The sequence below is a fragment of the Oryx dammah genome, unplaced genomic scaffold, assembly GCF_014754425.2.
Source record: "Oryx dammah isolate SB20612 unplaced genomic scaffold, SCBI_Odam_1.1 HiC_scaffold_11, whole genome shotgun sequence".
In the NCBI taxonomy this organism is placed as follows: domain Eukaryota; kingdom Metazoa; phylum Chordata; class Mammalia; order Artiodactyla; family Bovidae; genus Oryx; species Oryx dammah.
In genome coordinates this window covers 40,247,055-40,391,233 of record NW_024070195.1, presented here as the reverse complement: position 1 = coordinate 40,391,233, position 144,179 = coordinate 40,247,055, and the positions used below count along the sequence as shown (strand labels likewise).

Below are 144,179 nucleotides of genomic sequence, written 5' to 3'. Positions count from 1 at the left end.
TAGCCTTCACCTAGCAATCCCAATGGAAGTATTCAACAGACACTTAGTCATGTTTGACTCTTGCCACCCCATGGACTGTAGCCCGCCAGGCTCCTCTGTCCGTGGGATTTCCCAGGCAAGCACACTGGAGTGGGTTGCCGTTTCCTTCTCCAGGTGATCTTCCTGACCCAGGGATCGAACGCACATCTCCTGCATCGGCAGGCAGATTCTTCACCACTGAGCCACCAGGAAGCCCCTATTCAACAAATAGACCTGCCTATATACAGAAGGTACATGGTCATTTATTTCAGCATGGCTTACAGTACCGAGTGATTAAAAACAACTTAGGCATCCATAAAGAGAGGGCTGGTGAAATAAATGACGCTGCATCCATTTATTTAACAATCCTGTGCGTCATCTGACAGGTTCTCTGTGGACCGTGGCCAGCTTTCCTAGAGGAAGTACAGCAGAGTGGTTAAGTCCCTGGACTCTGAGGATAACTGCTGGCTTGGAAACCCACCTATGTCACTTACTGGCTATGCGCCCTTGAGCAACTTAGTTACCTTCTGTACTGCCTCTCTCTACAAAATACTGCCTTAGTTTCCTTAATAGTAAAAATATAGTGTGTCCCTTACATATGAACTTTCAAAGATGCGAATGTGCATCTTATTCCAGCAAGGAACTGGACCTTGTGCCATCAGCGTCAGGTGTGAGTGAAACTGCAGCTTGCTGTCCATCTCTTATGGCTGACGATCCTTCAGCTCTAACACCTACCATGTTCCCTCCTTCCTCCAGTCAGTAACTCTTGTTGCCTAGTCCCTCAATGACAGCCCCTGTATGCTACCTGTTGTACTGTACTGTTGGACTTTTAAAAAAATATATTTATTTATTTGGCTGTGCTGGGTCTTAGTTGAAGCACACAGGGTCTTTAATTGCAGCGTATGAGATCTTTTTAGTTGGCGGCATATAGGATCTAGCTGTTCCCTGACCAGGGATTGAACCTTCCTCATCAGGGAAGTCCCCATACTTTTCAAAGTACTGTTTTGTAAGATTTTAAATGTTTTATTTTTGTGTTTGTTTTTATGCATTATTTGTGTGAAAAATATTATAAACCTATTACAGTACTATATAACCAATCATATGGCCGAAAGCAAAAAAGAACTTAAGAGCCTCTTGATGAAAGTGAACGAGTTGGCTTAAAACTCAGCATTCAAAAAACTAAGATCATGGCATCCAGTCCCATCACTTCATGGCAAATAGATGGGGAAACAGTGGAAACAGTGAGAGACTTTATTTTGGGGGGCTCCAAAATCACTGAAGATGGTGACTGCAGCCATGAAATTAAAAGACGCTTGCTCCTTGGAAGAAAAGCTATGACCAACCTAGACAGCGTATTAAAAAGCATAGACATTACTTTGCTGATGAAGGTCTGTCCAGTCAAAGCTATAATTTTTCCAGTAGTCATGTATGGATGTGAGTTGGACTATAAAGAAAGCTAAGTGCCAAAGAATTGATGCTTTTGAACTGTGGTGTTGCAGAAGACTCTTGAGAGTCCCTTGGATTGCAAGGAGATCCAACTGGTCAGTTCTAAAGGAAAAGTGAAAGTCACTCAGTTGTGTCCAGCTCTTTGCGACCCCATGGACTATACAGTCCGAGGAATTCTCCAGGCCAGAATACTGGAGTGGGTAGCCTTTCCCTTCTCTAGGGGATCTTCGCAACCCAGGGATCAAACCCAGGTCTCCTGCATTGCAGGTGAATTCTTTATGAGCTGAGCCACAAGGGAAGCAGCCCTGAATACTCATTAGAAGAACTGATGCTGAAGCAGAAGCTCCAGTACTTTGGCCACCTGATACGAAGAGCTGACTCATTGGAAAAGACCCTGACTCGAGGAACGATTGAAGGCCCAGGAGAAGGGGACAGCAGAGGATTAGATGGTTGGATGGCAGCACCGACTCGATGGACATGAGTTTGAGCAAGCTCAGGGAATTGGTGATGGACAGGGAAGCCTGGTGTGCTGCAGTCCATGGGGTCACAAAGAATCTGACAGAACTGAATAGCTGAACTGAACTGATGGCCAATCATGTTAGTTGAGTACCTAGGCTACGTGTTGGACTACAAACAAATTGGACTTAGGAACACACTCTCCAAATGGAAATCATTTGGATGTAGGGGACTTACCATAAAGCTAATAATAATGATACCTATCTCCTAATGTTCTTTATTTTGGGGGGCTCCAAAATCACTGCAGATGGTGATTGCAGCCATGAAATTAAAAGACGCTTACTCCTTGGAAGGAAAGTTATGACCAATCTAGATAGTATATTCAAAAGCAGAGACAGTACTTTGCCAACAAAGGTCTGTCTAGTCAAGGCTATGGTTTTTCCAGTGGTCATGTATGGATGTGAGAGTTGGACTGTGAAGAAAGCTGAGCACCGAAGAATTGATGCTTTTGAACTGTGGTGTTGGAGAAGACTCGAGAGTCCCTTGGACTGCAAGGAGATCCAACCAGTCCATTCTGAAGGAGATCAGTCCTGGGTGTTCTTTGGAAGGACTGATGCTAAAGCTGAAACTCCAGTACTTTGGCCACCTCATGTGAAGAGTTGACTCATTGGAAAAGACTTTGATGCTGGGAGGGATTGGGGGCAGGAAGAGAAGGGGATGACAGAGGATGTTGGCTGGATGGCATCACCAACTTGATCGACATGGGTTTGAGTGAACTCCAGGAGTTGGTGATGGACAGGGAGGCCTGACGTGCTGCAATTCATGGGGTCGCAAAGAGTCAGACACAACTGATTGACTGAACTGAACTGAATGTTCTTATGAAGAGTAAATAAGTTAACATTTGTAAGACGAGTAGTACCTGACTACCATGCTATCAAGGTACAGAACAGGGTTTGTTAATTAAGTGAAGTCGCTCAGTCATGTCCAACTCTTTGCAACCCCACGGACTGTAGTCTGCCAGGCTCCTCCAACCATGGGATTTCCCAGGCAAGAATACTGGAGTGGGTTGCCATTTCCTTCTCCAGGGAATCATCTTGACCCAGGGATGAAACTCAGGTCTCCCACAGTGTAGGCAGACTCTTTACCATCTAAGCCACCAGGGAATTACATGCTACCTTTTGTGTGTGAATATACATTGTTGTTGTTCAGTCGCTTAGTCATGTCCAACTCTTTGAGACCCCATGGCCTACAGCACTCCAGGCTTTCCTGTCCAGAGTTTGCTCAAACTCATGTCCATTGAGTCAATGATGCCATCCAGCCACCTCATCCTCTGTCATCCCTTTTTCATGCCCTCAATCTTTCCCAAATCAGGGTCTTTTCCAATGAGTCATCTCTTCTCATCAGGTGGCCAAAGTATTAGAGTTTCAGCATCAGTCTTTCCAATGAATATTCAGGGTTGATTTCCTTTGGATTGACTGGTTTGATCTCCTTGTTGTCCAAGAGACTCTAAAGAGTCTTTTCCAACACCACAGTTCAAAAAGCATCAGTTCTTCAGTGCTCAGCCTACTTTATGGTCCAACTCTCACATCTGTACATGACTACTGGAAAAAACCATAGCTTTGACTGTACGGACCTAGGTTTGTTATAGCTTTTCTTCCAGGCAGGTATTTGTACAAAGAAACTCTGGAAGGGTATGTAATGAACTTATAACTAGAATTCAGGAAAGCAAATAAGAGCAAGTGTTTTCATTGTAAATGTTCTTATATGGTTTTGATTTTTTAAACATATAAGTGAATAAATACATACTCAAAAGAGTTAAAAAATAAAGAAGATATTTTAGGGAAGCCAAAACATAGGTGATGATAGGCATTGCCTGAAACAGACTTAAAAAGATGGGAACATTTCCCTTTGGAAGGACAAAGATGACACTATGTATGATCAAACTACAAAATTATGAACTTGTATGAGCGGGAACAAGGGGAATCCCTCTTTTACAAAAGAAATATGCACAGGTGTTTCATGCTCAATAAAATAACCATATTTATTTCATTTTTAATTATTAACCTTCTAAAATAACATTTTTCCTACAAAGAACTCAGAACTTGCAGTTTATAACAACAAACTTTCTTAATACTCGTCATATTTCTCAGAGGGCAGAGGGAGGGAATATGAGGTAGACAGAACGGTAAAAAAAAAAAAGCAGGGGTTGCTACAGATCTGGACACAGGCAACAAGAATCAGGCCAACAGGTCACTGGAGGGCCTGCTACCCAGGGAAGGGGCCCAGGAGAAAGCACCCATTTCTGTGACCTCTGGTTTGGGAATGAGGTTCAGTGGCACTCATGGGAGGTTCCCTTACAAGGCTTCCTTCCACAGTGCTGGTGTTTCCTAAGCAGTAAGGCCTCCTGGGTTCCTAAGTTCCTTGGGCTCCACCAAGAGACTGTCACAGATGTCTCATTGCTGGTTGACCAATAAACAGACAAATGGTCAGTGGGTCCGCAGTTCTTCAACAAACCAGACAAAAGCAACAACGATGGGTGACAAGGAGAGGAGGAGTAGAAGGGTCTTCTTTGCATCTGCCCCGGTGGGATCCATGTTTTCTCAGAGGGTAGAAGGAAAGCAGAGCCTGCCACTTACGTTCCTTCTACATCAAATGGTTGTTCCAGAGAAAGCGCAGCAACATGTGAACTCCTCCAAAGAAAACGAAGACATAGTGAGCCAGGACAGCTCTGCCTTCTTGCTGAAAGTTCTGTTTAAAAAGAGAGCAAGAGAGGGAGAGTGAGTTTTTTTAAAAGGTGATAAAATAATCCAAAGTTAGAAGTTCAGTATTAATATTAATTCAGTCAGTGCCACAAACTCGCTTCTCACACTGCTCCGTGAAGTGTCTGAGTGGAAGAATATCTTGGTTTATTCGTGATGTCCGTGCCATCCACACAACCTGGGGAAGTTTTCCTCTGGACATCTTTTCCCATCTTCACCATCAGCAAATTGGGCACTCTTTTCCAGGTTGATTAACCTCTTCCTCTGGCGTCCCAGAGCACTTTCTTAGTCCTCCCAAAGAACCAAGGGAGTCTGCTTTGGGGTTGAAGAATGGACTTTAGATGGTGAAGAGGGAGTGAGTGTGAGCATGGTTGGAAGCAGAGACCTCAGCAGGTTTCTGGTGTGTGCTCAGTCGCTTCAGTCGTGTCTGACTGTTGCAGCCCCATGGACTATAGCCCACCAGCTCCTCTGTCCATGGGATTTTCCTGACAAGAATACTGGAGTGAGTTGCCATATCCCCTCCAGGGGATCTTCCTGACCTAGGGATCAAACCTGCATCTCCTACATTGCAGGCAGATTCTTTACCACTGAGCCACTGGGGAAGCCCATAAGTAAATGCCACTGTAACTGGAAACCATGAAAGAACTTGTTTTTCCCTTTTATAATTGATATCAGTTTAAAAAAATTGAGCGACTTTGACAGTGGTCCAGTGGTTCAGTGATTAAGACTCTGCGCTTCCACTGCAGGGGGCACAGGTTCAATCCCTACTCAGGGAACTAAGATCCCACATGCCATATGGCATGGCCAAAAAATTAAAATTAAAAAAATTTTTATTAAAAAAAAATTTAATTTCCTTCCAGCAGAGCAGACAAGAAAATGTATAGAGCACTGAGTCAGATGCTCATATATTTAAATTCCAGTTTTGCCACTTAGTTGCTGAGTAACCTTGGATAGGTTATCTAATCTTGCTGAACCTCAAATGCTTCTCCTGATATACCAAGTCACTAATTCATAGAGCTATTTGGAAAGTTAAATGAAACAAATAAGAGTATCTCAGAGTACCTGAAAGAAAATGTTTAGTAAATGTTCATTTCCCATCTGTCCTTCTAACAGACTTAAGAAATTTCTTATACATTACTGTCAGGGTCCCAGAGAGAACAGATGACGCACTCAAATTAGGATAATACAGTGTTGGATGAAGACACTTTACAAAAGTGGGGGGAGGAGGCATAAGAGTGGCCTAACAGCAGAGTTATTGCCACTCCTAGCCCTATAGGGCGGAGAAGGCAATGGCACCCCACTCCAGTGCTCTTGCCTGGAAAATCCCATGGACAGAGGAGCCTGGTGGGCAGTCCATGGGGTCGCTAAGAGTCGGACACGACTGAGCGACTTCACTTTCACTTTTCACTTTCATGCACTGGAGAAGGAAATGGCAACCTACTCTAGTATTCTTGCCTTGAGAATCCTAAGGACAGTGGAGCCTGGTGGGCTGCCGTCTATGGGGTCACACAGAGTCAGACACGACTGAAGCGACTTAGCAGCAGCAACAGCAAGCCTATAGGGACAGGGAGGAGGCAGCTTCTAGGACCCAGGATAGAGTCTATGGAGAAAAATTTCAAAGCCATATTTAAGATCCTAAAAACATAGAAAGACTGTTTTAAAACATACTTTATAGCTAGGAAAATTACATGCCCCAGATTAAAAAAAAACAGGTCCTTGAACCAAAACCCCTCAAAACTAGATGGCAAAATAGGTTGAGAATCAAGGCCTATTTGAAAACAAACACACACTTGCTTAAGTGAAAAGAATAAGAAGTCAAGCTATGTGATAGCTTGAGGACAATCAATTCAGCAGATAAAAATGCACCTTGGTGAGCTCCTTGCTAGGGAGTTCCAAGAGCAAGAATCAAAGTTTCTTTAAATACATCAAAAGCAGGAAGGCATCTGGAGAATCAATGAGACCACTTGATTAAACAAAGTATAAAATGTGAATAAATGATTGCATATGAAAGAAATATACCATACCAGATTCAATATTTTGTTAAAGTTACTTGAGTTAAGCCTGGAAGCAGCAGAGTAAAGCCTTTTAGCATTTTAGAGTCAAACTGAGGAATTTTTAAAATTATTTTAAAAATATTCTGTGGTCTATTTGAAGTGCTCTAAAAGACAATTTTGCGATACAAGAAAGATTACTTTAAAAGTCTAGGCCAAAGCCAGCTTTGTAAAACATTGCAAGGAAAACTAGGGCAGGTATAAGTATAGACACAGATCAATGGAATAGAATTGAGAGTCCAGAAATAAACCCCCAATTTATAGTCAGTTGATTTTCGACAAGGGTGCCAAGGCAATTCAGCAGGAAAAGAGTACTCTTTTCAACAGATGTGCTATGACAACTTAATACCCATATGCAAAAGAATGAAGATGAACTTATAACTCATACCATATATAAAAATTAGCTCCAAATGAGTCTAAGACCTAAATTTAAGAGCTAAAAGTCTAAAGCTCTTGAAAGAAAACATAGGCTTATGCTTCATGATGATTTCTTAGATATGACCCAAAAGCACTAGCAACAAAAGAAAAATAGGGAAGCTGAAATTCATCAAATTTAAAACTTTTGCACTTCAAAGAACACTGTCAAGATGAAAGACAACCTTCAGAATGGGAGAAAATATTTGCAAATAACATATCTGATAAGGGACTTATATTCAGCATATATAAAGAACTGTGCTGCTGTGCTGTGCTAAGTCGCTTCAGTCATGTGTGCCTCTGTGACGCTATGGGCCATAGGCCTCCAGGCCCCTCTGTCCATGGGATTCTCAGCAAGAATGCTGGAGTTGCCATGCCCTCCTCCAGGGGATCTTCCTGACCCAGGGATCAAACCCATGTCTGTGACGTTTCCTGCATGGCAAGCGGGTTCTTTACCATTAGCGCCACTTGGCAGGCCCATATAAAGAGCAACTCAATAATTAAAAGACAAGCCAATTTTAAAATGAAGAATCTGAATAGACATTTCTCCAGAGATTTATACAAATAACCAATAAGCACCTGAAAAGATGGACAACATTAACTATCAGGGAAGTGCAAATCAAACCCACAATATGATTCTACTTCACACCCGCGAGGCTGGCTATAATCAAAGAGATAGTTAACTAATTTTGACAAGAACGTGGAAAAACAGGATCCCTCATACCTTGCTGGTGGGCCACAATGTAAAATAGTACAGCCACTTTGGAAAACAGTCTGGAAGTTTCTCAAAAAGTTAAAGTCGTCATATGACTCAGCAATTCCACTCCTTTGTATGTTCTCAAAAAAACTGAGAACACTCATCTACACAAAAACTTCCACACAGATGTCCATCAGTTCAGTTCAGTCACTCAGTCGTGTCCGACTCTTTGCAACCCCATGAATCGCAGCACGCCAGGCCTCCCTGTCCATCACCAACTCCCGGAGTTCACTCAGACTCATGTCCATCGAGTCATCCTGGGTCGTCCCCTTCTCCTCCTGCCCCCAATCCCTCCCAGCATCAGAGTCTTTTCCAATGAGTCAACTCTTCGCATGAGGTGGCCAAAGTACTGGAGTTTCAGCTTTAGCATCATTCCTTCCAAAGAAATTCCAGGGCTGATCTCCTTTAGAATGGACTGGTTGGATCTCCTTGCAGTCCAAGGGACTCTCAAGCGTCTTCTCCAACACCATCATTATTTATAATAGTCAAAAAGTGGAAACAACCCATAAAGTGATAAGTATACTTACACTGGAATATTATTCATCAATAAAATGAAGCATTGATTCATGCTACAACATGGATGAACCTTGAAAAAAACACTGTGTTAAGTGAGAAGGGGATGACAGAAGATGAGATGGTTGGATGGCATCACTGACTCAATGGACGTGAGTTTGAGCAAGCTCCGGGAGTTGGTGGCCTGGCCTGCTGCAGTCCATGGGGTTGCAAAGAGTCGGACACGACTGAGCGACTGAACTGAACTGACGTGAAAGAAGTCAGACATAAAGACCACATATTACATTAGTCACCTTATATGAAATTTCAGAATAGGCAAATCCAGAGAAACAGAACGTAGATTGGTGGGGCTGGAAGGAAAGCGGGAGGAGATAAGAAGGGACTACTATTGGGTTTGGAGTATCTTACTGGGGTGATGAAACTGTTCTAAAATTGATTGTGATGATGGCTATACAACTCTATGAATAAACATAAAGCCACTATTATACTGTTTAAATGGATGAATTGTATGACATGTGAATTTTCTCAATAAAGTTTTTTTAAAGAAAGAAAAGTTAATTTATTAAGCTGCAGAGGTACATTTAACACATAAGTAAATTATAGCTTAAAAGGTAAGGGGGAAAAATCATTACCAAAAAAAAAGGTAAGGGAAAGGAAGAAAAGGAAAATGGAAGAGGAGGACATGGAGAAGTGGCTTCCTGATTAGGTTGAGATAAATGTAGAAAACAGGCGGTTGTGATTTTTCCTACTCTGCTCTCTCCAGAGAAAAAATTAGAAGGAAGCAGGAGTATTCAGAGTGCTAGCTGATAAAGATGCAGAAAAGTTGAAGTAAGGACTTGCCTGTAATTCATAAAGCACAGTCATCAATGAACACTGAAGAAGAAACTGAAGCATCGGAGGAAGGTGGAGAGTACCATGAATGCTCTGTAATAAATGATATGTGGCCAAGAAGTGTTCAACTCAAATAAGGCCAAAAACAAATTAAGTTGTTGGCTTTGATAACAGGTACTGATCATTTCCATCAAATTATCTCACTCAATGTTCAGAACAGTCTACTGGCTTCATTCTAAATATAAATCAGAATATGGCACTCTTTTACGCTCCCTCTCCAGAAGCTTCTCTTATAAACACTTAGGGTAAAACCCAAAAACCTTTTACCACCACTCCTAAGACAGAGGCCAGCCCCTGGACCTCTGCTCAGCCATTCTGGCCTCCTTGCTGTTCCTTACGCCTGTTTCTATGCCAAGGGCTTGGCACTCCCAGTTCCCTCTATCTGGAACACTTTCTCCCCAGGTATTTCCCTGGCTCACTTCCAGTCTCTGCTCAAATATCACCTCCTCAGAGAAGCCTTTCCCGACGGCCCATTCAGAGTCATCTCCATCACTCAGTACCCCCAGCAGTCTAGTCATCTACTTCACCGTTTGTCCTCTCCTACATTATGAGTCCTGTAAGAGTAGGCTCATCTTCCGTCCTGCTCTCTGCCTGGAACTGAGTCTGGCATATAGGAAGCACTCAATAAATACTTGTCTGCGTGAACTTGGTCTGTCAATACCTGGGACTGAGTCTGGCGCATAGTAGGTACTCAATAAATATTTGCATAATCGGTCTATCAGTATTTTATGTGATTGTTTCCTTCTTACTTTTAGTAACGTTACTGTTGGGACCTTCTGTTCTTGTTTTGTCTCCAGGAATGTTTTGTTTGAGGGGATGGCTGAGTCTGCCACATTTGAACCAGAGCACCAAAAGGGGCCTGGCACTCCCCGAGGTCAGCATGATGGCAGCAGCAGGGACAAACAAGAAATCGCCGCAGGTACTTGTCCTGTGATGAATTTAAGGGCAAGAAGTTGGGCTCTAAGCGTCAGCCACCTGTCCTAGCACAGAGCCCCACATGGTTATTCTCTTTCTGCTGCCAGTTACAGGTTGTTCTGGAGGAAAACTAAGTTGGCCGTGGATTTCATCACGCCTAAGATTTGGGCTTCCCTGGTGATTCAGCTGGTAAAGAATCTTCCTGCGATGCGGGAGACCAGGGTTGATCCCTGGGTCAGGAAGATCCCCTCGAGAAGGGAACAGCTACCCACTCCAGTATTCTTACCTGGAGAATTCCATGGACAGAGGAACCTGGCTGGCTACAGTCCATGGGATCATAAAGAGTCAGACATGACTGAGCGACTAACACTTTCACAGAATTTAAAACAGTAATCTTTCTGTTTTCCCTTATTACTGCTTATAATAGGAGAAACAAAGAAATCAAGGAGAGCTGGGCTTAGAGCATAACCTGGGTCGGTTCAAGGAGGATAACCACAATCTAAGTCAAAGGTTCTCCTCCATGAGGGAGCATTACATTCACCTGGACTCATCTCTCAAGGTGGAGCCCAGCATCTGTAGTTCTTAAAACTCCACAGGTGATTCTCACATGCATCCTAGTTTGAGAGTGTGAAGCAAAGTTTCTCACATTTATAACTCAGATCCCCGAAGGTGTGTGCAAAATGGTAAATTCTGATGCCAGAGCTGTGGGCTGGGGTTCAAGATTTTGCACATCTGGTCAGCTGCCAAATAATGCTGATGCCGCTGGTCCGTGGACCAGTTTTTGCGAGGCAAATGTGAGATCAAATACTGGCATTGGCTCAGGTTCTCAATTTTCAGATCTAATGCTTGGTAATCTGGACATTATTAATCCACGTGTTCTGCTAATTCCTGGGCATTCCAGCTACTTGGCAGCCATTGTTCTGTTTGCTCTTTCCAGCTGGGCCCTTGCTGGGGAAATTTAAGTCTCACCTCTTGCAACATTCTCTGCTCAATGCTGTCCCCAATGTTTCTCAGCTGCACGGCCAACTTGTGAATTAGTTCCTCCTGGTGATGGTTCTGTTCAATACTATCCTCCTTGGGCTGAGAAGGTGGATTGTGATCTACATTGATAGAAAAGAGTTCAAAGAGATAACTGCATTAACTATCACTCACCACTAGTCACTTAAAACTGTCTTAGACAACAAGAGGAATGAAATCCCATCATCATAGTGATTATTGAAAGCAAAGCCTTGCACTGGAATAAATAGCTCTGTCCAGTAGAAATATAATTCAAGCTATATATAAATTTTAATTTTTCTAGTGGTAAAATTAGGTAAAAAATAATTTTAGTAATGTATTTTACTTAAGACAGTATATCCAAAGTTCAGTTCAGTTCAGTTGCTCAGTTGTGTCCAACTCTTTGCGATCCCATGAACCACAGCACGCCAGGCCTCCCTGTCCATCACCAACTCCCTGAGTTTACCCAAACTCATGTCCATTGAGTCAGTGATGCCATCCAGCCATCTCACCCTCTGTCATCCCCTTCTCCTGCCCCCAATCCCTCCCAGCATCAGAGTCTTTTCAAATGAGTCAGCTCTTTGCATCAGGTGGCCAAAGTATTAGAGTTTCAGCTTCAAAATCAGTCCTACCAGTGAACACCCTGGTCTGATCTCCTTTAGGATGGACTGGTTGGATCTCCTTGCAGTCCAAGGGACTCTCAAGAGTCTTCTCCAACACCACAGTTCAAAAGCATCAATTCTTTGGCATTCAGCTTTCTTTATACACTCTCACATCCAAAATATCATAACATATAATCAATATAAAATTATTAGTGATATGTTTTGCACTTTTTAATTTAAGCTTTCAAAATCCAGTGTTTATTTTATACTTGCAACACATCTCAATCCAGATATTAACTAATTTCATTGGAAAACCTTGTATTTTATTTCATGAAGTGTTGATTTATATTTAGATTTAATGAAGTTTACAATTAAAAAGTAAATTCATATATCCAAGTTGTTCCACACATACCTAAAACTTGTCCAACAATTAAATCAAGTATCAGTTTTTTAAACTTAATTAAAATTTTAAAAAACTTAAAATTCAGTTCTTCAATTGCACTGGCCACATTTCAAGCGCTCTATTATATTCCAATACTGAATTTTTAATATACAAAAGGAAAAATTATCTCACTTTATGCTGAAAATTGTGTGGATATATATATATCCACATAAAATTCTGAAAATAAAACTGTCATCTAAGTGACCTAGTGGGGAATTTAGAAAAATCTCATCATTAATCTTTTCAAAAGAATAATTCCTTCTTAAAGCAAATAACAAGCCTCAGTGTATTGGGACTTTAAAAAATGTTCTATCAACATACAAAAGGTTCTTTCTGTTATACTTAGGAAAACTTTCAAGCAAATATGACTTTAAGGTTTTGTAAGTGCTTTTCTACTGCCAGCTATAACGTGAATGTTATATTGTCTCAGATGATGGTCATCTTTTTATAATCTTGATTTTATTTAATAAAAAAGAGAGATCTAGGGCCTTCTGGTTTAAGACTGAGCACAAGCATTGACCTTTCCGTTTCTCTTAGTCCCTCCCAAGACCCCACCAAAATGAAAGTATAAAAAAGAGTAAAACTGCAACAGTGAAAAGAATGGGAAGCAGAGTCAACAGCAGATGAGAGATCTATATGTGTTTCTAGAAGGAAGAAAGAAGAAAAGAGAAGATATAGACAAGTGAGCCAGAAAGAGAAAGTGCCAAGAACCCAGGATAGGAAGCCCCTTCACTCACCAGGACCCGGAAGCTGGGAAAGAGAAGCCTGCCATTGACTGATGAGGATCTACTGTCCCTCTTGGCGCCCTCGGCAACCCCAGCCCACTGGAACCATCAGATTTCAGGTGGAAAATCCAGACCACTCTTCTCCAACAGGAGAACGAATCTTGTGGAGAGAGCTAAAACTTCTTTATGAATGTTGGTGCCTTGTTCTGGCATTTGAGGGATCTGGGGCCAGAAAGTCAGCTCCCCTAACTCATCACCCTAAAACTCCCCCAGTTCAGACCCCTTATTTGAGTCCCCATTCAGTGAGGAGCCCTGGGAAGCAGTGAGGCATAGTGGTTAAGATTCTGAAGCCAAATCATTTGGGTTCAAATGTAAAATCTATAGATAAAACTGTGTAATCTGGGCAAGTTATTTAATCTCTCTATGCCTTTGTTTCCTCAACTGTAAAATGGGAATGGTAATATTTTAGCAATTCTAAGATTTTATAATGCCTCCAAGAATATGTTTTATAGTCTATGGCATGTCATATTCCAACAGCATTGTTTATTTTCTTATAGGAAACAAAATTATAGTACATTTTACAATTGATGGGATATTAAACTTAATGAGTGGAGAAGGAAATGGCAACCCACTCCAGCATTCCTGCCTAGAGAATTCCATGGACAGGAGCCTGGTGGGATACGGTCCATGGGGTTGCAGAGTCAGATAAGACTGAGCACACAGCACAAACTTAATAAGATACCATAGTAACTACCTTGTAGAGGGGTTGCTGAAATGATTAAGTGAGTTAATACATTTAACCTGTGCAGGACCACACCTGGAACATGGATAAATGGTATACCAGTGAATGAAAGTCGCTCAGTCGTGTCTGACACAGACCCCATGAACTGTAGCCCGCCAGGCTCCTCTGTCCATGGAATTCTCCAGGCCAGAATACTGGAGTGGGTAGCCTTTCCCTTCTCCAGGGGGGATCTTCCCAACCCAGAGACTGAACCCAGGTCTCCCACATTACAGGTGGAGTCTTTACCAGCTGAGCCACCAGGGAAGCCCAAGAATACTAGAGTGGGTAGCTTATCCCTCTCCAGTGGATCTTCCTGACCAAGGGATAGAACAGGGCTCTCCTGGATTGTAGGCAGATTCTTTACCAACTGAGTTATCAGAGAAGCCCAGGTACTATATAAGTGTTAGCTACTACCACCAACTGGGAAAACAGTCCTCACATAACAGCAGAAAAAACCCACACGAGTTAACTGGTCAGTACTTTTTTTTTTTTTTAAAGAAGATCACCAGGCAACTGAGAAGAACCATAGCATGAAAGAGAAATACCAGATAAACAAACAAAATAGTGATCCTGAAGAAAACAGATGTAATTCAGGAAACAGAAGAGAATGTTTGCAAGTTCTAATGTATATCTTTAGAGTGATTTAAGAAAATATTACATTTAGCGACTTCCCTGGCGATCCAGTGATTAGGACTCACCTTCCCCAGGGGTTGTGGGTTTGATCCCTGGTCAGGGAGCTAGGATCCCACAGGCCTGTGGCCAAAAAAACAAAACATAAAAACAGAAGCAATATCGTAACAAATTCAATAAAGACTTTTAAAAAATGGTCCACATCAAAAACAAAATCTTTATTTAAAAAAAGAGAAAATATTACATTTAGGAAACAAAAGAAAATGCTATGAAAAAAGATAAAACCTACAACAAAATCTTTCAGTTTTTAAAAATATGATTGCTAAAATTAAAAATACAATTGACCATCTGAGAAAAATCACTCAGAAAAAAAAAAAATCAGAATTTTTAAATAGGCGAGATAAGATAGGTGATATACAGAACCAATCTGGAAAGACCAGCACCAGATTAGTAAGAATCACAGAAAGAAATAGAGGAGGAAAATTGTTAAACAGCATAAGACAGCTTCCCAGCACAAACTTCAGATTAGAACATCTCACCAAGAAAAAAGCCCCACCAAATTCTCAGGACAACAAAAGGGGAAATAAAATCCTCACCTCTGGACCATACTGACATTTCAAAAGATATCATTTTGGCTAAAGATGCTAAAGATCTCCAAAGAGAAACATGGGTTAGTTTGATGACTGACTTCCCATCAGTAATGGATTCTAGAATATAGTAGAACAATTAAAACCTTCAAGAATGTTTTTTTTTTTTGGTCATGCCATGTGCTTTGCAAGATCTTAGTCCCCCCACCAGAGAGGTTGAACCCTGGCCCTTGGCAGTGAAAGCATTGAGTCCTAACCACAACCACCAGGGAATTCCCACCCTCGAGGATTTTATAAAAAATTCTTTTCAACCTAGAAGTTTCTGCCTACCTAATTCTTGATAATTTGTGAGAGGTGAATAAAGACATTTGCAGATATGCAAGGACTCAGGAAGTTGTTCTCCCATAAACAATTTCTTAAGAAGCCTCTTGAGGTTTTCCAGTGAAACAGAGTATGACTAAATCAAGGGGAAAACAAAAATCACCAAAAGGTGGATCCAATGCTGGGAAGGGGAGTCCCGGGATGACAGGCCCAGATAGTGATGAGATTGGAACAAAAGAACAGCTCTAGAAGGTAAGTCCCCAAGGAAAGGGAGATTTGAGCGAAAACATAGCATGATTGAAAATTTGGGAAACTTGAAGATATCATAACTACAAATCGTGTGAGCAGCGGAGGAGAGGCAGTGAGAAAGTCCAGAAAACAAAGGTAATACAGAAAGTTTATGGTGCAAGTGAGAAGCCAGTTAAGATGTGGCTTAAGTTTAAAAACTTTCCTTTAAAGCTTTAAGCTTTCCTGATAGCTCAGTTGGTAAAGAATCCGCCTGCAATGCAGGAGACCCCAGTTCAATTCCTGGGTCGGGAAGATCTGCTGGAGAAGGAATAGGGTTGCAAAGAGTCGGACTCGACTGAGCAACTTTCACTTCCATGACCCACTACTTGTAGATCTGGATTACGTAAACTGTCAACAATCCATCATTTAATGTACAGCATACTGTCTCAAAACCGTACATAACTGTGCTTTGACCTTTAATGGACAGAACAGTTCTCAGAGTTTTCTGAGAGGCTATTCCAGGGTTATAATCTTCAATTTGGCTCAAAATAAAATTTCCATTTCTTTCTTAGACCAACTGATCAACTTTTTTTGTTGGCACTCAGCCTGATTTAAGCAATCACAGCTTTAATCCACTATTTCATTACTTGGAGATGTTTATTCTCAGGGAAAATCACTTCAGTACCTACAAACTTGATTGGTGGTAGCGACCACTCCTGAATCCCAGAGCCTTAAGAGAATGTGAAGAGTATCTGCATAACCTTTTACCTTTGACACATAACAAGTGGAGAGAAGAAAGGGCAACTGAGTGGGGAGACCTTCCAAATGAGTATCATCAACTTCAAAATGGGTTTAGGACCAGCCCTACCTGTGCCAATCAAAAGCATGATGATTTGCAACTATCATTTTAACTGACTGTCATCTGGGAAGTACAAAATCTAGTACCTGCAGTATGAAGATGGAATACAAGTTGGGTAAGTTCCAGTAATGGACGCTGGGAGAAATGGAGCTGTAAGAATGCTAACAAGCCTTGGGTATTTCAGCTGGGTAGACAAAGGGGCAGAGAAGGAAGGACCTAGAGATAGAACACAACAGAAGATTGTGCTCAAAGCAAGAAGTGTGTTTTGTATTCTGGAACTCAGCATAACAACTATTTGTATTCCGTGCATATCTGAACAATTACTGGTGAAACACTTGCAGCATGGCAAATGCGTGTGTGCTCAGTCATGTCCAACTCTTTTTGACCCCATGGACTGTAACCTGCTGGGCTCCTCTGTCCATGGGATTTTCCAGGTATGGATACTGGAGTGGGTTGCCATTTCCTCCTCCAGGGGATCTTCCTGACCCAGGGATCAAACCCACGTCTCTTAAGTCTCCTGCATTGGCAGGTGTGTTCTTTACCACTAGCGCCATCTGGGAAGCCCAAAATAACAGAGATGATACTGCATATTAGATGTGTGTATCAGCATACTTACCTATTGGATACACATTGTCTATGTCAGTAATTATGGGTTACCGTTACTCCCTAAGAACTTAGAATTAAAAGAAAAGAGTATTTTCTGAGAACTTAGAGGCAAGATCAGTATATGTTTAGTGGAAATGGGTGAGATGAGCAGTCATCGGAAGGGGAGAGGCTACTAGCTCTCCCTTGCCCAAGCCATTCCCTCTGCCTGCAACTTGCATCCTCCTTAACCCCCCCAGGTCTCAGTCCAGGGTTACATCTCCAGGGAAGTCTTCTCTAACCTCCCTCCTAGGTCAAAGCCCCATTATAGCATCTGGACCTCTTAGCACCCTATCACATTACATTTAACATTGGTGTATGTGATTGACTGCTGTCTGCCTTCTTTACCTAACCATCTGTGCCAGGAAGGAAGGGGCTGTTGCTGTTTTTGTTTACCATTGTCACCCAAGTATGTAATGCAGTGCCTAAAATATAGTTGGCCCTAGTATTTTTTTTTAATTAATAAAAAAAGTCAATGTGTCCATCTAGAGGAGGAAAGAGAGAGATGGTGAGCCTTAGGAGAACCAAAAAAAGAAAAAAGCATAAATGAGCATCCAAGGGACTTTCCTGGTGGTCCAGTGATTAAGAATCTGTCTGCCAGTGCAGGGGTCCAGGGTTGATCCCTGGTCTGGGAACTAAGATCCGACATGCCATGGAGCAACTAAGCCCATGCACCACAACTAGAGAGTAATATATATATATATATATTATTATATAATTATATATAAATATATATATTATAATTATTATATACAAATTATATATATATGTATAATGAACACCCAAGTGTTGCAGGAAGGGGGACCCTGGAGGGCCCCCCGTTCTGCAATACAAGTACTCTCAGAAGCAGAAAGAAGCTGAAAACTGGACCCTCTTCTGACTTCTGCAATTAATATATCCCATTTACACTACCTATATATCTATGAGTGTCTCTGTGTTAGTTGCTCAGTTGTGTCCGACTCTTTGTGACCCCATGGACTTTAGATCCCCAGGCTCTTCTGTCCATGGGATTCTCCAGGCAAGAATACTGAAGTGGGTTGCCATTCCCTTCTCTGGAGAATCTTCCTGACCCAGGGGTTGAACCTGGGTCTCTTTCATTGCTGACAGATTCTTTTTCCGCCACACCCCACACCTTGTGAGATCTCAGTTCTCCGCCCAGGAATTGAACCCGGGCTTCTTGCATTGGAAAGTGCAGAGTCCCGTTGGATGCCAGGAAATTTTTCTATGTGTGTGTATATATGTCTGCCCTTTCCTATCAATAGAGAAGGAAATGGCAACCCACTCCAGTATTCTTGCCTGGAAAATCCCATGGACAGAGGAGCCCAGCCAGCTATAGTCCACAGGTCACGAAGAGTCGGACCTGACTGAGTGCACACACTTTTCCTATCAATACTTTTTACATTTTTAGAAGTGGGCAGGGCCTCTTTCCACTTTTAATCATTTTTGTTTTCCCAAGAGTGTCTAATTTATCTTAAACGATGTATCAGGACGGTTGCTCTGGACTTCTCCAAATCCTACCCACCTCCTCAACTTTTCTAAGTGTCTTTTAGTTGTACATGGGCTTCCCAGGTGGTGCTACTGATAAAGAATCCTGACAATGCAGGAGACCCAAGAGATGCAGGTTCGATCCCTGGGCTGGGAAGATCCCCTAAAGGAGGAAATGACAACCTACCTATTCCAGTATTATTGCCTGGAAAAACCCCATGGACAGAGGAGCATAGTGGACTATAGTCGGGGTTGCAAAGAGTTGGACATGACTGAGCACAGGTGTATGCGTGCACACACACACACACACACACATTCTCCATACAAATACTATGGGTTCCTCCCCCCCGCCAGCACCAAACAGATATGTTCATATGGCTAGTGTTCAGTTCAGTTGCTCAGTCATGTCTAGCTCTTTTCGACCCCATGGACTGCAGCATGGCCAGGCTTCCCTGTCCATCACCAACTCCTGGAGCTTGCCCAAACTCATGTCCATCCAGTCGATGATGCCATCCAACCATCGCATCCTCTCTCGTCCCCTTCTCCTCCTGCCTTCAATCTTTCCCAGCATCAGGGTGTTTTCCAAGGAGTCAGTTCTTTGCATCAGGTGGCCAAAGTATTGGAGTTGCAGCATCAGTCCTTCCAATGACTATTCAGGACTGATTTCCTTTAGGATTGACTGGTTTGATATCCTTGCAATCCAAGGGACTCTCAAGAGTCTTCTCCAACACCACAGTTCAAAAGCATCCAATCTTCGGCGCTCAGCTTTCTTTATAGTCCAACTCTCACATTCATACCGTAGCTTTGACTAGACAGACTTTTGTCAGCAAAATAACGTCTCTGCTTTTTGATATGCTGTCTAGGTTAGTCGTAGCTTTTCTTCCAAGGAGCGAGCATCTTTTACTTTCGTGGCTGCAGTCACCATACCCAGTGATTTTGGAGCCCAAGAAAATAGTCTGTCACTGTTTCCATTGTTTCCCTATATATTTGCCATGAAGTAATGGGATCAGATGCCATGATCTTAGTTTTCTGAATGTTGAGTTTTAAGCCAGCTTTTTCACTCTCCTTTTTCACTTTCATCAAGAGAATACCCCCAAAGTAACAGAGATAAGTTTGGGCTTTAACCGGTCACTTTCCAGCCAACAATGGCTTGTGATTTTCATTTTCAGTCTGTATTGCAGCCTGGGACAAAAGACTAAGAGGAGAAAGGGATCTTCTCAATCAGCTTCTTCATTAAGAGTTCGCTCTAATTTATTTCTAACCTATCTAATCTATCTGTCGTCCATCCATCCAATCAGGTGCCCAGCAGGTGGGTTCCCAGGGTCCTCCGCGCGACCAACCACACCTGGACGACTGCGCGTTCAGGGTTCTCCTCAGACGCGCAGCCCAGACCCCGTCGTCGGCCCGAAAAACCCTTGGGGCGGGGCTGGCAGTAGAGGTCACGTGAGCGGCTGTGACCAATGGGAAGTGCACACGGCGCGCTGTGCCCAGAGCGGGTCTCCGGCGCCGGGGGGTGGCGCCCCTTGTTCGTTACTACAAGTCGCGTCAGTCGTGTCCGACTCTCTGCGACCCCACAGACGGCAGCCCACCAGGCTCCCCCGTCCCTGGGATCCTCCAAGCAAGAACACTGGAGTGGGTTGCCAGTTCCTTCTCCAGTGCATGAAAGTGAAAGTGAAATCGCTCAGTCATGTCCGACTCTTCGCGACCCCATGGACTACCAGGCTCCTCCGTCCATGGGATTTTCCAGGCGAACTTGTTCGCTACCTGCTTCAAATCCGATTGAGAGGGAGGGAGACTAGGCATTCGGGGTATACCACCAGGCCCCTCCAGTGACCCTGGCTTTAGCGTTCTCGACGTCATAACAACTCAGTGTCCCTCACACTGCCCCCTTCAGTCTGCGCGTCCCCATTCCTTCAGCGATAAAAGGGGAGAAACACGACGCTTCTTGCTGATCCTGTGAGGGAAGGAAATGGGAGTGGGGGTGGGGCGCGACTTCTGGCCGCTGGCGCCTCTGACTGAGTGGTAACCGGCGGCCGTGGCTTGCACCGTTGGCGCACCAGACAAAAATGCCAGACACAAAGATTTTACATACGTAGTAAAATGAGAACTCTATGCAAAAAAAAAAAAAAAAAAATTAGGCTGTTGGCTGTCACTCTAACTTAGTAGCATTAGTAATTCTTCACCCTTCTGCTTTTTTTGAGGTGAAACTAATTAGGAAAGCTTTGGGGGTAAATGTGGCAACCGCCCACAGTGCACCTCAGTTTCATAAGGATCGGTGAGGATTAAGTAATACAGTGAGTGTGAAGACATTGGAAAAGGCTTGCAGTAAAAGACAAGTTCTAGAATAGTGCACAGCTTTGTGAATATACTAAAAGCTTCTGAATTGTGTGCTTTAGAAGTGTGAACTTTATGGTACGAGTTACATCTCAACTTAGAAAAGCGAAATGTATGTTCTATAAGGTAATCATAGGTGACACAGTCTCGGGTTTGGAGAGATCATTGTTGACACCTGTCCAGATGAAAATTCAAAATTTTGGTCAATTGCGGTCTTTTTAGAAAATGGATACCATATTTGATATGGCGGCCAGAGTCTCATTAGGATGCTTGAAATTTCCGCTTTCTTAGTTGCATGTAATTCTTTTACAGTGGAAAATAGTTTGAGATTAATTTAAATCCTTTCAGGTGTCTAGCGTGTTTTTAATCTAAAAGTCTAAAACCGCATGCATTTAACTCTAACATTCTTTAATGCTTTTTAAAACACAGCACTTTAATTTTCCAACATTTTGGGACATTTAGGAATCATACATTTTTGAAAAACAAAATTTCAAGTTTATCTTTCCCTCATGTTCTTTCCTATATTGACAATATCAAGAAGGAACCTACACTGAATTTTCCCTACCTCAACAATGCAGACATTTTCAGGTCAAGTTTAAAGGTATATTTTTTATTAAAAGATGAATTTGATCTATTTTAGTGAATTTCGGATCATCTTAATTAGTTGTGACATCAGTGATTCAGAGCTAAAAGAAACTAGGAGGTTTATACCATGAAGCAAAGTCAGTTTTAGATTTTTACTATGTAAGAACTTCGATGAATAGATTTACACTACTTCTTAATGTTTAAATACTCCAGTGCCCAATTTTATATCTTCAGTACCAGGAAAAATACAAGCTAAATAGAATATTTAACTTAGTTTAATACAAATAATATCTTACCTGGGTTCCTTGACATGGCTGAAACTGGCTGGGAGCTGACAAGTTGGGTCATGTAAACATTCTGAAAACTGTATTTCACCCACAGTGATTTGCAACAATTTGTTACATTGGGAGAGGGATTCAGAAGTTCTTTAGGTTCATAAACAATGGCATCATGTTTTTTCTTCTTCATGTTTTTTTCCTGTTAAAAATATTTTCAGAGGATTTCTCCCATTTCTCAGTATATATTTGGTATGATAAATGAATACTGATATTTTAACACAAACAGCCTTTATTCCATATATAAAAAGATTTTGCATTTGGGTGGAAGATGGAACAGGGTGATCTGTAAGTTCTTTTTCAACTGAAGTAAACATCTATGTTGTTTGGTCTTTAGATCTGATACATTACCCTGTATCCTCATCTCCCAGCAGTTTCTTATCATCTTAATAGTTACATTCCATCCAGGGAACAGTCTTAAATTAGTACACATAGAAGAGAGACAAATTAATAATAGTATAGCCAAAAGAAAAATAGATTTAAAAAACCTAGACAGGTGGGGAAGATTGGAGATGGAATATATTCTTCATCCTACTGCAGGGTGTGTGTGTGTGTGTATTTCCTCCCCAGAATGGCTCTTGTATTCCCTCTTTAATACTCCATATACACACAGTCCATCTCTGCAGACGCCAATGAAGGCTATTCTGTGCACACTCCTCCCTTTTCTTCTAATATTAAACCACCAATCGGAGAAGGCAATGGCACCCCACTCCAGTACTCTTGCCTGGAAAATCTCAGGGATGGGGGAGCCTGGTGGGTTGCTGTCTATGGGGTCACACAGAGTCGGACACGACTGAAGCGACTTAGCAGCAGCAGCAGCAGGAAAGCACCAATCCAGTAAGTTGAAGAATGGATGATTTTCATTGTCTGTCAGTGTACTTACTTATCTTATCTTAAAGGTTGGTCACAGAGTTTGACTTGCTATTTTACCTTCTAAATCTAAGCAGTTAACAGAAAATCAAAGAATGACTGAGAGGTCAAACCATAAAAAAAAACAACTAAAGGTAGCAGAGGAGGCCTTCTGAAGCATTGCATCAGTACTGTCCAATAAAAATATGTGAAACACATATGTAACATTAAGTTTTCTAGTAGATACATTAAAAAGTGAAAGGGAATAGGTAAAATGAATTTTAATGATATGTTTTATTTAACCAAATGTATCCCTAAATAAATTTCAGTGTTATCGTTTCCACAGGTAGTCAATATAAAACTTAATGAAATATTTTATATTCTCATTAGTGTAAGTCTTCAAAACCTGGTATATATTTTACAGTGCATCTCAGTTCAAATTAGCCACACTTTGGGTGCTCAGTACCTACATTTGGCCAGTGGCTACTGTATTGGACAATAAATATGATAAGGCTGTATTGCAGCTTTAGAGGAAGAAGCAAGAACTGAAAAGAAATGGCTTTGATAGAACGACGGTAAGCAGCAATCTCAGCTAGAAAAACTAAGTTGGGGGATATCATCAGGTAAAATTCTCATTTTTTTAAATTAGAGGATAATTGCTTTACAATGTTGTATTGGTTTCTGCCATACAACAATGCCATCAGGTAAAATTCTGATCTCATCATTATTCAAATGTATGACATTTTCCAGTGTAGGATGCTATTACAAATTTTGATTATTGTAATTCGGGCCAGATTTGGGGTGTGGGAGCTTGGGATGAAGTGTAGTGTGTGCCTGGTCATTTTTGATGCCTTAGGCTGCCTGACATTTTAACTGTTCCCATCAGGCAATCTTCTAACCTTTATTTGATTTCTCAAGTTAACTTTCCATTGGGAAAAGGACATCCTCTCCAGCTAATGCCTCAGAGCCAGATCAGACCTGGGTACAATTATTAAATTACTAAATGAGCAAAATTGACAATCAAGATATAGTTTTGGGGTGAGAGTTTTGTCTGAAAGAGCCAGCTGACAGTGTTACCCACCAGCTCGTTGTGAAACTGTCATTTTGTACTGGTTGTTCACATGACATTGCTAGATAATTGAGAATAAAGTATCTAATTATGGCCTGTTAAAGTAAATAGTTGAGCATATTAGACTTCATTTTCCCCAAATAGGTTTTTATTATTATTTATTATAAGTAATTCTGCAGGATGTTATATTTATTGAAACATAATCAGTGCTAATTATACAGCCATCTTTTGGTATCCATGGAGGATTGATTCTAGGATCCCCTTTGGATATTACATCCACAGATATTCAAGTACCTTATATAACATGGCATAGTATTTGCATATAACCTATGCACATCCTCCCATATACTTTAAATTATCTCTGAAATGAAGTGTTAGTTGCTCAGTTGTGTCCGACTCTTTGCAACACCATGGAGTGTAGCCCGCAAGGCTCCTCTGTCCCTGGAATTATCCAGGCAAGAATACAGAAGTGGGTTGCTATGCCCCCATCTTTTCATGGGATTCTCCAGGCAAGCATACTGGAGTGGGTTGTCATTTCCTTCTCCAGGAAATCTTCCTGACCCAAGAATTAAACCCAGGTCTCCTTCATTGCAGCAGATTCTTTACAGCTGAGCTCCAAGGATGCAGAACTGGTGACTACAGAGCACCAGCTATATTTTTCATCTAAAATTTATTTTTAAATATATCTAAGAAAAACACTAAACTCTTGTTAGTAACAACTATACTAACATAGTTGTTAGTATAATTGCCTTTACAAAATGCTGTGACCACCTGAAAACTTGAGGAAATCCGAGGATTCTGAAAAGCATAGTCATGGGAGGTATATGGAAGTCTAAGTAATTATTGAGCTGATATATGTTGTCTATTTAATAATCATTGGTTTACATTAGGTATATTATTTCAAGGCATAGTAATGATATTTTTCATTTATTTATCTACTTTGGAGGTTGTTCTAATTTAATGTTTTAAATGTATGTGAGTCAAGTTTTTATCATTTCCTGCAGCAATTAATTCATCTGTGGGTTCATATTTTGTTGTCTGTGTGGTAGGCTGAATAAATGGTCCCCCCAAAGATGTCCACGTCTTCCCAGAACCAGTGAACGTTTAAAATGGACTTTGCAGATGTGGTTAAAGCCATTGAAAAGCAGAAATTATTCTGGGTTATGTGAACCTGAACTAATCGTATGGGTCTTTATAAGAGGGAGGCAAGAGAGTCAGAGAAGCAGATGTAACAGTGGACGCAGAGGTCAGAGTGATATGCGAAGGAGTGCAAGCAGCCTCTAGAAGCTGAAAAAGGCGAGGAAACTGGTTCCCTCCTAGAGCCTCCAGAAGGAATGCAGCCTTGTCAACCCATTTTAGATTTTCTGCCTCCAAAACCATGAAATAATGAATTTGTGTTGTTTTAGGCCATCCAATCTGTGGTCATTTGAAACAGTAGGAATAGAAAACCTATACAGTATGCTGATTTGAGGGCATATTATGTTACTGCCAGTACACGATTTGTGTGTGTTAGTCACTCAGTTGTGTCTGACTCTTTTCGATCTCGTGGAATGTAGCTCCCCAGGCTCCTCTGTCCGTGGGATTCTTCAGGTAAAAAAATACTGGAGTGGGTCACCATTCCCTTCTCCAGAGAATCTTTCCAACCCAGGGACTGAACCCAGGTATCCCACACTGCAGGCAGATTCTTTACCATCTGACCCACCAGGGAAGCCCACATGATAATTTAAAAAGTGTTCATTGTACAGTAAACACAAGAGTCCATATTATGGTGTTTTCATATTAATAGCTGGACTATTATAATAATGAGGATTGTTGAATTAAAAATAACTACTTATTGGTAGCCGCAACTGTAAGTTAAGCTACAAATCTTTATAATGAGCAATATATGTTATCAACAGTAAGAAAAACATGCCGATCCCCTACTGAATGCTAAGCATTACACTAGACACTAGCAGTGAACAAGACAGAAATGGTCCCTTCCCTTGTGGAGGTTAGCAGAGGAGTTAGGCATGTACATTAGAGTCATGGCAGGTGTTATGTAAATCTACCATAGGGAGTTACTTAACCTAGTCTGGATGGCCAGGAAGGATTCATCTATGAATGATGTTTAACTGGGACCTAAAAGATGACTTGGAATTGTCCAGGAGGGAAGATGAGGGAGAGAAGAAGAATATCTCAGAGAGCTGGAACACCAGATGTAAAAGACCAGCAGCAGTAAAGAATTCAAGGCATTTGAAGAACTAAAAATAAGAAGTGAAGAGTTTTCAATTCAAGGTAGTGAGACCTTACCCATACCACTTCTCTCAGAAATAATGAGAGCAAAAAAAAAAAAAAAAAACTACAAATTTCATCTTTATTTAGAGTTGATAATCACCCTAAACTACAGCACATGAAAATGGAAAATGGATGGAGGGTGGCAAAGGACTTAGAAGACCCAGTGATGAAGAAGGAGAAACCACGGAGAAACAAGGCACGTCACCAGGAGGAACCCTGCAAAGACTCCAGAATTGGAAGCAGGTAAAACACAGAAGGAAGTTAGAGGAGTGGAGATGGAAGGACTGTAGCACTGGAAAGAGAGCATTGTTTGAAAATATGTTTAAGAAAGTGATCAGATCCCCAGGTCCTGATTCCACCTGATATAATCAGACTACTACTTTTACCATTATGTGAAACAAGAAATGTCACCTCTGGAATAAGTAAACCAAAGGAGTTCTAATATGGGGACACCAGGCATAGATTAGAGTGGGAGTGAGACATCTTAATGAAAAAAGAGGAGCCGAGTCTGAATTTGAAAAGGAGACACCAGATCTCTTCTTAGTCTCATAAAGAACATCACAGCCACGTTCTTATCTCTAGCAGAAAATAAAGGGTGCTTCTCAGGAAAAAATAACCATGCCAGAAAAAGACCCACAGATACTGACATTTAAGAGACCCATAGGAACAGCCTACAGTGAATCCCTTCAACTGACAAGACTCAAACACACACTTGTGGCCCCTGATCAGCTTTGGGGCCTTGTCTCTTAAAATATAAGTGGACAACAATCCCTCCAGGGGCCCCTGGCGGACTGTAGCCCGCCAGGCTTCTCTGTCCATGTAATTCTCCAGGCAAGAATACTGGAGTGAATTGCCATTCCTTCTCCAGAGGAACTTCCCAACCCAGGGATCAAATCCTAGTCTCCTGCATCGCAGGCAGATTCTTTACTTTTTGAGCTACAGGGAAGTCTGTAAATACTGGATTTATGTTGAAGATTAACTTCAACATAAAATAATTTAAAATCTCCAATACATAAGAATCAGGGGAGAAAGGAATCGCAAGAAACAGAGACAAAGCGAGGAGCATAAAAATACTTCAAAAAAAAAATCATAGTATCATCAGAAAAACATTACATCCACGAAACAAGAACAGGATACTAGAAGAAGAAATAATCTAAGAGCAGCTGGAAATTACAACTACCTTAAATAATTAAAATTCAGTAAAAAAATTATGTACTGAAAGAGACAAAGAAATCCTCAACGTAGAATGGCCTTGGAAATTGTTACAAGTCTGAAAGAGTCATGAGAACATTCTGCAAGCTAACTGGCTGATCTCTTTTTAAAAAGTGGTATTATGGGAGATAAAATGGTGGGCAGATGGGGAGCATTGCCCTAGATTAGAAGAGGCTAAAGAAGGAAAACAACCAGATGCTGTGTGTGAACTTTGGATCCTGGTTTTAAAAAGAAAAAAAAAAAAAAACCCTGCTATAAAAAGTATTCTGATGCAGTCAAATGCATTCTTTGTGGAGGTCAAAGTAGTTAGAGAAGCAAGAGATGAGGAAGGGGCTTAGGTGTTCATTGGAAGGTAGTTTTGCTTATTAATTGCTAGTTAAGTGTGTGAAAAGCTGGGCTTCTTTGTTATGGGACTTATTTTGGCTGGGGTCTGAAAATGGAAATTATACTACATTACAGTAACTTATTTGACTCTAGGATAGAATCATCTTTAACATCTCCTGAGATGTTCACGTTTAGTAGAACATTTTCGTGTTTGTAGGTTCCTTCAGAATAGAGACACTGTCACATTCATCATTTAGCACATGGTGTTTAGGGGCTCGATGAATGGTTATTGGATCGAAATGAATTATGGATCGAAATGAATTATGAATTAGAGGCTTTTTAAAGCATTTGTCAGAGCCTAACAATTACATAGGCTTTTATTTTGTACTGGAAAAAGCATGGATGTTCCATGTGAGTGATTTATTTAGGAACTTTGGGAAGGTATCCTTGTAACTTGAACTTCCTGGGACTTTGCTGAGTACTGTCATAATTATTTCAAAGCCAGAATAATAAAGTATTATCTGAATATGAAAAAAAAAAGTGTTTTAGAGAATTCCCTGGTGGTCCAGTGGTTAGGACTCTGCACTTCCACTGTAGAGGGCACAAGTTGGATCCCTGGTCAGAGAACTAAGATCCTGCAAGCTGCATAGTGCAGCCAAACAACAACAACAACAAAGTTTGTGGAGGAGAGGTGACTGTATAAATTGTATAAATTTGAATTTGCTGTACTTAGAGAGTTATACCTTTTATATGATATAAAATTAAATGTATGTAATTATTGGTCTTGTTTCTTTACTGAGTCCTACATCTCTGCCATGACTTGATGAGACAGAGGCAGGATTGACACCACTGTCAGTCCCTAGGCCTGGTGTGTTTCTGCTTGTCCTTTTGCACCTTTGCCATCCCTATGGAAGAGTTTTCCCTGGGGAACTGCTGCCCTTCAGACTAAGCATCAGAAAGAAGGGAACAGAAAAGGCAGCAAAATGTCAACAGGCTAGAATTAGACTCTCTTTTTACCCTGCCTTTCTCCCAGAGGAAAAAAATTAAGAGCTTTATCATCCAAATCTTCTGAAGAAGCATAAATTACTTTCATTCTCAGGGTGGGGGGGGTGGCGGGAAGTACTAAAGAAATGAAATAATGAACTCTTTGTGCAATAGAGTAATTCATATTTGTTTCTCCCAAGAAATGACTATATCAGAGTGCCTTGCACACAGTGGATGGGCAATAAATATTTGTAGAATGAAAAAAGAAACTCAAATTAGCTTTCCTGGCTTCTGCTGCAATTCTTTGTTCTTAGTCTTTCCTTCCCTTCTGAGACTAGCTTCTTCCCTCTCCACTCCCAGTTTCTCTCTGGCTCTCTGATTCGTCCTTCTCCTTCCCTACCTCTTTGTCATTCTCTCTTTTCCTTCTCCCCAACTGTTTTTCTTCCTATATTTCTCTCTTCTTCTTTCTTCTTTCTCTTTTTTCTTTTTAGTTTGATATTGCCTCCACCTTTCCTTCTTTCCGCTCCCCTTCTATTCCCTTGGGATTTCTCCCTCTTAGCTAAACATACTAAATAGTTATCTGTTTGTTTTTGATTATAAAGTTTCTCAGAGAGCAAAGGGACCAGGACACATGCTTTGGTAAACAAATTTTGTCCTTTTTTCATTTACTGATTTTCATTTACTGAATGTTTGGGGAAAGGAGAAAGTGTGATCCGAGCAAAGTAAAAGAACCTCAGGGTTTTATGTGGTGGCTCAGTGGGTGACTGGAATCTATTCTGTGAGCCTGAATTGTCACTGGTTCAAATCCTAGCTGAAGAATGTATATTTGGGGACTTGCCTTTTTGTTTTCTTTTCAAAACGCAATTTATTTAAAACCCATATAAGGTTAAAAAAAAAAAACAAACCTCCCAGCATTTTCAGTATTGAGCTTGAGAATGAGACGTGTTTATTGGTAAACAGGGGCAGTGGTCAGAGCTGGTGGGTGGGATTGGAAGCTCTGAGTCTGTAAACTGGTAAAAAGGGTAATGAGAGATAAACATATCAATGGTTTACACACAGCCTCTGCTGAAGCCTGGGCTAACCTGTATCTACATTTTTTGACTCTCTAGTCTGAGAACCCACGGGACTTATGTTTAAGAGGATTGTTTGATTCTTAATTCTCAAGCTGAGCATTCTATCTCTCTGTACTTTTAAAAAGTCGTAGAATTCTGAGATGAAAGTATCTTCCCATGTAGGATAGGAAAGGGAGGGAATTCTTGCCCTCAACAAAAATCTCAGTGGGAAGTGTTAATTACTCCCCTGATCTTTATTGGAATTTAACCATTAAGCATCAGGAAATTGTTCTAGTCTCCTTATGTTTCCTCATTCCATTTTACCCCTTTAACACTCAAAATACACTCCTACCTACTTGTCCATTTTCTTCTAAAAACGGACAGTATCTAAATAAAATTCCCAAATTGTAATTCAACATGGAATATCTTTCAAAAGTTTTCTAAAAAGCATTTATTTTTCTTTTTAAAGTAATTTAACCTTAATATTTTCCCAGGAAACCAAGTGGATACATTTACAAATGGCTCATTGTGAAGAAAATGTTATTTCTGCTTTTGGGTAGGACTGCCCTCTAGTTCCAAAGCTTTTCTTTAAAAAAATTTTTTTATCATAAAATAAAACACAGAAACCAAAGACAAGACAAAGAAAATGTTCACCTTAATCAGTAATTCTAAGGCAAACACTATTTCAAATCCTGAAAGATGATGCTGTGAAATTGCTGCACTCAATATGCCAGCAAATTTGGAAAACTCAGCAGTGGCCACAGGACTGGAAAAGGTCAGTTTTCATTCCAATCCCAAAGAAAGGCAGTGCCAAAAAATGCTCAAACTACCGCACAATTGCACTCTTCTAACACGCTAGTAAAGTAATGCTTAAAATTCTCTAAGCCAGGCTTCAGCAATACACGAACCGTGAACTTCCAGATGTTCAAGCTGGTTTTCGAAAATGCAGAGGAACCAGAGATCAAATTGCCAACCTCCTCTAGATCATCAAAAAAGCAAGAGAGTTCCAGAAAAACATCGATTTCTGCTTTATTGACTATGCCAAAGCCTTTGACTATGTGGATCACAATAAACTATGGAAAATTCTGAAAGAGATGGGAATACCAGACCACCTCACCTGCCTCTTGAGAAACCTGTATGCAGGTCAGGAAGCAACAGTTAGAACTGGACATGGAACAACAGACTGGTTCCAAGTAGGAAAAGGAGGACAATGTATATTGTCACCCTGCTTATTTAACTTCTATACAGAGTACATCATGAGAAACGCTGGACTGGAAGAAGCACAGGCTGGAATCAAGATTGCCGGGAGAAATATCAATAACCTCAGATATGCAGATGACATCACCCTTATGGCAGAAAGTGAAGAAGAACTAAAGAGCCTCTTGATGAAGGTGAAAGAGGAGAGTGGAAAAGTTGGCTTAAAGCTCAGCTTTCAGAAAACTAAGATCATGGCATCTGGTCCCATCACTTCATGGCAAATAGATGGGGAAATAGTGGGAACAGTGGCTGACTTTATTTTTCTGGGACTCCAAAATCACTGCAGATGGTGATTGCAGCCATGAAATTAAAAGACGCTTACTCCTTGGGAGGAAAGTTATGACCAACCTAGACAGCATATTGAAAAGCAGAGACTATACTTTGTCAACAAAGGTCCATCTTGTCAAGGCTATGGTTTTTCCAGTGGTCACGTATGGATGCTAGAGTTGTACTGTGAAGAAAGCTGAGCACTGAAGAATCAATGCTTTTGAACTGTGGTGTTAGAGAAGGCTCTTGAGAGTCCCTTGGATTGCAAGGAGATCCAACCAGTCCATCCTAAAGGAAATCAGTCCTGAATATTCATTGGAAGGACTGATGCTGAAGCTGAAACTGCAATACTTTGGCCACCTGATTCGAAGAGCTGACTCATTTGAAAAGACCCTGATGCTGGGAAAGATTGAGGGCAGGAGGAGAAGGGGACGACAGAGGATGAGATGGTTGGATGGCATCACCAATTCAATGGACATGGGTTTGGGTGAACTCTGGGAGTTGGTGATGGACAGGGAGGCCTGGCGTGCTGCGCTTCACGGGGTCGCAGAGAGTCAGACATGACTGAGCGACTGAACTGGAACTGGAAGGCAAACACCCTGTAACCACCATTGAGTCAAGAAACAGAACTTCAATACCTACGCTTAGGATTCCCTTCTGTCTATCACTTCCCAATCACAAACGTTTCACCAATGAACAGGTAACCATTACAGTAATCACTTTCACTTCCTTTTTAAAAATGATCTGACCACCCAAGTGTTCTCCCCTAGATGGTATAGGTTTCCCCCTACCCACATACATGCACTTTTGAAAAAACTGAACTTTTAAGTCTTTTTTTTTTTCTAACTTTACAAGTTTTCTCTTGAAGAAGAGGCCTTTTGACCTGTAGTCCTCTGCAGTCAGGACTTCACAGATTGTGTGATTCACGGTGCAGTTCAACACGTTCCTCTGTTCTCTGTTTCCTATAAATTGGCAACTATATCTCAAGTCTAGACCCACTTTAGGTTCCATCCATCTAGCAGCATTTTAGGTGGTAGGGTGGTCTTCCCTCGGGAGGCACAAAATATCGAATTCTCTCTTTTTATAATTTTAGGACCTATTGATGCATAATACCTATATCTATTAATTCACAGTGGACTGAAAAATTAGGATATTCTGTCACTTCTTTTTTACTTCATAGTGGAATATTCTGATGTAGATTCACTTCCCTTTATCTCCTATTTGGTTACCAAAATAAGCAAACTTAACTTTTTAAAGTTCCCTTAGAGGAAAGACCCTGTGGTTATCATCTTTGTAATTCTCTTGGGGTTCTACACCTTTGGACTATGGCTATGTTTATTGAATTTGCAGATGAAACATAGTCCTATAAATGAGACTAAATGGCATACTGAAAGTTGTATGTAAAGCATATGTACATTAACAAAGATTTAGTAGCAAATTCTAGTCACCAGGAACTTAAAATTCTTGTTTCTCTGGTTGATTATGTACTTAAGGTCCAGTCTGTTTCCTGCTGGTCATAAGCCTTTGTGACTTTCGTGAAGAGATTGTTACTGAAGGTGAACAGATGAAAGTGAAGTACAAAAGATTCTTGTGAATCTACTTTGGGTCAATATGCAGGGTTCCGGCCCCCTCTAAAAAGTCAGAAATTAAATAGTCATTTGTATCTATATTTGAGCCCAATTTTGGACTCCCAAACAAAAGTGATTATTCTTTCATAAAGACTCATAAAGACTTTATTCTTTCATAAAGTCTCATTTGATATGTCTGCAGATCTAGAGATTATACAACCTAAAGCATTTAAACAAATTGTTTTTGCAAATGTAAGTCTTTTGAGTGAATTAAAAAATCTTGGCATTTGGGGGTTTGTTTTTATATTTACTACATACAATGTAGTATGTAGAAAAGATAATTAGTTTCTTATATGATTAATTGATAATAGCTATTACTTTAAAATATTTTCATTCTAAGATAGAGTCAACCTTAATTTATTTGGTTTTAACAGTTGAAGGCATTTAGGGTGCCATCTAGAAGTGCTCCGGAGTTCACCTAGAAGCAGGTGGAGCTGCCACTCACTCAAGGAATGTCAAGCAAGAACTTTGGGGTCAGCTGGTCTGAGTTTTCAGCCCACCAGAACCACTTAGTAGTTAAATGACCTTAGATATTTTACTTGTTTATGTCTTGTTCTCCTTGTTTGTGAATTTGAGTAGTAAAATCTATCTCCCAGATGTCAACCAAAAAATTACGCAGGAGGCTACAAATAAGAAAAGTTTACTTAGGTCTAAAGAACTGTAACTGGGAACACATAGATTTGGGTAACCCTGAAGGAATGTTCCTGGTAAGAAAAAGAATCAGAGGCTTATGAACACAAAAAGCCATGAGGTTGTTAAAAGTTGTCTGGCAAAAAATGGTGATTAACTCCAATGCAAGTCAGAAAATAGTTGTCTTTAAGGAATCATGAGTTTTTTAGGGTGAGAGTCCAATAAGTAGATAGACTGTCAGAAGTTTCTGGCAAATGTTCTGGATTACTTCATCAGATCAAAAGGTCAGATTCCATCCAGACTGAGCATGCGTAAGTCACATTTCCTCAGTGGCCTCCTGGCTCCATTTTAGAGAGCTGTCTTAGCAATACCAGCTTCATTTTTATTTTTCTTTCTCACAAGGCTTTTGAGAAGTTGTCATGAGAAATACTGTGGAAAGTGCTTAGTAATATTTACTGGTAGTAGATGTTATATTTCAGAGAAGGCAAAGGCAACCCACTCCAGTACTCTTGCCTGGAAAATCTCATGGACGGAGGAGCCTGGTAGGCTGCAGTCCGTGGTGTCACAAAGAGTCGGACACGACTGAGCGACTTCACTTTCACTTTTCACTTTCCTGCATTGGAGAAGGAAATGGCAACCCACTTCAGTGTTCTTGCCTGGAGAATCCCAGGGATGGCGGAGCCTGGTGGGCTGCCGTCTATGGAGTTGCACAGAGTCGGACACGACTGAGGTGACTTAGCAGCAGCAGCAGCAGATGTTATATTTAAGGAACTTAAATAATACAATAGAACTGTATTGCCTTTTGAACTGGCCATTGTGATAATCGAAAATTTCTGGTCTGCCAATTTGACATTAGAAAGGTTTCAACTCCAGATACAAACACATCTGAGAGATTCAGTTTTCGGAGATTCATTAAATTAGAAATAAATTGATAAACATCAGCTTTCTGTGATCATACAGTTTTCATACTCCATCTCCTTAAAGTCTACCCCCAAAATATCAGATCTGATATGCTATTCATTATATGAAATTTATTTTTGTTGTTTACTTGCTCAGTCATGTCCGACTCTTCGTGACCCCATGGACACTCATTAACAGTACATGAAATTAGAAGCAAAAATAGAATAATTTACTCTTAACTCCTAATTAAAAGACACAATAGTTAGCCTAATTCTCCAATGTTGGGGTCAGAGTTTTGTAATATGTTACAAATTTGCTGAGAGAAACCTTTCCATAAAGGGAGAATTTGTTTCAGGAACCGCCTTACGTGAACATCAGAAAAGTTTTTTCTTTCTTTTCACTCAAAGGACATGAGAAGTGAAATATTTCCTGCCATATCAGTAAACAAGGATGTCACAGTTATCAGCAATTGCAGCCCTCAGTGTAAGCCAGTGAGCTTTGAGGACCCTCAGGAAGGAGAAGAATACCTGCTATCTAGCAGCCATCAGACAATGGCCACTTCCCACAATGAGCCCTGAGGAAAGGAAGCTCAAGACATGTAGACCTTGGATACTAGCCCCAGATGCTGAGGTGCGTATGAAAGGAATGATTTCAGTGAGCCCAGACTCTTGGATCTTCCCGTACAGAGAAAAGTGCTAAATTCCTTAACTTGGAATATTTGGTTGTCTTTAATTAACAATAATCATTTGATGTTCAGACTGCCTGCCCTTTGTTGCAAAACTGTATAACCTGGCTCATCTCCTTCACCTCCTCACTCAGCAGTAACCCTAACATCTCAGGGTTACTTGAGATGCTTGCTGTCTCCTGGGTTTGAAGTCCTAAAACTTCCCACCGAATAAAACATAACTCTCAACTTTTAGGTTGTGAATTTTTTTTTTTTAAGTCAACAGACATAACACTGTACTATATAGAAATGGAAATAAAGGCTTTAGTTTGAACAGTTCTCTATGTTACTCTGGTTGTAAAGCTTGGATCCTGTAACACTTTCAAATTGGTTTATATTGACCTTTACTATTGAACATTGTGAGAGAGACAATGCTGTGTTTACCAAATCTTTTTTTCTTGTTCCTTTTCCCCAGCACACAGGAAGTTGTATCTCCCAGCCTTCTTGGAGTGAGTCAGGTTTGGCCATGTGACTAGCTCAGGCCAATGAAAGGTCAGCAGAAATGAAAGGTCCATATCTGGAGGAGGCAAAGACAAGCCTTTGCAGGATCCTCCCGTGTAGCTCTTCTGCCCTCTCTGATGTGGAACCTCACATTGGGTTGGCAGAGCCAGAGACGGAAGCAGCTGGAAGTGCTGAGTCACCACATGGAGGTGCGCTGCCTCTAGAGTCACCTGACCTACAGGTGACTGAAGGGGTGAAGGGTGAAGTCGCTCAGTCGTGTCCCCATGGACTGTAGCCCACCAGGCTTCTCTGTCCGTGGGATTCTCCAGGCAAGAATACTGGCGTGGGTTACCATTTCCTTCTCCAGGGGATCTTCCCAACCCAGGGATTGAACCCGGGTCTCCCGCTTTGGAGGCAGACGCTTTAACCTCTGAGCCACTAGTGCAGTACTATAACCTAGGCCATCCTGATTCAAACACAGTTGTTGTTCAGTTGCTAAGTCGTGCCCAACTCTTTGTGACCCCATGCCAGGGGACTGCAGCATGCCAGGCTCCTCTTTCCTTCATTATCTCCCAGAGTTCGCTCAGATTCATGTCCACTGAGTTGGTGATGCTATCTAACCACTCATTCTCTGCCACCCTCTTCTCCTTTTGCCTTCAATCACTCCCAGCATTAAGGTCTTTTCCAGTGAGTCGGCTCTTTGCATCAGGTGGCCAAAATATTGGAGTGTCAGCTTCAGCATCAGTCCTTCCAGTGAATTTTCAGGGTTGATTTCCTTTAGGATTGACTGGTTTGATCTTGCTGTCAAGGGATTCTCAAGAGTCTTCTCCAACACCACAATTCAAAAGCATCAGTTCTTTAGTGCTCAGCCTTCTTTATGGTCCAACTCTCTCATCTGTATATGACTACAGGAAAAACCATAGCTTTGACTAGACGGACCTTTGTCAGCAAGGTATAGTCTCTGCTTTTTAACATGCTGTCTAGGTTTGTCTTGGAGAAGGCAATGGCAACCCACTCCAGTACTCTTGCCTGGAAAATCCCATGGATGGAGGAGCCTGGTGGGCTGCAGTCCAAAGGGTCATGAAGAGTCGGAGGCAACTGAGTGACTTCACTTTCACTTTTCACTTTCATGCCTTGGAGAAGGAAATGGCAACCCATTCCAGTGTTCTTGCCTGGAGAAGCCCAGGGACGGGGGAGCCTGGTGGGCTGCCGTCTATGGGGTGGCATAGAGTTGGACATGACTGAAGTGACTTAGCAGCAGCAGGTTTGCCTAGCTTTCCTTCCAAGGAGCAAACATCTTTTAATTTCATGGCTGCTCTCACCCTCCACAGTGATTTTGGAGCCCAGGAAAATAAAATCTGTCACTGCTTCTACGTTTCCACTTCTATTTGCCATGAAGTGATGGAACTGGATGCCATGACCTTAGTTTTTTGAATGTCGAACACAATGCTGGATGTTTTACAGTCATTATAAGTGAAGTGAAAGAACAGAATTTGGTAATGATCCTCTCTACACCTCTAAGATAAAATTATAATGAACAAACTATAGCTTTGACTTTTTAAAGTTGTTGCCCTTAACAAGGCAGTTTTGCTATACAAGTATCCAGCAACCACTGCAAGCTACTAGAATGAGATATTTTCTATTATTCCTTCCACTGCAACTCTAATCCTAACCAGCAGCCCTAAACTAGTTCTTAGACTCCTAAGTAACAAAAAAGTGCACTTAAAATTTAAGAAATTGTGCTATTATTAACTTAACTGGTTTCTGACAATTTTAAAATAATACTGTGCATAATCAGTATAACTTTTATTAACTTTTAAAAGTGTAGAGCATGGGAACCCACTACAGTATTCTTGCCTGCAGAATCCCATGGTCAGAGAAGCCTGGCAGGCTACAGTCCATGGCGTCGCAGGGTTCGACATGACTCAAACGACTTAGCACACAGCATGCACTCAGTAGAAAGCACGACAGAAAGGACTGACGCTATTTCTGTCCTTTTATATGCTTTATAGGTCATGGAGTATACATAGATTTTTTGAGTGTTGAAGTATTTTACTCATAACACAGTTTTCCAATAATTTGCCTTAGGGTGAATAAAAATTTGTAATTCAGCTTTGTTTTCCATAGTATGTAGTTTCATTAAACTCAAGATTTGAGAAGAACGTGGAACTTTTCACCCTCCTTTCGGTCAGAATGCATATCCAGTATAGGGATTTCCAAGCAAAACGTGTTTTAAAGAACTCCAAAGAAGGAAATGGCAATCCACTCCAGCACTCTTGCCTGGAAAATCCCATGGACGGAGGAGCCTGATAGGCTACAGTCCATGGGGTCGCAAAAAGTCGGACACGACTGAGCGACTTCACTTTCTTATTATTGTTATAAACTTCTCCTTCCAGATGTTATGTAAAGATCCGGGCTTCACAATTTTCTAAAAGTGTTGGCTGTCCTGGGTTCGATCCCCAGGTTGGGAAAGTCCCCTGGGGAAGGGACCGGCTGCCCACTCCAGCATTCAGGTCCGGAGAATCCCAGGGACAGTATAGTCCAGGGGGTCGCAAAGAGCCGGACACGACTGCGCGACTTTCACATCCACTCACGCATTGGCTGTCCCGTGGCTGCGCGCGCTTATTTTTCAATTCAGATAACTACTAACTTTTCCGTTTCAGACTTTCAGTAATTGAAGCAGGGCATCCGCAGCTCAGAAATGGACCTCTGGTGGCTGTGCAAGTTGGGGGAGCGCCCTCCCTGGCGCCGTGGGGCGTGTCGGGAAGGAAAGGGGACACCCGATGGCCTGCGGCCCAGGGGGCGGGCCGGAGCCCGGCCTTCCCGGCGTGCCCCGCGCGGCAAGGGGGACTCTTAACGTGAAGCGCCGGGTGACTCAGCCGCGTGGCCGCGCGGGCCGGGGGGTTCGGGGCGCGCGCCGCTGCGGCACGGCCGGTCCCCGCGGCGGCTGCTGGCGGCGCCGTGAGCGCGCGCGCCTCCCGGGCGGATTCGGGCCCCGGGCTCCGGAGCGCGGCGGGAGCGTTAGGTAAGTGGTCTGACGCGAAGAACCGGCGGGGTGAGTGCGGCGGCGGGCCTGGCCCGGGGAAGTGCCTTTGTGTCGGGGGGTAAGGGGACCCGCTCCTCAGGTCGGCGCTCGGGCGGCAGCCCTCCGGGTCGTACCCCCGTAGAAAGGCCGCGGCGCTGCAGTCATCTCGAGGGAAAACGTTGGCAAACGGGTTCCGGGCGCCGGTTTTCGTGCTGAGGGTAAAGCCTGGTAATCTGGGGAAGAAGGGGGGATCGCTTTGCGTGGATATACGTCTACACAGTCGGGGGACAGCTGAAGTATAACCTGACTTTCCTGCAGGCCTTTGGTGTTTTTATCCCAAAGGAAGAGAAATAATGAGAGCCCGGGAGTGTTTATATTGATAAAACACTTGCCTACGTGTTTTTGTTTTTGTTTTCTGGCAATTCATTGAATTCAGTAAAAATTAGGTAGTTGGGTCGGACTTCTCGCTGTTTGCACCCCTTCTTCAAAGTCTTCCTTCTCTGCCACCCACAAATTACCAGCTTTCATCGATGCTGAAGAGCTGGGGGAGACTGAACTGGTAATTTTCTTTTAAATAAAACCTTACTTTTTATAGCGTTGACTGTCTTCAGTTCTGCACTATTCAAAAAAGCTCTTCTCTTTTGGAGCTTGTGATTCTTTCTGAAAATTCCGGGATTAATCTGATTTATTTTTAAATGAGAAACCAGTGAATAAAGTAACAAGATAAACAGGCGGCAAGGAATTGTTAAACCCGGTTATGAAAATGCATTTTTCAAGCCCTTTAATTGTCGCCCTGTTAGCTGTTAAACAACTAACAGCAGCTGTTACCTGAGAAATTAAGTTTTTAATGGTCCCCAAACAGTGCTGTTATCACAGCTGAATTTGATTAATCCAGTCAAAAGAACTTCATCCTCAACTTATTCTCACCCTCCCCGCAACATCTGGGACATTTCTTAAACATGAATTTGCGCCTTGAAAATGTAAATACCCCCCCCAAAAATGTTAAATACCCGTCTCCCAATTTTTTGTATATATTAAAATTGTTTATATAATTTTAAAGATTACTTTCCACTTGCAATTATTACAAAATATTGGCTGTATCCCCTGTGTTGTACGATACATCCTTGAACCTGTCTTACACCTGGTAGTTCGTACTGCCCACTCCCCACCTCTTTGTTACCCCACTGCCACCCTGTGATCACTAGATGGGATGTCTGTGAGTTGGCTTCTTTTTTGTTATATGGTGGTGGTGGTGGTGGTGGGTTTTTTACATTCCACATATCAGTGATCCCATACAGTATTTCTGTTTCTCTGTCAGACTTTTCACTTAGCATAAGACCCTCCGAGTCCATCCATGTTGTTGCAAATGGCAAAATTTTGTTTTTCATTTTTAGTTGAGTATTAGTCCATGGCATATATTTACTACCTCTTTATCCATACATCTGTTGATTGACATTTAGGTTCCTTCCGTATCTTAGCAATTGTAAATAATGCTGCTATGAACATTAGGGTACATGTATCTTTTCCGATTAGTGATTTTGTTTTCTTTTTCAGATATATAGCCAGGAGTGGAATTGCTGGGTCACATAGTAGATCTGATTTTAGTTTTTGAGAAACTTCCATACTGTTTTCCATAGTGAGTGCACCAGTTTACATTCTGACCAAGAGTGTAAGATGATTCTCTTTTCTCCACATCCTTGCCAACATTTGTTTGTGTTCTTTTTGATGCCAGCTGTTCTGAGAGGTGTGCAGTGATAACTCATGTGGTTTTTATTTGTGCTACTATCAGAAATTTGATTCTGGAAATCAGTGATGGGTCCTGAGTCTGCATGTTCAGCAAGCTCCCCCTTTCTTGGTCTGTTATTGGTGATCCAGGGACCACACTTAGAGAAACAGCAAAATAGACTGGCCTGAGAATCTTCAGAACTGGCCAACTTCCTTATCCTTTTGTTGATTTTTATTCTCCTTTGCCTCCTAACCAATCATAAGCCAAGAAGGTCTGAGTCTTTAGAAGGAAACTAAAGAGTGCTTTCTTGGACTCTGCCATCAGGGTGAGTGTGTAAAAGTCACTCAGTCGTGTCTGACTCTTCGCAACCCCATGAACTATACAGTCCATGGAATTCTCCAGGCCAGAATACTGGAGTGGGTAGCTGTTCCCTTCTCCAGGGGATCTTTCCAACCCAGGGATCAAACCCAGGTCTCCCGAATTTCAGGCAGCTTTTTTACTGTCTGAGCTACCAGGACATTGCGGTAGGAAATACATATTCTAATGCCTTAGAGATATGTACTATGTACTAAGTTGCTTCAGTCATGTCCAATTCTTTGTGACCCGATGGGCTGTAACTTGCCAGGTTCCTCTTGTTCATGGGATTCTCCAGGCAAGAATATTGGAATGCGTTGCCATGCCCTCCAGGGGATCTTCCTAACCCAGGGATCGAACTTGCCTCTCTGTCTCTTGCACTGGCAGGTAGGTTCTTTACCACTAGCCCCACATTGGAAGCCTGCCTTGGAGATAGTCAGTGCCTATTAATCTGTCCTTTTATCTTTCAAGGGCCTGCTTCCAGTATCATCAGCCTATTAGAAATGCCATTAGGCTAAATCTCCCCCCTCCCAACTAATTTCAGCCTTCTTCCCTTTAGAACCAGGACAGCTAATGCTGTGTAATTCTCATGGCCTTGAACTCAGATTTCCTGTTATGTAGCAGTACCAGTAGCATTTACAAGGGCTTTCGATTCATCTGAACATTCATTCAGTCACCAGATACCCCAGTAATGCCTATTTTGTAGTAGACTATTTTAGCAACAACATTACAAAGATGTCACAGAGTTGCATTGCTTCCTTGAGGCAAATATGAAGGCTGGATAATCTCTGCTGCCGAAAGCTTTTTCTGTTTCTTAGTCCTTCAAATATTAATAGGTGTGTAGGGATGAGGTTAGAGTTAAGCTATGTGTTTTCCGACTTTTTTTTGTCTTTGGTTTCTTCTTAGTGTCTCACTTTTCTTACTAACCTATTTCTGTTGATTCACAAAATACTGTTGTCTTTCCTTCTATAACCCTGGCTGCTGCTACTGCTAAGTCACTTCAGTCGTGTCCAATTCTGTGGGACCCCATAGACGGCAGCCCATGAGGCTCCCCTGTCCCTGGGATTCTCCAGGCAAGAACACTGGAGTGGGTTGCCATTTCCTTCTCCAATGCAAGAAAGTGAAAAGTGAAAGTGAAGTCGCTCAGTCGTGTCCGACTCTTAGCGACCCCATGGACTGCGGCCCACCAGGCTCTTCCATCCATGGGATTTTCGAGGCAAGAGTGCTGGAGAGGGGTGCCATTGGCTTCCTGATTATTGCGTCTTCCTCTGCCCCTGAATCTGTACATGCCTACTTCTCCTTGGCTAACTGGAGTAAAAAGTGTAGGGAAATTGTTGGAATGCTGCATGATTTCTAGTTGGAAGACCCAGAGTCATGGAACTGTGAGGCTTAGAGATATAAAGGAACCTATTACAAATTTATACGGTGCAGTCCTCTTGCTTTTTTTCCTCCCGCCTCTTGCCTTTTAAGATGAAGAATCTAAGAGATGAGATGGCAGAGTGAGGACCCCTGGCTCCTAGCCCAGTGTTCTTCCCACTAAATCATTTCAAGGAAAAAATGCTTCAAAAGTGAAAACAGTTTAGAGAAATTCAGTTATAAGTAGATGAAGAAAACTGAGACTTTCACATGAATACAAAAGCAATATTTGGAAAAATGGAGATGGAAGGAGAGTGTGTTCAAACCACATAAACCAGAAAGAGTAGGAATACTAAAATAAGGAATTCGGAAGCTTGAAATAATGAGCAAATAGTTCTCTTGTAATCCCAAAAAATGTTATGAAGTTGGTGTTTTTTTTTTTTTTTTGATTCAGTAAAGATTAAGATAAGTACACTGCATTTTTATTAAATGTTGGATGTTTAAGCAAAGTCCAGAATTTTCTGAACTTGCCATGTAACTATACTGTTGTCTTTATCCAAATTATTAGGTATCTCTGTTGGAGACAGAAAGTAAGACTGATCTAACTGCTAATCTGATTCCATATACCTCTTATAAGAAATGAGATTATTGGAATAGTATATGCATTTCTGGAATAGTAGGAAGGAAAGAAGTACAGGTGAAAGAAGAGAACCTCATGCTATTTTTTCTTAGAGTCCCCAAAGTAGACGTTTTTGGATTGTTCTTGTATATTCATGAAAATAGAATGAGAAATAGTAAGGATTTGGAACTTTCCTGGTGTCTTCACTTCCCCAGCAGGGAGTGAGGGTTTCACCCTTGGTGGGAAAACTTAAAGATTCAGCTTACACCAGGGTGTGGCCAAAAAAAGAAATAATAAGGACTTATTAATTAATAGACATTGTTATGTACCAGATTGATTAGTAGACATTGTTTTGTACCCAGACACTTCACTCAACGTGTCTACATTTCTCATTTAATTTCCTCCATTTTATAGCCAACGAATCTAAGACATAAAGAGCTTACGTTTGCCCAAGTCATACACCTTGTGAGTGGCTGAGCCAGCTTCAAGCTTAGACGGACTCCATCAGTTAATATTTATGCTCAGTAGTGCCCTCCTTATTCTTCACTGGGCAGTGGTTAAGAATGTGGGCTTTGGAGCCAGTTTTTCCTGGGTTTAAATCCTAGCTCTTTCATTTACTAGCTTGGATATTCATCAGTTTCTTTCTCTGAAATAGAGTTGTAATAGTAGCTACCTCAGAGGGTTATTAGGATTGAGTTAATTCATGTAAAATGCTTTGATCTACACCTGACTATTGGGAGTTCTCAGGAGATGCTGACTGTTAATTGGTTTTTAAAAAATAAGATACTGTTGATATTTTCTTTAGATTTAGATTGTCCTTTAAAGTGTTGAAATGTTAAGGCTTTTATAGTGTAGATATAAATTAAACTTTATCTCTTTTCTTACTGTAACATGGGGGAGGCAGGGCTTACTAAAATTTTGGAAGGCACTGGGGTGTAGTAGAAAGATCTGTGACATGATTTGGTTAAGGTTACTAGAGAAAGTTCACGTTTCTTAGAATAAAACAGCTAATGATCTATACTGCTGTAGGAAGGCCACAGTATGTACCTTAAAACCGTGTAAGACTCCTTCAGTGTATTTGCCTTAAATCTCTTTTGGTGGGAAAGGATACAATTTTAATTTTTGCAGTTATATCTGTGTATTAGTTTGCTGGGGCTACCATAACAAAGTACCACAAACTGTGTGGTTTAAACAATAGAATTTCCGGAGGCTGGAAGCTCAAGTTCAAGGTGTTGGTGGGGTTGGTTTCTTCTTTGGACTTGCTCCTTTGCGTGTAGGTGGCTGCTTTCTCCCTGTCTTCACATGGTCGGTCTTCCCTCTGCACCTCTCTTGTCCTCATCTCTGCTTAAAAGGACACCAGTTGTATTGGATTAGGGCCCGCTAATGACTTCATTTAATCTTGAAAAGTGAGTGTTAAGTCACTCAGTCATGTCCACTCTTTTAAAGAGCCATCACCTCTTTAAAGGCCACATTCTGAGGATTTAGGGTAACAGACTTCTACATACAAATTTTGAAGGAAACACGATTTAATTTAGCTCATGACAGTCTGTTTAGGGCATTAAATGCTGGGTAATTTAAATGCCAGGTAATCTGTCCCTGGTGGCTCAGTCAGTAAAGAATCTGCCTGCATTGCAGGAGACCTGGGTTTGATCCCTGGGTGGGGGAGATCCCCTGGAGAAGGGAATGGCAACGCACTCCAGTATTCTTGCCTGGAGAATTCCAGAGGAGCCTGGTGGGCTACAGTCCATGGGGTCACAAAGAGTTGGACACGGCTGAGCAACTAGCACAGTCTGAACCCTAAGTTGTGCTTGTCACTGAGCACCCTCCGCCTTGGGACTTGACGGTCATGCTTTATCCTGTGCCTACCCACATGCCCTGCCTTCCGCCTGTTCCTTAGAGCTTGCTGTTGAGTCCCCTAAGAAGCGCATCACGCCTCCACGTTAAGTCCTTCTGTTGGATTTAAAGCTATCAAGATTATTCTGTCATCCTATTGAGTAATCTGCTTGAGAAACTATTTCATGTATTTAACCTAAATTCCTAATTTGTCTGGTATTTCTAATATTTCTTCTTTAATCTAGATGGAAAAAATGTCAAGATCTCTTAAGTGGTGATATGTCATTTTCTTCTTAAACTTTAAAAAATTTAAAGTATTCTAAGATTTTTTTTAAAACTTCAACCATTTTCTCGAAGAGTTCCCTGTTTTTAGAGGTACATTTTCCTTTTTTTCCCTCTCATTTTAAAAGTAGTTTACACATTCATTTTAGAGACTTTGGCATATTCAATAAAACAGTTTTTTAAAAATCACATGTGATAAGCCTGTGGTTAAGGTAGAATATTAATATCTTTAATATTTTTCTATGACTAGGTTGTTTCAAATTGCCTTTTTAAAATCTAGTTTATCAGTACTATTTCATGCTATTTTAGTTATTATAAAGCATTTTTTAGTCTTTTCATGTGATGAATTATATTAATTTTTAGAATGTTAAGCCAACCTTTGTATTATCCTTTTATATATATATGGGTTTGATTTTTTAAAAAAATAATTGGTATAGGATTTTTGTGTTTATGAGGAAAAGTGGTCCATAATGCTTTTTTGGTAATGTCCTAGTGAAGTTTTGAGTCAGTGTTATATGCTGGCCTCAGAAAATGAATTGGGATGATATAATTTCGTCCTTTAAAGATGTGGAAGAATTTACTAGTCAAGCCACTTGGTCCTGGAATTTTCTCTAAAGGATGGTTTTAATTGTGGATTATGGTTCTATGTACTATTTATATACTATCAAAATAATCTATATCATCTATTTGTATATAAATACAGGCACAAATATATTAAGCTATTTGTTGAAGGGTGTTAGTGTATACCATGTGGAGATTGGACTAGGACATTAGGAAGGGCAGGCTGGGACTCTGGGCAGGAGTGGAAGCAGTGTTCCAGTCAAATTTTTTCTTTATCAGAGAACTTCAGTTCTGCTCTTAAAGCCTTAGAATTGGTTGGATCAGGCTCACCCACATTATCTGGATAATCTTCCTTATTTAACCTAAAATGGTTAAACACTTTAATCACATCTACCAAAAACCTTTACAGCAACACCTAGATTAGCATTTGATTGAATAACTGGGACTATAGCCTGTGGGTTGACATATAAAACTGACCATCACAGCTCCTCCACAGTCTTGGCTCTCTTGCTAGTTGCCTAATGCCTTCAAACAGATGTGGGGTTTTTGACTTTTTCTTTTTTGGTTTCACCCATCCCATTCTGATGGATGCATTATTCTAGGAGATAAGACTTACCAGTGCATGGAAGTCATGGTGGGAACAGGGAGGAAGGCAGACTTCAGCTTGGCACAAAGGAAAAAAAAAATTTTTTCCCCCCAAGCATTAGTGGCCAACAATAGGGTAAGCTAATAATAAGCAAGAGATTCTTCATTTTGGAATATTTTTTAGTTAGACTGGACTGAACTAATAGTGTTTTTTCAGTCCTAGAGGGAAGGTGATTTGGACCCCAGATCTTTTTGAGATTTATGATTGTGGGGGTAAAATTGGGAGCCCATCATCAGGTGACCAGCATTTAAAAAACAAACAAACAAAACACCTATCATTTTCTGTCACCATTATTTTATAAAAGAAAAGACATTTAATATAAAAAATGAAGTAAAACTTAGTTTAGGTACCAAGAAAGCATTAAACTAACACCTGCCACAATTCTTTAGTTCACATTTTAATATTTTTTAAATCAGGCCGTGTCTTAAAATCACGTGTGTGTTAATATGATAGTACTTTCTTGAAACAGTGTTATTAGGTTGATGTCTTAGTCCATGTCAGTTGTCGCAGAATTGGGATAATAATTGTGTTTGTATGTTTGTGTGCATGTGTGACATTATCTCCATTGCCCTCATTTTTGCTATGTCAGTGAAAACTTTCGACATTGATTAAGACTGACACTGGTTAATACTAGTCCTTGAATCATCTTCTGACATAGTGACTGGATTGTCTCCAGAATTTTCACCATTTGTTCTGTTGCTACAGTACTGCTTTATAGATCTGTCCCCTAAGACCTTCAGATCTTGCCATATAAGAACTTAGCCTTTCTTATCAAATGGCCTGCTATATTGAATAATACATTTAAAATTTTAAAAATTGTACTCCCTTGTACTGTTTAAGACATCATTGCTAATAGTATAGATCTTGGAAATTTCCTGGAAGTTTGCCAGTGAGTAATCTTAACTTCAGTGTCTCTTCCTGTTATATACCTTGGATTGTTCGTAGCTTAAAGTTGTCATTAGAATGAGCATAACTAGTTGAATCCATCAAAAGATAGAAGCACCCTCTGTGGAAATTATAGAATTTGATCTACTCTGTTTTTAGGTAATAAAGTTGAGAGTTATAACAGAATTAAGTAAGGTCTTAAATTGAACTCCAAACTCAAGATTGTAAAATCAACCACTATCTGGAGTTAATTGATTTAGAGGTTGTTTCAAAGCAACTATTTAAACAGAAAAGGTGCTAGGAGTGTTCATTACTGGCACAGAAAGGTCATATGTCTTGGCTCCAGATCTTTGGCTTGAGATCATATCTCCAAACTTGGGAAACTTAACATAGAATTCGTGAAGGTAAATCAGAAGTAAATCTCCGATAGGCAGAGATAACACAGCTTAAGGGTAACATGTTTGACTATGAAGCCAGAAGCCTATGTTTGAAGCCTGGCTCTACTATTTATCAGATGTGCGACTGTGAGAACTTTTCTTAACTTCTTTATTCCTCAGTTTCCTTATCTGTAAATGAGGATAATAATAGCAGCTACTTCATAAAGGTTTTTTGTTGTTTTTGTTAGTATTAAGTTAAATAACATTTATAAAGTACTTAGAATAACATGTAGCAAATGATATATGTTAAAATCAACAAAGGTTAGTCCATCTAGACTTAAGATGGACTGTTTGTGGTAATTTGGCATATTGAATCTCAACTGATTAATTAGTGATTCTAATGTAGAATATGTTCTTGAGTAATTGGGTTTAGATTTGGTTATTTAAGGATGTAAGAAAACTTTGCATCTTGAAAGGGGTTGCAGTATTTAAAAACTTCTTCAGATAAATTAATGAATCTAAGTTTAAGGATTTACTGAAGGTTTCTTGAGTACTTTAAGATTGGCTTGATAGGCAGTTGAAGTACTAAAACAAAAAAAGAACATGTTAAAAGATTATAAGTATCATTAAAAATGAATTGAAATATCAAACTTAGGATAGTGGGGATTCAACTATATTTGTCTCTTTTTTGTCTTATATTTTAAACTGAGTAGTGAGTAAAAAAGTTATTCTCTAAATCCTTTCGTTTAATAGTTCTTTTAATTAGGTGATTTGATAAAGTTGTAAAGGAAATTGTTTAAAGGCCTTTAGACAGTTACAACGGAGAAGGCAATGGCACCCTACTCCAGTACTCTTGCCTGGGAAATCCCATGGATGGCGGAGCCTGGTGGGCTGCAGTCCATGGGGTTGCAAAGAGTTGGACACGACTGAGCTCACTTTGACTTTCCACTTTCATGCATTGGAGAAGGAAATGGCAACCCACTCCAGTGTTCTTGCCTGGAGAATCCCAGGGACGGGGGAGCCTAGTGGCCTGCCGTCTATGGGGTCGCACAGGGTCGGACACGACTGAAGTGACTTAGCAGCAGCAGCAGTAGCAGACAGTTACAAATTGAATGTAAGTTCTTTAAGTCTTAATTTAAATTCAAGTAACTGTAATATAGTCTCTTCTGGCACAAAAGCTGTTTTTGGACCTAAGTTTATTGACAGAAAGGTTATCAGAGCAGTAAATTAGGAATGTCAAGTAGAGAAGACAGGGAAATATATCTAGGCAGTTATAATCTCATGTATCTAGGCAGTTATAATCTCGTCTCTACCATCCCTGTGCTTTCATCTGCCAGTCTGCCAGCCTGGCCTCTGCTAGCAGCTCATACACGAAAATGAAGGAGGGCATGTGGATTCGGAGGCCCTGCCTTTCTCTCCTGCATCTCCTAGCTGCTGCTCTTCTTGCTGTCAACCCACTGAGATCCTGTCACGCCTAGACAGTTCCAGTAGCCTCTTACTCGTCCATCTGTGGGTATATTTATTTTAAAGCAACATGTTGAATATGAAACTTCTCTATGTAAAAACTTCACCTACAAGACAAAGTCCTTCACTCTACTTGACTTTATAATCCAAGGCCTCTGTAAACCAGCTGCAGCTTGTTTTTCACCCGTGTTCTCCTAGGGCTGTTCTGCACAGCCATCTAAGTTGTGTGTTGCATAGCTCCTTAAGTGGTGGTGTGCATGGGGTTCCCTGAAGCTGTATTACAGTATGATGGTTGCTCTGTTTTCTCCCACCCTTTTGTATTAATCCTTCACTCTAACCTGGCTGGTCTGCCCCTCCACGCCTTTCTTACAGTAATAAAGCGCCTTTTCACTCTTACTTTTCTACCTGTTATACATCATTCACCCTGTTTTATGCCCTCTCTTTTCTTTAATAGGTAGAACCAAAGAGTGGAGTATTAAACAGCCATTAAAAGAATGAGGAAGATTTCCAGTCATTCATATGGGGTGAATTTGAGATATATTGTTAAGAAAAACAGCAAAGTACAGAACTGGATATGGTATTCCATCTTTTGTATGAGAAACAGAAGAATTAAGAATTTATATGTATATACACACATTATCTATAAAGAGAAACATGAAGTTTATAAAATTAATAAAACTAGTTATGTGTAGGGAATAGATAGGAAAATACTGGAAGGGAAGGGAGAGAGATCTCTGAGCATTGCTTTTTTGTAACACTAACTTTTGAACCATGTAAATGTTTTACATAATCAAAAATTAAAATAATGAAAAATAAGCTATAACTGAGTGATTAAAAAACAAAAATGAACCTAAATTACAGGACATACAGAATAAAATAATATAACTAAAAATAAAATAAACATAGTATGCTGACTATACATCCCTAGTGAAATGTAATTCAAGGACAAAAAGAACTAGCCCCCCAAAGACACTTAAACTTAGTGGGTTTAAATGTTAGTAACATTAATGTTATAGTTTTAAAACTGAATTATGAACCAAGATTTTCATTGTGAGAGAAAAGATATAGTACTAATAGAAAATAAGTAAAGAAAAACCATAATGTCGAATTTGAGGTGAAAATATCAGTATAAGCTGTTTGTGTTTTAAAAAATCTCCAGGTTTGCTTCTAAACCATTTCAGTAGACTGTGACACCCCAATATATAAGACACCTGGTGTTCAGATCTTGATTTATAAATGCTTTTGTCCACTAAAAAGAAGACAGGCTTCTGGAGAACTGGCTGATTGTAAGTCAAGGTCAGAGATGGTGAAAGGTGAGCTTAGAGAACTTATATACGAAGTAGCCTCAAAAAACCAATAGCTGCTGCTAAGTCGCGTCAGTCACGTCCAACTCTGTGCAACCCCATAGACAGCAACCCACCAGGCTCCCCCGTCCCTGGGATTCTCCAGGCAAGAACACTGGAGTGGGTTGCCATTTCCTTCAATGCATGAAAGTGAAAAGTGAAAGTGAAGTTGCTCAGTTGTGCAACTGAGCAACTTAGCAACCCCATGGACTACAGCCCACCAGGTTCCTCCATCCATGGGATTTTCCAGGCAAGAGTACTGGAGTGGGTTGCCATTACCTTCTCCAAAAACCAATAGAATTGTGTTTAAATGACAGATGAAGGCTTGAAGGGAATCCCACTAGCCATACCTGGGACAATTTGAACCAATAATTGGAGAAGTAAAAAAAAAAGATGGTAATGGATCGTTTTAATACATTAGATTAAAACAAATCTTTGAGTTCATAATTAAACTTAAAAAGGAAGATACAGGGAGAGTGAAGTAGTAGTTCTACTTAACAGGAGCATGCTAGACAGTAAATGTAGGAAGAATGATAAAATTAGAAAGTCATCATTTTGTAGTCCCCAGTGTATTAATAATTGGTTTGGGCAAGAATCATCAATAGATGCTGAAACCACTGGGTGAAAAGTTATTGGGAGATAGGATATCAGATCTCGCTTTACAACAGAAAGACCTGTTGTCACCACTTTAACCACATAATCAGACATTCCCTGTAGTGGGGTGGCCTGGCATTATGTGCCTCTGATGTGATGGCAGTTTGAAGGACACAACTGTATTCTTGTTTTTAAAAAATTTAACTTGTATCTCATCACATGGGAACAATGAGATGGATGTTAGAACTGACCTAGACTTTTTAATTTAAAATAATTTTTATTGAAGTATAGTTGATTTATTATATTTTATTAGCATAGCAAAGTGATTCAGTTATATATTTTTTCAGATTGTTTTCCATTGTAATTATCAGCTACTGAATGTAGTTATGTGTTAGATGGTGAATCCTTGTTGCTTATCTATTTTATGTGTAGTAGTTTATATTTGTTAATCCCATTCTCCTAATTTGTCACCCCTCCTCTTTCTGGTTCTATAACCAAAGTTTGTTTTCCATGTCTGGCAGTCTGCTTCTGTTTTGTATATAAGTTCATTTGTATTATTTTTCAGATTCCACATGTAAGTGGTATGATAATTGTCTTTCTCTGACTTAGTATGAAATTCTTAGGTCTATCCTCCATGTTCTGCAGATGGCAATATTTCATTCTTTTTTATGGCTGAGTATTCTTGTGTGTGTGTGTGCACGTGTGCGCGCGCACGCGTGCGCATCTGTATCTATATATCACATTTTCTTAAGGCAGTCATCTGTTGATGGTCCCCTGGGTTTCACTTTGTTGCTGTTGTACATAGTGCTTCTGTGAACACTGGGGTACGTGTATATTTTTGAATTAGTGTTTTTGTCTTTTCTGGATATGTGCTCAAGAGTGGGATTGCTAGATCATATGATACCTCTATTTTTAGTTTAAGGAACCTCCATACTGTTTTTTTGTAGTTGGCTGCACTAATTTATATTCCCACCAACAGTGTAGGAGGGTTCCCTTCTCTGACCTAGACTTTTTTAAAAAAGTCAATTTCATGTAAAACAACTGTCCCCCAAATTGTGGGGGTAGAGACAGTAGGGTGCAGAATGTGAAAGATTCAGAGCGGCCAAATGCAAGGAATGAGCCTTGATTGACTTATGGATCCCAAAAAAGATTATGCAGGAAAATATTAGGCCAATTGAGTAGATCTGATTATTGGTTATATATTAGTATTATGCAAATGTTCATTTTCTTAGATGAGAGCAATACTGCTGTGTGTTTTTTTAAGAGAATGTTCTCATTCTTAGAATGTGCTTGCTAAAGTAACTTGGGTGAAGTGTTGTAATGTTAACTTTTAAGTGATTCAGAAAAGCTTGTGTGGTGGGGGAGCAGATGATCATTGGTAAATCTGAAGGATATATAAGATTTTACTGGTTATAATGATTTTTTCAATTTTCTGTAGATTTTAAAAGTTTCAAAAAAGAAAAAGAAAATCTGCTTCAGAGCCCAGCTCAGATTTTATCTCATATGAAGGCTTCCTTTTCCCAACCACACTGTCTAGAGGTGATTTTCGCTCCAACTTTTGTGTTTATTTTATAATCCCTAAACCTGAGTGCCGCATAAGAGCTGCCTAAGAAGTTGACTTTTTAATTTTTAATTACAAGTGCCAGACTCGTTGTAAGAATAGGCCCAAGAATCTGGAACCACTGGTTTGAACCACCTGTTCTGTATTTATTACCTAAAGTTGCTTGTCTTTTTCATATAGCCCCACCTACTCAGTGGGAGCTTGGGGCCAACCCTTGAGAGCATTGCTCAGTCCTTTGTGTTGCTCAGTGCTGTGTGCCTTCCACACAGTAGGGGTTTGGTAAGTATGTGCTGACTATAATATATAGGTTGGGACTAATTTGTTGATAATCTGAAGAGACAACCAGAAACTTCTCCATGGTTTTGAGAGATTTAAAAAAAAAGAAACCTAGCTGATAAAAGCACTTAGTACAAAAGGTCCATTAAGATGTATAGTTTTTAGTTCTAAAACTACAGGTTTGGTTTATAGAAATAACATGTTTGTTACCAGCAAATGTTTGGAATTAGAGTTAACAGTGGTATCATAGTTGAGTTTTATTACCTCTGCAAATGGATATATAAAGACTCTAGTACTTGATCTCTATAAAAATATAGATACCCAGTGATACAGTTTTCTTCCTTCTACACTTATTGATATGATTGACACATGGCACTGTATATGTTGAAGATGTACAACATAATTTGACTTACATACATAATGATATGATGACAATAGGTTTAGTGAACATAGATCTCATATAGAAACATGACAAAAATAGAAAAAAAGATTTCTTTTTCCCTTGTGATAACTCTTAGGATTTACTCCCTTAACAACCTTCATAGGTAAGGTAAAGAAAGCAGTGTTAATTATCTGTATCATGTTGTATATCTCCAGTACTTATTTATCTTATAACTCGAAATGTGCACCTTTTTTTTTAATGCTAAGATGATTTTTTTATTTTTATTTATTTTTACTTTTTTTATTTTTTTAAAATTTATTTGGCTACTCCTGTTCTTTGCTGTAACATGTAGGATCTATTTCCCCAACCAGGGATCAAACCCCGGGCCCCCTGCATTGGGAACGCAGAGTCCTAGCCACTCGACCACCAGGGAACTCCCTAAGATGATTTTTTTTAATTGGATAATTGGAATTGAGATAATGAATGAAGGTTGAGGTTAGGTGTTAATGCAGGAAAGAAGAAACAATAAGAGATTTAAAAAATAAGGTCTTTGAAGATTCTTATAGGCTTGAAGCTGGTTTTTCGTATATAAAAAGTAATAATGGCTAACTTTTTTTTTTTTTTTTAGTGTTTACACATGCCATAGATAGCTTTGGCTGGAGCATCCATAATCCCTAAAACAGTTCTTCCAAGTGGGTATTGATGTATAGATGAGAAAATTGAGTCTCAGAGAAGTTTGTCATGTGCCTAGATTCACACAGCTAGCACGTGGTGGGATCAAGAACCAAACCACGCAGTGTGGGTTCCAAAGCACTTGCTGGTAAATATGGGAAGCAGGATAGCTTATGACTAAATGTAGTTTCCCTTAATTTGAGACTTAATGAGGAAATGGTATGGGAAATGGGAGAACATTTCATAGCATTAGTTCTTTGAAAAGAAAAAAAAAAAAGAGGAGTCAGGGGAAGGGAATTGATCTTTACCAAGGATTAATTGTACAGTTGCTTAGACCCACAGGAAGAGTATATTAAAAAGGCAGGTGTATGAACCTTGACCAGTATTCAAGAAAAGCAAAATCTTGCGCAGAATAGTATTCTAGTATAGCTGCATTAACCTAACCTATCTTTAAAGTATATAGTGTATTTATGTGTATTAAAATAGCTGAAATAGGACTTCCCTAGTGGTCCAGTGGTTAAGAGTCTGCCTGCCAATGCAGGGGACAGGGGTTCGATCCTTGGTCAGGGAAGATTCCACAGAACACAACTACCAAAGCCCATGCGCCCTAGAGCCTACGCTTCACAATGGGAAAACCCACCACAATAAGAAGCGTGAGTGCCCCAACCAGCGAGTACACCCACTCGCCACACTAGAGAGAGGCCTACGCAGCAGTGAAAGCCCAGTGCAGCCAAAATAAGTAAATAATTGACAAAATAATAAAACAGCTGAAATAAACATTTTTACTTTGAATTAAAAACTTGATTAAACACTCTTAAAAATAAATAGTAAAAATGCTCTAGTATTAATACATCTAATTATCCACACATTTAAAAAATATTTCATTGGAATGAATTATGGCAGTAATATTTTTGGGTAAAGCAAATTTTTACTTCCATATAGTAAGAGAGCAAACAAAGCTACATTCTGAATAATAAACTGGCATGCATGCAATGCAACTGCCGTGTCCATTAAATGTAATGCTTTATGAGACTTAATTATTCTAAACTAGCAATCGCTGCAGAAAAAGAATGAGTGGTTAAGATATAATTTTAAAGATTAAAAGAAAAAATTTCCCTGTTGACAACTTAAAACCATTCTAGAAGTTCTAGATAAATGACATAGAGAAATGATGTCAAGATTGTTAAATTAGACATTGTATTGACAAAGAAATAAGATTAATCAGTGGAACAGAGTTTAAAAACCAGACCAAGCATAAATTATGTTAGTATTTGATTAAAGTGCCATCTCAAATCAGTGTGGGGAAAAAACAGACTCTTCAGAATATATTAAGGCAGTTAGTTGGTTAGCCATTTGGATTTTGTTAGATCTATACTAACTGGGCTTCCCTGCTGGCTCAGCGTGCCAATGGTGGGAGACAACAGTTCAGTCCCTGGGTCGAGGAGATCCCCTGGAGAAGGAAATGGCAACCCACTCCAGTATTCTTGCCTGGGAAATCCCATGGACAGAGGAGCGTGGTGGGCTATAGTCCATGGGGTCACAAAGAGTTGGACAGGACTTAGCAAATTCCTGAGGGAAAAGTGGAAAGACACAAAAGGTCAGGTTCAAAGGGCAAGTTAGGCAACTGAGGCAAAAAATAATTCAGAGGATTCTAAAAGTAGTAGTTGTTTAATCTCTGTCATGTCCAACTCTTGCGACTCCATGGGCTATAGGCTGCCAGGCCCCTCCTCTGTCCATGGGATTTCCCAGGCAAGAATACTAGAATGGGTTGCTGTTTTCTTCCCTAGGGGGTCTTCCCACCCTGGGGATCACACCCACATCTCCTGCGTTGCAGGTGGGCTCTTTCCTGCTGAGCCACTGGGGAAGCCCTCAAAGCAGTGCCATGTGTCATTTTGCTGAATCAAGAAGAGAAATGCAGCTGAAGTCAGTAGAACAATGCAGCAGACCATAAAAAGTATATTCAGAAGTGGAGGGTGGCGTGCTTCAAGAGCCCAGTCGATGGCAACCAAGCAGTTGTATAAGGGCGATTCACATAACAGATGTGTCTCTTGCTTTTGTATAGCACTTCATGCTTTTTTCCCCATACATCTTAATTGAGAAAGGACTAGCTAGCTAGCTTTGTAGTGGCTGATATCATCCCATTTTTATGGATGAAAACACTGACACTTAAAGAACGTTTTTCTTGGTGGTGAGGCTTAATTATCAATAGTAACAGTGCCAAAGCCAGAAACTGCTTTGCCTCAGTCTAGTGGGTGGTCCTGTCATCACACCCTGTCATTTATACTCCAGGGAGATGAGAGCAAGCCATGAAAACATCCAGTGATTCTCGTCAAGCCCGACAAACTTGACATGAATAAATCGCTGCTATTACCCAATGTTTACCCAGCATGGGATTTTTTCCCCTGCCTACTGAAATCTTTTAAGGCTCTTAAAGGTGAAATTTTCAAAATGTTGATGAAAATGACTTTTTTTGCTTTGTGACAACCTAGAGGGGTGGGATGGAGTGGGATGTAGGAGGAAAGTTCAAGAGAGAGGGGATATATGTATTCCTCTGGCTGATTTATGTTGATGTATGGCAGAAGCCAGCACAATATTGTAAAGCAATTATCTTCCAATTAAAAATTTTAAAAAGAATGAATGACTTTTCAATGACCACACTAAAATGAGCTATCATGTTTCACTCTATCTAGCAAAGATGAGGAAGATTGGTATACTATTAGCCAGAGTTCCATGCTGCCAGAAGGAGTATAAATTGGTATGTTTATAAAGGACAGTCTGGCAGTATACATCAAAACTTATTTATGTTTTTCCGTAGCAATTTTATCTCTAGGAGTTTATTCCAAGGATATAATGGAATATGTGCCCAAAGATATGTGTGCATGTATTTTACCACAGCTTTGATTTTTAAAGTATTTATATCTTTTTATATTGATTTTTTTTATTGAGCATAGATTGCTTTTTACAAGCAGTAAAACACTGATGCTATTTTATATGGAAAAATACAATTATTCTATCACAGGATTCTCAGATTATGACTATAACTCCTATTTGATAAGAACTACAGCCAACAATTACCCTGGAAACTACTGATTTTCTCTTTAATTTCTGACAATAGAAGGAAAAACTTCTAGAATCATTACTGGATGAAAGGCAGGATGATTTGGGGGAAGCAGTATGATTAGATGAAAAGAATATGGGAATCAAAAGACCTAGATTTGGAATCCTTGCTTCTTAGCTGCAGTTGTGATTTAGGCAAAGCTGCTAACCTTTCTAAAGCCTGTTGTGAAGATAATTACTGTCTTTCTCTGAGGGTTTCAGTTTCAAATAAGATTAGATTTCTGAAAGTCTCTTTGCAGATTCTATGGCTTGGGAATAACGATAATCAACTTTATTGAGTACTGTGTGCCATGCATTGTACTAAGTAAGCACTATAAGAAATTGCCTCATTTCATCACTTGTATCAGCCCTGTGTGGTTAATGATTATCATCCTCTCTTACAAGTGAGGAAGTTGAGACACAGACCTAGAAGCCTGCCCAGGACAACAGCTGTAAGAAGTGGAGCCGTGACAGAGAATCATATTTGGGGAGCAGTGTAGCCAGAGGTCTCTAAGAAGTGTTAGGGAAGGGAGAACCCAGTGGGAATAACTTAGCAACAGAGGTCTCTTTTCTTTGTTAAATTATTATGGGTTTGGGAACATACTGTAGGGAAACTATGAGATTTAGAAATCATACAGATAGATTTTATATGGGCTTATTAATACTGGAGTGGTCTCACTCAATATTTTTAGAAATAATCTAGAAAAACCAGAAAACAGAATTTCTTCTGAGATTTGAACATTAAGAATACACATGCAAAGGAAGTGAACAGAAAATCTTCAGTGGAGTTGGGTTAAACATACATCCATCCCGAGCCCATCGTGAAGATGGCAGGCTCTTGGCTATCAGTCACATCCTAGAAGGAGATCTTGTGGACATTTTCGATCGTATCTATCACTTCTGTTGTCTCTCCCCTCACCTTCACCCCTTTTTAACCTATTCCCAGAGATCCTGGGTATCATCACCAGAGAGCATATGTGAAGCAAAACTGGAAAACCTATTCCCCTTTAATAGAACACATTAGCAGAGTTCTTACTGTGAAGTAAGAAAAAAGCATAATGGAACTAGACCAAAGTCAATGATAAGCAGTTACCATAGTTCAACAAATGTAGTGGTTTTCACACAAGAACAGACTGGGAGGACTAGGATTTGTCAGTCTGAAACGAAGGTTGGCAAAGACGTAATTACTTCCTAAATTTAAGTGTGGAGTGTAGATGAAGGGTAGATTGGTTTGTTTACCAAATTCTATGGCATCTTGCCTCATCTTTACCATCCAGCTTTTACATAGAGAGGAGGCATGGTCCTGAAGTATAAAAGGATCCTACTTTGTAAAGATCATACCCTTGTATCGTTAGCAGTCTGAAAGCATTAGTCTTTTGAGGTCTATCCATGTGAAGTTTGGCCCCATAGGCATTCCAACTGCATTTTCAAAATCTGAATAGTTCAGTTGCAAGATCTGAACTCAGTTAATACAAATCATGTTTCCATAATCTTGTTTTCTTCATAAATAATTGATTAGAGGGAATTGTAAGTAAAAAGAAGAAAATACATAGACTCATTATGGATTAATACTTGAGATGACTATGTTCTAGGGAGAAACCAACATGTCATTTTTTTTATGGGCAAAGACTATATGGAGAAAATTCCACTATCAAAGATTGTACACAGATTTTCCAAGGTGGGGAGATTATAATAAAGGTTTTGCTGTTCTGGGTCAGCTAGAGCAACACTTTACAAAATAGGGGCCTCCACAGGAGGCCTATGAAATAGATAAATAATATAGAATAGATAGATAATAAAATAGATAAATATGTATATTTGTGTAGCTCTTTAGAGTGTTTAAAAAATGCTTTCACATACTGTGTGGACGTGATGCTTGAGCTGGCTTGCTGGATGTTTGTTTTGTTTCACAGCTATACAATCAGAGTTGCACTATTTATATATCTGTAATTCCTAGTCCTTTTCTGAAGCAGTCTCTTCAGTTACTGTTAGGTGTACCAGGGGTGTGTCATGATCCTTTGGTTCTTGTACAGTGCTATGACTTTTAGATCTGTGTTGGCCACAAATAGTTTTGTAGCAATGGAGAACTATATTGTTCAAGTGCTTTGCTTATTTCTTTCTTTCTTTTTTTCCTTAGATCTGTTCTGAGGACCAAGATGCATTTGGGGCATGGTTACAGAAATGAGCCATGGTAGGCAATAAAAATATACATTCAAAGTTGAATGAAAAAAAAAAAGTTGAATGAAACATCCATCCTGGAAGGGGAGCAGACCCTTACCATAATGTTGAAACTCATTGCTTTGTTATTTGTTGAAGAATTCAGTGTCTGTCCGTTTGCTTCTTAGGTTTCATAGATCAAGAGTGTTTTCTTCTATCATTCTAGGATTATAGAAGAATTAGTTTATAGGGGACTTTGAGAAATGATGGTGGTTTTTTAAAGTGTGTGCCACTAAGCATTAATCCTGCGATGGTTTCTTGGAGAAAAAAAATGTTTTGAGGCCAAATTCTTTTGGGGAAGCTGCAAATTGGGTCCTCTCTTGGAATTTCATGGTACACTCTGATCCTATTTATTGAAACATTGTAATAGTTAGAAACAACTTAATTCATAGATAGGAAAGCAGAATCATAGAATATTACACAGCAGTTAAAAATAAGTGAACTAGATAGGTGTGTCTTCTAACATGGATGGATTTTAGAATGTTAATTTCAAAAAAGCATATTACGGAGTGAGAATGTATAGCTTGTATGTTTTTTACAAATGATATGCTTTTATAGTATACCTGTATAAGGCTTGAATTCTTTTGCTGCTGCTGCTAAGTCGCTTCAGTCGTGTCCAACTCTTGTGTGACCCTATAGATAGCAGCCCACCAGGCTCCCGTGTCCCTGGGATTCTCCAGGCAAGAACACTGGAGTGGGTTGCCATTTCCTTCTCCAATGCATGAAAGTGAAAAGTGAAAGTGAAGTCGCTTAGTCGTGTCTGACTTTTTGCGACCCCATCGACTGCAGCCCACCAGGCTCCTAAGAGGGAAAATTTTCATGTTTTATTTATAATACAAATTAACTAAATACAAACAAAATGCTTGTCAAGTGCTCAGCAGGTTACTTTCTTTTTCCTCATTGGAGACATCTGCCCCTGCTAATTTTCAAGCATATCTTTCTGTTTATTAATTCATTGTTGTAAGTTAAACTGAATTTTGAGCCATGGTATTATTCATAGACTGGGAAGAAAATGTTTTCATTATAGTCTATTATAATGAAACTTTTTCACACATTGTAAGGAATAAATGAAGTAACTTATATAATGGTCTAGTCTGTGCAGATTCTCAAGAAATCTGTTTATTCAAAGTTGTTTTGTTCCAAGAGATATTTTGGAGAGCAATAAAAAGAAGTCTGAACTTGGTTCTGGAGCAGCTAGTGAAGAATTAAGCAGAGCAGGTACACAGAGTACAACATGGTTCAAAACCAGTTAAGCTGACAGCAGCAGACCGCCTTTTGGTCCTTCCTGTGTTAGTAATGGTTTGTCCAGTTTCATGGATCTTCTTTATCCTACTCTCTAGACTTGATTTTCATTTTGACATTCTCTGAGTCAAACTTGAAGGCAGTGGTGATTCTATTTGACTTTACCAGTTGCTAGGGATCATTTTTAAGGGGCCACATGTTTTGTATAAATACATACGTTTTTCTTTAAGAAAGGGTAATCTGGAAAAAGCTGTAGCCATATGTCAGGTTTTCCAACAGAACGTTCACTTTATCTCCTCAGTGTGCCTTACGTTGTAAGAGCTATTGTCTGAGAATTTAAGATTTCATCAACTGTGAAAGTGTCTCTTTAAAATTATTTGCTTTCAGGCATCTGTACTGGCTCCTTTCTTAAAAAGGGCTCATTGTTATATTGACATTTCGTGCAAGTTAAAACAGGACTAAATGATCAACTTTATGCTAAAAAATGTACTAATATAGATTATGAAGTTATTCAAAATTGAATGCACATTTTAAGTGTTTATTGGCAGCTCTACATGCTTGCATGTCAGGAAATTCAGTTATTATTAAAACATGTTCCTGATCTTAGTGACGAAACTTCTTCCTGAAACATGACTTCTTCCTCCTGTCTTGTTTTCTTGCAGTCCTTATGCATAAACATTGCTAGTAATATGCTTCTTCTACCAGAACACCTAGTGGAACCTAGCAGAGTACAAACTGTGAAAGTGCTAACGAGGGTGAATTACGGGGATATTTTCGGCAGTTGGGCAGCCCCGGAGGGTGGAAAGGCTGCGGGGCAGGATGGTCACCTAGAAGAGAGGCGTGAGGCGGCCATTCTGCCCAAGCAGCGGCTGCGTGGCACACGGCATTCCCTCGGGAGGTGGTGTGCACCACAGTTGTGCACTGCTGGAGAGAGTTAAGGCTTATAACCAGTGATATCTTGCTGTAATTTTGAGATAGGGGTCAAGCAAAAGGTATAGAAAGTGAAAGAGAGAACTTATAAAGGAGAACTTGAGCACCATATGTAAATTTATTATCTAAAAAAATTATTTTTAGTGCCCATGACTTCCAGTTTCAACTGTCATACTAGCATTGTAGTTGTGATTCTCATTTCCTAGTGCTTAACTGTTGCGGAATGTATGTCTCAAGTTTTTGAGACATATGGGCTGGTTTTCTTTCATTGACAATTTGAACTCTCTGTCCCTTATGTGAATCTGTGGTATAAACACCACCAAGTTATTTTACCACCAGTTAATATGCAGAATTGAATGTGAATATGGGCAGTCAGTGGGTTTGATGTCTGTTTATAAATAAAGTTTAAAATTATTCCCTAGTAACAAGTTTATCAGTGTTCATTGTGATTTGGTAAAGACAACTTAAGTCAGCCCAGTCCCTCTCAGTACAAAATCACAGAAATGTTTAAGATGTCATTTCTTCTCAAAACAAGAATAAGAACTCTCTGAGAGTTCTCTAGTTAGTTCTAAATCGTGCATATTGCTGTCCTCCAGGATTTCCCTGTGATCAAGCAGACAGTTCAAGATACACAGTCCAAGGATGAATGTTCACCGCAGCACTGAGAGCGACAGGTTATTGCGGCAAGAGGCCAGCTGCCTGATGGATGAAGCTTCGGCTGCAGCTCAAGAAAAAGACGCAAACAGTCCAGCTTCTTCTTCTGGTCTTCAAAATCTTACTTATCCTCTAGTCCCCAGGAATGATGGTATGATGATTAGCTCTTGATTTAGTCTGGAGGGCTTTCTGACACCTGAGCACCTATTCTCCCAGAAGGCATAAATGTTCTTACTCTAAATAACATATCCAGTTAATTGGCTTAGCTTACATATCACAATTATATAAAGCTATTACCAAAAAATCTCCACTTAAAAAAAATTTATTTATTTGGCTGTGCCATGTGGCACATGGAATCTTAGTTTCCTAACCAGGGATGGAACCTGTGACCCCTGGATTGGAAGCACGGAGTCATAACCCCTGGACAGCTAGAGAAGTCCTTTTTTAAATTAGAGTCTAGTTGCTTTAAAATCTCCATTTACTTAATCAGTTTAGTACATCTAACTTGGTGATAGTGTAAGAAAAGTAGGCTCGGGTTTGGAGATTCACATCTAGCTGTAATCATGAATGAGCGCCTTACTGTTTCTGAGCCCTGCTTTCTTAATCTAGACAACAAGGATGTTAATATTCTCCTTACCTCACAAAGCTAGAAGATAATGAGTTAATGGATGTCAAGACTCTTGATAAATTGTTAGGTTCTTTTTAACTTTTAATAAAAACAGTAGCAACAATAATAATAGCAGTTACCATTTATTGAGCACTCACTGTGCTAAAAGTTTATTTTTTTAAATCAAGGGTGGCAAACTGATCAACTCTGAACCACTGCCTGTTTTTATAAAAATTTGAAACACAGCCATCATGCCCCTTCGTTTACATACTATAAACAGGCTCCTTTCCTGCATTATGGCAGAGACCGTGACCCACAAAGCCAAACATAATTACTTTTTAGCTCTTCACAGAAAGTTTGCTGATCCCTGCTTAAATTAATTTTTCACAGATGGGGAAGCTGAGGCTTCAAAGGTTATTAGTAACTTGCTCAGGTTTACACTGCTAAGAGGTGGGGGACTGGGATTTAAACCTGTGTCTTTCTGGCTAGCCTTTGCTGACAGAAAAGCAGAGTGTACCTGCCACCCTAGAGTGCCCATTACAGAGAAGTTATGCAGCAAATCTCCTCCTGCTCACCTATTTAAGTAGGATGGAACCTGAGGCATCCTTCAGGAATCAGCCCAATTTAATTACCTCTTTGCTGTGGGAAAAATCAAGTATTCTGCAGAACTGAGTTAATAAATTAGGCACCTAGTTTCATTTTTAAAAACAGCACTTAAAGTGTTGAAAGCCTGGCTTGGTGATTAACGTTTTTCTTGCTACAAGCTTGCCCAAGGATTGTGTAGAAACTTAGCTCTTGGTATCCAACAGAAGGCCACATTGAAAATTTACTAGAGGCTATAGGATGTGAACCCAAAACAGGTTTTTGGTCTAAATTTTGGTTTCCTTTTCTCTAGAAGCAAATGTGGAGAAGGAAATGGCAACCCACTCCAGAATTCTTGCCTAGAGAATCCTGTGGACAGAGGAGCCTGGTGTCCGTGCATAGGGTCGCACAGTCAGACACGACTGAAGCAACTAGCATGCATGCATGCATTGGAGAAGGACACAGCAACCTGCTCCAGTGCTCTTGCCTGGAGAATCCCAGGGACGGAGGGCCTGGTGGGCTGCTGTCTATGCGGTTGCTAAGAGTCGGACGCGACTGAGCAACTTCACTTTCACTTTTCACTTTCATGCATTGGAGAAGGAAATGGCACCCGGCTCCAGTGCTCTTGCCTGGAGAATCCCAGGGATGGGGGACCCTGGTGGGCTGCCGTCTATGGGGTCACACAGAGTTGGACACGACTGAAGCGACTTAGCAGTAGCAGAAGCAAATGGGGAAAAATCAAGTATACTCTAGCTAACAGTTTATTTGATTATCTTAAGTGCCTGAAATAAAACTAATTTCTCAGAGGTCATGGGCAGTAATCCTGTTCATGAATTATTGTAAACAAATTTAAAAGACATGAAGGGTGGGAGTGAGACATTAAATTGTACCTATGACATTTCATTTCTTTCTAAAAATGTTTGAAGAAAATTTAGGAAAATGTTAACTAACCAAATCCAGGTGATGTATACATACTGTGTTAACTCTAGGTTTTGATATATTTGAAGTTTTTCATTAAAAAAAACACATTATTTTCCATTAACATAAAATATACTAGGAGAGCTCCCTATTTAAAAGAATCTTCTGGGACTGGGACTTCCCCAGCCATCCGGTGGTTAAGACTCCACACCCCCACTGCAGGGGGTGCAGATTCGATACCTGGTCAGGAAACTTAAGATCCCAAATGCTGCATGCTGTGGCCAAAAAAATTTAAAAAACAATCTTCTGGTAATCCTTTTGAAAATATTTTCTCCTTATCATCTTCTGTATACAGCCAGATTTCAGATGGTGTGGTATTACACATTTTTAAGTGCTGTTGCATACTTTATTTCAGTTGATAGTCAAACCAATCCTGTGAGGTGGGTGGAGTGAACGTTATTTTCACTTTACAGATAACAAATCAGGTTTAGAAAAGTCAAATTCTTTAAGGAAATGGCTCTTTGGTGATACTAAAACAAAAATTTTGATTCCATGAATGAATTCTAATCCAAGACCATTTGCATTGGAACTTTTCCGTTGAGAGCAAGACCTGTCTGTTCAGAAAATGGTGTTGGTGATGTGAGGATTCCCCTATGCTTAATGAAAATGCATTTTTTAATACATTTCTAGGAAAAGTGGGGCAATCAGAGACTATCACTATCCTTTTTGGAAAATAAAATTTAGAAATGTTTTTTAAGAATGTAGAAAACTAACAGTGTTGACTAATGAAGTTACCAAGTTTCTTAAATAAAATGCAGGAAATATGGTCGGTCTTTAGAGATAGAAGTGAAAATGAAAATAAAGTGCCTGTGAAACAAGACTAGGGAAGGTTTAAAAATATGGCAGAGGGTTGCTTGTTTTCCACAGAAATTCTTCTCCAGTGTTCAATGATTTTATTTTTTGGCCATGCCCCATGGCTTGCGAGATCTTTCTTCCCTGAACGGGGATCAAACTTGGGCCCCCAGCAGTGGAAGCAGTGAGTCCTAACCACTGGACCTCCAGGGAATTCCCTAATAGTGATATTTTTAGAGCGCGGGCATTGCTGCCTTCATTGCCCTCTCCCCAGTGCACAAAAGCATACGCAACGCAGAAGAAAAAGCTCCTGGGCATCCAGTATGAGTCTAGTTTGTTTTTTCTTTATGTGCTCTAGACAAGAGTTTTTGCCTTTGGATACCTAAAGTTTGGGGATTTTTTTTGTTTAATGTTTTTTTGTAATTTATTGTAAACAAGTTTAAAAGACATGAAGGGTGGGAGTGAGACATTAAATTATACCTATGACATTTCATTTTCTTGTTTTTTTAAAAGGACAAGGTTTATTTTTCTCCTGTCAAGTTATTTTGGTTTGTTTGTATCGTATGATCTTTTAGACCTTCCACTTGACTCTGCCTCTCAGCCAGCAAATCTTCCGTTCCCTCACATGATGTCACTTCCTGAAGATGTCAAAGGCTCTTGCTTCCAGAGTGGGAATAAACGGAATCATGAACCCTTCATTGCTCCGGAGCGATTTGGAAACAGCGCAGTGGGCTTTGGCTGTAACGTTCACTCTCAGGCGCCAGAGAAAGTGACACTTCTTGTAGACGGCACACGTTTTGTTGTCAACCCACAAATTTTCACTGCTCATCCGGATACCATGTTGGGCAGGTAATTGATGATAATTTCCTTCCAAATTCACTCTCTTCTCTATGAATAGAAGTACCTGCTGTTTGCCTTGCATTAGATGTGAGAATGAAAACACTGAATTGCTTATTTTTCTATCTTGATACTTTTGTGAAACAGTATAAAAACCTTACATGTGTTGGTAATTTTGGGGGGTAGGTACTTTTGAGCCCCCACAAAGGGGAGTGCAAAAGGTCCAGGTGGCATCAATTTGTAAGACCTCCATCACTAATCAAGCTTTCTGAAACTAGATCTTTGTAGCTGGCTGTTCTGTATGAGATGGCGCTCTCTGCGGTCATGTTCCATTCTCTGTGCTCCTTCATTCAGAATACAGTCTTATTCTCCCCTCAGCATCACCTGCCTCCAGCTTTTTATGACTCGAGTTTAGGAAAAGGAAAGCGTCTATTGAGGAGGATTACCGTCCCAGAAGTATTCTTAGAGCCTGGGCTGGGAGTGAGGAGCTCTCCTTCTAGCCAGCTGTACACACCTTAACATGTAGAGCAGACTGGGTTAAGAGTAAAGTAATTTGAGTGTATACACACAAACATTTGGCTTTTCATCTAGTACTTAATAGTGGATCTTATCTAAAGATACAACCTCTCTCCAGACTTTGAACTGATTTTAATTGAATTAGAAATCAGAATGGACCACACCATTTGCTGAATTTTAGGCTAAGTGAAATCTAAGCTATTCAAATATGTGTCTACTTACATATATACAAATGATGAACTGGCTGATGAACCAGCGTTTTAACTGGAGCCAAACCTATATATTTCTTAAACATATGACTTAAGATTAAGCTGGAACTTTAAAACATTTTCTAAATTGGCCCTGTTTTAGACTTCATGTCTTCAGTCTTGGTATCTCCACCACCACTTCTCCCCAGGTGCCCCAAAAAGGTGCTTCTTAGGGTAGGCTATCTGTGTGAAGTAGGCTGCCTCCGAAAGTAGTGCTCAAGAAAAGAAAGGCAAGCGTTTTCTGGGTAATAGATCCCTTTATCTAGGTGGTTCATCAGTGAGTCAGCCAAGGTCATGAATTCAGAGAGTTTCGTGGGTTTGTTCTGTCCTGTGGCTATATAAAGTCTTCATATCCCTGGCCACTGAGCATACAGATGTGGGCCACTAGCCACAGGGGACAAGCTGAGAAACAGAATGATAATGCAGATCCACGTCACTCCTGTATGAACGGCTCTGAGGTGCGGTTATGTTTATGGCATGTTGTTCACCATTTTGATTCATTGCTATCTCAGCTACACTTCACCCAAAACATTCCAGAAAAAAGTCAGCATTCTTTGAAGACTACTTTTATCAGATGGAATTTTTATGTACAGTGCAGAGATTTGGAGAGCATGTGACTTTTTTTCAGACCTTGGAAAGCAGCCAGTTCAGGGTGGAGCATAACAGTTTTGAACAGCGGACAGCAGGGCTTCCCAACAGGTTAAGGAAGGAAAGGGCAGTGAGTCCCCGTTGGGCTGACTGACGATACCGACCGCCTGCCCTGCCCTTTGTGCTGGCTTCTTCCGCAGCTCCTGCACAGACGTGCAGCAGGGGTGGTAGGGGTCATGGGGCCAGTTTTTCTGGAAGGGATCTGAGAGAGGGAGGAGGGATGGGAATGGATGAGTATAAAAGCAAGGTTTCCTCCCTGTGCCTTCATGACCTCTGAAGTCAGCCCAGAGCAGGCCTGCCTCTCTGAAATAGGTCAAACTGTTGATAATCTAGTTCTCCCCCTCCTTTTTGGCTTGACCTGAAATTCCCACCATTAGTTACTCCTTGGATTGAAGAAGGGCATTTTTCCAGAGCTCAGCTGTAAAATGTACCAGGAAAGGGAAAGCACTAAGATCTGCACGAACTAACACAGATTCATCTATCAGATGTTGAAAAGCAAAACTCAGAAATGTCGAGGATGGCGTGCTGGATGGGTACAATGCTGATGGGTGAGGAGGAGGAACAGGAAGGCTCAGGGCAGGAGACACTGTCACCCAGGATGCCAGTGCTCTGGAGACTTTCCAGGCATAGCTCCACAGGTGCCGCTGTGCGCCACAGAAGCTCACTGCCGGTGACCAGGGGAGGCTGCTTTGTTCCTCGTTGCACTCAAACACTGAAAGCAATTGCTGCCTTCTTTTTCTGTCTGAAGGGAGTTTCCTAAGACTTAAGTGTATCTTAATAGGGGTTGAGGCCTGGTGCTCTGTTTTAAAATTATATTGTAAGAGGGGAATGGAGTCTTCCAGGATAAGGTGAAAAAGGGAGAAGTTTCATCTGTGGAGAATCCTGCTGGAGAGGGTAACACTGTTGCCTGGGTATCTTTCAGGATGTTTGGGCCAGGAAGAGAGTACAACTTCACACGTCCCAACGAGAAGGGCGAGTATGAGATTGCAGAAGGAATCAGTGCAACTGTGTTCCGAACGGTGCTGGTGCGTAGTGACCTCTGGTTCCATCCTCTTCCCGGGGGGCGTGCGCAGTCGGAAGCCTTCAGAGTTCTGTCAGACTGTGCTCTGACTTCAGGGTTTGTCATTTCTAGTTATTGCCTTTGCTGCTTTATTTTCTCTTCCTATAATCTTAAGTCCTTCTTGCTTGTGTGAGCTCAGTCAGGTATCAAGCTGTGATTAAACATGTCAAGATGGCCAGGAGTCACTTTGCTGTCTAATGAATCACCAACTTGGTGATAGTTCTAGTAACCCAGCACTTAACCTGAACCAGGAATGAATGAGTCACGGTTGAAGAGGGACATTTTCATCTTGTTCTTTGACTACATTTCCTCTTTTTAATCCCCCTATAGGATTATTACAAAACTGGTATCATCAATTGTCCTGATGGCATCTCTATACCAGACCTTAGAGATACGTGTGATTATCTCTGCATTAACTTTGACTTCAACACTATCCGATGTCAAGATCTGAGTGAGTACAGAAGAAGCTGCCAACTGCATTTGAACAGCTAAACTTTGCATTTGCTTAGAATTGACATTTTTATTACTAAACAGAAAGCATTTTAAGTGTGGGTTGAAGATCGTCTGCAGAGAAGAGACTTGGTACTAACCATTGCCTCTCTTGCCTCAAAACTCTGTGAGGAAATAAACACAAGAACATGAGTGGGCTCTAAGGCTAGCTTGACCCTGTGAGTCACCAAGCTAGTTGCGTCCTCTCTTGGGATCTTGGGATCTTAAATCTTTAACAAATAAGGATACTGATCCTCGGATATGAGATAATATTCACTAATAGTCACAGGACATAAATTGGCTGGGTACTTCTCACAGTTTATCTTTAACTTAGTATTTGTTAAGTGCTTTGTAGATGTGAACTTGCATTAATTTTCACAATTAACCCTTGAAAGATGGGTGATAATCTCATTTAACAAACGAAAAGATGGAGAAATTGGCTTGTTCAGAGCTCTAAACTTTAAAGCTGGGATAACTGATTGAAAACAGACTCCATGTTCTCATCATTACCTAAGCTTTGTGAAATGATTTAAAAATTCTTTAAAGTTCATGATACATTAATTCCATGATGTTCTCTGGATGTGTGGTTTCTCTACTGAGTCTAGTACCCACTTAGAGAAAGTCCCTTGGTGTCTCCAAACCTTAGATTATCCCTCTCCTGTGGTACTCTAAATTGCAGTCCAGAGCATCTTCAGAAGAGGTGCTATAGAGTCATCCCCAAATGATGGTTCTCTCTTGTAGAATTAATGTTTATGTTCTGATATTGCATGTTGAAAAAACCTCAACTGATCAGAATGCTCGGGGTTTATTAAACAGGAGACTGGTAGAATGTGTAAAGCATTTAACAAATTCAGCTTAATTATCACCTCAGAGCAGGAAACATTCTCTGCCTTGAAGTGAGCCACTTTTCTGGACCTTACCAATGATCACAGCCATTTACCTCACAATCTTTTCACTGCAGTAACACCTGCATTTGAGCAGAGAGGATGGTCACTTGCATTTTGTCTCCCAGGTGCTTTACTGCATGAACTGTCTAATGATGGTGCTCACAAGCAGTTTGATCACTACCTCGAAGAGCTGATCCTGCCCATCATGGTGGGCTGTGCCAAGAAAGGGGAGAGAGAATGCCACATTGTCGTGCTGACGGATGAGGATTCTGTGGACTGGGACGAAGACCACCCTCCACCCATGGGAGAGGAATATTCTCAAAGTAGGAGCCCCCTGCATGATGTCGATGTTTTCAGCAAGAAACGTGCTGCCCAGAGTTGTAGCTAGACCTTAGAACAAGTGGCTGTCACTGGTGAGCTGGTGAGCAGCACGCTCACCTGGATGATGCGGGTCTTTCATGCTGGGGAGCACCGTGAGCGTGCCTGTGCTTCCCACGCCTGCCCCTGGCATGCCTGCTGGGTCAGCACCGAGGCCACTGTTAAGTGGTGCTGTCATTTGTTTCATTTTTAAATCCTTTTGAATTGGTAGTCATTCAAAGTTCAGAAAATACAAAAGGATATACACCGAAAAGTTTTCTTCCCACACCTGCATCTACCTAGTTTTCCTCTTCAGTTTCCTTTATATTCTTCCAGATTTATTCAGTGCACCTGTTTTTTTCCCCAAATGATACCCTATTGTAGAGGCTATTCTATATCATGTCTTACATTAAAAGCTTCCACCATCTTTTTAATGGCTGTATAGTATTCCATTGTGTGACTGCCATAATTGATTTAACCAGCCCTTTTGATGACCATTTAAGCTATAAATTATGGCTAATGCTCCAGTGAATTATCTTTTTAAAGAAAGTCTTTTCACACATGTATATCTCTGTAGAATAATATCCCTAGAAAAGGAATTTCTGTGTCAAAACCTTTGTGCTTTTATGATTTTAATAAAATTTGCCAAATTTTATCTTCTCTAAAGGTTGAGCCAGTTTATAACTCACAAAACAGTATATGATGAGTTTATTTCCCATTTTTCACCAAGACACAGTTTTACTGAAATTTTATATTTGCCACTCTGGTAGGTGAAAAACGGCATCTTGCTGGAGTTTTAATTTGCATTTCTTATTCCATGAATGAGACTGAACATCTTTTAAAAAACCGTTTTAATTTCCTTTTCTGTTAACTGTAATCATGCCTTTTGCCCATTACAAAGTTGGATTGTTAGTCTTTTACTTAGTGGTTTGCAAAAGCTCTCTTTGTGACTACTCTCTATAGATATCAAGGAAATTAGCCCTCTGTAATAAGAGTGGCAGATATTTTTCTCAGTCCGTTGTCTTGTTAGCTTTGTTTGGTTTTGGGTAAGCAGAGATGTTTTAGTTTTCCCTTTATGAATTTATGTCATATCCAGAAAGTCTTCCCTACCCTGAGACTACGAAAGTTTCTTAACATGGTTTCTTACGGTTGATTTATCATTTAACATTTATTCTGTGATCCATATGAATTTTTTGGCATCAGGGCACAGGTCATTCATTAGTCTGAATCTGTTAGCTCATCTCCTTTCTCTTACAAAGGTATTCACTCCATGGTTAACCCCAGACTTACTTTTTTTTTTTCCAGTTCTTTATAGCTCTAAGCTCTACAGATTTTTCAAATACATTGAGAATCGGGATGTTGCTAAAACAGTGTTAAAGGAACGGGGCCTGAAAAACATTCGTATTGGAATTGAAGGTAAAGAACAACCCCATCGGTATCCAGCTTGCATGGCCTGTGGGTGTAGCTGGATCTGTGGCCATATCTTATGTCCTTAAAACCTGGTTGCTGAGGGCCTAGAGAATAGAGACACACATGGAAACTACATTCCTACCCAAGTTTGAAATTCCAGTTTTTGTTTTGCCCGTACATTTTTCTTTTCATTTCCAGTTGAAAATGTTTTAAAGCAGCTGTAGGAATAAGTCCCAGTTGACTGCCTCAGGATACAGAGCAGTCAGGGCGAAGGACACTGGAGGGAAATGCAGGGCTCGTGGGCTTGCCGCGTGGGAGGGTCGTCTGTTCAGTCAGCTGTCCTGGTGAGGACCTTTCTGGGACCTGGAAGGGTCCTTCTGACAGCTGCCTGGGAGACTCGTTTTATTCCCTGCAAACCTCTGAGGAATGTCTGAGTGTATTGACAGAACTGCTTTAAATTGTTTGAGCAGTGGCTCCCAACTTGCAATCTGCACGGAAGTGTACTGGAGACTGACTCTCGGGAGAGCACAGAAACCATCCTGGTCTCCCCTCCACGGGTCTTTTGACACCTGCATTTTGCTGCTGTAATGCCTCAGTGTTGCCCACAGAACCTGTCACTGTGTCTGACTTAGGTTGGAACTTAAAAGTTGGAAGAGATTTTTGAGATCACCTATTAAACCTCTTTCTGCTTCGTCCTCCTTTATCTCTTTGATAACCATAGGGACAGAGGGAGAGGGGTCACTCCATTTCACAGAGTAGCCCATCAGACATGAGAACATTCTTCCACAGTTAGTAGACCACCTTCTCCCTCTTCCGTCTTCCTTCTAGTCTGCGAAGGTGAATAAGATTTCTCCCATTTCTGTGTGACAGCCTTTTAGATACTGTAGGCAGCATCCCAGTTTTTCCTTTAGGCTTAAACATTTCACATTTCCTTACATATTCACACAGGATGCCCTGTAGGCAATAGAATTCGAGGGCCACAGTACCCATGCCACAGTTGGATTTGTGTCCTGTAGTGTTGAAGCCAATAAAAGAAAGACTTGTGAATAGTAAGAGGCTTCTCCCCCTCCATTAGAAGGAATACAGTTTTTTGTTACTTCCCTTTCAGGGACGAGACCTACTAACCTGAGCAGGAGGGCAGCGGGCCGTGGGCAGCGGGGGCTGGAGAATATGGTCTCCTCCCTGTGGTTTCACAGCCTTGAGATTTGGGAGGAAACGGATGCGGTTAGAAAGAAGGAAGTATGGGAACCCAAGTGATCGATTTTCTGGGGTTATGATGGCCTTTTTTCCCCGTTTCAGGTTATCCTACCTGTAAAGAAAAAATTAAGAGGAGACCTGGAGGCCGGTCGGAAGTAATCTATAATTATGTGCAGCGCCCCTTTATCCAGATGTCCTGGGAAAAAGAAGAAGGGAAGAGTCGCCATGTGGATTTCCAGTGTGTTAGAAGCAAGTCCCTCACAAATCTAGTCGCTGCTGGAGAAGATGTCTTGGAGGACCAAGAAATATTAATGCACCATCCACCCCAAGTGGATGAACTTGACCGGCTGAACGCCCCACTTTCTCAGATGGCTTCTAATGACTTTCAGGATTAGGGCCGGCTGTGGGTCTGTCCCTCTGCAGGCCTTGCCTCTGTGTGGGATGCCCAGCCAGTCCTCCCCTGGTGTGTCTCATTGAGCAGGAGACGTGCTTCTCCCCGGTCCTTTCCTCTTCTCCCATAGTTAATCTGTGTCCTTTTCAGTAAGCCTGTGCCTCCAGCAGGGGATGAAAAAGCACTCGCTGGTAATTAAACTACCAGCTTTGCAGCAGCCCTGGAAACTTGAAAATTTGGGGTCTGGTGCTGTTTACCAAGTCTGCATAACTGCAGAAGCAGAAAAGGAAGTCAGGACTCCTGTTGCCTCATATTCAGCAAAGCAGTTCTCACCCTTCACACTCTGTTCTTGGTTGTTATTTTGTTTTATACCAGGCAAATTACTTAGCAGCAAAGGGACCAAACTTAAAAGGAGACAATCTATACCTTCTACAAGCAAACACTGATGGGAGGCTCTTGATGGCATCTGTGCCCAGGCTGTATCTGGGAAGAAATAGGCTCTTACTCAAAATGTCCAAAGGGAAATTCTTAAGAGCTTCAATTCAGTTTTGTTTTTCATTATTGCAGTGAACAATCTAAAACCTCATGGATTCTTTGACAGGAAGGATAATGCATAACAGTGTTTATGAAACCTTTTTAGCTGCAAGGTTTTTGAGCCTAAACAGATTATTATTCATTTGGAATGAAATTCACAACCCAAGTTGAAGAAGCTCTCCAGATCAGGCCACTTTGATTCTCCTGGCTCAGAATCTGGTGTGAAGCTGTAGTCTTCACCCTAGGCCAGCATGTGGCTCTGGGTGTGTCTGGGAGACCTCAGATATGGTGTAACAGGCTTTTAAGATGTGAGCAGTAAGTTTCCAAAAGAGCTGTTTCTCAGCGGAAAGACCAGTAAGAGCTCGGGAAGAAGGACTCGGGGTGGATCTGAGTGGGGAAACGTCACCTGGTTAGGCTTTGTCCCAGTGTAGGATTTTTCATTGTATGTTCATTTCATAATGGAATATTTTAGGTATCAGGGTATTTTGATTTTTTAAATAGCCTGTCAGTTGCTTACACATTAGGTAAGAAAACTATACTAATGTCAACCCCAAAGGAAGAACGGGCAGAAGAAAATCCAGCTTAGTGATTTCATTGCTGTCGGCTCTGTGTTAACAGCACGTGGTTACTCCTGTCTGTACTGATGTCCCCATGGCTGTGAACAGCAGAGCTCGCTTCAGAGTTTACAGCCAGACGCGTCTTGAGACTTTCTCCCGTTTTGTGGTAGAGGTTGGCCTTCCAGTCACCGAGCCTGAGCATTTAAGAAGGGACACAGTTTCCTTCAAGTTCTTTAAGAACAGGCCTGGTTTTCTTAAATTCCATATGATACCGTGTCTCATATTTCCATAAGATACTGTAGGGAAGCTACTCAACGCCATTTTATGACTGCCCTAGCCACAGTCCTCCAAAGGGCAAGTCAGGAGTGTGCTGACAGCTACTCTTTCCAGGCTTGATAACAAGATTGTTCTTAAGGTGTGTGTTCTGTGCATGTGACCAGGGCCAGTGTCCCAAGGCACATCGATGCTCTGTTCTTATTCAGAAAAATTAGTAGCAAGGGGTTAAACTGAGCCAACCTACGAGTTACTCTGATGAACACTTGTATGGCTGATGGCCAGGGTTGCCATTGAGGGTTAGCGTTGTTTTGTAGCCCAGAGGGTAGTTTTAATTCTGTGAAAAGAACTGGCTCATATTTGAGGTCAGGTTTGGCTTTGACCTTACTGGCACTACATTTACACCCATGAGTAGTTGACCAGCCCAGACTGTTTAATGGTGCTTCCTTTACACTTTTCAGTTGACTTCCATGCCATCACAAAGGAAACTGGAGTTAAACTTTCGTGTTGTCTGTAGTAAGTATGTGTAATTTCTGTTTTACAGCTTATATATTAACATTTAGGGGTAAACATGGCTTAGCTAACACAATTAGTCCTTGCTTAGGTACAAAGCTAGGTATGAAAGTGTGGCTTGTACTCTGTTCTGTGTAAATAATGTAACTTCCTCAGGCTTTCAAAAACTAGGTCTTTTTTCCCCCCATAATTGGGTTGACATGCTTTTGGACCCAGCGCTTCACCAGGCACTGGTAGCTGGGGGACAAGCTGGGCCTGCAGGCTCCCTCTGGTGGAGAGGCGTATTTTCGGCAGCCCCTCCCCTCTGGCCTGGAGTGAAGCATCGCTCTAATTTGGTGGCTCCTCTCCGCCACAGCTGCTGTCCCCAGGGCCAGGACATTCCGCAGTGGTAGGACCTCACAGTTCTCACAGGGCCAAGAGCTGGGTTAGTCACTCCCATCAGGAGTCAGCTACTGGCCAGCTGGGCAAGAGGTGTTTCTAATGAAAAAGGTAGCACTCAGGTTTGGTGTTTTTTTTCCTAAGTGCCTAAATAAGAAAGCCAGGCTGTTTGTACAGAAACATTTTCATAAGAAAATGGTTTTGCCCAGACTGTCTTATTCAGAGGTATCTGCATCAGCAAGCAGATAAACCTGAATTGAGGTTTAGGATCTGAATCTGTGTGCGCATCGGGTCATAGATAGCTGATGAGGAAACAGTTGCCATTAAGGAACTGGATGCAGGCATGGAGACAGTGTTGAAATGTGTCTGAGACAACTTAATGGTTTCTCCAAAGTGGAGAAAAGGTATTAATGACAGAAAAAAGGGTAAGGACGCTAGAAAGTAGCTTAATTTCTTGCACAATATGCAATAGCCAGTACTGTTGTGAACTAAATTCCGTGTGCTAACCTAATGTATGCAGGTCTGTGGAAACACTGGAATAAGCCCAGGAAGGATGGATAGTGTTCCAGCTGGTCCTCCTCGGAGGAAACACAGCCAGTGTGTGCTGGGAGCCTTTACTGAGTAATAGTCAATAGAAGGTTAGGAGTCAGTCTTGGTGATTCACTCAGTGCCACTTCTTGCCATCATTTTGAAATTGTTAAGCTGGGCATAGTTGAGAAAGCAGACCTGAGGCCTTGGTGGGAGATGGAGCCGCGTTCGTGCTCTGGCGGGATACCGTCTGCAGAACATGACTTTCCTCTTTAAGGCAAAAGGCTCGTAGGTTTTGCCTCTTCATTTTGTATTTACGTTTAAAGTTGCACTTGCTTAGCTCCCAGTGTTTACGAAGCCCTTACGTTTGGGATGCTTTTCTATAATAAAATGTTACCACTTGTGTCCATGTTGTTTTGTTGTTGCTGTTTTTAGCGGAGTAGGTTTGGAGGGCAGCAGCTCCGGAGGGTCTCTTCTTTCCACGGCCGCTGGGAGCTCACCTGGAGTGCATGCTCCTTGTGATTCCCAGGTTCCAGAGCCCTAACCATCGGCCTTCTTAAGTGTCTGGTTAACTTGCATTCAAGACCTCTTGAACCCTCAAATCCAACCAAGTGGGACCCCACAAAGCCAAATGTAAAATAAGGTCAGACAGCTCATTTCTCTATGTTCTAGTTTTGGTTTAGAGCAAGTGAGGAAACACAGCAGGAGTGAAAGACAGGTGAGAAGGTGGGTCCCTGGAAAGCACTGCTGTGGGCACCTCGCTCCTCTGCTCTGTCTCGGCCTCCTCTGCTCGGGTCCTCCTGGACTCTCTCTTCTCACTTCGCCTGGGAGCTTATTGGTGATACAACTTCAAGGCTGCTAAACAAGCTGGCCTCCCTGGCAGGCCTGCCCTTAACAGCACAGAGGTCAAGAACATGCTCTGAAGACATGGCCTGTTGAGGATGTTCAAGGCCAAACACTGCTTAATCATGGGGACATGCTGCCTAGGACGGAAGTCTTCCCTTCAGAGGGCTTTTATAATGGCGTGGAGAAGACAGATCCATAAATAGTTGAGGTCACTTGGGAATCCCAAAAGGGTAGAGTAGCCAGTTCTAACTGTGAGTATTAGAGGAGAGTTCATGAGAAGACTCTATACATGACACGTGAACCAAACTGTGAAAGACAAACATAGTGGTTTTGGATCCAGACCAGTTCAACTGTATAATCAAAGATGTGAAGGTGAAATAGTTGCCTACTGTCATGAGGGAAGAGGACAGGGGGCATGCCGAAATGAGGCCAGAGTAAGGAAGGACCCCTGTGCCTCAGACAAGGTGTTTGGTCTCACTGCATAAGCTATTGGGAGCCTTAAGGGTTTTATCAATAACCTCAGATATGCAGATACCACCACCCTGAAGGAAGAAAGTGAAGAGGAACTAAAGAGCCGCCTTTGATGAAGGTGAGAGTGAAAAAGCTGGCTTAAAACTCAACATTCAAAAATCATGGTATCCAGTCCCACCACTTCATGGCAAATAGATGGGGAAACAATGGAATCAGTGACATACTATTTTCTTAGGCTTCAAAATCACTGCAGATGGTGACTGCAGCCATGAAATTTAAAGATGCTCCTGGGAAAAAAGCAGAGACATTACTTTGCCCACAAAGGTCTGTATGCTTTTTCCAGTAGTCGTGTATGGATGTGAGAGGTGGACCATAAAGAAGGCTGAGCACTGAAGAATTAGTGGTTTTGAACTGTGGTGTTGGAGAAGACTCTTGAGAGTCCCCTTGGACTGCAAGATCAAACCAGTCAATCCTAAAAGGAATCAATCCTGAATATTCAGTGGAAAGACTGAAGCTGAAGCTCCAATACTCTGGCCACCTGATCCGAAGAGCCAACTCATTGGAAAAGACCCTGATGCTGGGAAAGATTGAAGGCAGGAGGAGAAGGGGATGACAGATGAGACGGTTGGATGGCATCACTGACTGGATGGACCTGAGTTTGAGCAAGCTCTGGAGTTGGTGATGGACAGGGAGCCTGGCATGCTGCTATTCATGGGGTCACAAAGAGTCGGACAACAAAGAGTGAACAACAACGGGTTTTATGCAGGAAAATAACATGACCAGATCTGGAATTTTAAAGAATTTCTTTGGCAGCAGGGAGAACAACAGACTTGAAATGGGAAGGAATAGGAACAGAGAGGCCAGCAAAGAGACCACAACGATGGATTCAGCAAGGAATGATGAAGACTGGCAGGATGGACAAGCACACCCAAGAATTATACATGTTCACTGATGGGAGTTGTGTAAGAAATTTCTGGCTTGGACGGCAGGAAAAATGAGCTAGAAAGAAGGCGGTGGAAGCAAGAGAAGCTCCCTAAACAGTTTGCGCTGGTAAGAGGCCTTCCGGGTGGTAGTTTCTGATAGGCACTTGTTATGTGGGATCTAGAGTTCTAGGGAGATATTCTGGGCAGGATGGTCATTTTGAAGATCTTGCCACAGAAATGGCAGTTGAAGCCACAGTATGGGGGAAGTCACAGGAGTGAAAAGAAGGCAAAGGCACTGTTCTGAGGAGCCCCAGCACTTGGGCGGCAGCAGCAGAACTACAACGGGAAGTCAAAGAGGTGGAGCAGTTGTTTTTAAGTCAGCAGTGAGAGTGCCGCAGAGTGGTCAGGTAGGTGGGGGCTGAAGAGGAGCCAGTGGACACGGCAGTTAGGACACCAGTGACCAGGGGAATGATTAAGAAAATTAGTAGCATGTTTGCATGTGGGACAATTAATCCTAACACATTTCATACAAGGAAGAAGCCAGAAGCAAGAGGGAAATGGAGTAACACTGAGAAGTGTTCTTTAGAAAGTAATACTTATTCGAAGCTCCATGCCTCCGTCACTGCAGGGGAGCATACCTACCAGCCTCCCAAATCCTGGCCTGCACTTTCCCCTCTGCTAACACTGCTACTTGTAAACATCTCTAAGAAGTGTCCTCAACCTTCCCAGGAACTCAGGGTTGGCTTAACAGTACTGTTAACAGCAACACTAATAGAGTTGATGCCACAATTCTGTTAAGCCAACTTGCTGGCTGGGAACTCTTTCCTCACACTGATCTGTGGTTCAGAACCACAGTGGGCTCCCTACTGCTCCCTTATCTCTGAAAATATGCCTGAAAAGCATCATAGAGCCTTGTTTTTAAGTCAGTGTTGGCTTTGATAGACGATTCCAGGGAAATGTTTGCTAACTAGGAAAGGAAAATACCATTCACTGAATCCTTTTTGCATTCAATTAAAAACACCATTTGGTAACACGCAGAGGCCCAGGAGAGAGTAACAGAAGGTGAACCAGGAAATGTATTTTCCAAGGAAATGATTCAGAGTATTAGCAATCAGCTATTCAGTGCCTATTAATCCCAAAGGAATTTGCCTCTTACTTTTGAAAGTAATTCTTAAATAGGTACTGAAGAAAATTCTGATGTACTCCTGAATCAAGGAGACTGAATGGCATCAGTATTCAGTTTCACTTTAGTACATGGTACAGTTAAGTTCTGTTATTTTCTAACTCCCCCTTAAGAGATAGAACCCAGAGACAATGGTTCCCGACATTTCTTGAAACTCATGAGCCATGGGAAGACAACACGTTCTGTTTAGGCTGAATTTAAACAGATTCCCACCCTGCTTGGTCTTTGCCCGAAGCTCCTTTCCGGGACCCAGAGAAGGCTCCTCACATACTTGTCCTGAGCAGAGCCCTGCTCTGGTGGACATCAGGAGCTGAGGTGTCCATCTTGGCAGCTTGTGGGAAAGATGGGGCTGAGCTTCAAACAGTTGTACAAAGGGCCCACCAGCTGACAGCACTTTCGTCAGCAGGTCTCCCCTCGGCCTTGCTGCACTGAACTGCAGGGGTGCCCGCTGCCCTGTGACTGAGCCAGGTAGACGGAGGAGAGGCGTGGGGCCGACAGTAAGGGCAGGTTCCCATCTTCCCTGAGACAGTAAAGCATTCTGCCTAAGGTTGGCGTTCACTGTTGCAATGCTTTGCAGACAAAGGGGTTTAGAAGAAGCCACCAGCATTCTGCCTCTTGGTATTACAAGCCACATTTGCTTTAAAACACACAAATTTATACAACTGTTTTCACACAGTTTATTCAGAAGTTTAGAAGTTAAAATGTGGGCATACCCCCCCTCCCCAAGAAAAATCATCCCATGCCACTTTCCAACATACAGACTATCACCCTCCTATTCTCATTACCCATGCTTACCGCACACTCTTGCAAAAACACACAGGGGTCGAGGCCCCAACTATTTGGTAATCCAAAGAAACTACATAGTTACACAAAAGACTCTCACTTCCTTTTCACCAGCAAACCATGAATGAAAGAATAAGGGGCAAACACATGATCTTCATCCAGAGTTAATATTTCCCTAAAATTCTTTTTCCTTTAAGTCATTAAAACCCAAAGCAGTTTCACTTACTACTGTTACTTTGATACTACTTTTTTTTTCCTGAATGGCTAAGCTAGGACATACTTTCCTTTCATAGCTGATGTTTACAACCTCAAGACTGGCAGGAAGCAGTCTCCCAGTTGTGACTTGGCCACGACACTCTGCAATACGCAAAGTTACCACATAGTGCAAATGACGCTTTAAGAGCCATCAAAATTTTTTACAGCAATAATGCATTAATATGGAGCCTCCACATCTTTCTGATGCAGCAAAAGTTCTCTAAAGGTGGTGGCAGCTGTGAAAGAAAAGGCACTTTGTGCTAAAATTCAGAGGGTCTCTCTTCAGAGACCACCCCAGCAGAGAGGCCTGGTCAGCCCAGGCCTGCAGGTGACCCTTTAGGGTGGAGAGGACCATCCCCCAGGAAGGCATCTGCAAAGGAAAAATTTGTAATGATTCCAAGGCAAAATGGTTACTTAAAGTTGGGAGAGGAGAAACACTGAGAATACAAATACGGTCGCACCAGGGCCTGAGGACTGAACTGCACAAGCGTCTGCAGGCTGGCCCTGCACTGTGTACTGGGCTGGGTCCCTCACCGCTCCAGGAGGTCCTGGAGACACAACGGGAGCAGCACCTTAGCCAAGAGGGTTCCTGGCCACCTGCTGTGTTCCCAGGAAGGAGCTGAGGTTCTACTGGCAGCACTTGTGAGTACTGCTGGTCCGTGGGAATGTCCAAAGGGATTTTCTGATAGTCGTGAAGAGAAGGTGAAGATTTTCCACGCAATCTGAGACTTCTTGGTGTTGCCCAGCAGCCTTTGGGCCTTCTAAGAGCAACGATGGATCAAGTTGGCCTCCTCCATCAACACTCAGAAAAGCAGCAGGAGTATTTTAGATGGGCAGGAGCAAATAAATCAAAATGGATTGAGTCTTTGTCCTAGTACCATAAATAAAGTGCACCATGATTGGAGGCTATAAAAAGCCACTTGCCAGAGGCTGAGGTCTGGGGAGAAACCACCATAACCATCCATTCAGAATGGCGGGTCATTTCCTTCAGCCAGAATGCTGGCTGCTGACGCTCTTTATTGCTTTATTTCCTTTAGTACTATGAACTTTTAGCCATAAAGAGAAAAATACTTGGTGGGCTTGACAGGAAGCATGTCACAGAAACCCAGAACTGGCTGATAATAAGTTTATGTTACAGTCTCAAAGTTGGATGATGGCTGTTTTTCCCCCTTCGTTCTGATGAACTTAGGAAAATTTGAGGTTTTTTTAAAACATCAGATTGGCTCATGATGCTTCTAAAGAAGCAGGACAGCCGTTCATGGCCAACACAGTAGAAACGGTTGTCTTTGTTCCACCGGTCATCAGATGTTCTGCAAGAGGATCCACTTACTATCACCACGTTCACGTTGGTGGGTTCCATAAACTTCCTAGAAACTCTTTCAAAAGAGTATGTGAGAAGAAAACCATGATGTTGTACAAAGAACTCTGCTTGATTTAGGATCCCTTTTCAAGGAAAACTATTTTGCTGCTTTCATGTAGGAAGGTATCGCCCCTCGTGCAGTCAGGCCCTCAAAGCGCTTGTAGGTGTAATTGATGAAGACCCAGTCTTTGTTCTTGTAGTCTGTCTCAGGGTGATTACTTGTTGCCACTGGGAAAGAAACAGATGTGAGAGTTGATTCACAGCCTCACCCTGATGGACTACTCAGTAATGAAGACGTGACATTCTGGAGGACATTCTGCAGATTTTCTACATTTGCTTGCCTATGTTCCTTGAACCTCATATTTTTCACAATATTTTTAAAGTTTTATTTTCCCACTTCTGTCATTTCAGATTATCTAACCTTTAATTTAATAAAAAAGAGAGCAAATCTTTGTGGTTGAGCCATCTAAACGTGGGCGTTTGTATTCACTTTCCATTTGGCAAGGTCTCACTTGCTGCCCAGCATTAACACTGGAAATATACTTACAAAGAGCCTGAAGAACTGAAGTTCCTCTCTGTGTTCTCTACCCTGATTTGTAAACATCACACCCAAATTTGGGGGACATAATGCACTGATAAGGCAGCCTGAGGTGGTGGTGGTATTACCTGTTGGCTTAAGAATATCAGATTCTGGAAACTCATCGAAGTTTGAGGTATCATCAATGCTTTTGATTTCAATAGATATTGCAGCAGGTCTCTCTCTGCCAAGAACAGACATGCCAAAAATTACTATGGTTAGTAATCATATGGGTCACAACTAACAAGTCCGGGAAAGACCCCTGATCTGGCTGACAGGGAAACACTGTCCACTGACAAGCAGCCTTTATTTCCTTTGAAAAGCTGTGACCACTGACAACCACACTAGCTGGCTAAATCCAAACAAAATTGTGATGAAAAAATATAACAATTATCTATAGCTAGGAGGAAAGACAAGAAAAATAAGGTGAAATTAAAATTCAAAGTTAGCATACTCCTGACAGCCTGCCCTGTCTGCTGCAAAGGGAAACCCAGCTTCTACACGTCCCTTCGTGCAGGGCTCTGCCCTCTTCTACCAGAAGTGCCATCCAGTAGAGAGGCTAAAAGGCAAAGGTTAAAAATCACAAGCATGCAAATTAGGGACAATTATGAAACAGATACAACAGATACAATTCCCTATTTAGCAACCAGGGAATGCTGGCTACAGCGGTGTGGGCAGAACATTGACAGCGCTCTACGACCCACCCGCCACGACAATTTCATGCTCCCCTGCCTCCCCCCCAACTCCTTTTTTCCTTCTCTACCCCCCAATAACAGCCTCCACCTGTGGGCACAGACTGTCCGGCTGGTGGCCCCCAACACTAGAGAGACTGGTGTGTCCGAGGTAAAAAGCAAGTGAAACATGATGCTCAGGCAGTCCTTTCACCACGAAATCCAAAGGTGTTTCACTTTGGAAACAACTGCTGGCTTCAACAAATCCTGTGGCACATGGCCGAAAGGAAGTCCCAACTCCCAGTCCTTAACAGGAATGGAAATCAGGACAAGACCTGAATTTCTAAGAAGCTCTCTTCCCATACTTGGCATGCCAGTAATGGCTTCTAAATTAGTATTAAGCAAACTATAGACTCAAATTATCCTGAAAGCTTTTATATGGATATACCTGATATGTTCCCAGTCAACACCTTCAAAAAAAGAATTATTTTTGATTTCCTCAACTCCAGGGGCTCCAATTCTATGTTCCCATTCACAGCAGAATCTGGAAAAGAGAGGCCTTTCAGCACACCTCAAGCAGTCTCCTCAGAAAAAGAAAAGGAATAACCTCCCCCTTTTTTAAAAAAAGAGAGAAATGGGAGGAAGCAGAGGGCAGACCTAAGAAATGATGAAATTTCTAACAAAAAAAAAAAAAAAAAGGATTCATTCATCTCAAAAGGCCTAGGTGGGGGACAGGGGAAATGTTCTCTGATACCTCAAAATTAGATCCTTGGCTTTCTCAGAAATAGGCACTTCTGGAGGAAAAGTCAAAGTTTCTTTCCAGTTCATCACCTTCTTATATGTCTCTTGAGGGGTCTCAGAACAGAAAGGTGGGTAGCCTGTAATGAAAAGGGAACTATGGAGCCTTCACATCCCAGGACTCTTGAATGTGAGTGAGATTATTCCACTTGATTCTAACAGAATTTTAATGATCCTATCTGTCCTTTCCTATGTGACATGGACAGGATTCCCACTCATCCCAGAAAACAACTAAACCAATTGTTCACTTCCCCCCAAATCCAAAGTGAAGTTGTGCTTCTGATACCACTTGGGAGCCAGCTACTAGCTGGGGCTCAAGAGGAAGGACAGAAGCTGAGCTGTGGACACGGGGCTCCCTGGACCCCAAGAAGGAAAAGAAAGGATGTGGCACTAAGAAACAACCCCTTCTAGGAACATCCTTATTTGGGAAAAGTGACCCCACGCCTGAGAGTTGCAGGGGAGAGGGCAGTCACAGCGTGTTACTCCACCTGCCCCCCGCACGGATCACATCCACCTCCACCGGCACCCATCCCACGCTCCGAAGACAGCAGCGAGACGCTGCCACACCGTCATTCCCACAGATTCGCTCTGGGCCACCACGGACAGGGCTCTCCTAGTGGTCAGGCATATGGTACCCCCCCAAACGCGTTCCCTAAATACACAGATACACCAAGCAAGAGGGAGAGAGGTCAGAGCGGTCCATGCTTTGAAGACTTTGAGAAGGGGGACAGCTAGTAAGAGTGCTTCTAATACTGCCCAGTGAAGGCTCTCTGAATACAGTGGGTGTTCAATAAATGCCAGTGAATGAAAAAGCTGCCAGATGGAGAGGATGGAAAAGTCAGAGAAAACCATGATCAATGATCAGCAAAGCCACGACAGGGTGCCCGTGAGCCCGAATATAGTGGGATTCATTTGATGACCCAGAGTTTTCTACCCAGGAAACTTCACAGTGAAAGACATGGGGGGAGAAGTGCTCACTTAGATACCCCAACTGAAACAGTCTTATCAATGCGTGGCTCCTTCCTGACCCCACAGAAAAAGTTCCCTGAAAGCACGCGACTTACCAATGAGCATTTCATACATGATCACCCCAAGCGACCACCAATCACAGAGCTTGTTGTACCCGGTCTGCATGAACACCTCAGGAGCAATGTAGTCAGGAGTGCCTACTGTGGAGAAGGCCTGAAACACGCACCACATGTCAGGGAGGCCTGGCAGGAAGGCGGACGCCCAGAGTTCTGTCCTAGAGACCAGAGGCTAGGAGACCACCTGGAGCTACCCACAGACTAAATAAGCAGGAAGGCCTCTCCACAGCACTTCCAAAATGAAAATAAAGCTTTGTCAGTGAAGTGAGAGGCCATTCACTCAAAGGCAGAGGTCAAAGGTATCTGCCAGGTGTAACAGTACCGTAACAGACTGAGTGCCCAGTGTGTGCCAGGCTCTGATCCTTCTATGCTTATGAGCCTATGACAAAACTCAGCAGCGAGGACTCTAGATAAAACTGTGACACCCAAAACAGCTTTGCCTAAGGCCTCAGAACTAGTCAGGCGGTAGACCCCCATTTGGAAATTAAAGGTAAAGTTACAAACTATTGGTCAAAAGTTTACAAATATCTACTTACCAAACTGAAACATGTATGTAATAGTTCTCAGGCGGTTATTTTCTAAATTCAAATAATCTACTCTCTCACACCAGGACTGTAATACCAGGTGAAGCCCAGTCACAGCCTTCCTGTGCTCAGCGTTTGAGAGCTTACCAGTGGTGAAAGCTCAGATCTAAGTGCTTTACACGTTATACAACTTGTAAAGTTAAAAGCCACAGCTGTGTGGTGTTTTAAAAAATATTATGAAACAGTGCAAACATGTAGGAAAAAAAAGCACAGACAATACAACATGTACCCATTACCTATATATATTAAAGAAAAGTTAATAACCTGTGATATTTTTTTTCTCTCAGGTCATTTGTCTTTTTAAAAGAAACTATGTAAACGAGAAAAGTGAGACTCCTTCCCTCTTCACTGAAGTCATAACAATCTGAAGTTGCTTTGTTATGACTGTATAGAAATTTGCATAAATGACATATTACTCCTTGCATATTTCAACTCTTAATAAAGGGTTTCATACTGTGCTGTATTATTCTACAATACTACAACTTGCTTTTTTTCTTCCACATTATGACTCTGAGATTTATTCATGTACCTCTTAGCTCACCCATCTCGCTGCTGTACACTGCTGTGACATTATACAAGTGACACAATGGGTTTTATCCATTCTTCTGTAAATGGACACTTATGCTGCTTCCAGTGTTTCACTCTAACAAGTAACACCTGAATAAACATTCTTGTAACACCTCCTGGGCACTGGGAGTATTGCTGGGTCTTCCATTATGAGCATCTTCAACTCAATGAGACATCTTCCAGTTGTCCTCCAAGGTGGACAAGTTGTCCTCCTCTTTAAACATGCCCAGTGGGGATAGTTCTTGGCAATCCACTTTCACCAACACTTGGCTTTGCCAGACTCTTCAATTTTTACCAATCTGATGAATATGAAATAGGATCTTGCTGTTTTCATTTGCAAGATCTCTAGTAAGGCTGAGTGCATATTCATCTGTTAATCAGAAATTCAGTTTTCTTTTTTTTTTCGGTGAATTATTGTTCAGATCCTTTGACTATTAGCTTTTTTTCCAGTTGCATCACCTTTTATCATTGACTCATTGGAATTCTTTTTTAACTTAAAAAAACCACAAAAAACCTTTTTTGGCCTCACAGTTTGTGGAATCTTAGTTCCCTGACCAGGGACTGAACTCTGAGCCTGGCAGTGAAAGCTCAGAATCCTAACCACTGAACCGACATGGAATTCAATTCCTCTGATTTTAAAAAGTAATTTTGCCATGAGTCTCTCAAACTAAGATCTTAGTTTTGTTTTTGAGCTTTGTAAAAATGGTATCATTCTACATGCAATCTTCTGCTTGCTACTTGATTTTCCTCTATTTTGTTTTTAAATTTGATCCATGATGTCACACATGGCCGTTGTTCAATTGTTTTCACTGCTAAACAATATTCTATTCCAGAATGTAACCATTTTCCTGTTGATGGACACTGGGTTATTTCCAGTTTTCTGCTATTATGAATATGCAATAAAACATTCTTATAGATATCTCCTGGTTCAGAGGTGCAAGAGTTTCTCCAGGGCATCTGACTAAGGGTAGGTACGCACATGAACTGGAAGATAATTCCAAAGGAGTTGGACAATGTGGCTTGCCTCTTATTTTGCTTATATTTTTCAATATACAAATTATTTTTCTTTAAAGTAGTAAAATACACTAAGTATTCCTTCACAATTTGTACTTCTTAATTATCTACATTATTTCTCAGTATGTTATTTAAGAAACTCTTCCTTACTGAAGTCATACACATATTGCCTTGTATTTTCTTCTAAAATTTGTAAAGTTTTATTTTCCATCTATAATTTTTTTGTGTATATTTTAAGGTAGGAATTCATTTTTTCCATATGAATAACTGTACATTGTTTTTTTTTCAAATATCCATGTTAAATAACATAAATGCCACTTTTTTAATCTTTCAAGTTTGAAGTATGGATTGAGCTTTCCCCAAGAAGCATTAATATTTTAATTCTAATTATAAAAGTTAAGAAACTATAGAAATCCATCAAATTAGACTAAACATATTCCAGCAAAGCTGGATGTTAAGTAAATCCTATTTGTCCGAAGATTTCCATTATAAAACTGAGATCTCTTGCTACAAAAAAAAGGAACTTCAAGATACTAAGGTATAAAAAAAAATCCTGGAGTTACAGGATGCAGGCAACAGCAGGTTCCAAACTGCTGTAACATTCTCACCTGGGAGCCAGAGCCTCTCCTTGGGAGTCCACGCTCACTGCCCCACCTGGTAAGTACAGGTAATCAGGGACCGCCCCCTTCCCAAACCTCTGTTTTCCACGCTGACCTGACGTGTCCTCCAACTTCAAGCTCTTAATACCTCAAACCTGTACTTTTTTTTTTTCCTTTTGTTGTCTGAGTGTTGTTTACAGTGTCAATTGAGGCTGTGCTAAAAAGTTTTGTTCATTGTTAAGAGTAATTTCAGATGTGTTGCAACTTACTATTTCATTTAGCATTTTAGGGGAAATAGCAATTTAATTTCTTAATCACTTCTGTAAATTTTACAGAAAAAAAATTAATTGACAAAGGTTAGACGCATAGATGTACTTCAACTTTTACCTCTGTTTAATAAATAAATTAAGGTTGACTCATACCTTGTGGCTCAGTTGGTAAAGAATCCACCTGCAATACAGGAGCCCTGGGTTTGATCCCTGGGTTGGGAAGAGCCCGTGGAGAAGGGAAAGGCTACCCACTCCAGTATTCTGGCCTGGAGAATTCCATGGACTGTACGGACACGACTGAGCGACTTTCACTCATACCTATGTCCTGATCGGTTACTGGTTTAACAATCACCCAGGACCATGCTGGCACTACAAATATTAGAATGGAATTTAAGCAGCCAAAGATGAAGGTAAAGCCTCCACTTGTTTTCTGTGATTTTCAACAGACTGAAAAGTAACAGGCTGGGAGAACAACTACATGTGTTAGGCTTACCCTACTGAGCATTAACTTATATTAACCTTCCACTAGCAGAATGGAATCACTTACGAAAGGTCAAAAGCACAGGGTTAAATGACCTTTTGAAGACTAACTAAAGGCAGCTTTATTTCCAAGTTATCAAAGGACGTAATATGAGGATGACCACTTCTACTGTAGGTAAAAAGGCAAGAACCTTAACCAGAGTATGAGAACCTAAGTTTATTCAAATTAAAGAATAGTAAATATTAAAGGTCATTTAACTCCAAATGTAGAACTTGTGGAACCTCCTTCCTTATAGACCTATGAGGCATTCCTAGTAAGTTTGACATGACTCTCTGGTTTATGTCAAACAGCATAAAGCTTCTCAGAGTATGAGGATAATTTAAGATTAATTACCCCCAAAATAAAAGTGGCCAAAGATTAAATCTTAGTTTGCTTTAAAAAAATTTTTTTTAATCACAGAAGATTCTTTACCTTTTGTTACCTTGCAAAACACAGATCAATATCAGTCTCCCAGTAATGGAGGAGCTACTGTCTAAGAAACAATTTCTTAGGTAGAGAGTCTCAATTTTGACTGCACAGCAGAATCACCCAGAGCCCTTTTAAAAAACCAGGTACCCAGACTATATACCCCAAACCAACTGCATCACAATCTCCTGGGGTGGGACCCAGACCAGACATCAGTATGTTCTTAAGTTTGCCAGGTGATTCTGGTGAGCAGCCAAGGCAAAGATCTACAGCTCTGTGACAGAAAATAGAAGCATCTGGAAAGATTTGTTCCCAATGTTCCCTAATCCTTAACAACCTATGTAAACGGTGCTTCAACCACCTATAAAATTTAAACATTTAAAGAGTATCAGAATTCCTAAGAAGGCTATGATGTGATTAGGTATACCAAACTTTAGTATCCCCAAATTAATGTTAGAAAAGATATCAAAGATTAATCTCATTTACTACACTTCCAAAAATGTTTGGTTTAGGTTAATGCCTCTCCCAGGGCCCAGGTTTAACATAAACATCATAATATTCAAAACATGGTCTTGAATGGACCTCAAATGAATCCAAAAAATGCAAGTCTTTCCTTTGATTCTTTCTTAATCCTAAGGCTTCCAACTTTCACATATGACTAACAGGTACTTACTAGCAACCTATTAAATGAATTATTAGAAATACCAGAGAGAACCCTAATTCAGTGTTTTAGGAAGTACTCTGGCCAAAACACAGTATTTGGCACACCTGCCAAGTTACAACTGTGTACACCAACAAGCAGAAATGCCACTATTTCTAGAAATACACACACATGATCATCATTCCAAGTTCGTCACAGTTTCCCATCCTTGCCATTCTTGCTTTCTAATGACCCCCTGCCAGTTTAGCTTTACTATTTTCAATTTGCTATTGGGTTTCTTGCAAAGCCTAATATGTAGGGATATACATTCCTACTACATCTGGTCAATAATTTTCCATAACTAGACACTGGGATATGTGCATTTTAATTTATGAACTAATGAATCAGAATAAAAGTTTGCCTAGACAGAACATTTCACTGGCAAATCTGCACTATTTAAATAAGTTCCACCATGTTACTGAGGTAATGCAATAATGTTATTTACTTTTAAGCTTATGGGGCATAATTTTATGTGTATATACACGAATTATTAAAGTAAGCATTTCCCTTAAATTTCTCTCCAATTTTTAATCACCAAGTTCTTTTCTCTGCCATAACATAGGAAAGGGTGGGGCAGGCGAACTGACTAAGTGAATCACACGCTTGAGAACCACAGCCTTGAGGTTCTGTTCTGGGTAGGTATTTGTACTTAGTTTCAGTTTGAGAGAACTCCACCTCCAATAAAACCTTTACCACTATAAACAGAGGGAAAAGGCAGAAGAGGAAAGAAAGCAGCTGTCACCAATGTAAAAGGTCAGAATGAGGTCATCCACTGAAAATGTCACGACCAAAACAACCTCATTTTATATCTGCCCTCCTTCAAAATACAACTTTTGGTGCTACCAATGTGACAGGCCTCCCTTAAGGTAATTTAAAACAAGGAATAGGTAAGCTGCAAACATTTATCAAATGCAAATTTATGTGCATATTTCTAAACTGGTTCATACTTGGTTTGTAGCATTTAAGAAGCCACAGATATTACTTACTAGCTGACGTCTATTTCTTTTCCAGGTTTCTGCTTTCCTTTTGGAGTTCATGTTCTGAAAAGCTAGAAGTAGAGAAAACAAGTTCTAATAAGCAAAGTTCAGCAATGTTTACTACTTTTTTAGGCTCTGGTTCAAGCCATAGGAGACCCTCAAGTCTCACTTTTCTCCCCACACACCAAGAACTCTGCATGACACTGCTGCTGCTAAGTCACTTCAGTGTCCGACTCTGTGCGACCCCATAGACGGCAGCCCACCAGGCTCCCCCATCCCTGGGATTCTCCAGGCAAGAACACTGGAGTGGGTTGCCATTTCCTTCTCCAGTGCATCAAAGTGAAAGGTGAAAGTGAAGTTGCTCAGTCATGTCCGACTCTTAGCGACCCCATGGACTGCAGCCCACCAGGCTCCTCTGTCCATAGGATTTTCCAGGCAAGAGTACTGGAGCGGGGTGCCATTGCCTTCTCCTCCGCGTGATACAGTTCCCAGCAAATCCGTAAGCCCCAGTCAGAGGCGCTAAAGCATTAATTCAAAATATCATGCAGAGAGTTGTAAGCCACACTTCCCTGGAGATAATATGACCAGAGAGGAGGACAGGCCTTAAACAGAATTACAGGGAACTGAATCAGATCACAGGGAATTCAGTCTCATCAGAGAGAGGCGAAGGTCCCAAAGCGGACCTAAAACATGCACAACTTTTCAAATTCCTATCAAATTTCCAAGAGTAGTAACTCTTACATAATCAGACACTTCTGTATATATTATACACTACAGACATAGCTTCCCAAGGATGAACTGTAATTTTACTACACAGCTTCAATGGTGTGGGACTTCCTTGGTGGCTCAGATGGTAAAGAATCTGCCTGCAATGCAGGAGACCTGGGTTCGATCCCCAGGTCAGGAAGATCCCCTGAAGAAGGGAATGGCAATCCACTCCAGTATTCTCGTCTGGAGAAGTCCATGAACAGAGAAGTCTAGTAGGCTACAATCCATGGGGTCACAGAGTTGGACACGACTGAGCGACTAACCCTTTCACTTTCACTTTTCAACAGTTTGACAGAGTGAAAGTAACTTGCAAGCTTCTTTCTGCCGTGACAGAAAGAAGCACCAGTGGTAAATCTAACCTGGAGTTGTTCCCAGGATTTTTTCCTCTACTATTTTTGTTTGCCTGCTCCTTGTTCATCCCTTGTAACCTTCTCAGGAGAGCTCCAAAGAATGCTTGTTGGGACATCTGCCTTAACACATTTGGTGGCCTTCATCTTCTCTCACCACACAGTACAAATCACAGGCAAACTTGGGAAGGTATTTTTATTCTCGAAAGACTTGAACTGTGAGAACCTACTCCATCCTGCATATTCTGGTTACCAGGGGGAATAGCTCTTCCAGGGGATAAAAAGGCTACCATCACTATTAACACTTACTGAAATCACTGGGGAGGCTGTGGTTCAGATTCCTATAAAATTCTGTCCTATGTGCTTTTTTCAGTCCTGTGCAAAGGCCAAAGTCAGAAAGCTTCACATGGCCCTATGGAGAAGAAACAAGGGAAAGAACAGATGAACATTCACGGATGTGCAAGAGAACGTTATCCTCTCCAGCTCCGTGCATCTTGCGCAAGAGAATGTTATCCTCTCCAGCTCTGTGTGTTACCCATTAGGGCTCCACAACCAAAGGGTGCTGCTGCTGCTTTTATTATGGGGAGAAATATACACTAGTAAACAAATAAAAGATTACTCCACATCCTATTATACAAATACTGTATGTTTTGGGTGTATCCACAGCATCTTATTTTACCCCTTAAACTACCTCAATCAATATTCTGTTTCTTCAAAATTGTTTTTAATAAATATATAATATATAATTCAAATGACTATAATATTCAAATAATTCAATATTCAAATAATAGTATATTCTATATAATATTCAAATGACTCAGTACATCATTGTCTGCCTATCCCCACAATGCTACTTAATCCAATCTCAAGTCATGTGGATTACAATAAGCATCCCCGTGCCAGAGAGGGCCCGTGATCCCAACCCTAGTCAGGCATGATACAGAGGATGGTCTTTATAAAAGGCTGTTTGAGCAAGTCTTTATTCACACAGCTTTTTCTCCACTTGAATTATTTCATTGGGATAAATTCCAAGGAGTAAACTGTTCCAAAGACAAAGGGAATCGACTTCACTGTACAGTTCTTGGTAAGTGTTGCCGTACTGTATTCCAGTCCTAAGTCTCTGCCTTCATCATTCTCCTCACACCTCCTATGAGCCAGGCACCATGCCTTTACATGTGTTGTCTCATTTACAATTCTTAAGCCACCTTTCATAGACTCAGAGTCATTAAACGACTTGCTGGTGAAATGGCAGCACCAAAGCCAGTAGTCAAAGCTCTTTCTCTCCAGACCAGGATTATTTAACCCCTCTCCAACCCCTTATCTCATCTGGAAAATGCGAATCATGGTATCTTCCTGGCACAAATGGTGAGAATTAAGGCTTGTAAGGCTCCTTCCCTGGCTCTCTAAGGTAGAAGAGGGTGTTCTAGGGGTAGTGAGATTTTGCATTGCAGGACATTTGGTCCACACCAAAAAGTCCTTGGTATTTAGTTCTGTCTAAAATGGATGTTTTGGATTGGACCAAATTTCAAGGAACTTTTGTCATGAACCAAATGGCCACAGTCAGGACCAAATGTCCACCTACCAAAATTTTAGGTAGATAAGGAGGTAAAACCAAAGCCAGGGGAGCAACTCTTGCTGCTGGGAGCAACTCTACACTGCTCAAGGTCACACAATCAGAAGTGATGTGGCCAAGGACTGAGCCCTGGCGGCTTCCCCACCTGTGGCCTTTGGTTCCTAACATATAAACATCCCAGGGCACAAGGCTACAGAAGCTTTGCTTAAGAGTACCTTTCTGTGCTGTTTTGGTTTTTTCAATTTCATTAGGTTTGGCTCTGTGTGCACACACACAGGCACAAGCATAAAAGGTAAACTACCAAAGATGGCTTTGAGCCTACTAACCTGCTACTTCCCTTTCAGATTTGCAAATAACCTGTTCTACAAGCCAAGGAAGTGTTTCACAGTTTTAATTACATGTTTTACCTAGACAACTCCAGAACAGTCTTAAAAGACAGTGCCTAGAGCAAATGCTGTTCAAACCTAGATTTTCAGAGAACTCTGTAGCACTTCTCAGTATACAGTAGGAACTCAAAATGTCTACATTTTCACTTTTACAACCAATATGGCTAAACACATAAATGAGCCCTCCTCTACAAGTCTGGGCTGGCATATTATAGAGAGCATGTCTGCACCAAACAGGTGTCCCCAGTCCTCCTCAGCTAGACTAAGTCCCCAACTCTTGGCCTTCAGTATGTTTGCTGGCCTTTAACACAGACTTAGCCTACAATGAAGCCAGCACTAAGGCACTGGGCACAGAACCAAGGCATCTGAACCCAAGACAACACAGAGTAGAGCTACTACTTCATTAAAATATATCTGAGCTTAAGGACAGAAAAATAATCTCACACACGTTACCATTTCAAAAGCAGAATATCAAGCTATTTACTTTGAGGATGCTAACTGTACATAAACTGACAGAAAGAGAAAGCTACTGAAGCTATTATACTAAAATAGTTGCTACAGGAAAAAAATAAAATAAAATAAAACAGTTGCTACTGGGACACCCCTGGTGGTCCAGTGGTTAAGAGTCTGCCTGCTAACGTAGGGGACACGAGTTCAATCCCTGGCCGGGGAAGGGTCCACACGTCACGGGGTAGCTAAGCCTGTGCACCACAACTACTAGGCCTGCATGCTGCAGCTGCTGAAGTCTACCCCATGGAGCCTGCGCCCCGCAAGAGAAGCCACCACAGGGAGAAGCCCCACAGCCCAAGTGGTGAACAGACTCCACTTGCTGCAATGAGAGAAAGCCCAAGCACCGAACAAACACCCAGCACGGCCCAAAGTACTTTATTTATTTAAATAAAAAATAAAATATATTTTGAACAATGATATTACATTTTTCTTCTTTTAGCTCTCTGTATTATTCAAATTTTCCACTATGTTTGTATATTATTATAATGAAGAAAAAAACTATTAACCAGAAGAAATTATTGGACAAATCTCCTACCCTCTCGAAACAGAAAGATTTTCAAAGAAAGTAGACTAAAACTTCAGATTTTTTCCAAAGACTGTTATCAACAGACAGTAAGAAAGGAAAATACCCTATGAATTAAATTTACTTTCCTACTTAAAAGAATTCAATCTAGACAACAATTTTATGTACCAGAACACAATAATCTAGAATTTCAAAGCTGGAAGGGACTTTGGAGCGTTTCCCAATCAATATATTCACTTCATAGATGAGTGAGGTCCAGAAGGTGGAGGAACTTGTCAAGCAGCATCAACAACATAGCAGCACAGGGATTCTTTTCTGATTTGTTGAAAGTTTAAGAATCAGGCAACTCAGTTCATGTGCATGTCTAAAGATAACTACAAAGAGGCCATCACAGAGGCTGAGCAGGATTCTGCTTTAAGCACAGGGCACAGGGTTTGGAAGCTGAGCTTTGTGACAGATTACTATTGCTGTCGCCGTACTTCCTAGTTCTAGGCTGGGATCCTCAACAGAGGGGTTCTTGACAGGGGATGCGTTAGTGTAGTTAATCATATGAGAAGATGACCAGCTTTGGCTTCATTACAAAATAACTTAATTTTATGCTTAATAATTTTTCAAAATGTTCTTTAAGAGGAAAATTCAATCAAATTATGAAATTCATAAGCCTTTCTTACCTTTAAAAAAAAGAAGAAGAAAATACACCAGGGAGCTCACAGCTCCCCTACTGTGATTACGACAAGTCACGCAGGGGTTAAGGCAGAGGCTGCTCAGACAGATAAAAGACACACTGGTCAACCTGCACCCCTCACAGTACCTTGCTGTCCAGGAGAAGGTTGTCTGGTTTGATGTCTCTGTGGATGAATCCAAGCTGGTGAATAGAGTCTATGGCTAACACTGTTTCTGCTATATAAAACTGAGTCTCCTCTTCCGTCAGCGTGTCTTTCTTCATCAACAGGGTCATCATGTCCCCTGAAAACAAGAAGATACAAAGTACACACACAAACACACAAAACAGTATGAGTAACAGCCAGTTTTCAGATATGTCCTCCCTACCTGCCACCATAAGGCGGTGCTACATAGGCCTCTGCTGTGTCCCAGAGATGACCTACTATGGGCGGAAATGCCCGACATGAGCAGAAATGGTAAGCAGTTTCTAACACTTAAAAGATAAAATTCACAGCCACGGATGGCAAAATTTTTCACTGAGCTAACTGATGCTGACCCCTGAGCAGTGATTTCCACTTCACTTTGGAGAGAGAAAGGAAATTTCTCCCACACTAAAATAATAAACCAATCAATCAATAAATTTGCTTAAGACAATTTTTTGGACTGGGGAAAGAGCTACTTTACTTTTCACTTGGCACAAATACCTATAAACTTCTCTAAGGCGTTACCACATTCTAACAATGGCTGTACTGCTGTTATTAAGACAGGCTGAGTGAAGTGAAAGTCACTCAGTCGTGTCTGACTTTTTGCGATCCCATGGACTATACAGTCCATGGAATTCTCTAGGCCAGAATACTGGAATGGGTAGCCTATACCTTCTCCAGCAGATCTTCCCAACCCAGGAATTGAACTGGGGTCTCCTGCATTGCAGGTGGATTCTTTACCAACTGAGCTATCAGGGAAGCCCAAACAAAAATCTGGGGAGGCTGAAAACAAGCTTTCCACTGTCTATTCACAGAACACTAGAACATATATAAAAAAGTAGGATTTAGGTAGCAAAGTGTTAGTCAACAAAAGCTGTTGTAAATATGAACAGTAAATGCTACAGACTAGGATGTGTAATAACTGCCTCCCAAACGTGCATAATGAACACCTCCCAAGATCAGTGGGGTTTGTTCTCCAGTGCTTATTTGTGGGTACAAAATGCTTTATGCAACTTTTACAACACAATGTCAGTATTTTAGCAGTTAAACAGTAACTTCGTTAGTTTTCTGCAAAGTCAAAATTTAAGTATTTCTGCTTCATACCATCAACATACAATGGTGAAAAAAAGATTCTGATCCAACGGTCAGACGAAAGCAAAGCAAATATGAATAAGCAGTTTAAAGTTAAAAGAAATAGGAAAGATTCAGTTCACATTGCATAGAAAGCCATTTATGTTAGAAAATGGAAAAGAGACAGAAACCTTGGATTTTAATAGCGTGTCATGCTGCTTATTTCTAATTTTGAGGGAAAGAGAAAAGTGGGTATTTTCCCCTCGGGCAAAAATTAAGGCACTTATTAAGATGCTCCCAAAACTTGAAAAACATGATTTCCTAATCACTCCTGGCAGCCACACATTCAATCTGGAGGCACATCAGTGGGGCCAGCTCTGAGGTACCTGTGTGGCCGTAGCATAGTGGCCCAGGAGAGCAGCTAGTGGCCTCACCTGTGCGAGCACGCCCACATGATCAGAGCACTCACGCCAGAGGGTCTGGCCTGTGCAGGCCAGCCCCACCAAGTGCAAAGGGCAGGGTCCAGGGGACACGGGAAGCTACGGAAGACAGTGCAGGTAAGGCTTGCGGAGACGCATGTCAAGGGGCTGGCTGGTTCCTGAGCTGGTTCTTACTATTTAACAACTGACACCTAAATGTTAAAAAGTTTCTCCTCATTCTGTCATATAGATTCTTTTCTAACCTTCATCAGCTGTTAATAAAAAGTACTGATGACCCTAGGTCTAACTAAAGGTTGTCACCAGATCAAATATTATGCCACAATTAGATTAGCTTTGGTATAAAAGCAAAAAAAGAGAAAGTTTTCTTTTTTTTTTTTTCCTACCAGTGTGCTCACAGTTTATCTGCTCACTGGGAAACAGACTGTGTTCCCCAGAACAGACGCATGTTCTATTCTGGGTTTACTTTGGAGCTGTCTTACAAGATGCACATGCCAAGTTACCAAAAACTTTAAATTTCAAAAATAAGAAACAGATTGTGACTACTAATATATGTAATGAGAAATTCACTCTTTATAAGTTACAGGGGGAAAAAAAAGTTGAAGCAAAGAATGTAATAGCTTCAATATTGTCACTGGGTAAACAGACTGACAGAAGGACAGGCAAAGCTCCTAGTTTATTTCTATATATTTAAAAAGAAAATAAATTCCATCTGAAATCATGAGAATGAATGAGAAGGTTACTTTTATGGCCCTAAAGCTGTAGAAAGGCACTCAGCACAGACAGATTACTGACCTCCTTTACAGACCTAAAAAGATACAGAAAGCAACTTTGTGAGCACGGTTAAAAGTAGAAAGGAGGGTTAATCCATGTAAGAGAGAAACCACAAAACAAAAAGGAAAAATGACCTTTCATCATCAAGTAATTACCTCCAGGCAGGAACTCCATGATTAGGTAGAGGTTTAGCTTATCCTGAAAACTATAGAACATTTTCACAACCCACAAACTGTCTGCCTCCACTAGAATGTCGCGCTCCGCACGTATGTGGCCAACCTGGAGGTACACGCATTGGATTAATGACAAGCCTTGCTCTGCTTTATCAGACTGCATATTTGCTTAAACAACTTAAATACTGTTCAGTATTAAATTGTGATGATGCAAAAGATAACAGCTTATGCTCAGGCAAACCTACGAACTCAAAATTGACAACATTTGACTTGAAGGTATTCGGTAATGAAAACCTGAGTGATGAAAGGCTTGAAAATTGCAAATCAACAGCTTTAATGCAAACGGAAACTTTAACAGTGCTATAAAGTGAACCTCTGATTAGCTAAAATTACCATTCTTTTCATATCTTTTGTTCTAATAATTCTTTTTTGATAAAAGTAAGTCCCCAAGATGAGACTCTCTAAGCAAATCCTGTCTCAGGTCTTCAGAGACATCTGAGAAGACAATCCCAGATGCTGTGATGCCACAGTACTCGGTCACAGCTGTGCACACGGGAGATACTCAGTTATTATTTTTTTTACTTTACAATACTGTATTGGTTTTGCCGTACATTGACATGAATCCGCCACGGGTGTACATGAGTTCCCAATCCTGAACCCCCCTCCCACCACCTTCCCCATATCCTCTCTCTGGGTCATCCCAGTGCACCAGCCCCAAGCATCCTGTATCCTGTATCGAACCTAGACTGCCAATTCGTTTCTTACATGATAGTATACATGTTTCAATGCCATTCTCCCAAATCATCCCACCCTCTCCCTCTCCCACAGAGTCCAAAAGTCTGTTCTATACATCTGTGTCTCTTTTGCTGTCTGTCTCGCATACAGGGTTATCATTATCATCTTTCTAAATTCCATATATATGTGTTAGTATACTGTATTGGTGTTTTTCTTTCTGGCTTACTTCACTCTGTATAATTGGCTCCAATTTCACCCACCTCAGCAGAACTGATTCAAATGTATTCTTTTTAATGGCTGAGTAATAGGTACTCAGTTTTTACTGAACTGAAACATGAGAACAGCTAAGAAGAGTTGTGGATTCATTTATGACACTGCCAGTTTTCTATTTTTACTGAAATATTTAGCTAGGGAGACCAAGTCGCTAAAGGTTTGGGAGGATTACTTTATTATAGTCAAGTTGACTTCATCTACTTTAAATATACAATAATAATCAAAACACTACTGCATATCACCAAGTCCCACCTCTTTTCTTCTTGTATAAGTGCTGTTAAGTTGCAAGACTGGGTTGAATCAGATCTAAATTTATTAAGACTCAGGCTGATCCTTGAGTAGAGGTTTTTTTTTTTTTTAAATATTTGTTTTTATTTATTTATTTGACTGTGTTGGGTCTTAGTTGCAGCATGTGGGATCTACTTCCCTGACCAAGGATCGAACCCCTGGCCCCCTGCATTGGGAGCTTGGAGCCTGAGCCACTGGACCACCAGGGAAATCCCCTTGAGTAGAGGTTTTTATCTTAACATGTGCTCCAGGGTGGGACCTCCTACAATGTTTGGAGGTGAAGATATACCAAGTTTACAAACTGGTACTTCTACTGGCAAACTCAGCCCCTGGTTGTTGTTTTGTTTGATAGGATGTTCTGCGTGCTTGTCTTAATGGAATGTCTTCAGCAAAACCAGGTGCTCTCCATTCCATTCAGACACAGACCCCAGAGCCTTCTCTCCTGTCTTACACCTAACCTGCCTCATCTTTCCATGCTCACTCCTATGGGCTTAAAACGCCTACTGAGTTTTCAGTTTCTACTAAAACTGTTTTCAAGGAAATTTTTAACTTCAGTGTTTTAGAAATTTTACATTTTTACATCTCTACTTATGGCATGAGGGTGGGAAAAATGGAAGAAGGTAACGGTGATAAGGAATGGTGCTATAAAACTAGGATGAAGCCCAGTAAAGATCTGAGGAAATGCTCATGCCACTTGCTGGCTCTGACCCAGTCAGTTACTACACAAAGACTGCATGAAGCTGACTTCACCCACCTGTTCCGTTGGCTCCTGTGAAGGCCTCTGCCTACTGCAGGGACACACGGAAAAGGACAGGCGTGACCACTGTTGCTTGTCACTCACCTTAGAGGGCAGGACCGTGACTGCAACATTCCCGGTTTGTCACAGGGAAAGCTGCAGGCACGGTGACCACACCCTGCCCTTTTCTCCTGGGGCTGAAGAGCAAGTCAAGAACTCAAGGTCTAGGAGTGGAGTCAGGCGATTTTACAGGAGGGGTGGGCTCTGGATTCCCTTTCCCCTGCTCCATACACACTGAGTGGGGTGGAGATTATGTGCCAGCTGTGACCCAGGGCACTAGGAGAGCAGATGAACAGTCTTTGGGTTCATCCTACCTCTACACGGGCATCACAACCAGAGACTGTCCTTTTGCACAGGAAGAGAAATGGGAAGAGATTAGCTAAACACTGGTCTCTTATCCTCTAAAATTCATTTTCCAGGTAGCAGAAACTTCCATCTTGTGAGACAGAGTAACAACCAGAACTCTAAATAGGTAGCTGTGATTCCTGCTCAGTTTCGTAAAAGCAAATAAGAATTCTTCCTCTGGAGAGGGCACTTATACCTATAAGAAGTCAGGCTCTGAATCTGTACTTTGTCAGCCCCACTCAGAAGTGATGGATTTGCCCCAAAAAGCTGCTGCCTGCTTCAAGACAGCTGCCCCAGGTCAAGTCTGTGGCCGGAAACTTTAACTGGACCATGCTGAGATCAACCCTAGGGAGCTGAGTCCATCAGCAAGAGGAGCTAATGGTTTAAGTTAAATTCATTTAAACTCCTAATTCGAACAGACACTTCCTTTATCTTCACGTAGTAAGTCTTTAGAAACTGATTTTGAAGAAGGTACAGTACTTGACAGAATGTCTTTAAACAGTATGTTTGGATCATCCTCTGTTACCACCTCTGTTACCTCTATGAAGGATTAGTAAGTGGAAGTTATGACGTGTACTTCTCTTTACAATTTTACTCTACTATTCATTTGATAAAGAAATACTGTGAGTCCTTGCTTAAAACTACAGGAAATATATCTTGTAAAAATAAAATTTACTTGTGACATACAAACTATACAGACTAATCAATACAGCTTCACATTCTCCTTTTCAAGATTAACTGAAGCTCCTACAATATCAATACCCTTATCACACTGATAATTAATAGGATTGGTGTGCATTTTGAATAAGGTTGGTGTTAACGTATAATGTCTGAAGATCTACTGCCAGGGTATTTGCTACTTCTGACCAAAATTCCTGGGAGTCTAAAGCTTCTGGGTAACATAGGAAAATTAAAGAGAAAATTAAAATCCCAAATTTTGAGCTAGCATTTAAATGAAGGGCAGAAAAGCCTTGGTGATTATAGCTCCTCTCAAGCGACTGGAAGGATTGGGTGTGGGGCCAGCCTCCATCCTGGCTCTGAGGTTCTGTATCTGGAGCTCTCCTTTCCAGGAGGGGCTCTCTGCCCTCCTATAGCAACTGGTATTTTACAGGATATTTGCAGGCACTGCCCACTACAATCTGTTCTGCTAAATTAAACCAGATTTATAGAAAATCTGCATTCTTACTTTTAATATATACTGTCTAATCTTACTTATTCTGCATAAAGTACTGGATGCAGCTTATAAATCTATTTGCAAAGTAGATTTGAAGTTATATAAAATATTCTTAATCATTAAATGAGAGTCTGCACTACTGTGCCACCTTCATTCTATTTTTTCAAATTCATTCCCAAAGAAGACCGGCTTCTCTCACATAGTGATAAGCCACTCAGAAGATCCAAACTGGGTTTGCATGAATTTATAGAATGAAGCACGTTAAGGCCTATTTTGGATCAAACGCCAAATTCTAATTTCTAAGTCTCAGTTCCAAGGTATAATACACAACTTTCCTTAACATTCTGTAAGGAACATGCTACCACAGTAAGTACAACCTCAAAAAACAGCTCCTAATGACAAGGACAGCTTGTGATCAACTGCGAAACACAAATAGCAGAGGTTTCTCTAGATTTTCAACTTTAAAAAGACTGTGCATAATATCTTAGGCATTATTTGTACCTAAAATATATGTAACTGGTTCTATGGGGGGTGGAGAAAGAAAAGTAATATTATATGACAGGGCTAAAGAAAACTAAAAGAGGAATATATACTTCAATTAAGCAAAAAGAACAGTTTTAGAAGACAAAAATTCGTCAGATGACTAAAATCACTGCTACAATTGTGCCTTACCTGCTCTTTTTCAAGCATATCTGCTTTACGAAGTATTTTCATTGCATACACATGGCCCGTATCTTTCTTCTGAACAAGCCGCACCTAATATAAGAGAAACACCAAGAGTTCATGATGCCAAACTAATGCTTTCATGTGTAACAAGAAATCATATTTAAACTGGAAAAGTACTGCAATTTTTATATAAGCAATAACAAAGCAGAAGAAAATGGTTTTCAATGTTTCAAAATGGATAATACACAGTGAGGTCAGTGCCGAAACACCCTCATGTCTATCTCCACCTCTGAACAGTTCTGGCTCCCTAGCTGAACAGATCAAGCTAATTAAAAATCCTCACTTTGGACTCATTAAACCCATGACAGATGTCATCCAGTCAGCTCAAAAATACCTAAGGAAATGTTTACAACAATGTCTAAAACAACAGCAAAAGCTAAGGCACAGGAAAAAAATGCCTGGCAGTGGGGGAGGAACTAAAATGTATAATTAGGAAAATAAGAGTTTTCTGCAGCTCTCCTTTCTCTTTTTTATTTTCCTTTTTCTTTTTTTTTTTAAGAGAGAGAACAGATAATTTATGATGAAAAGAAATGGTCTGCAAACCCAAACACAACTCCTCGGCAAGTCCCTGCACATCCCCAAGTCCTCCCCCAAGACAAGTACGTTTTCTTCTCCCTGAAACATTCTTATTTTCCTCGAGTCCCACGTCCCCTCCTCATTGAACATAAAGCTCTTTTAGATGTGGTCCTGTACGTTTTCCTCTCTCAAGAGGCCAACAGGGATTCTGAACACTGAGGGATCAATTTAATCTTTCACCTGTGCCTTTGAATATGTACTCACATTTCCCCAGGTGCTGGTTTTTAATAATGTGCTGCTCCTTTTGTATTTACAATGATGGTGAAACTATTGCATCAGTAGGTCGTTCACTTTGGGTGTTTTCCACAAATGGGGAGGATCTTGCACAGGCTCATTCAAACCCTCCCCAGCAGACTGCTCTTGTGACCAAGCAGGACGCACTTGGACAACCAGCTGGGACAAAGCTGCAAATGCTTTCATTCTCTACCGCCACCCACATTAACTGATTTCTATAAATTGTTTCCCAGGGCTATCTTTTCCGAGCTGTACCAATCTGGCAGGAAGAAATAAAGGGTGGAAATATGCTGCAAGTTTGCTCTTGGAAAGGCAGTGTAACGGGAAAAGCAACAGCTTTGAGATCAGGACGACCTAGGCCCCGCTTTGGTACCGTTGCCCAACGGATGTGTGACACTGGAACATTATATATCCCCTCAGGTTTAACCACATCATGTATAAAATATTAGTCATGATTCTAGGAAAGAAGCACTCACTAAGCAATTAATATTGATTTCCTTCTACCTATCAACTCTCCCTCTAGATGAATACTTAAAGCATCAACATCATCTCTAGCAAAACAGAGAAGAACAAGCAGATCCCTGGGACAGTGAGAGGGCAAGAAAAAGAGGAGAGAGAGCAGGTAAGACACAGGGCTCAAAGCCGGGCCCACCCACTCTGTGCTACAGTTCTATCAGCCATTACAAGCTCACGTTACGTTAGTCACTTCAATGTTCTGTGGGATTCCTGTATTTGATAAGTAGCTGTGGTGTTTTTACCTCACCAAAGGCTCCTCTTCCTATTACTTTTAAAGACTCAAAATCTTCCAGTCCAAGTCTTGTTCTCTTCAAACGAAGAAACTCTGTCTCCTTCCGAGCATGCGCTGATCTCCGGAGTCGTTTCTAATGTTTAAATAGAGAGGGAGAGAGGTGGGAAGGGACTCTGCAACAAATCTTATTTGTGGTTTAGCCCACCCGGAAAGCAGGGCCCCGCCAAACTAAGCACCATCTGTTCACACAGGAGAGCACCGCAGAAGGACCCTTAGGAGGTCAGCCCTGCCTCCCAGCCCTCAGACACAATAACCACACTGAACAGAGGACGCCTCCTCTGTGGACGTGGATGAACCTGCTTCACAGCCTGCTACTCTACTATTCCTAAAGTGGAAGGATAAACTATCAACATTTTCCTTTAACTTTTCTTATATACAAGTATGGTTTTTAAATTTCTCTCTGGATTTTTTACGCATTATGGTTCATTTTATGCATTAACTTTCTATTGTTCCTACTAGTCTTGGGTATTTTTCACCAGCTTTCCTGGTGGCTCAGAGGTTAAAGCATCTGCCTCCAATGGGGGAGACCTGGGTTTGATCCCTGGGTCGGGAAGATCCCCTGGAGAAGGAAATGGCAACCCACTCCAGTATTCTTGGCTGGAGAATCCCATGGACGGAGGAGCCTGGTAGGCTACAGTCCACGGGGTCGCAAAGAGTCTGACACGACTGAGCGACTTCACCTTTACCTTCCTGGGTTCTATGATTCATTCCTCCTTTTGAGAACACTTCCATAGCCATTTCAGTTCTTTTCACACTTTCTTATTTATTTTCTGCCACATCTGTGGGCATTGGGGGGAAAGGCTGATTCGAGAGGTATTTCACCTTGACAAAAATTTCAGAAATTTGCTCCACTTCTATGGAGCATTTTCAGTGAATTAAAAATGCTAATTTGCTTTTAAAATTTTTTAATTTTATTTCATGTCTTCCTTTTCTTGGAATTCTAAAGCTAATTAATTTACTACTACAGAGCCTAGAAGTCATCCTTCCTGGTATTTAATAATCAACTTCTCCCTGTGCATGAGTACCTAAATCCAGAAGCACACCAGCCCTCATAATTTCCTGTTACAAGTCAAAACCCTTCCTCCATGCGCCAATGCTAACAACTTGCTACACAAGACATGATGCCAGGCTTGGTTTCAAGGAAAATTTTCCAATATTAATTACCTCTTCATCCTTGAGACCTTCTTCTTCCATCACTTTTTCTAACTTCTTTTGTCTAAAAATAAAGACATATGAAATTAACATTTGAATAACTTTCTGTTAATTTATGTACCATTTTTTTTTAACTGATAGAAACAGGTAAAACTCAAAATGCTTCATTAAATCAACAAATTACAGTTACTAAGGCAAGTGAAAAAATTCTCATCCTTTGTTAGTTCTACATTTTGACAAAAATTGTTTAAGATGTTAATGCAACAAAGAATCTTATTTCAAAATGTAAAGTTCTCTCTCTCTGGGTGTGGTAGTTCCTCCTTAACAAACCACCAACAGCTGGTGTCTGATAACCTCTTCTATCAGGGTGTTTTTCTCCCTGCCCCAGACTGAAATCTACTTCCTTTATTTTCACATATTCCTCCTCCTCCCTGCCACAAGCACAGTAGTAACAAAGGTAAACACAGAATTTGGAGATTTAAGGGGGGGAATGTTCAAAAAAGGTAATCAGTGGCACTGATAAAACTTAAAAGACTCAAAGCCACAAGGAACAGCCAAAACAAACAAACAACAACAAAACAATACCAAAAAAGCACCAAAAAAAAAAACCCTTGAGATTCTAAATCCTTGGAGTGCGATACCTTAGAAACTGCATCCAAGAATATTTTTGACCTATAGATTCATGCTGACTTGATAAAACTAAGAGAAACAAGTAAAATTTCCTTATAACTAGTTCCACACATCTGTTATTTATTCCGCATAATAAATGAAAGCGCAGGGGCTGGAATCTCCTCTATCCCTGTCAGCATCCCAGATAACAAGTCAGCTGAGCAGGGCAGGGAAGAACAGACATATAGGGCAGAGGAAGCACCGTCATGTGGTCTAGGCCAGCTGAGGCACCCTGCACCTCGAACAACCACACGAGGATGGTTGACTCTTAGTCTGCGCAATGGAATGGTGTGATGAGGTTTCTCTTTGAGAATGGCAGCCTGTAGTAATGAGCTGATGGACTATCAGGAAAAGCAACAGACAGAGGAGAAAGCAGACAGGGGACAGAAGTGGGAAGGGACTCTGGAACAAAAAAAGCTATCATGAGTCAGATGGATAATAAAGACCTGGAACTAGGGCTGGAAACTCAAAATGATGTCAACAGAATCACTGCAAAGATGACCAGTTGACAGAGGAGTCAAGTGAACAGTCTTTGAATTTCTTGTGTGAGAGGATAATGATGCCACTAACTACAGGGAACACACAGAGAGGAACATGGGACAATAATGAGTTTTATTTTAGTCAATGAATATTTACTGCAATATCAGTATTTAGTGAAAATGAATATTTTTATTTAATTATATTTATTTACTATTAGAAATCATATTACAGTACAAATCCACAGGATCGGATAATAAGCAAGCATTAGTGTCCAAACTCCCAGGAAGTGAAAAGATCTACTGCAACTCTGAAGGAAGAAGAAAGTATTTGCACGACTCCCAGTCTGCCCCACTCCTCTTCTAGTTCCCAGAATGTCTGCGGATATGCGTCTACGTGTGCATACACATTGGAGAGAGAAGGCCGTACCACTGGTAACTTCAGGAGTGAAAATTAATTCCATTTTTGTGGTTAAATAGTTGAAGTTGGGAAGAGTAAGAAGAGTAAACGGAAAAAAAAAAAAAAGTAAACTCATGGTAAGGACTATAAGAACTCAACCCTGGTCAGCTACTTCTGGGCCCTGAGTATCAAACACCATCATACTGACTACATGTTCTCTGAATGATCATGGCAGACGGTGACAGCAGTCTTAACATGCTATCACACAATGTGTGTTACAGAGACAGCTCCTTCTGAATTTTAAATCTAAATTCAAACTGTAAAGTATTCTACCCTGCCGCTGCAAGTGTAATTAAACTGGTCTCAGTAGATAATCTGCCTGAGAGTAAAGTATTCAGCAGCATCAACATCTTGAACACCACCAGCTTCTTTTCTTTTCTGGCCACTGCGTGCAATTTGTGAAATATGAAATCTTAGTTCCCCGATGAGGGATCAAACTTTTGGGCCCTCAGGCAGTGAGAGCTCGGAGTCTTAAAACTGGACTGCCAAGGAATTCCTCTCAGATTCTTTTATTAGAGAAAATATCCAGAAAAAACCTACCATCCAAAATGATCCATGGTAATGATTCACTGGGACCAAGTCAAAGATCTTGAAGACACCAAAAATGGCATATAACAGTGACATCTTACAAAAGGCTTATGAATCACATCCTCTGTGAGACAATACCACAGAGTTACTAACTTGGTTAGACTCATGTTGGCATTGTGATATAAGAAAATGGCCATGCTTTTGGAGATGCATATTGAAGCAGACAGGACTAAAAAGACAGATGTTTCAAATTTGCTTTAAAACACAATCAAGAAAAAATAAAATGGAATAGATGAAACAAATTTAGCAAAGTCTTGACAATCACTGAACCTAAGGGCTGACTGTATGAACAAAGGCGGGCTCCTCCACTACACGTCTCTGGTTGTAGGGCCAGGTAGCTTAACACCCCAGCCTCTGGTGAGGTCACTCCAGCTCAATGTTCCAAACCAGGACCCTGAAGGGGAAAGGTACTTCCACACAGAGACCACACCCAACCCCACCCGGGAAGACTTCCATGAACTCCCTTTATTAGGGTGTGAGACCATTTTCCACATGAGACAGTAAGTTCTTTTGAAGACAAGGACCATATCTGAATCCTACTTCTCCACTGAGAATAGTGCTTTGTACACAGCAACTTTTTTAAGATGTCTGTTGTTAGTTGCTTAGTCGGGTGTCCAACTCTTTGCAACCCCACGGACTACAGTCCACCAGCCCATGAAGTTTTCCAGGAAAGAATATAGGAGTGGGTTGCCATTTCCTTCTCCAAGGGATCTTCCCAACCCAGGGATTGAACTCGGGTCTCCTGCACTGCAGGCAGATTCTATACTCTAAGACACCAGGAAAGCCCAAGATGTATTTACTAAAAAAAAAAAAAAAAAAAAAAACAAAGAAGCGTCACAATGTACACACACATTCATGACTACTACTTGTAATCAGCCCCCCTTACTATACCTAATTTAGACTCGCCTCCAACACAGCTTGATTCAGAGGCAACAGGGACGGGAGGAAAGGCTAGTCCACTTTACAAGCAAGTTGAGTGGACAATATTTCTAATTTCTGCAGATGAGTCACTTAAAACCAGGGAAATGGTATAGAAATAAACAGTAGGTATCTCCATGACCAGAACTGAGAATTATCCAGAATTACTCTAAAAATGAGTATTACAGAAATCTTTAAAAATCTCAACAAATTAGTTTGACTGATATCTAGTCAGTTCAGTTCAGTCGCTCAGTCGTGTTCGACTCTTTGCGACCCCAGGGACTGCTGCACGCTAGGCTTCCCTGTCCATCACCAACTCCTGGAGCTTGCTCAAACTCATGTCCATCCAGTCCGTGATTCCATCCAACCATCTCATCCTCTGTCGTCCCCTTCTCCTCCCGCCTTCAATCCTTCCCAGCATCACAGTCTTTTCAATGAATCAGTTCTTCACATCAGGTGGCCAAAGTATTGGAGTTTCAGCTTCAGCATCACTCCTTCCAATGAATATTCAGGACTGATTTCCTTTAGGATGGACTGGTTGGATCTCCTTGCAGCCCAAAGGACTCTCAAGAGTCTTCTCCAACACCACACTTCAAAAACATCAATTCTTCAACGCTCAGCTTTCTTTACAGTCCAACTCTCACATCCATACATGACTACTGGAAAAACCATAGCCTTGACTAGACGGACCTTAGTTGGCAAAGTAATATCTCTGCTTTTTAATATGCTGTCTAGCTTGGTCACAGCATTTCTTCCAAGGAGCGAGCGTCTTTTAATTTCATGGCTGCAGTCACCATCTACAGTGATTTAGGAGCCCAAGAAAATAAAGTCTGTCACTGTTTCTATTGTTTCTCCATCTACTTGCCATGGATTGATGGAACTGGATGCCACGATCTTAGTTTTCTGAATGTTGGGTTTTAAGCCAGTTTTTTCACTCTCCTCTTTCACTTTCATCAAGATGCTCTTTAATTCTTCACTTTCTGCCATAAGGGTGGTGTCATCTGCATATCTGAGGTTGTTGATATTTCTCCCAGAAACCTTGATTCCATCTTGTGCTTCATCTAGCCTGGCATTTCGCATGATGTACTCGGCATATAAGTTAAATAAGCAGGGTGACAATATACAGCCTTGACATATTCCTTTCCCGATTTGGAACCAGTCTGTTGTTCCATGTCTGGTTCTAACTGTTGCTTCCTGACCTGCATACATATTTTTCAGGAAGCAGGTAAGGTGGTCTAGTATTCCCATCTCTTGAAGGATTTTCCACAGTTTGTTGTGATCTACACAGTCAAAAGCTCTGGCATAGTCAATAAAGCAGAAGTAGATGTTTTTCTGGAATTCTCTTGCTTTTTCTATCATCCAATGGATATTGGCAATTCGATCTCTGGTTCTTCTACCTTTTCTAAATCCAGCTTGAACATCTGGAAGTTCACGGTTCACGTACTATTGAAGCTTGGCTTGGAGAATTTTGAGTATTACTTTGCTTGTGTGTGAGATGAGTGCAATTGTGTGGTAGTTTGAACATTCTTTGGCATTGCCTTTTTTTGAGATTGGAATGAAAACTGACCTTTTCCAGTCCTATGGCCACTGATGAGTTTTCCAGATTTGCTGGCATACTGAGTGCAGTACTTTCATAGAATCATCTTTTAGGACTCGAAATAGTTCAACTGGAATTCTATCACCTCCACTAGCTTTGTTCATAGTGATGCTTCCTAAGGTCCACTTGACTTCACATTCCAAGATGCCTGGCTCTAGGTGAGTGATCACACTATTGTGGTTATCTGAGTCATGAAGATCCTTTTGTATAGTTCTTCTGTGTGTTTCTGCCACCTCTTCTTAATATATAAGTCTAGACTCACCCATTCCTGGGGCCCATATAAAACGGACACTTGCTCACTAGTAACAGTCAAACACTGTACTTGTTCACTATAATAACCACACATTGCAAAACTCATTATCAGATCAGACTAAAAGCAAACAGAAAAACCTGAGTAAGAATATGGAAGAGAAGTAGCAGCAGATGCTGGTTCTCAGAGGGTAAAATGTAGAAGAATTCTTATATGATTTAGGGGGAAGAAAGGGAAAAGCACAAAATTATTGCCTATTAAATTAGGCTTTTGTGGCTTTAATTAATCCACCAAAATAATATTCATAAAGAACAGAAACAACACAGATCATTTTGTAAAAAGAAATGCCAGTTGCCTCAGTTTTCATTTCAAACTGCTACAGATTATCCAAACCATTAATTTTCTATGAACAACTAGGTGATTATTAATAGCTCTCTCTCTTTATGGATACCTAGGATCACATGAGAGAACAGGAGAACTGCTATTGCTAGAGAAGCTTAACACAGAGGCCAGGAAAGGCAAAAGACAGATTAAAAAAATACGAATTTGCATTATTGGATGTATTCAGTTTGCCATCTATAAGGAGCTTCAATAAGCATTCTGCCACACTAGACTCAGGGAATTTAATTGTTTAAACCAATATGTAGGATCACTGAAGTGTTTCTATGAAATAGCCCAATGTTCTCATATTCTACTTTTATACAGGAGACAATTTCCAAATGATTTTCCATTTCTCCTTCTGCCTTTCAGCTTTGATCTCATTTCCCTCTGCAGTAAACCCTTTGTTCATATACAACCAATGTTGGACTTCCCTGGTGGTCCAGTGGTTAAGAATCCACCTGCCAATGCAGGGGACACAGGTTCCATCCCTGGTCTGGGAAGATCCCACATGCAGAGGAGCAACTAAGCCCATGCACCACAACTCCTGGGGCCACATGCCTAGCTCTGCAACCAGAGAAGCCACCACAATGAGAAGCCCCACACTGGCCGCAACTAGAGAAAGCCCATATGCAGCAATGGAGACCCAGTGCAGCCATAAACAAATAAATAAAATTAAAAGTTGCAAATATAACCCAGTGCTCTACTATAAATAGAATGGCAGAAAAGCTGCATATAAGTGGGAGAAAAACTAGAGATTTTAAAGACAACAAGGCATATACAAACAAAAATTTGTATTACAACCTGATCTCTTTTATTAGCCCCCAAATTTACCAGCCCAATACTTATTATTTCAAACTGCTCATCATATGTTGGAGAAGGCAATGGCAACTCACTCCAGTACTCTTGCCTGGAGAATTCCATGGACAGAGGAGTCTGGTGGGAGGCCGTCTATGGGGTCACTAAGAGTCGGACATGACTAAGCGACTTCACTTTCACTTTTCACTTTCATGCATTGGAGAAGGAAATGGCAACCCACTCCAGGGTTCTTGCTTGGAGAATCCCAAGGATAGCGGAGCCTGGTGGGAGGCAATCTATGGGGATGCACAGAGTCGGACACAACTGAAGCGACTTAGCAGCAGCAGCAGCAGCAGCAGCAGCAGCAGCAGCAGCAGCAGCAGCAGCATATGTTAGCCACATACTCATAATTAAATGTTTCTTAACCATCAATTGTCTCATATCATTAAAACTCTGTTTATTTTTCAAGGTTCTGTGATGTTGCCCCCATAACATCAAAACTCTTGAAAATCTATCTCTGGCAGTTCCAATTTGAGTTTACTTACTACTGTAGTAGCTCCTGCCAATCACTGTATTTTTTTAATTTTTCAAATTTTCATAGTTTTTAAAGGTTACGATCCATTTACAAATATCACAAAATACTGGCTATATTTCCTATGTTGTACAATCCATCCTTGTAGCCTTTCTTACATCCAATAGTTTGTACCTCCCACTCCACTACCCCTTTGTGACCCCTCCCGCTTACTGGTAACCACTAGTTTGTTCTCTGTGACTCTGCTTCTTCCTTTGTTATATTTACTGGTTTGTGGTATGTTTTAAATTCTACATACAAATGATGTCACACAGTACTTGTCTTTCTCCGTCTGGCTTACTTCATTTAGCGATAATGCCCTGTAAGTCCATTCATGTTGTTGAAGTGGTAAAAATTTCATTCCTTTTTATGGCTTAGTAATAGTCTACAGGACTGGAAAAGGTCAGTTTTCATTCCAATCCCAAAGAAAGGCAATGCCAAAGAATGCTCAAACTACCGCACAATTGCACTCATCTCACATGCTAGTAAAGTCATGCTCAAAATTCTCCAAGCCAGGCTTCAGCAATACATGAACCGTGAACTTCCAGATATTCAAGCTGGTTTTAGAAAAGGCAGAGGAACCAGAGATCAAATTGCCAACATCCGCTGGATCATGGAAAAAAGCAAGAGAGTTCCAGAAAAACATCCATTTCTGCTTTATTGACTATGCCAAAGCCTTGACTGTGTGGATCACAATAAACTATGGAAAATTCTGAAAGAGATGGGAATACCAGACCACCTGACCTGCCTCTTGAGAAACCTGTAGGCAGGTCAGGAAGCAACAGTTAGAACTGGACATGGAACAACACACTGGTTCCAAATAGGAAAAGGAGTACGTCAAGGCTGTATACTGTCACCCTGCTTATTTAACTTCTAGGCAGAGTACATCATGAGAAACGCTGGGCTGGAAGAAGCACAAGCTGGAATCAAGATTGCCAGGAGAAATATCAATCACCTCAGATATGCAGATGACACCACCCTTATGGCAGAAAGTGAAGAGGAACTAAAAAGCCTCTTGATGAAAGTGAAAGTGGAGAGTGAAAAAGTTGGCTTAAAGCTCAATATTCAGAAAACGAAGATCATGGCATCCAGTCCCATCACTTCATGGGAAATAGATGGGGAAACAGTGGAAACAGTGTCAGACTTGATTTTTGGGGGGCTCCAAAATCACTGCAGATGGTGACTGCAGCCATGAAATTAAAAGACGCTTACTCCTTGGAGAAGTTATGACCAACCTAGATAGCAGAGACATTACTTTGCCAACTAAGGTCTGTCTAGTCAAGGCTATGGTTTTTCCAGTGGTCATGTATGGATGTGAGAGTTGGACCGTGAAGAAAGCTGAGAGCCGAAGAATTGATGCTTTTGAACTGTGGTGTTGGAGAAGACTCTTGAGAGTCCCTTGAACTGCAAGAAGATCCAACCAGTACATTCTGAAGGAGATCAGCCCTGGACTTCTTTGGAAGGAATGATGCTAAAGCTGAAGCTCCAGTACTTTGGCCACCTCATGCGAAGAGTTGACTCATTGGAAAAGACTCTGATGCTGGGAGGGATTGGGGGCAGGAGGAGAAGGGGACGACAGAGGATGAGACGGCAGGATGGCATCACGGACTCGATGGACGTGAGTCTGAGTGAACTCCAGGAGTTGGAGATGGACAGGGAGGCCTGGCATGCTGCGATTCATGGGGTCGCAAAGAGTCGGACACGACTGAGTGACTGAACTGAACTGAATATTCCATTGTGTGTGTGTGTACACATACACACATCTTCTTTACGTAATCCTCTACTGATGGACATTTAGGTTGCTTCCATATCTTGTCAACTGTAAATAATGCTACTATGAACACTGGGTACAAAGCTTCCTGAACTAGTGATTCTGGTTTTCTCTAATATAGACTCAGGAATAGAATTGCTGGATCATACGGTAGCTCTATTTTTAGTCGCTTGAGAAACTGTTTTCCTCAGTAGCTGCATCAATTTACATTCACACTGACCATGCAGGAGGGTTCTCTTTTCTCTATATCCTTGCCAACAATTGTTATGTGTATTCTCTTTGGTGACAGCCACTCTGTCAGGTGTGAGGTGATACGGTGGCTTTGATTTGCATTTCCCTGATGATTAGTGAGGCTGAGCATCTTTTCATGTGGCTGCTGGCCATCTGTGTTTCCTCTTTGGGAAAATGTCTATTCAGGTCTTCTGCCCAGTTTTCAATCGCATTGTTTGATTTTCCGATGTTGAGTTATATGAGCTATTTATAACTTGCTTTTTAAAAAAATTGTCTTGGAGTGATAAAACCCAAAATCAAACAGTCTTACCAAAATGTATCAACAAACTTAAGACCAAATATCAACTCAAGTGCAAAAATGAGGGCACTGCTGCTGCTAAGTTGCTTCAGTCGTGTCCGACTCTTTGTGACCCCATGGACTGCAGCTGAGTACTAGAGAGGCTATGGAGAAAAGGGAACCCTCCTACACTGTTGGTAGGAATGTAAACTGGTACAACCATTATGGAGAAAAGTATGGAGCTTCCTTAAAAAAACCAAACACAGAACTACCATATTATCCAGCAATCTCACTCCTGGGCTTGTACCTGGAGAAAATCATAATTCAAAAAGATACATGCACCCCAATGTTCACTGAAGCAGTATGTACAGTAGCCAAGACATGGAAGCAACCTAAATCTCCATCAACAGAGGAACAGATAAAAAAGATGTGATACATATATGCAATGGAATATGACTCAGCCATAAAAAAGCAGAAAATAATGCCATTGGTAGCAACATGGATGGACATGGAGATTATCATTCTAAGTGATGTAAATCAGTTAGAGAAAGGCAAATCATATGGTATCACTTATATGTGGAATCTGTTTCCCTTGTCACTCAGCTGGTAAAGAAGCCATCTGCAATGCGGGAGACATGGGTTCAATCCCCGGGTTGGGACGATCCCTCAGAGAAGGGAAAGGCTACCCGCTCCAGTATTCTAGCCTGGAGAATTCCATGGACTGTATAGTCCGTGGGGTCACAAAGAGTCAGACACAACTGACTGACTTTCACATATGTGGAATCTAATTAAAAAATGATACAAATGAACTTATTTACAAAAACAGAAATAGACTCAAAGATCTTGAAATCAAATTTACAGTTACCAAAGGGGAAACATGGAGGGGAAGTGATAAATTAGGAGATTGGGATTAACATATACACACTACTGTAAATAAAACAGGTAACAAGTACCAACTGACTATTATCAAATAAAATAAGTAACTTAATCAGAACCCAAACATTTCTCTGTAACTGCAACACCAGAAGTTCTGATTTCAACAGAGCAGTTGTATTTGAAAATAACCATCCCCAACAGGTTTCACATGCCTAGAGCGTGCAAATTTATTTTTGAATGCCCCATGATCCTAACAAAGAGCGCTGTACAGGCTATTTGTCCCAGTGAACAAAGCTAGCCACCACCACGTATAAAGTATCTTGCTATTCTGCATACAGAGCTGCATATTTAAAATCAAATCATATATCCCATGTAAATTATTATTTCTACCCTCCTGAAGAAAACGATTGCAAAAATCCTTATCCATACCTTAGCACACCAAATCCAGCAATATATAAAGAGAGTAATGCATTTTGACCAAGAGGGTTTTACCCCAGGAATGGAAGGTGAGTTTAACATTCAAAACCCAGTTCATGTAACTCACCATAGTGAAAGAACAAAGAAAACACAAGATGATCATCTCAAAGACGCAGAAAAAGCATCTGACAAAAGTCAACACCCACTCATGATAAAAATTCTCAAACAGGAACATAAGGAAACTTTCCCAATCAATGAAGAGCATCTTTGAAAAACCTACCTTAACATCATAACGAACAGAGAAATAGTGCTTACCCCTGTAAATCGGGAACAAAAGATGTCTACTCCCATCACTTACATTCCACACTGCACCTGAAATCCTAGTCAATGTGAAAAGGTAAAAAGAAAGAAAATGTGTACAGACTGGAAAGGAAGATGTTAAACTCTATCTGGGTATGATTCTTTACAAAGAAAATTCTAAGGAATCTACAAAAAGGCTACTATGAAAGTAAATTAGCAAGTTGCAAGGTTTAAGGTCAATATGCGAAATTCAGTCATAGTTCTATATACTAGCAACAAAGAAGTGGAAAATGAAATTGCAAATACCCACTTACAATAGCATTAAAAAAACCCCCAAAATATTAGCAATAGACAAACAAAAAACATGAAATGCCTCCACCCTAAAACTACAAAATATTGCTAAGAAAAATTAAAGACCGAACAAAAATGGATTGATATGCATCAAAAAATTCAATGTTGTAAAGAAGTCAACTCTCCCTCAAACTGATCCACAGATTCAATACAACTATAACCATAATTCCACTAGGCTTTTCTGCAGAAACTGATAAGCTGATTTTAAAATGTGTATGTAAATTCAAAAAACTTAGAATATCCAAAGTAACCTTGAAAAAACAAGAACCACCACCAAGTTGAGGGCTTATACTGACTTCAAAACTTACTACAAAAAAAAAAAAAAAAAAACTTACTACAAAGCTCTGATAATCAAGACAATCTGATACTGGCATACAGACAGATAGATAAATGAAACAGAACAAAGAGCCAAGACAGATTCACAATTATATGGCATTTGATTTTCAAAAGTGACAAAGCAATTTAATGGGTAAAAGAAAGTCTCTGCAACAGAGTGCTAAAATAACTGGATATCCATATGGAAAATGAATTTCAAACCCCACCTCACACCCCACACACTTATCAATTCAAGACTGATCATATAAATATAAAAACTAAGCCTATAAAACTTCCAGAAGAAAACATAAGAGAATTATCTTCATGATTGAGGAGTAGGCAAAGGTTTCTTAGAGGTCACAGAACGAAATAACCACAAAAGAAAAAGAAAAAAAAAAAGCCAAATTAGATGAACAGGAAAGCCACAGACTGGTAGAAACTTTGCAAAACACATCTACAACAAAGGATCATTATCTAAGATATATAAAGAAATTCCAAAACTCAATAGTCAAAAAATTTGAACAAACACTTCAGAAAGGAAAATATGGCCAAAAGGCATATAAAGAAAAATGCTGATCATCATTCAATCATCAGGGAAATGCAAATTAAAGAAACAATAAAATACCACTGAGCATCCATAAAAACAGCTAGTTAAAAGACTGATAATACAATGTTTAAAAAATATATATATAAAGCAACTACAACTCTCATACATCATTGGGAATATTTTAGAAAAATGTCTAGCAACTCCTCATAAAACTAAACATATACTTATATATATTTATGAGCCAAGAGCCAGCTATTCCATTCCTAAATATTTACCTAAGAACTGAAAACAAATGTTCGCAAAAGATCTATACATAAATGTTCAGAGCAACTTACTCAGAACAGCCAAAAACTTTAAAAAGCCTAAATTTTTATCAATAAAAGAACATATAAGCAAACTATGGTATAGTCAGAAAACAGAATGGTATTCAGCAATATAAAGGAACAAACTATGGACACAATAGCAAAATGGATGAACTTTTAAAACATCAGGCTGAGTGCAAGATGCTTTATTCAAATGAATCCATTTACATGTTCCATTTGTATGGAACAGATAATATTAATCTATGGTAGAAACAAAACCACAACAGCAGTGGCCAGGGGTTGAAGAAGAATCTCCAGGAAAGACCTTTCTTGGGTGATGGCAATAGTCTGTCTTAAGAAAGGTTTAAGTTACACAGGTATATGTTTTTGTCAAAACTCATTGAAATGTACCCTTAAGGTGGTGCATTTCATTGTATGCAAACTTTGAACTCCCTTAAGAAATATATATATATCAAACTCATTATACAAGCAGAAATATTCAGAAGTAAAACATACAGACATCTGCAACATACTCTGAAGTACAAGCAAAAAGATTAAGATGAATTAATGAATGTATTAAGGGATGGATAGATCAATATGTGATAAATGATAAATGTAGAATCTATATGATGTCTGTATAGGTATTTACTTTATTGAAAACAATTCTTTCAACTTTTCTGTGCTTCTGAATATTTTCTTAATAAAACACTGGAAAAAAATTTTAAATAATGAGTTGCTACATGGATAGTACACAATACCTTGATCAGTAACAACACCTGCCACTCAATAGGGAAGACCCTTTATATTCTATTACAAGTTAATCACTAAACAGATGTTGCCTATAAACTTAAATTATATGTAATGACCTATCTCTGGTAACCCTGCCTCTCAAGTAATGAGCTTTAAGCTAAAAGACCTTTGTTTAGCTCATAGGAACAATCATGACCAGGCCCACCTGTGAATGATTGCAGGGAGGAAGAAATTAAAACCACCCCTCTGGAGGCTGACAGGAACCAGGACATGTCTGACTTTACTCCCTCTCGTGTTAGTGGAAGAAAAGCCTTAGGCAAGGTGGTTCTTTAGAGGCATGAGTCCACCATCTTCTCAGTTTTCTCACTTTCAGAATAAAGTCACTATTCCTTATCCCAACAACTCGTCTCTCAATTTACTGGTCTGTCAGTGCAGCGAGCAGCATGAGCTTGGACTCAGTAACACTACTACCACCGTTCATGTGATTACTAGGTGTGATGCACTTTGGTGGGTACTCATCCAATACCCACAATACCCACAGCAATTCTGAAAGGCAAGTAGTACTCTCCTCATTTTCCAGATAGAGAACTGATGTGCAGAAAGACTAAAAATCTGTTCTAACCTCATACATCGACCAGATGGTAAAGGCAGGATTCTAAACCCAGATCTGGCTCCATAATCCTGCTCTTTCCATTATATCACAGTGCTTTAACGATGAACTCCAAGGTTTTGGTCCAATTAACTTCTTATAGTACCATGGAATTTTATGTTCTTGACCAGTAAACAGAAATAGAAATAAGTGGGTTAATAGCAAGGACCTTGGAAATCAACGACACTGTTACTCCACCCTAATGGAATTGGTTAGAACAAGGTTGCTGCTACTCCAGCCTCCTTTCAATCATATTACAAATGTGATTCATGATAAAGAGAAGGATCCCAGAACCATGACTCGATTTCCTCACAATTCTTTACCTCATTTCTCGTTCTTCATGTTGAGCAATAAGGTTGCTATAAAAATTCTCCAGCGTCACTTTGGTCATCGTCACCCTCTCCTTTGTGTGACTACTCATGGACGAGCAGGGTGTCGAACCTGTCATTGCCATGGCTGCCAGAAACAATGAAAAAAAAGAGGTATCAGTCTTGGAGACAGAATCCGCCAGTTCTGCACTCTCTTACCCTGCTGGTAGGAATGTAAACTGACCTAAGTTTTCTGGAATACAAACAGTATAAAACAAAACCCAGACAAACAGAATACTTGGTGAGAACAAGTATACCTTAAAGTTTTTTGACACAGAAATACCATGCCTAGGTATAAGGCCTAGAGAAACTATCACACAGGTTCCTTTTTTATTTTTCTTGTGCTGATGGAACCCGTGCCCCCTGCAGTGGAAGCACAGAGTCGAAACCACCAGACTGCCAGGGAATTCCCCACTCCACACAGGCTCTTAAGGGAACACGAACAAGATGTGCGCTATAGAAGATGGTCCTTATGCCATCAACTGTGTTAGAAGAAACTGGAAGCAATTCAGTAAGCAAATCAACAAGTAAAATGTTGTGGAGACATACAAAGAAATTACCATATAGCAAAAGCAATATGAATATATCCTTAAGGAAGAGCGTTGCATTTTTCAAAAAGAAGGGAACAAGACCACAATACCAGACACACATATTAAGAACATGTAACACAGACAGTACCACTCTTGGCCATCTAGGAATCTACCTCGAAAGAATCAAAGACCCACAAGGATTCACACACAAGGGGATTCAATGCAACCTTGTAATGACAAAGAAAAACTACAAGTAACTTGAATAACCAAGAACAGAACTGATTTAATCATGGAAAAGTCCTACAATGAAATAACATGCAGACAATTAAAATATGTTTAAACGTTTGTCAGGAAAGGCTTTAAAGAATAAAACAAACAAAAAACATTTTTCAGGAAAAATATTTCCAATCTAATTGAAAATAATAGTTTATAAAACAGAACATATACCATTTCACTTTTATGTGCTAACTGTATATGTACAGAATTATTAGAAACATATATCAAAATGTTACCAGTGGGGAAAAATATTATTAGTGGTTTAACTCTACAGTTAGAACTGGACATGGAACAACACACTGGTTCCAAATAGGAAAAGGAGTACGTCAAGGCTGTATACTGTCACCCTGCTTATTTAACTTCTATACAGAGTACATCATGAGAAACGCTGGGCTGGAAGAAGCACAAGCTGGAATCAAGATTGCCAGGAGAAATATCAATAACCTCAGATGTGCAGATGACACCACCCTTATGGCAGAAAGTGAAGAGGAACTAAAAAGCCTCTTGATGAAAGTAAAAGAGGAGAGTAAAAAAGTTGGCTTAAAGCTCAATATTCAGAAAACGAAGATCATGGCATCTGGTCCCATCACTCCATGGGAAATAGAAGGAGAAACAGTGGAAACAGTGTCAGACTTGATTTTTGGGGGGCTCCAAAATCACTGCAGATGGTGATTGCAGCCATGAAATTAAAAGACGCATACTCCTTGGAAGAAAAGTTATGTCCAGCCTAGATAGCATATTGAAAAGCAGAGACATTACTTTGACGACTAAGGTCCATCTAGTCAAGGCTATGGTTTTTCCAGCGGTCATGTATAGATGTGAGAGTTGGACAGTGAAGGCTGAGCGCCGAAGAATTGATGCCTTTGAACTGTGGTGTTGGAGAAGACTCTTGAGAGGCCCTTGGACTGCAAGGAGATCCAACCAGTCCATTCTGAAAGAGATCAGTCCTGGCTGTTCTTTGGAAGGAATGATGCTAAAGCTGAAACTCCAGTACTTTGGCCACCTCATGCGAAGAGCTGACTCATTGGAAAAGACTCTACTGCTGGGAGGGATTGGGGGCAGGAGGAGAAGGGGACAACCGAGGATGAGATGGCTGGATGGCATCACGGACTCGATGGATGTGAGTCTGAGTGAACTCTGGGAGTTGGTGATGGACAGGGAGGCCTGGTGTGCTGCAATTCATGGGGTCGCAAAGAGTTGGACACGACTGAGCTACTGAACTGAACTGAACTCTAGGCAGGGAGAATACAATAGATCATTTTCTTGTTTGTGCTTTTCCACATTTTCTTCAATGAGTGTGTACTATTAACATTAAGTTACCAAGAACTTTTAAATTTATAATTTCTATAATTAAAAAAAATCTATGACTAAAATCTTCACCTATAGGTATAAATGTACTGTGACATGGCTTATGGTATTCGACAGATGTCTGCTATCTATTTGAATTGACAAGTTAAAACAAAGACCTATGATGGAAACAATACAAAAGAAAAAAACCTGAGTCATAACTTTAGTGATGAAAGATATCTTAAACACAAGAGGCCCTAACTTCCTAGTTTTACATATTTGAAAACTGATACCAACAAGGTTTAAGTAGCTTTGTTGTTGCTTAGTCACTCAGTCGTGTCTGCCTCTTTGCGACCCCATGGACTGCAGCACGCCAGGCTTCCCTGCCTTCACCATCTCCCAGAGTTTGCTCAAACTCATGTCCATTGAATTGAGGATGCAATCCAACCATCTCATCTTCTGTTGACCCCTCCTCCGCCTGCCCTCAATCTTACCCAGCATCGAGGTCTTTTCCAATGACTCGGCTCTTCACATAAGGTAGCCAAAGTATTGGAGCTTCAGCATCAGTCCTTCCAGTGAATATTCAGGGTTGACTGGTTTGATCTCCTTGCAGTCCAAGGGATTCTCAACAGTCTCCTCCATCCAGTACCACAATTCAAAAGCATCAATTCTTTGGCATTCAGCCTTCCTTATGGTCCAGCTCTCACATCAGTACATGACTACTGGAAAAACCCTAGCATTGCTATATAGGCCTTTTTTGGCAAAGTGATGTCTCTGCTTTTTAATACACTCTCTAGGTTTGTCATAGCTTTCCTTCAAAGGAGCAAGAATCTTTTAATTTCGAAAATTTTCTTAAGGTTCTCCTCTTGATACTTAGCAGCTTTTAAAATTGTTTTGGAGATTAAATGTAGCCTTTTAAGAAATGTGTAAACATATTATTACTAAGAAAAAAGACTTAACATTAAGCAATTTTACAGAAAGATACTGGGGGGAAAATCACATAAAGAATAATTTTTTCAGAGAAGAGATTCAAAATCAAGGCTCTACTTCAGTCATTCACGATGTGCTAAAATGATCAGTAATCACAAATTCAAGACACTGAACTCATCTCAATCTTACTATAAAATGTTATTTTTTATGGGGAAGTTTCTGCTAACATCAAAGCAAACTCAAATGTTTTTAGGATATCAGAATTCTTTTTAAACCTCTGTCTGGTTTATGAAGCTTGGGTGTGGTTCCTTATTTGTCAGCCTGTACCCCCTCCACCCACAATGAAAACCACATGCTCTCTAAGTTTGGTGAGGAAATTTTAAAACCAGATTTAAAAACAAGTCTGAAGCAAGAGAGTGCTTAGTACTCCTCCCTTGTCTGAAAATTTCCGGAGAATGTTCTTGTCTGTCTCTCTCTCTATATATATATATACACACATTTTAACAAATGAAATTATTTCCACATAAAACACAACTAGAGAGTGTTTAAGCCTAAGAAAACAATGCCTTCCATATAACAGGCAGTTAGTAAACATAGATTGCGCAAATTAATGATTTTCAGTTTTCAACAAAGGTAAAGAACAAAATTACATTTGTATTAATGGGTATATAAAAATTGGAGAACAAACATTTTGACCCATTTAAGTTGCTAGCATGTCTTCCTAAACTTTGTAAAAGATCAACAGGAGATTAAGTGCACTCAAAGATACTCCTATAAAAGGCCAGCAATGTTCTAACAGAATGGTTTTCAACCTTCATTCAGTCTCTAATGCAATGGCTAAGGCGACACTGTTCTTCCCTTTGGCCTTTCTTCAAACCCTCCCCCCAACCCTTTTCCTCTGCTCATAAATTCATAATTGATAATTCTAATAACCTTTCATCAAAAGTTACTATTGCCCTATAGCAATTTATAGGTTTTCTGGGTCAACCAAGTACTTTACATAAGATGACTTTCCCTGAAGCTTTGACAACTCAAGCCTTCTTGTCCTGACCTATAGGCCACTGGAGGCCTTTGCCCTATTTGTTTCATTCTCCAACTCAGAATTAAGAAATGATAGGTAAGCAAGAAACTCTTAAAAGTTAAAAAAGAAATGTAACAGAAGAATGTGATCTTCACAAGTCGGGGCAAACATTGAAAGGAGATCAAATGAAAACTATCATTGTATCTAGAGTTATGCATGGTTAACTGACTGACTTTACAAAAGTACCCTGTGAACTCCATAAATATCCTCTTTCCTCACCAATTCTTTCTTTCTTTGTGACTGACAACCTACTATCTTTCATTTGGACAATTCAACACCGGAGCTGAGACTATTCCTTAATAGTCACATATCTAATTTTTGCTCCTGGAACTGTAACTCACTGGAAGGCAAGCACCCTGTCTTATAATGCTTTTAATATTCTTCTCCATATCGGGTACAATGCTACGCACTTAGTTGAGTATCTTATAAAAGATTTGCTAGGAAAAACTGGTTTCTTATGCCCATTACTAGAAGCAGAAAATATGTATGTATGACGGGGTGGGGTTAGAACATGGAATGGTTTTCTATACCAAGTGGAATAGAGTTGACCTCATCCCCTTAAGAGGAAGCTGCCATCTCCTCTTGCCTGGCGGGGGGACTGGAGCCTGTTGTTGTGGAGGCGGTTGTTTTACGCTTAGGGAAACCACATCCAATGCCTGGCTAATTCTAACTCGGAGCCAAAGTGCGCTGAAAGGGAAAAGAAAGGCAGTGGTCTCCACTCCAGCCTTCCCCTGTACACCTCAAAAAGAACAAGATTATCTTTCCGTCTGTTCGTCTAGTGGGAGCTCTGGTCTCTCTACCTGCCATTCTGCACACTTGAAGTCTTTCTGCACAGACTCTGCCCCAAGTCCTTACTTTCCTTCTCCACTCTCTTTAAAAAAGACTTCTCTACATTTTCCTGCGGTTTTCGGCTGGATTATCTGAAGGCCGGTCCCCTAAGATTAACCATAGGGAAGGAGACGCAAAGGTACCGCCGCCCCCCCAAGGTGGGGCAGGGGGGTGGTTTTCGACAACTGCCTCAGACAACACCTCTCAGATTCTTAAGACTCCAGAAAAAAAAGAAGAAAAGGAGGTGAAAATTGGTAACGACCGACAGACATCCTGGAGGGGACTGAGCGGTGGCAGCGAGGAGACAAAGCAGGCGACATGGAAAGAAGAGAGTCTGGCACCCCGCCCCAACAGCACGCGAAGACAGAGAAAGGACGGGGTGCGGAGCCTGGGAAACCAGGTGGAGGACCGGCCAGGAGCCTCTGGAAGCCGGGAGGAAAAGCGCTGACAGGAGGGGCCGAAAGGGCAGGGCTGGAAAGAAGCCGGCGGGAAAGGGAGAACCCCAAAAAAGAGTCAGGGAAAGAGGAGAGAAGGGAAAAGGCCGGGATGGACGGCAGACAACGGCAGCAAGACACTCACCGGAGCCCCCGGGCTGAGGGGAGAGGCAGGGCTGGGGGCGGCGAGCAGCCGCAGACGCCAGACGGGCCAGCGGTCTCGAAGTGAGGAAAGGCGACAGCCCCGCAGCAGCTGCCAGCCGACCGGAGGAGGGGAGGAGACGCGTTAGGGACTCTGCAGTAGGGGGCCGCGGGGCGGTTGCCGGTGTGAAGACGACAGGAAGAGCCCCAACTGCCGGAAAAGACGGCAAGCGCAGGGGCCGAGGCTGCCCAGTCCCCCACTGCGGAGACGGGCTGGCGCGGCTGCCAGGGCGACGGACTGCGCAAGCGTGACTTCCCGGAGCCGCGGCGCGGGTTCCGGGTCTGCGCGTGCGCTCCCCACCCCGCCCCGCCCCTCCCCGCCTCATTCCGGCCGGAGAAGTCTGAGGGGTGGGTCCTTTTCGGGGTGGGCGGGACTGGGCTGGGCTCTCGGGGAGGGTCCTTTTGTTTTTTTGTTTTCCATTTAGAAATAATTATAAACTCCCCCCCAAAGTGACAGAATTAGTACATAAAGGTCCCTTTTACCCATCACCCACTCAGCTTCTCTCAACATCTTACATAACTACAGTGCATTATCAAAACCAGGAAATTAATATCGGCGGAGTACAATGGACTAGACCGATGCAATTAACTAGATGACAAACCTCAGATTTAACCACTCGGGCTTGCACTCATTTTTGCGTGTGCGCGCGTACTCGCGCCCATCTGTGTAGTTCCATGAAGTCTTTTCACCTGTGTAGTCATGGTCCCCTACCAACTCTTGATTTCCATCATAAATAGGTCCGCCCCCCGCCCCCAGCCCTTCCCTCCCCATCTACACTACCTTAAAGTAAGGATTAGCATACTCTGCCTTGGATGGGGTGAGCTCTCATAGGTTTGGACATCTGATACCGGATACGGGGAGGGCACCCCAGTGTGCCCAGAACCTGCTTTTCAAGGCTACCCAGCTGCGGAGTCTGTCCCATCCCTTGGGTTAGCGAGGACCCAAGACTTTTGGACGCCCACTGGTTCCTTGAGAATGGAGCGCAGTACCCTTGAGCAGAAATTATCAGGCTCCTGGAAACAAAGATGACAATGCCCCTGCCTGCCTTCAACAGAGGCTATCTAGACAGCGAAAGAAGCATGTGTGCAAGTCATTCATTACTGTTTTGTGGTGCCCCCAGGCTCTTGTGTATCTGCGTAAGACCAAAAGGCTTGGTTTTAATCCTTCAAGCTTGGGGTCCTAGGCTTTATTTCCTTAATGGTCTTAAAAACATAGGCTTTCCTTGACTGCTTTCATCTTGCTAGACTTCAAAGCCCAGTTTCCTTTAGTCTCAGCACACAAAAACCACTTTGCTGTTCATTCTCCCTGCCCAGAGGCCCTTCTTCCCCAGTGCCTTTTGTTAAAGTCCTCCCTATCCTTAACGACTTAGACACAGTGCCAGACTTTTGTATAGCACTTTTCAGTTTATGAACCACATGCAAGAACTTAATCTCAGGTGATCCTCACAACTCTTTTATTTTTTATTCTTCCATAATTATTGAGGTATAATTAACATATAGCACTGTATAAGGTGTCCAAAATAATAATTTGACCTATCTCACGAAATGACTATGACAATAAGCTTAGTTAACATCCATCATCTCATATAAATACAAAGTTAAGAAACAAAACTTTAGGGCTTCCCTTGTGGCTCAACTGGTAAAGAATCCACCTGCAATGCAGGAGACTCCAGTTCAATCCCTGGGCCGGAAAGATCCCCTGGAGAAGGAAACAGCAACCCACTTCAGTATTCTTGCCTGGGAAATCCCATGGTCGTAGGAGCCTGGAGGGCTACAGTCCATGGGATCACAAGAGTCAGTCACAACTTAGCAACTAAGGGATAACAACTTTAGTGAAGAGGCAGTGACTGCTTATTCTTCACAGTGATTGGTTACAATATTAGACTTTTCTTAAATGATAGGGAGTTGGTTAGTGGTTACCTCATAAAAATATGGGCAAAGAGTTTAAGTTGTGCCCATGATTTCCAGAGGCATAAGCAAGAAGTGACCAAATCAAGTTAGTCTCCCTTGTCTTGCAAAATAAGATAAATTTTTTTGATAAATTTTTTTAAATTTATACTTCCATATATAGTATACAGCAGTGTTAATTATATTTATAATAGTGTCCATTACATTCCTAGTACTGAAATATGGAAGTTTGTACCTTTTGGCCACCTTCATTCAACTTCCCCTCCCCGATCTGGTAATCACAAATTTGATACCCTCTTCTATAAGCTGAGTTCATTTATTTGTTTTTGATGTATAATTTATCTACAACTTTAGTTTCTGTGTTCTACAACATACTGTCTCAATATTTCCATACATCTCAAAATGCACGTGTGCCTGCGTGTTCAGCCATGTCTGACTCTTTGCGACCCTGCCAGTCTCCTCTGTCCATGGGCTTCTCCAGGCAAGAATCCTGGAGTGAGTTGCCATGCCCTCCTCCAGGAGATCTTCCCAAACCATGAATCAAACCTGTGCCTCCTGAGTCTCCTACGTTGCAGGTGGGTTTTTTTTACCAGTGAGCCACCGGGGAAGCCTGCATTTCAAAATGATGTAAGTCTATTTACTAGTGTCACCATACAAAGATATTACATAGTTATTGACTATATTCTCCACACTGTACATTTCAGACCTATGACTCATTTATTTTGTAAGTAGAAGCTTGTACTTTTAATCTCCCTTACCTGTGTCCCCCACCATTCTTACCTGCCTCCCCTCTAGCAACTACTAATTTGTTCTCTGTATCTATAACTGTTTCTCTTTTATGTTTGTTCATTTACATTTATTTTAGATTCCACATATAAATGAAATCATACGGCATTTGTCTTTCTCTGTCTGCCTAACTTTACTCAGCATAATATGGACCTCTAGGTCCATCCCTGTTGTCACAAATGGCAAAATTTTGTTCTTTTTCATGGCTAATATTCATATATGAATATTATATGTATATGTATATATTATATTACATCTTTATTCATTCATCTATTGTTGGGTACTTAGGTTGCTTCCATAATCTGGTTATTTCAACTAATGCTGCAATGAACATAGAAATGCATATCTTCTAATTGGTGTTCTTGTTTTCTTTGGATAAATACTCAAGAGTAGAAGCTGAATCAAATAGTGGTTCTATTTTTAATTTTTTTTTATCATAGTAGTTGCACCAATTTCCATTCTCACCGATAGTGCCTGAGGATTCCCTTCTCTCCACATCTTGTTATCTTTTTGATAACAGCCATTCTGATCTTCACATCTCTTTGGCAAGTCACAAAGGTTAAGCTGCTGTTGTTTTACTTTTCAAGATCAAGGTCTTCCCCTTTGTTTTTATTTTTTTCTAACATTTACTTTTTAACTTTTATCAGTCAATCGCTCAGTCGTGTCTGACTCTTTGTGACCCCATGAATTGCAGAACACCAGGCCTCCCTGTCCATCACCAACTCCCGGAGTTCACTCAGACTCACATCCACCGAGTCGGTGATGCCATCCAGCCATCTCATCCTCTGTCGTCCCCTTTTCCTCCTGCCCCCAATCCCTCCCAGCATCAAAGTCTTTTCCAATGAGTCAACTCTTTGCATGAGGTGGCCAAAGTACTGGAGTTTCAGCTTTAGCATCAGTCCTTCCAAAGAACAGCCAGGACTGATCTCCTTCAGAATGGACTGGTTGGATCTTCTTGCAGTCCAAGGGACTCTCAAGAGTCTTCTCCAACACCACAGTTCAAAAGCATCAATTCTTCGGCGCTCAGCTTTCTTTATAGTCCAACTCTCACATCCATACATGACCACAGGAAAAACCATAGCCTTGACTAGACGGACTTTAGTCGTCAAAGTAATGTCTCTGCTTTTCAATATGCTATCTAGGTTGGTCATAACTTTCCTTCCAAGGAGTAAGCGTCTTTTAATTTCATGGCTGCAGTCACCATCTGCAGTGATTTTGGAGCCCCCCAAAATAAAGTCTGACACTGTTTCCACTGTTTCCCCATCTATTTCCCATGAAGTGATAGGACCAGATGCCATGATCTTAGTTTTCTGAATGTTGAGCTTTAAGCCAACTTTTTCACTCGGCTCTTTCACTTTCATCAAGAGGCTTCTTAGTTCCTCTTCACTTTCTGCCATAAGGGTGGTGCCATCTGCATATCTGAGGTTATTGATATTTCTCCCAGCAATCTTGATTCCAGCTTGTGCTTCTTCCAGCCCAGTGTTTTATTTTATAGTGGACTATAATTGATTTACAATGTTGTGTTAGTTTCAGGTGTACAGCAAAGTGATTCATTTATACATATAAATATATCTATTCTTTTTAAAATTCTTTTCCCATTTAGATTATTATAGAATATTGAGCAGAGTTCCCTGTACTATACAGTAGGTCCTTTTTGGTTACAAAGGGTAAGTTTGTAATGTTAAAAAGGAAACCATAGGCCCAAAATGGCATCATTTATGCTGAACCCGATTATAACAAACTTAGATTTAATACCTCATCTAATTGCAGTTTTTACTTTCCCTGGGGAATGTAGTCGCAGCCATTCATCCTGGAATTTTCTGATGAGCACCAACAAGGTAATCTGTCATTTGGACCCTCTCTATCCCACCCTCCACAACCCCTACAAAGGAAGAAGATGGCATCTGCATGACTCAGCCTCACCCTTTCCCCACAGAAGGTGATCTGGCCTAAAACAATCCTTTCCTTTCATTTGCTGATTGCTTCCTTGCCCACCTTCCTCCTGCTTGTGAAAACCATCCATTCTGCACAAGGTCTTCAAGCACCTTTCTCTGTACTGGCTGGGATACTGCCTGATTCATGAAAACTGAACAAAGTCGATCACAACTTAAAATTTACTTGGTAGAATTTTTGTTTTTTAACAACAGATAACTGGGCTATGTGCCTTATAGACAGTGCCAATATATAATTTCCCTGGAAGATAAAGATTCGTACAGAGTCAGATGACCTGGGATATACTGGGCTACATCTAATGGCAGTTCTTAACTTAAGTCTTACTTATGACTTTACTAATACTGCTGGCTATGTTATTTGTATTTCATCTGTTTTACAAAATTGCTGTTTCTTACACTGCCAAATGTGTGACTGAGGCCTCTGATAAAATAATATATAGTTCCATGTGAGATCGATGATGGTAACAGTGTAACTCTAGATATGGGAAGAAACAACAAGAGGGAATGTTTTCCTGGACCAAGAGGCTAGTAAGACAGGTGGTCCAGAGAATTTTGGATACTGTTTTATGGCCTAGTACATTGACTGGTCTGTCAACAAAATCTTTGCCAAACCTGAGAATGGACATTCTCAGCACCATGGGATAAAATGGTCATGAAATGCCCCCCTCAGAATCATGGTCAAATTTATAAGTGAAAAGGGGCTCTGCCAACTGAAAACTGACACTTGCCGTCTACATCCACAAAGATTAAATCATGGCCAGTGCAACAACTGACCTTCAACTCCCCTGAAAGGAGTTCAGGGTGAAAATAAGAAATGAGGCACTCTGTGTGCTGGGAAAAACTGGCAGAACAGGTCTTCAGATAGTTAGATCTTTTTAGGAGAAGATTTTATGAGTCCTAGTTCTTGCATCTTCTCATACCTCGAGAAACACCGACATCATTAATGGTGACATCTGCTTTGGCTATTAAGGAAAATTTTACAATTAAAAGTCAAAATAGAGTAGCTATGGTTCAGATATCCTGGGAAATAACTAGGTGATGCTATGGGCATACTTTCAGATTAGATTTTGTATTGCTAAACACTTGAGTTTTCTGAGTCACATCAGGCTTGGATGCCACCATTCTCAAAACAATGTCTGCTGAAGCTAGTAACTACAACCTTACTTTTTATAAAACTAGGCAACTGGCTACCTGGCTACAAGTCTCCCTGAAGTGCCAAGTCCAGACTGGGTTTCAGGCCTATTCTTCTAAAAAGAAATGAGATTTATCTTGTCTATTAAAATTGCAGTTATCACTCCTCCAACTACTTCTAATTGGGTATGTTACACCAAAATGGCAGACCAAGGAATTGAGATTTTAATCATACAAGACTCAGATCTAGAACTTGGAACTCAGGAATACTTCCAATTCAGTGTCTATTCTCCAAGCTGAGGCAGTCCTATGCCCCAGTTTGACAGGAAGTTGTCATAATCATAGTTGCCTAGTTCCCTAAATTAAAACTGAGAAGAACTCTGTGGGGCTCTGAAGTAGAGATCTGTTCTGTGTTCTCCATTTCTTGTCTGTAGGATATAGGCTTCATTCAGCCTCCTTGACCTTCCCTGAGTTCTAAAGGGTGGATTCAAACAATTGCTCATTAGGGAAGGGAGGGGATACAGAAACGGAGGAGAAACAATCAAAGGTTGGTACAGCCTCCAGACATGGTCCTGGTTCCTACTCAAAGAAATATGCATAACAATGTCTTTGAATTCGTCTACGGAATTGGAGCCCTGACCCAGGTGGAGGATGGTAACTTCAGACTAAACACAAGATTCCTGGAGCATAGCTCTGTTGCCTCACCACCAACCATTCAAAAAAAAAAAGTCACAAACCCTGCAGCCCTCACCCCAAATTTGCTAGGTCTGTTTGGCCCCTGTCTATTCCATCTCTGAGAGGAGCCAATAGTTTCAAACTAAATTGCTGTTATTACAAGGGTGAGTGCTGGTTTCAAGCAAAATATACCTTGGCTTAAATCAGGTAGAGAGAGGCTTCTGCTCTGCTAGGCAGGCCTACACCCATGCACAGCAGGAACAAGTTACAGAAGAAAGACCCCTGTCCCAATTCCCAAGAAGTATCTTAAGTATGAAGTCTCTCAGGGGAGAGTTGTTAGAGGAAGCACACTGATTGAAACCACCCACGCTGGCCAGGCACCATAGTAGCCATTTGCATGAGTTGTTTTCGATAGGAGGTCCTGGTAAGGAACACAGAACTAATAAGCCACCACCAACTGGAAGAGTTTGGGAAAAGTCAAAAGGAGACACTGCATGTCCGACCACCTCTCAGAATCCTTCTCACTGGCATCCATCTTTGCTGAACAAGGGTGCACCACCAGGAAGGACTCTGAGTCAGAATGATTGGCTAAAGACAACCCAGAAAATAATCCCATCACCATAAAACCCAAGACTGCAAGCCAGTTCTGCAGAGCTGTTCTCCTGGGTTCCCTTACCCTGCTGCTCTCCGCCAGAGTGCCCTTTCCCAATAAAATCTCTTGCTTTGTCAGCACATGTGTCTCCTCGGACAATTCATTTCTGAGTGTTAGACAAGAGCCCGATTTTGGGCCCTGGAAGAGGTCCTCCTTCCTGCAACACTTCAAGCTAGGCTTCAACAGTATATGAGCTTCTAGATGTACAAGCTGGATTTAGAAAAGACAGAGGAACCAGAGATCAAATTGCCAACATCCACTGGATCATAGAAAAAGCAAGGGAATTCCAGAAGGACATCTACTTTTGCTTCATTGACTACACTAAAGAGATGGGAATACTAGACCACCTTACCTGCCTCCTGAGAAAACTGATTGCTGAGCTAGCCCTGCATGGACCCAAATGGTGACACTTTACCACAGCTCCAGTAAGTGTAGTGGACACGTCATTCTTTTTTTTTTTTAATTTATTTATTTATTTTTAATTTTTACTTTACAATTCTGTATTGGTTTTGGCATAGATTGACATGAATTCACCACAGGTGTACATGCGTTCCCAAACATGACCATCAAGCTCCTGAATCCTTTCCTGTATTTCCCACTTCCTCTCAAAACTGAAAATTACAGATAACCTCTTTTTTTTTAGGCTCCACTGCAGCTAGAGAGTAGGCACAAAACCTAAGTGCCACCAATCACTTATTCACCTTGACTCTCACCCTCGACCCCCCAACCTGCCCTCACTTGTGAGTTGGAAATTAGGGTGATCTGATCCTACTCATAATACTGAGCACCATTTGCCTCACTCTGAAAATCTGGTGTTGTCAGATCTGGCCTTTATTTCAAATGTTATTTCATTCATTATGAATCTTTTTTGCATTAACTGGTATTTTTTTTAATATTGCATTGAAATATTACTTTGATTACTGATTTTTTGTCACCCTTATAAATCTTATGCCAAGGTGAGTGTCTTGCTCACCTCACCTTAACCCGACTTCAGGCCCTGGAACAATCACTCTGAATCCATTCTGGTAAGAGTGGTGATGGCTCCATGTAATTTCTAGAGACATTCACAGAGGTCTTATTGGCCAGAATTACATCACATGGTCATCCTTCCTGGGAAAGCAAACTCAGCTCTTTATGATCTTCTAGAGGCAGGCAAAGAAGAAAGAGGTTAGTGAGGAATGAATATTGGCTCATACAGCCAATAATATTTGCCATGGCAGTATATATTTCTTTGCTGTTCTCTTTTAATCTATTTTACTAATCTAAATGGAGAAACAGACTTCCCTCGTATCTCAGTCAGTAAAGAAACTGCCTACAATGAAGGAGACCTGGATTTGATTTCTGCTTCAAGAAGATCCCCTGGAGAAGGAAATGGCAATCCACTCCAGTATTCTTGCCTGGAGAATCCCCTGGACAGAGGAGCCTGGTAGGCTACAGTCCGTGGGATTGTAAGAGTTGGACAGGCCTTAGGACTAAACCATCAAATGGAGAAAGACATATAGCAGGACCCTTATTAATTGACTTCTGGTTAATGGGAACATTGAACAGAGTTACTCTCTTTGTATTTTCTATTCTATATTATCTCTGCCTTTTTATAATTTTGATATAATTCACCAAATCCAAGTTTCTGTTTTATAACAGTTTTCTCTAAAAAAATTCTTAGATAAACAACCTTATAGTATATTGTCATTCTTCATCTCCATGGGACTTGAATTGCCTGGTTCGAATATTAGCACCTTTTTTTTTTCTGTCTTGCTCCTTTTCCCAGTTTCACACCCATTAACCTTTTCCTTCTCTTTAAACATTGCTCTGAATTGTTCTTTGTCCCAAAGGTAATACCTACTCTTCCTCCGTCAAGCTGACCTGTGATTGTATCACCAACTGAAGCTCAGCCTCTTGGCAAAGACCACAGTTCCTTAGGGAATAGGCTTCTTATCCCTGGCAGTGTGTGTCCCACCCTCTGGTAGCCATGACATCAACTGCCTGTGAATATTCCCTCTAGTTGAGGGCAGGAACCGTGCATGGTGCCTGCTAGCCCAGTGTTTCTCAGACTTTAACGTGCAAACAAATCCCCTGGGATTCCGTTAAAATGCAGATTCTGGACTTCCCTGGTGGTCCAGTGGTTAAGACTTCTGGCTTCCACTGGAGGGGGCACAGGTTCTCTCCCTGGTCAGGGAAGTTCAGCATGCTTAGTGGTACAGCCAGAAAGGAAAAAATAAAATAAAGTGCAGTTTCTGATACAGAAAGTCTGGGGCAGAGCTAAGATCCTGAATTTCAAACAAGTTTCCAGGTGGTTCTAATGCCACTGGCCCACATACCTTGGAGTAATAAGGAATTTAAACATATATCTGAATGAAAAAGAAGGAGAAAGTGCCCACAATCCAGCAGCTCTTGGTCCCCATCAGGGCAAAGACAAAGGCAAGGGAGGCACCTAGGGATGTCTCTGCGGCACTGAAGAAGGCCCTCAAGTTCAGGTACAGCCCCTGCACTTGCATGCTTTTGATCCTGTGAGTGTGTTTCCTTACACTGTGAATCCTAACACCTCACTTGCCCACCCTACTTTCAATCCCAGCCCCAGTCACTGCCAAGCAACATTTTCCTTCAGAGTACTTCCTTCCTTCCCTCCTTCCCTTTTCTTTTCTTTCCTTCTAATATTTTGTGCATTCTGCTGTAGCCCTGAGAGGTTGCTGTCAAAATGGGCAAGTTCATGATACCCAGAATGTGATGGTCCTGGCTGGTCACCACTCTGAACGCAAAGCAGTCATCATGAAGAACACTGATGATGGCACCTCGGACAGAATCTACAACCATGTTCTGGTAGCTGGAATTGATTGCTATCCCTGCAAAGTGACAAGGGCCATAGGCAAGAAAAAAACTGCCAAGAAGTCAAAGATAAGTCTTCTGTGAAAGTTTATCATTCCAATCAACTCAGGCCCACAGAGTACTCTATGGGTAACCCCTTGGACAAAGCTGTAATCAACAAGGACATCTTCAGAAAACCTGTTCTCAAATGCAAGCCCAAAGGAGAGGCCAAGTTCAAGTCTGAAGAGAGATACAAGACTGGCAAGAACAGATGGTTCTCCCAAAAGCCGCAGTTTTAGGTCTGTCTTGTTTCAGCCCCTATAAATAACCGCCTCCGCCCAGTTATGTTTTATTTATTTTAATGAACTCCTTTTAAGCAACTAGATGGTTGAAAGTTATCATCGCAGATAATAATGTTTATTGTATGTTGAGTAGTGTATTGGGAATCACAAATTTCAGCAGAATAAATTAACTGCCAAGTGGTTAGCAATTTTCCTTTTTCTTTATATCAGTTTCAGGTGCACAGATTACTTTCTAATACACACATAAACACATACGGGATGACACTGTAAAAAAAAAACAACCACATACGGGATGATACTGTATATGATTATACTATATGTAATTATACCTGCAATATTTTACATACAGTATTGTACTCTTTTTAAAAATATTTATTTCTTTATTTGGCCGTGCTGAGTCTTAGTTGCAGCATGTAGGGTCTTCCATCTTCGTTGTTACCTGTGGGATCTTTGGGTCTAAATCCTCTGCCCAAAGGTTGAACCCAAGCCCCCTGCATTGGGAGCCTTAGCCACTGGACGACCAGGGAAGTCTCCAGTATTGTACTTTCGTTATAGTATTTGTCCATTTATATCTAATTTATGATAGTTTAAAATCCTCAAATTAAATTCTCAAATTTAAAAGCTTAATATCAAATTCATTTAATAATCCTATTCCTCAAATATGTACATAGTTACTTTCTCTCTTTCTTATACTTTCCTATACTTTCCAAATTTTTCACATTGGACTTGTGTAACTTTTAATTTCATTTTTATTTTTATCGAAGTAGTATGGACTTGAAAAACACAAAATTATCTACAATATTGTAATGATAAATAGCAGTTCCTTGCCCCACCCACTGCCACTGGAGTTAATCAGCAAGCAGCTGCTTTCAATGCTTTTAGTTGTTTCTTCTGTTATTTATCACCTTGTTTCTAAATAACATTGCTTTTTCTTAAATAATTCCAATTTTAGATATTTTTTAACTTCCTCAGTGAATATGAAGATTTTACTTAGTTGCACCACAACTTCCATATAACTTCTTCCACCACCATCATTTTCCTTAAATCAATATTTTATTCCCCAAAGAAGACATATAGATGGCCAACAGCATGTGAAAAGATGCCCAACTTTGCTAATTATTAAAAAAATGTAAATCAAAACTACAATAAGGTATCACCTCACACCAGTCAGAATGGCCATCTTCTAAAAGTCTATGAATAATAGATGCTGGAGAGGGTATGGAGAAAAGGGAACTCCCTATACTGTTGATGGGAATGTAAATTGGTATAGCCACTATGGAGAACAGTATGGAGGTCCCTTAAAAAACTAAAACTAAAAAAAAAAAAAAACTAAAACTAAAACTAGAATTACCACATGATCCAACAGTCACACTCCTAGGTACATATCTGGAAAAAACAGAAACTCTAGTGCAAAAAATATGCATACCTTTTTGCTATGAAAACCCCAGTTTCGTAGCAGCACTATTTACAATAGCGAAGACATGGAAGCAACCTGAGCGTCCTCTGAGAGAGGAATGGATACAGAAGAATGTTACTCAGCCGTGAAAAGAAACAGTGCCATTTGCAACATCACGGATAGACCTAGGGATTATCATACTAGGTGAAGTAAATCAGAGAAAGATAAATATCACGTGATATTGCTGATGCTGGGAGGGATTGGGGGCAGGAGGAGAAGGGGACGACCGAGGCTGAGATGGCTGGATGGCATCACCGACTCGATGGACGTGAGTCTGAGTGAACTCCGGGAGTTGGTGATGGACAGGAAGGCCTGGCATGCTGCGATTCATGGGGTTGCAAAGAGTCGGACACAAGTGAGCAACTGAACAGAACTGAACTGAACAGCTGATTGCTTTTATGTGGAGTTTAACAAAATGATACAAATGAACTTATTTACAAAACAGAAGCAGACTCACAGATATAGAAAACCAATTTATGGTTACCATAGAGGAAAGGAGAGGAATAAATTAGGAGCTTGAGATTACTAGATGCATACTACTATATAAAAAATAGATAAAACAAGGAGCTACTGTATAACACAGCCAAGTATATTCAATATCTTGTAATAATCTATAATGGAAAATAATCTGAAAAAGAATATATGCGTATTTCTTATACATGTAAAGCTGAATCACTTTGCTGTACACCTGAAACTAATACAACATTGTTAATCAACTGTACTTCAATTATAAAAAAATGTTAATTCAGTGTTTATAACTGAACCAAATGAGGCATTCTAATTACCCTGTCTTTTTAAAAAATGTGTTTATTTATTTATTTGGCTCCACTGGGTCTTAGTTGAGGCACTCAGGATCTTAGATCTCTGTTGCAGCATGCAGGATCCTTAGTTGTGACATGCAGTATCTTTTAATTACAGCATGCAAACTCTTAGTTGTGGCATGTGGGATCTAGTTCCCTGGGATTGAACCCAGGCCCCTGGCATTGGGAATGCGAGTCTTAACCACTGGACCACCAGGGAAGTCCCATTACCATATCTTCTTAAGCCATTTCTTTGTTTTCCTTGAAGTTAACAGTTGCTTCAATCTTTTCCCTTGCATAGTTTTGTTTTAAGTTATTTGTCACTGATTTATCTGCAAGTTCTCTGTCAAACTGGATAGCTTTTATCAGATTATGATCAAACAGCTCTTTTTTTTCCCTGTAGGATCATCCTTCCTAGAGTTCTCTGTGTTAGCCAGTATTCTCCAGAGAAACAGGCAATAGAGTAGAGAGAGAAACAGATTTGTTTTAAACATCAGAGTTGGGGCTGCTGCTGCTGCTAAGTCACTTCAGTTGTGTCCAACTCTGTGCGACCCCATAGATGGCAGCCCACCAGGCTCCCCCGTCCCTGGGATTCTCCAGGCAAGAACACTGGAGTGGGTTGCCAGTTCCTTCTCCAAGGCGTGAAAGTGAACAGTGAAAGTGAAGTTGCTCAGTCGTGCCGGACTCTTCACGACCCCATGGACTGCAGCCTACCAGGCTCCTCTGTCCATGAGATTTTCCATGCAAGAGTACTGGAGTGGGGTGCCATTGCCTTCTCCAAGTTGGGGAGAGCCAGCAAATTCTAAATCTGTAGGACAGGCTGGAAACTCAGGCAAGGGTTTGCAGTCTTAAGTCTGAAATCCACAGGGTAGGCAAGTAAGCTGGAAACTCAGGCAGGATTTCTATCATCTTGAGGCAAAATTCCTTCTCCTTTGGCAAACCTCAGCCTTTGCTCATAAGGCTTTGAACTGAATGGATGAGGCCCACACACATTCTGAAGGGTAGTCTGCTTAGTTTAACAGTCAAGTGATTATACATGTTAATGATTCCAAAATATACCTTCACAGCAATATCTGGAATGTTTGACCAAACAAGACACCATAAACTAACCAAGTTGACACATAAAATTAACCACCACACCCTCCATTATCCTAAGTAATCTCTTTCCCATTATGTTTACTTTCTTTCTGTTTGGTATTTCCCTCCCAGTTAATTTCATGGCCTTCCCTTTAAAATTCAACCACATCTTTCAGTAAATATGTCCCAGGTGAATTAAGACAACCCACCAAAGAGACTTTCCTGGTGGTCCAGTGGTTAAGAATCCACCTTGCTGGGCTTCCCTCTTGGCTCAGTGGTAAAGAATCCTCCTGCCAGTGCAGGAGACACAAGTTCGATCCCTGATCCAGGGAGATCCCACATGCTGTGGGACAGCTAAGCCCGAGAGCCACAACTACTGAGCCCACATATTGCAACTTCTGAAGCCCGAGCACCTAGAGCCTGTGCTCTGCATCAGGGGAAGCTGCTGCAATGAGGAGCCCACGCACCGCAACTAGAGAGTAGACCCTGCTCACCGCAACTAGCCAGCAGCGAAGACCCAGCATAGCTGGAAATAATTAATAAAATTATATGCATATTAAAAAAAAAAAGAATCCTCCTGGCAATGCAGAGTATGTGGGTTTGATTCTTGGTCAGGGAACTAAGAGTCCACAAGCTACAAACCCCATGCACCCGATTACCGAGCCACGTGATACAACAAAGATCTCACGTGCCGCAACTGAGACCCAACGCAGCCAAATAAATGAATGACAACCCATCGAAGAACTGGTGCTAAGGTAGACAGAGTGGGAGAGTTAGTGGGTATCTCCTCCACCCCCATCCAGCTGCCTTCTCATATCCATGTCTTTCCCACTGTCCCAGGAGAGCACAGAGGACAACATATACTATGTGGTAACTGCCGCTAATAAAGGCTGGTCAGAAAAGAATTTACTTGCAGCTGCAATTCTTCAGGGAAGCCTGAACTGCCACTTGGTCATTTTTATCTTAATGCTTAGGGTACAAACCTGAAACCTAAAAAAAAAAAAAAAAAAACACACTAAATGCAAAAGTGACTTCATATTGCTTCTTGGTTTCAGACTTCTAGATATGCCATCAATACACTGTACAATGATAGCTTTGGGCATGATTTTGCCTGCCTAGAGTTTTTATTGTCTTTAAACTGAATACTTAGTGATGGGGCCAAAATAATTGAGAAGTCTTAAGAAAAATAGATTTTAAATTATTTTTTTCCAAATGACTCTGTGTGTGTGTGTGTGTGTGTGTGTGTGATTATGAGTCAGTGTTTCTTTGGGAATTGAGGGCAAAAAAATCTCAAAAACAAATGTAGGATGTGAAGTGTGGCATAGTTTTCCTACCTGTCTGTTTTGAGAGTGAAAACATTCGGAGGGAGAGAATTAAACCTTTTGCAGCAAGGAGAGAAAGAGAACTATAATTTCTGAACAAAAAGGGTGACAGAAGCAAGTTCCCCAAAGAAAAAATAGAGCTGAGAGTCAGAAGTGAATAGGAAAAGATGTCCACTGATCTCTTTGTACTTAGATGGGAACCTTCCTGTAAAATGAGTGAGTTTCTGAGGTTCCCACTGTTGAAAGATTTTCTTTCAGTTGGTGGGGTGGAGAGCTCCGTGAGTCACAAGACTCTCAGGCTCCCTTAGGAATGTGCTCAATCTTCCCATGTTTGCAGAAGCCCCAGAACTGTCCTAACAGCCAGATGATAGCTGATCTCATGTATTCCCTAAAAATAGAGGCATGTGAATCCCAGTTGTTCTAAATAGAAGTAATAGGTCACACTAAAGTGTTCCATATACGTAAGTTCGGAAAATGCTGGGTTAAGTAAAATTATGTGAGGTTCTTTTTTCCACTTTTTCTTTTATTTATTTATTTGTGGGAGCGGGGGGGCACGCCACACAGCCTGTGGGATTTCAGGTGCCCAACCAGGGATTGAACCTGTGCCACAGCAGTGAAAGCACCAGGTCCTACCCACTGGTGGGCATGTGTGCTACGCAACCCTATGAACTGTAGACCACCCAGCTCCTCTGTCCAATGGGATTCTCCAGGCAAGTGTACTGGAGTGGGTTGCTATGCCCTCCTCCAGGGGATCTTCCCAACCCAGGGATCGAACCTGCGTCTCTTATGTCTCCCTCACTGGCAGGTGGGTTCTTTACCACTAGCGCCACCTGGGAAGTCCCCCTACCCACTGGACTGCCAGGGAATTCCCTATGTGAGTTTCTTTATTGCAGGACTTCTTAGGTCCTTAAATATCACTGTGACTCTCCATAAGAAATGTTTATTGAATAGTGAAGAAGACAGATCTAACTAGTGATCATGGTGGGAGGTGGGGGGTGTGTAGGAGAAAAGGGCCAAGAGGATCATTTGCTCATTCTTGTAGCTTCAAGTCAAAGGAGCAAAGTTCTCATAAATTCCCCTTTTGTTCTAAATTGCTAAGATCTATTTCAGACTTCAGTTTTATCAGAGTTTAGAGATCATTTCATCTAATCCTTCCATGTCACAGATGTGAAAACTGACCTAAGGAGAGTTGCCTGAAGTCATAGGTGAATTAAACTGCAAAGTTCGGTTAGACCCAGCTTCCCTGACTTCCTGTTTATTGATCTTTGTCCTGCTCTGCAGTGTGTCTCCATGAGAGTGAATCCAGACTAGTAAGGAGCTGCTACTGCATGGTTTTGACAAATCTGTCTATAATCAAAAACAAGATCTAAGATAAGCTGATGGCCCATGTTATTTCAAACAAATCTCAACATGGCAAAATAAGTCCTACTGCCACGGGCATTTGAAGCAGCAGGATTTGACGTGTGATTTCAACACCAGATTCTTCATTTATCTCTGAGCCCATTGCCTCAGGATGTCTTCTTTGAAAACTGAATTGTAAGTCATAGAGATATCATTGTCCATCTGTCTTTGAAAGTGTTAGTTGCTCAGTCTAATCCAACTTTTTGCGACCCCATGGACTGTAGTCCACCAGGCTCCTCTGTCCATGGGATTCTCCAGGCAAGAATACTGGAGTGAGTTGCCATTTCCTCCTCCAGGGGGTCTTCCTGACCCTGGGATCAAACCTGGGTCTTCTGCATTGCAGGCAGACGCTTTACCCTCTGAGCCACCAGGAAAGCCCCTATCTCTCTTCACAAAGCTTTTGTATTTTTAATTAAAAATTTTTATAATTAGTTTTGGCCATGCTATGCAGCATGCAGGATATTATTTCCCTGACCAGGGATGGAACCCATGACACCTGCAGTGGAACTGTGGAGCCCTAACCACTAGACCACGTGGGATGTCCTTATACAGCTTTTAAAAAGATTTGTGTTGTTCAAAAAATAGTTCAAGGATTATGAAAGGTTCAGAGTGAAAAATCTCATTCCACCTCTGTCTCCCACCCTCCCATTCCTCACCTTTCCTCTCCACATAGTTAGGTGCTGCTATTAGTGTTCTGTGTATCCTTTTCGAGTTCTCCACGCAGATATGGACAGAGAGATGGTTTCTTCTCCCATATTTATAAACTCACAAAATGGCATCTCTTTGTTAGGCAAGACTCTTCCCCTTCAGCCTCTTTAGAAAAAAGAGCATTGTACCAATTCTCTCCAAGGGCCCTTCTCTCTGACTTTCTCAGGGGCTTGGAATGCTTTAAGCCCCCTGCTGCTTGACGCTGTTTGGCCTTTTGGAAAATCACACTTGCATGGCTGGTTTTGTTGGTGACCTCAAATTTAGGGCATTCAGGGTGTGGCTTGCAGACTCTGGTATTTAAGAAAATCCAATACACAAATGTCAACATTTCCAAAGCAAATTAGGGAGTGGCTGGTTGTATTAAAAACGAAATTGCAAAATGATTCACCAAAGGCATCTTTTACATGTTTACATATATTTGCTTATTAAATAAATAGTACTTGGTACAACATTCAGAAAAATATACAATGAAAACTCTCTGCCTTGATCCCAGGTCATCAAGCTCCCCTCCCCACAGGCCACCTTTGTCTCCAGTTTCTTGCTTTTTCCATATTCTTTGTATATGCAAAACATATCTGTATAGATCCTTTTCTGAACAGAGCACGCCAAACGCACTGCTTGGTACCTTTGTATTTTTCACTGAAAAAGATATCTAAAAATACATGGACAAGTGGAACTGCCTCATTGTATAATTTTTCAATGATGGATATACCAAAATAAATTAATCTAAAATGGGTCATTTGGGAATTCCCTGGAGGTTCAGTGGTTCGGCCTGGGCACTTTCATTTCGGGGCCCAGGTTCAATTCCTGGTGGAGGAACTAAGATCCCACAAACTGCACAGCATGATCAAGAAAAAAAAAAAAAAGAAATAATAATGAAAGGGGTCTTTCTTTTTTAACAGTGAACTCCATTCCTCCATGGATAATCTGATTTAATCCCTAACATCCTGTTTTCAGTTGCACTCTGTTACGGAAAGGAGATTCTCTCAGGGTGCTTCCTTTCTGCACATCAGAACAGGCATCAGTGCCTATGGATGTCCCTGAGTCCCTGCTCAGTCGAGTCCAACTCTTTGTGACCCCGTGGACTGTAGCCTGTCAGGCTCCTCAACCCATGGAATTTTCCAGGCAGGAATGTTGGAGTTGGTAGCCATTTTCTACTCCAGGGCATCTTTCTGACCCAGGGGTTGTACCTGCGTCTCTTGAGTCTCCTGTATTAGCAGCGGGCAGATTCTTGACCACTGCACCACCTATGGAAGCCCCGCCTGTAGGTGAACTTGTTCCAATCAGAAACTCACAGTTTTAACCTCCTAAATCTTTTTTTTTTTAATTGACAAAAGTTCTCACATATTTATTACTGAGTCAATCAACTAAGAGAAAAATCATTTTCTCAAGAAAACACATCTAGCTTTCCCGAGACTGATGTTTTCAGTGATATGGCGGAAAACAAGTGATTTGATACAGAATAGATGTGTTCATCTCCTTGTGCGATTCCTTATAGACCCAGCTTGCTCTCCTCTTGGAGTTCTATCTAATTCAGTTTTTAGCCAAATCCACTGCCGAATGGGACGACTCTGCTTTTGTTTCTTGGCCAGGAATTGCTGATCCTGAGTGTCTTGTAAGAAGACATAGTGATGAACAGAGTCCTCACCTCCTAAATCTTAAGATTGAATCTCAGACTGCTCCAAGACCCTCAGATCTTAATCTCTTTTTTCCCCCTTTGGCTGTGCCATGTCACATATGGGATCCTAGTTCCCAGACCAGGGATTGAAACTGTACCCCACTGCAGTGGAAGGATGAAGCCTGGACTGCCCAGGAACTCCTCTCAAAGCTTAATCTTCATACTTTTTGGAATAAGCTGCTTTCTCTCTCGCTGTCTCTCCACCTGTTCCTCATTACTGAAGCTGAACAAACTAGTGTAGCATTTTGTTTAAGCACTGAGCTTTTGACATCTGCCTCCTTCTCTGAGACTCTGTAACCACTAGCAGTGCTTCTCTGGGTGGTCCCCAGCTCTGCCCTCATAAGAATAAAACTCCTCTACAGTCATACTCGGTTAATATATGATTGGTTAGTTGAATGACGTAATCAGGCACTATGTACTCTATAAATAGTAGGTACTATGATTATTGGAGAAGGAAATGGCAACCCACTCCAGTACTCCTGCCTGGAAAATTCCATGGATGAAGGAACCTGGTAGGCTACAGTCCATGGGGTTGCAGAATCAGACACGACTGAGCATCTAACACACACATATACACACTATGATTATATCTTCTGTCTTTCATGTCCCAACCCAAAGAAGACATGATACCGACGAATATTTTATAAACCTAGTCCTGGTTGACCTCTTATTTCACTTAAAGTATTCACTTCCCTTCGTTCTGTGACATGACATTCTCCTGCTTCTCTTTCTACCTTCTCAGTTTCCTTTGCTGATTCTTCTTCCTCTACCGGGTCTTTCCCCCAAGTGTCATGCTTTGTCCTCTTCGCTCTCCTTGAGGTATGTCCATGACTTCTGGGGCCCCAGAGACGAACCCTGTGTTCTGATGAACCCCAAAGGGATGTTTACAGCCCCTATCTCTTCTCTGAGTTCCAGGCTCCTGAACCCTCCCTGCCATCTCTCCTTGAATTGACTGAGATGAAGCCTCTGCCACCTAGAGGAATCAGAGCTCAAAACAGAAATACAGGTACAGAGACAGAAGGCTTTGCTTGTGCATCTGGAATTCGTACCGACTCTACTGGCTGTTTCAGATCTGCTTTCTCCAATTCTTTGATTTCACTAACCCTTCCCACCCACTGACCCACCCCAGTTAGCCTCTAGACGCACTTGTCCAGCCTTTTCTCCACCTATTTAGGCCAGTTTCCTACACTGGCTTCGGCTTGTGTCACTTCCTACCTCCCATTTGCTAATGAAGGCCAGCCCCTGTCTCCATCCTCTCTCCTTTACCTGCTCTCTCGACTTGGGCTTCCTATCAATGTCTATTAAAGCTCCCCAACCTGAAAGCCTCTCCTTTGACCTCCTATCTAGCTCCCACTACTGCCCTTTTACCATTCTCTTCACAGCCAGGTTTCATGAAAATCTGTCTCTTTCTACCATCTTTATTTCTATACCTCCCACATCTCAGCCTCCCGCAACTTTTCTTTCTTCCCTCAATCTGCTGAAACTACTCTTGACAAAGGCAACACAAAATCTCCTGTATTTAACCCAACAGTCCTCGTGTTGCTTTGACCTCTCTGAAGCTTTTGCCACTATTGACCTTGATCCTCCTTGATCCTCCTTCCCTTACGGTTTTCTTCATGACACTCTTTCATAAGTGGTTCTGGGTGGCTCACTGGGTAATTGCCAGTCCAGGGACTGTATTGCCTTTCTACCTTCACAAA

General features: G+C 41.1%; 3 protein-coding genes, 1 long non-coding RNA gene and 1 pseudogene across 8 annotated transcripts; 2 read left to right on the top strand and 3 right to left on the bottom strand.

The window, feature by feature from the left end:
* Positions 1-4,298: 4,298 nt before the first annotated feature.
* On the bottom strand, positions 4,299-21,905 carry PXT1 (peroxisomal testis enriched protein 1). The gene is made up of 3 exons (XM_040249051.1): positions 21,734-21,905; positions 11,190-11,320; positions 4,299-4,668 (listed from the first exon to the last, which is right to left on the bottom strand). Exons 1-3 carry the CDS (start codon positions 21,903-21,905, stop codon positions 4,564-4,566), a joined length of 408 nt encoding a protein of 135 aa, XP_040104985.1. The 3' UTR covers positions 4,299-4,563.
* Positions 21,906-38,305: 16,400 nt separating this feature from the next.
* Positions 38,306-75,669, top strand: KCTD20 (potassium channel tetramerization domain containing 20). 4 transcript variants are annotated; one of them, XM_040249817.1, is made up of 9 exons: positions 38,306-38,438; positions 58,573-58,626; positions 61,421-61,629; positions 65,013-65,286; positions 67,609-67,711; positions 68,077-68,197; positions 69,248-69,445; positions 70,785-70,895; positions 72,189-75,669. In XM_040249817.1, exons 3-9 carry the CDS (start codon positions 61,467-61,469, stop codon positions 72,479-72,481), a joined length of 1,263 nt encoding a protein of 420 aa, XP_040105751.1. In that variant the 5' UTR covers positions 38,306-38,438; positions 58,573-58,626; positions 61,421-61,466; the 3' UTR covers positions 72,482-75,669. The 4 variants fall into 4 exon arrangements, with proteins under 4 accessions (XP_040105751.1, XP_040105754.1, XP_040105753.1 ...); XM_040249818.1 differs by having other exon boundaries at positions 38,314-38,408; positions 72,189-74,344; XM_040249820.1 differs by lacking the exon at positions 58,573-58,626 and having other exon boundaries at positions 38,306-38,408; positions 72,189-74,180.
* A 3,667-nt stretch (positions 75,670-79,336) lies between these two features.
* On the bottom strand, positions 79,337-124,056 carry STK38 (serine/threonine kinase 38). 2 transcript variants are annotated; one of them, XM_040249814.1, is made up of 14 exons: positions 123,774-124,056; positions 118,218-118,350; positions 104,416-104,467; positions 103,202-103,324; positions 101,580-101,663; positions 97,279-97,402; positions 94,787-94,941; positions 91,293-91,395; positions 89,878-89,939; positions 84,192-84,309; positions 83,084-83,207; positions 82,778-82,873; positions 81,748-81,842; positions 79,337-81,309 (listed from the first exon to the last, which is right to left on the bottom strand). In XM_040249814.1, exons 2-14 carry the CDS (start codon positions 118,346-118,348, stop codon positions 81,179-81,181), a joined length of 1,398 nt encoding a protein of 465 aa, XP_040105748.1. In that variant the 5' UTR covers positions 118,349-118,350; positions 123,774-124,056; the 3' UTR covers positions 79,337-81,178. The 2 variants fall into 2 exon arrangements, with proteins under 2 accessions (XP_040105748.1, XP_040105749.1); XM_040249815.1 differs by lacking the exons at positions 118,218-118,350; positions 123,774-124,056 and adding an exon at positions 117,640-117,989.
* On the bottom strand, positions 103,674-104,407 carry LOC120870205. The gene is made up of 2 exons (XR_005722752.1): positions 103,938-104,407; positions 103,674-103,730 (listed from the first exon to the last, which is right to left on the bottom strand). It is a non-coding gene; the product is annotated as an uncharacterized LOC120870205 (long non-coding RNA).
* A 9,572-nt stretch (positions 124,057-133,628) lies between the features above and the next one.
* Positions 133,629-134,034, top strand: LOC120870202 (annotated as a pseudogene).
* Positions 134,035-144,179: the final 10,145 nt, after the last annotated feature.

Bases quoted from the DNA above. Each gene is read 5' to 3' on its own strand.
- PXT1 (XM_040249051.1), bottom strand. From the start codon at position 21,905: ATGAAGAAGAAAAAACATGATGCCATTGTTTATGAACCTAAAGAACTT. The intron at 11,321-21,733 runs GTAAGATATTAT...CTATCAATGTAG, and splicing joins AGCCATGTCAAGGAACCCAG to ATCACAATCCACCTTCTCAG. The intron at 4,669-11,189 runs GTGAGACTTAAA...CTTTTTAAACAG, and splicing joins AGCAGAGAATGTTGCAAGAG to AACTTTCAGCAAGAAGGCAG.
- KCTD20 (XM_040249817.1), top strand. From the start codon at position 61,467: ATGAATGTTCACCGCAGCACTGAGAGCGACAGGTTATTGCGGCAAGAG. The intron at 67,712-68,076 runs GTGCGTAGTGAC...ATCCCCCTATAG, and splicing joins CTGTGTTCCGAACGGTGCTG to GATTATTACAAAACTGGTAT. The intron at 69,446-70,784 runs GTAGGAGCCCCC...TTTTTTTTCCAG, and splicing joins GGGAGAGGAATATTCTCAAA to TTCTTTATAGCTCTAAGCTC.
- STK38 (XM_040249814.1), bottom strand. From the start codon at position 118,348: ATGGCAATGACAGGTTCGACACCCTGCTCGTCCATGAGTAGTCACACA. The intron at 104,468-118,217 runs GTAAAGAATTGT...CTTTATTTTTAG, and splicing joins CATGAAGAACGAGAAATGAG to ACAAAAGAAGTTAGAAAAAG. The intron at 101,664-103,201 runs GTAAAAACACCA...CTCTTATATTAG, and splicing joins GAAGAGGAGCCTTTGGTGAG to GTGCGGCTTGTTCAGAAGAA.